Below are 111,894 nucleotides of genomic sequence, written 5' to 3'. Positions count from 1 at the left end.
AGAACTGAGATTGCGAGCCAGGCCCTCTCGTCCATCATCAGTGTCTGACCTCACAAATGCAGTAATTCCCACAGATACACTACAAAATGCTGTAGAAATCTTTCCCAGAAGAGTGGAAGCTGTTACAGCTGCAAAGGGGGACCAACTTAATGCTAATTTAATATAATAATTGCGAATTTGGAATGGGATGTCATAAAAGATCCTGTAGGTGTAATGTGTAGGTGTCTTAATACTTTTGTCTACATAGTGTAAATGGGAAAACTTAAGACTGCAACACAAAGGTTACGTCTCTGAAATCTGCTTGGAGAAACCAGAGAGAAAACACAGAACACTGTTGTTCTGATCCTCCCTGAGATGTAGTTTCGATTACTGGAAAACGAAAGTCCAAACGCGATGAGGCAGTTCATGAGATTGTATCTATAAATGCCACGCCTCTGACATTGTTTAGTCAGCAGGGACAGCATTTAAAGCTGCGTGTTCAACAACATCCCATCAGCAGCAGAACAGCAGCATCACGATCAAAAACCATCCTGACATTTACAGAACTACAGTTGAGGAAACAGCTGAATGATGAGGTGAGTAGCTGATTCTGGATTTCATTGTAAAAGTAAATCATAACATTGGGATTTAATTAAGGTTTAAGTATTGAGTCATTGGACAAATATCAGCTTATGGATCCTACAAGTCACTCCGTTCTTTCTTAATTCTTAATGTAGTTCCTCGATTTCTGCCAGGTCAACAGGAATTTTAAAATGATGTATATCTTCCTCATTTAAAAAAAAATTAGCCTATTACTGATTAATTGATTTGTGATGGTGTTTCAGCAGCAAGAGAAATGCTGAATCCATCTGTTTAGTATTATTTTATCCAATTAACTTTTGTTTGTCCCTTACTTAACACTTCTTGTACTCCTTGTTCTACTCTGTCTCGCTCAATTCTGCACCTTTATTCCTATCCTCTATCCGATATATATATATATATATATACACAAGCCCTTGCGTGTGCACACATGGTTGGCCAATATAACAGGTTCTGTTTGTGACAGTGCAGCCATAAAGGAAGTGGCATCTTGTGATTGTATTTTTTATTCAGTTTAGCGGTGAAATTCTAGAGAAATGAAACAGAAAATGAACTCAAACCTCAATCTGCCACTGAGTTACCAGCTAGTAAATCTTAACAGCGACAAAGATCCAAAAGTTACGACAAAACCTTGCGTTGAGCAATTTATTCAATGATCCAATATCATACAGTACAATGACAACGGTTCTCCTACTTCTTGCCATTTTTGCCTTTCTTGTGGCCTCCTTTTGTCTTTTCCCTGGTAAAAGTAACATATGCCCTTAAAGTCGCACTAATCCCACCTACACCTGTCTACAATATATACATAGACACTGTAACTGCCATCGAAGTCAGAATAAATAAATAAATAATAGATTAATAAATATTAGGTTAAAAATATAGAGTTCATAAAATACATACATTTCTAGTAATAATAGTTTAATATTAAAAGCATCATTTCATATATTTCATGTATATTGTTTGTTTTGATACGGGAGAAAAGTCTTAATTACGGGGGGAACCAAAGTTTGCTGCCGCAGGTTGACGGAGTGTTATGATGGTCGTTACTTGTTAGTAACATTCTGGACCAAGCTAGCAGGCAGACACCTCGCGGATTCCTCTGCCTAAGACCAGCGATGTTATAAGGAAGATTTGAATAAAGTGCATAGTGCAATGAAGGACTGAAGGAAGATACCTAATTGTCTCTCAAGGGAAAGCGGCCAATGAGGTACATTTGTGTTTTGTTACTGTTATTTTTGTAAGACTGTAAAGATGTAATGTGACGGATTTCTGTTGAGTCATGTAACTATGGTCGCGTTGTGTCTTTGATGTTTACGTGGGAATAATTTGTTTTTATTTGCATTTCTGTCTGTATGGTAACAGTTCTCATGGCACACTATCATGCTCTTCGTGTGATTAAAGCCAGTAAACTTTAAGAACGACTTGGTTTCGTAACTTCGACTTGAGAGGGAATTACAGACACCCTGTGCTCAAACCTGCCTTCAAAAAAAAAGCATACTGTAAACAACTACTATATAAACTTACATAATGTCAGTAAATAAAAGGTATACATTAACAATAAACAGAATAAATGTTGAACTATTAAATAATATACATCAATGAGTAGCTCCAATACTCAGTATGGCTTCTTCTTCTTCAATAATAAAGACTTCAACTTTAAGTCATCTTGAGAGGTAATATAATCAGAACATACGATGAGTCAGGTTAAATATGTGGCTTTAGTTTCCTTCCTAGGAAACGAAAGTCAAGGTGCAATAAGGCCATAGGATGAAAACATGTTACATGGACCTGCCACGCCTCTGACCTTTGCTTTGTCAGCAGTGTGACCATTTAAAACTGCGTGCTCCTTAGCATCTCATCATTCACAGCTAAGCAGAAGCTACAGGTCACTGACTTTATAGCAGCAAACCAAAGCCTCAAGACCAAAAACCATTCTTACATTTACAGAACTACTGAGTTGAGGAAGCAGACGAATGATGAGGTGAGTAGCTGCTTCTGTCGTTTCTATCATTGTAAGAGTAGTTAATGAATATCATAAAGATTGATTTATTGTATTAGTGAGTCTCAGGCAAAAAAAAATTAGCATTATGAATCCTAAAAGTCATCAGCAGAGTTTTTGTTCCCTCCCTTTCTTCTTCATTCTTAACCTTTTGACATTTAGGTCTTTTGTTTAGCAACTATTCTCGTTATGCAACCCTGTATTGCCAAATGACAATAAATGATCACAGCATCACGATGCCTTCTGGGCACATTCATTTGGAGATATCCATCCCAATTTTGATACAACTTGGGAAAGACATAGATTATCCTGCAGAAATGATATACTGCACATCAAGGAGCTGGAAATGTTGCTGGTGAGAGGGAATGGGAATAGGTTGGATGTGGTATTTTTTTTCCTTAGTAAGAGGCCGTACTTACACACTTTCGAGGTTATTGCATTAAGCTAGAGATTATGTGTTTTTTCACTTTATTTTATTTTTATTTTCTATCAGTTCTGCTCAGAGTCACACACTGGTGTCCAAACTGGAGGCCCTGCATTGCCACTTCACCTGGGATCCTGACCTCAGTAAGTCCTTACTTTTTCGTTGTAGGGACAACCTGGAGGACATTGGCACCCTGAATGGAAACCCCTGGCTTGGTCACATTTACAACCTGCGGGGGTTCATTCAGTTCAAGCTGGGCTTCAATGAAGAAGCCCAGCAGTTCTTCAACAAAGCTACTGAGTCCTTCAATAAGATGAGAAACGCAGATGAGGGCCCCTGGTTAGTGGTGAACTACGGGAACCTGGCTTGGCTGCACCATCACCTGGGAGACCAAGCAGAGAGCGAGGCTTACCTGTCTAAGGTCGACGCCCTGATTATCAAATACCAATCTCCATCCCAGGAGAAGCTCCACCCGGAGACCTATGCTGAGAAAGCCTATACGCTGATAGCATTGAAGGGCGACATGAAACTGGCTACAGATTACTTCCAGAGAGCCATCAAGATCCAGCCGGACATGCTGGAGTGGAACAGCTGGCATGTCTTAGCGTCAGTGTATGCTTCTAAGCACAGCAGCACAGGGCTGGAAGATGAGATCTTTGAAAAAATGAGAATCGCCAAAGAACAGGATCCAGAGAACTTGTTTCTCGCTGTTCACTACCTTGAGCAACGTGCTAAGAGAGGAGAAAGAATAGAAGATGAAGCACGTGAATTAGCAAGAGAGGTTTTGAGAAGTCCTGTCAGCAGCTACAGTGGTTTTAAAACAATGCTTAGGATTTTCAGAAAATATATATCTGTTGATGAGTCCATTGATTTGGCGGAGGAGGCTCTGAAGAACCATCCAGATGAGCGTTATCTGAAGAGATGCGCTGCTCACCGCTATCAAGGGAGTCTCTTTCTCGATTACAGTCGCCCAAAGAAAAGCATGCTAGACAGAGCAGTCAGTCTCCTTCAGGAGGTGACTTCTCTTTACCCTGATTCCTCACTTATGAGGAAAATAGACCTTGCTAAGATATACGCACAGTCACATGATGGTCAGGCTAAAGCTGAGCAGATATATCAAGAACTGCTAGAAAGTGATCTGGAACTTTTAGATAAACAAATGCTGTACAACAACTATGCAAAATATTTAAATTTCCAAAAACAGGATCGCAAAGAGTCAATACGATATCACATGAAGGCAGCAGCGATACCGCAACAATCCTTCTTTTGTGAGAACAGCATCAAAGTTCTGGAGAAAGTCAGAGACAGAGGAAGGGACAGAATGTGCAGAGAGATTAGGGAGTTTCTTACAAACCTGCAAGAGCCATAGTGCTCTTAACAGCACTTGTTCTAAATCCAGGAAAAAGTAGGCATCGCATTAGCAAAATAATGTGTACATCCTCATTTATTTGTTTAGTAAAAAAATAGAACATAAAAAAGTTAAAATAAATAAATTGAGAAGATTTTCACTTTGACAGAACCTTAGAAGCACACACAGTACAGTTTCCCTACATGTTTCTGATAAACGAAAGAACTGGCAGTGGCAAACACTACTGTTAAATAGAAAAATATAATGTAGTGTTCTGTGTTGTATAGGTTTTTGTTTAATTAAATGGTCTGCAAAGTATAAAATTCGAATGCTTTTGCGTTTTTTTTCAATGCAACACAACTGTATTAATCTATGCTGATGTGATTATAGGAAAGTAAAAGCATACATGAAACACCACTTTGGCCTTTAATAATATTATATTGTATTTGTATAGCACACGAGGTGCTTTAGTTCATTGGTTTCTTAGCACATGGGGAGGCATGGGCATCTCCAAGAGGAAGTAGCTGGAACTTGTGTAGGACATGGGTATTATCCCCCATGACGCCAAAGGTACTGACATGATGCCCCTAGCATGAGGCTAAACATCAGAGGGGTGATTCAGTGAACTGTGGTTTGAAAGCACTTTATTTTATTGATAATAAGTGATAGGAATCAGCATTAGAGTAAGAATACTCTCGATAAAGAAACTGTAGAAGTTTGGTAAAAAAGTTTTGGGGACATAGAAAGTTTTTGGGCTCTTGAATAAGTAGACATTTGTCAATTTTCTGTGTTTTGGAATGCTAACTCTTATTTTCGTCAGCGTGGAAAAGGAACAAGAAGAGGGAAGTTCTGCCCCCTTGTGGGGAGCCTTTGCTGGTGTATGGTGTATCTGCTTAAGACTCATTTATCTGTCGAACTAAATGTACAAAATATTAATTTGTTAAGTCAAATATGTCACCAGTTAAGTCACAAAGAAGAAGCATGTATGATAGACTTGTAACTACGGATGACAAGGACTACAAAATAAAAGGACAGAAAGGATCGGATTGGCCCAGTCAGGGCTGAATTTTAAAATAATGCCTTTTTATGGGGAATATGATCATGTATTGTTTATTTTATATTCTTATTTAATATATTTATATTTCTTAATGTTACGCTTGTTATTGTGATGTGAACTGTAAGAAATAATAATCAATATTATGTGTAAGTACAACACTGTCTTATTTTGAAAACTGTTTTATTTTGAAACAGTTTATTGTGTAACCGGATGTTGTTTTTAGCCTCAGATAGCATGTAGCTAATATTGTATTGTATATATGAGTAGAGGGAGAAGGACGTGTGGAGTTACATACTAAACACACTGCCTCTACCGCTCACTCATTGATGCTGCAATAATACTATTGCGTGTTTTGTTTTTTTTGTCAATGTATTTTGATTGAGGTTTTAAACATATACATAAACAAGCCCTTGAGAGAACACATAACAAATTGAGACAAAAATAACAGCAAATTATCAAATATAGATACACACAATCACACAACAGTACAAACACACAACAAAAAATATATATATATATATAAAAATATATTTTTTTAAAAACCAAAAAAAACATCCACAGTGATTACCCAATTACTTCACATCTCAGTCAGAGCCAAGTGACACCGTCAGCTGTTCTACATAAGAAATAAATGGACGCCATGCTACATCAAATTTTGCCATTGATCCATTCAGTGTGTATCTCAGTTTTTCAATCTTAAGGAAAAACAGAACATCACAGATCCATCTACCAAACGAAGGCGGGCGGTCACTTTTCCAGTGTAAAAGAATGAGCCGCCTCGCTAGGAGGGAGGAGTAGGCCATACCATTTAATTGTGGCTTTCGTAGAGGAAGATCCTCCATTGGTACACCAAAAATTCCAATAAAAGGACAAGGATGAATAGTGAAACCTGAAATTGCTGAATATACCTCGAATATTGAGGACCAAAATGCTGTTAAACTAGAGCATGACCAGAATGTATGATAAAGAGTGGCAGGTGCTTGCTTACACCTATCACACATAGGACTTACCCCTGGAAAGATTTTGGATAGTTTAACCTTGGACATATGAAGCCTATGTACAATTTTAAACTCAATAAGGCTATGTCTCGCACAAATGGAGGAAGAGGGAATTCTTTGAATTATGCTATCCCAGTGATCCTCAGATATATTTGTATTCATATCCTTTTCCCAGTTTTCTTTTATGATGGAAAGGGAAGAACCTTCCATAACAAATGGATTTATGTATAGCCTTGATATCGTCCCCCTCACCTCAGATGGGGTTTCAAGGATCAAATCAAGCGGTGATTTTGGTGGTAGTGAAGGAAATTGAGTAAAGTAATTCCGTACAAAATGCCTGACTTGAGTAAGAAATGTTCGTTTATTTGAAGCCCAGGAGTCGGTTTAAAAGAAAGAAAGCAAACCTCCCTTAAAAGTTATAAAAGGAGTGTTTAATAATGGATGCAGTAGTAGGTTTTACAAAAGTGCGGATAATTCCTTTCCTTTTTGTTCTCGATTATATTTAATCCTGCATCTGGCCTTGTAAGAATTTGATGTGCACACATGTTCTGTTATCGTGAAATGAAATATAGAAAAACATTTGTACCTGTGAGGAATTCTCTGCTAAGGGCCCCAGTATCGATGCCTACCTCGCCAAAGAATGTGACCTTAAGTCTACATTTGGGCGATTTCTTCTTCTGCCGTTGCCACTGTTGCATGCCTCTGCTGAAGAGGTCAGTTCGCGACACACAGATGGAAAATGTGTTTGTTTCATCAACTTGGCAAGTGATCCAATCAAAGATTTCCTCAGAACTGGAATTAAAAACAAAGGACAAAAATTGAACATTAAAATAGACACCAACATGTATTTTCTGAATGCTTTATTTACTTATTTATTTCTTGTTCAACACTGAGCATTTGAATAAAAAACTAAATTAGACATGGTTATACTGTCTGTATAATTTCATAGCTACAATTTCATTTGCTACAATTATTCTGGGTGGTTGTTAGGGTGTGCATGGCATGGTACAACAATTGCCACGCCTCCTATACTGGTGAAATTCTAAGGGGTGAGAGCAGGCCTCACGTAAGTCAAGATAAGAGCAAAATATGTCACAAACATACAATGTTTTTAGACTACCACATTTTTCTGTGATCACACTCCACACATATTACAAAGCTTTTCAACAGGAAAAAGATGATTGATACTGCAGTATCTCTTTAAAGTGTATATTATCCAGATAATTTGCCACCATAATTACCATATACAATATTACCTTTGAAAGGTACTGATTTGACTGACTGGTACTGATCCACTTGACTCATGGCTGTCATTATCTGAAAGTCTGCACACATAGACAGAACAGCTTGTCCTAAATTATCTTGACATAAACACCTACATACATATAACATTTTGCAAGGCAATCTCCTTATGTAATTTGTCAAATGAACGTAGGTATACATTCAAAGAGTTACACTAAAATCATTAATATTACCGTAATCTGCATGTGGGTGCATGGATGTCAATTAAGTCAACTTGAAGTGCATTGTTGCACACAGGACACTGCTGTTTTAAAATAGAATTCACAAGGCATGTGAAAAAAATGTTACATTATTCCAGAGATTAATATCTTAATTTACCAGGAAGGCACAAACTATTTCACCTTGTCTATCTGGTTGCAAATGGAATCTGGGAATTCATCTTCATGTTCTTCGTTGCAGCTTTCTTGGGGGAGAAAAACAATAATGATACGTACGTGTTTAGAGCATAATACAGAATAACATCTCACTTTTCAATATAAACAGCTGTGAAATAAAGCCTAAAAGACTAAAAGTTTGACATACCTCTTCAGCAGAATAGGACAAATCTACAAGTTCTGTCTTGCATTCCTTGATGTGTACTGGAATAATCTGAAGTGGAACCATTTTCTTGCAGGTTGTACACTGGGCTTTGGGCATGTTCTCAAACTCCTTTGCTTCGGGTGGTAATGGAATTGTATCAAGTTCTTTTTGTAAAGGAGAAATATACAATGTGTATTTTCCATTCCCGCTCACTGATTTGAGCTGCTGGCCAGTGTATCCATATAGATCTGGAGGGATAACAACCAAGCTCTGCCGCCCACCCCCACCTAAAATTGAAAAATTACAGATACTAAACAAACCTGAATATACAGTAACTACTCATATAGAGTATTTTGAAACAACATTAATCCAGTGTATATGCCTACATACCTGTGGACTTGTACAGCATCCAGCCATCATAGATACTTGCCAATCTTGGATATGCACTCACAAGCAACTCTGAAAACTTAAGAGACAAAAGCATAGTTAAAGCTTTATTGCAATGACTTAGATTTATGAACAACTGTGTATTTCATCGTGCAAATATTAATCAAATCATGGGTCAAGAGGAATTCTAAGATGGGTGTTTTTCTCTTGAGACATGACTTGACACAAGGCAGTAAATGAATGGTAGCATACCTCTGAATGTGTCATATTTTCAGATATGGTTAGTGAACATTTTCCAAGGTCAGCCAGCATGAGTGGCAGTTCCTCTTCTCCTTTTGGTGTTTTTGCATATTGTTTTTCAAGAAAAAAAAAGCTCACCAAAAAACTCTTCCCAGATTCTTTTCTCCTATATGGTGCAAAACGCCTTTTGCCTCTTGCCTCCTTTTGAAAAAATCCTGGAAAAGACCTAAAAAGATGGCATACTATTATTCTCATCTTTTATATTCCATCAACAAAAAACAACCTAACTCAGAAGACGTCTACATTCTAAATGATTATGTTAGCTTGCGTAAATTTGTTGAATTTGTTTTATGCAATAGTTTACATGGTGATGGTCTGAAGCTCCAGAAAATATTCTAAGGTAGGTTAGGTAATATAATTTAAAGCATCTGCAGATGTTTCTCTGCCTTCAGCTTAAATCAGAATCAGGGACTTAGTTTGTCCAAATGTGCAAGCACTGGAAGAGCAATACATGACCCATGTACCCTACCGCGCCATTTCTGGCTTCACTGACAGTCCAGGGCCATTGTTCTGAGAACGTATAAGTTGTTGCACTGCCTGCTGAGGCCTCACTGCTGGAACTGACTGTGCTCCCTGTCTGACAGCAGCTTCACCTGTATTATCCTGTCTGACTGGCCTGACATTCACTGGTACAGTACTGTTACTCAACATCAACACCAGATTTTGTGCTGTGTTGATTATGTCTCTTATTGGACCTGAGTGAGAAAAAAGACAAAATTGAACAGCAAATATTACAGACATGGGTATTTTTCACGATTGTACAGAATGCCTGCAAACTAACTTCTTCTTAAAGTCTGAGTGTGGGTCAGCATCCACACCAAACTGCAAGCCAGTCTGGACCCATGCAAACCACACTTGTGCGCCTGATCTCAAGCAACTGACTGTAGGCAAATTATTATTATTATTATTATAGGGCTCTATTGAATGTTGCCGATCGCTGCATTTTCAAGAGAAGCCGCTCTGATCAGAGGAGGACAGGATATTTGCCTCATGGTTCATTTTTACCTTAATTAAAACAGTTTAAGAGTAATGGTGCCGGTTAAATAAACGACTTGCTGTAACTTGTTACATGGAGAATGGAGACTCCGACCCGGTGTCCCAGCTCTCGTCTCTGCGACACCGCGACACAAATGCACCCCGTAACCCGCAATCTCTTGTTTAAAGCAGTAAGTCTGTAAATCCATGAACTGTATATTATTTAAAATAGTACAATTTTATGAAATAAATATTGAATATACTACACGTTGTTACAATATATGGTCACTTTTTTACACATCGGTATTGTTCCGATGTCAAAATAGGGCCGATGTGAACAGGCCGATAACCATTCCTGTGTATTTGATGTCTGTGTCGGCTTTGATGTGAGTGTGGGGGCGGGGATGTTTGTTTTTGCACGAGCGCATACATTTACACGTCACATAATGTGCCGAAGTATGTGCTGGAGGCGACAAAAAAACTCAGTTTGACTTTGCCTTTGGTGAGGGAGCAGCGATGTCGTCTGTTTGGTCGTTCTTCAAAGTGTATGAAGAGGATCCTCGCTATGCTGTATGATTGTGAGGGCCGGTGATGCGAGGGGGACAGTGGCGGCTGGTGGAGTTAAACACCTTATCTGTGACCTAGATGACAGTTTAAGTGAAACGTATTGTCTGAGTTTGTTTAGTCTGGCGTTTGAAGAATGTTGATTATACATTTGGAACTAGTTAAAACCTCTTCCTATTGTGGAGATCTTCAGAATTGGTTTGGCAACCGCTGTGGCAACTTGTGTCTACAGTAAATGTCTTGTCAATTCTCCGGCCGCAACTCAGAATAAACCCAACAGTGTTTTGCCATCAAGTTCCTGCTCTCCAGTGTCTCTCTGAGTTTCGTCTCCATTGCTTCAGAAGTTTCCACCACAATGCATAGAGGGAAAATTCAATCAAACGAGGAACAGAGATCCGACCGATTAGGCAAAGACACCACTTGAGTTTGTGAACACTGATCTAGCTGGTCCAGTTAACAACAACTCCATAAATGACTTCAAGTATATGCAGTCATTTACAAATGTGTGTACAGGGGCAGTGTTTATTTATTTCCTGAAAGCAAAGAGTGATGCAGTTCAAGCCACTGAGAAGTATCTGGCAGATGTAGCCCCTTATGGGACTGTGAAATGCATTAGATTAGATAACGGGACTGAGCTCAGTAGTAAGGAGTTTCAAACACAATTGAGAAAGAACAAGATCAGACATGAGACGTCTTGTCCTTATTCCCCACATCGAAACGGGACAGCTGAAAGAGAAGGGCGCACTCTTTTTGAAATGGCCAGATGTATGCTTATTAGTGATCTACCTAAACACCCAAGGGCGTCAGCAGTTTTTTGAATGTGGGGGGGACACATTTTTGCGGGGGGTCTGGGGGTCCTCCCCCATAAAATTTTGAAAGAAGTAGATTCAATTTCCCGCATTCTGGTGCATTTTACATTCAAAATAATCTCCCTCTTTCATTGTTTTTCCTTGGAGCCGACATGGTCTGCAATTACTGACTACTATTATGTTTTGGTGTAATACACAGAGGACTGACACTGACCACTTTTTTGGCACTTTATTTTCTTTTAATGAGAGCAAAATATGAGGATTTAAAAAATCTAAGAGTGAATTAGAAAAGAATGAGGTAAATTTGAGGTTGTAGTGAATGTAATATACATAATTCACCTCCTTCTTAAGTGTGGTTCTACACACTGTTGTTTCATGCCTGTAAGTATGACCATTGGTTTATGCTTGAAAGTACGACTGTAAAAAGGGATCGTGGTCCCTTTAATTAATCTGTGTTTACGATGACGTGAAGCCCCATGCTTGTTGGTTTACAGGACAGCGCCATCTTGTTTGGTTAACTTTTACGGTGTGATTAAACGAGACACGCATTAGTGTGCTCAACTGTAATGAACGTCTCCTGCGTTTCAATACGATCTCCACACTGGTGACCCCGACGTTTGTTTGCTGGACGTATCCAGAGACACAACACGACACGACGGTGAACGCTGTTACCCTCAAACTCCCCGAATTCTGGGAATCATCTGCGTCAACATGGTTACTTTGCCCAGACTGAAGCGCAGTTCGCGTTGCGTGAAATCACCGTTGATACTACACGTTACTACTACGTTGTATCAGCTCTTGGAAATTCAACAGCATCCAGAGTGGTGAGCCTCCTTAAAAATCCTCCCGCAGCTGAAATGTATGCAACACTTAAAGCCCACCTGTTGAAAACTTTTGAACTGTCAGATGCTGAGAGAGCCAGCAGGCTTTTCTCCCTTCAGGGACTGGGTGACAGCAAACCGTCTGAGCTCATGGACCGTATGCTGGATCTCCTAGGTGAGCACAGACCCGATTTTCTTTTCATGCAACTTTTTCTGCGTCAGCTGCCTTCCCAAGTCAGAGCTGCATTAGCAAACACCACAATCACTGATTGTCGGAGACTGGCTGAAGAGGCTGATACATTTTTCCTGGCGAGTCAAGGGCATTGTGTCATGGCGGCGCTCCTTCCCGTGCACGTCGTTCCTCTGCCACAGGACGATTCCGCACTCGTTGCTGCAACATCTTCTCGTCGGCGGGTCGGGAAACGCCAGGGCTGGCGCTCAGTAGTGGCCATGAGCGTTGGCCGCGTAGGCAGGCTGCTTTTCATCCGTGACAGCATCTCCGGACGACGTTTCCTGTGCGACACGGGAGCACAGAGGAGCGTCCTGCCTGCATCCCGTTTGGACATTGCGACCGACAGCCATGGCCCCCCTATGGAAGCTGCTAATGGGACCCCCATCCGCACATATGGAAAGAGATATGTTGAGTTGTGTTTCGGAGGGCATCGGTTTGGCTGGGATTTTGTTACAGCCAACATTGCTTTTCCCCTCCTTGGTGCCGATTTTTTGTGTGCACACGGACTGTTAGTGGATGTCAAGAACCGCCGTTTGATTGACGCTGTCACGTTTTGTTCATATACGTGCACGCTCAGCGGGGCTGACTCCATACAACTGTCTAGCATGCTCTCATCCTCAGATGACTTCCAACGTCAACTGTGCTGGTTTCCCGGCCCTCACTCAGCCCACTTTCTCGGCGTCTGTCGTGAAGCATGGTGTGGAGCACCATCTCGCCACTACTGGTCCACCCGTTTACGCCCGTGCTTGGCGCCTCGACCCGACCAAGCTTGCCGTTGCAAAGGCTGAGTTTGCTAACATGGAGCGCCTGGGCATAGTCCGCCGATCCGACAGCCCGTGGGCGTCACCCCTCCACATCGTCCCCAAACCCGGTGGCGGCTGGCGCCCGTGTGGCGACTACCGGCGGCTTAATGAGGCAACGACACCTGACCGATACCCAGTCCCGAACATACAGGATTTTTCATCACACCTGGCTGGTATGGTGATTTTTTCCAAGGTTGACCTCGTCCGGGGTTATCATCAGGTGCCGGTACACTCACTGGACATTCCCAAAACAGCAGTTATCACGCCATTTGGCCTGTTTGAGTTTTTGAGAATGCCGTTCGGCCTTAAAAATGCTGCTCAATCTTTTCAACGCCTCATGGACTCTGTCCTACGAGACCTGCCTTTTCTTTTTGTGTACTTGGACGACATCCTGGTAGCAAGCACGTCCAAAGCTCAGCATCTGGCGCACCTCAGAACACTTTTTGAGCGCCTCAGCCAACATGGGCTAATTGTTAACCCCGCCAAGTGCCAATTCGGTCTCTCCACCATCGATTTCCTGGGACACAGAGTCACCAAGGATGGTGCAGTCCCTCTCCCATCAAAGGTGGAGGCGGTGACACAGTTTCCACGCCCGCTCACTGTCAAGGCCCTGCAGGAGTTCCTGGGCATGGTGAATTTTTACCACCGGTTCATTCCTCGAGCCGCCCAGTTCATGCGGCCCTTGCACGAGGCCTTGAAAGGTAAGCCCAAGCACGGTGTAGACTGGACTGAAAGCAGGTTCAAAGCTTTTGCTGACACAAAGACAGCCCTGGCGAACGCCGCCATGCTGGCACATCCTTCTCCCTGAGCCTCCATCGCCATCACCTCGGACGCCTCAGACTACGCTGTCGATGCCGTCTACGAGCAGTGGGTAGGCGGGCAGCCGGCAGCCGCTTGCTTTCTTCAGCCGTCAGTTGCGCCCCAGTGAACGGAAGTACAGCACCTTCGACCGGGAGCTGCTTGCCCTCTACCTCGCCATCAGACACTTTCGTTCCCTGCTGGAAGGGCGACACTTCACCGCTTTTGTCGACCACAAGCCGCTGACTTTCGCCATGGCCGAGGTGGCTGAGCCGTGGTCCTGCCCGGCTGACTGCCTGTCACGGGCTGTGGCAGGGGCAGTCCATCTTGGTTTGGATTACAGCCGAATGGCAGCGGACCAGACCACAGACCCAGACGGGCAACACCTTAAGAGCTCAACTACTGGGCTGATGATGGAGGATGTGTTTTTTGGCGATACCAGCACCACGCTCCTGTGTGACGTCTCCACAGGCTCCCCTCGGCCAATCATTCCCATGGCTTGGCGACGACAAGTTTTTGATGCCGTCCATGGTCTCTCCCACCCTGGTTCTAAAGCGTCACAGAGGCTGGTTGCGGCAAAATTTGTTTGGCACGGCCTCAAGAAGGAAATTCGGGACTGGGCTAACACCTGTGTTGAGTGCCAACGGGCCAAAGTACACCGCCACACTAAAGCCCCGTTAGAGTTGTTCCCAGTGCCAGAGAGACGGTTTGACCATGTTAACATTGATCTGGTCGGCCCTCCGCCCTCCTCTCAGGGTTTCACCTACCTGTTGACCATGGTTGACAGGACCACCCGTTGGCCTGAGGCTGTGCCACTGACATCGCTGGCATCTGTGGAGATGACACGTGCATTTATCGGCACCTGGGTTGCCCGTTTCGGCACTCCATCAGACATATCCTCTGACCGGGGCGCGCAATTTACGTCTGAGCTGTGGAACGCTGTTGCCCAGAGCCTAGGAGTGAAACTCCACCGCACTACTGCATATCCCCCGCAGGCGAACGGACTCTGTGAGCGATTTCATAGGTCGATGAAGGCTGCTCTTCGTGCCAGCCTCAAAGACTGCAACTGGGTCGACAAGCTCCCGTGGGTAATGCTGGGCATCAGAACTGCACCAAAGGAGGACCTACAGTCCTCATCCGCAGAGCTTGTTTATGGCCAGCCGCTGCGGGTTCCAGGGGATTTTGTCCCTAGCACCACTGCCCCTTGGTCTGCAACTCTCCAGCGAGCCACGCTACTGGACAATGCGAGGCTTTTCGCTCCTATCCCTACTTCCCGTCACGGCCTCCCTCAGTCGCACATCCCCGCTGGGCTTCAGACGGCTAATTATGTTTTCATTCGCCACGATGCCCACAGGGGACCGCTACGCCCGCCCTACGAAGGTCCATTCCGCGTGTTGGAGACAGGGGATAAACATTTTGTGGTGGACATGGGTGGCAAACCGGAGCGACTCTCTGTTGACCGCCTCAAACCCGCTCATTTGGATGTGGCTAGGCCCATTGAATTGGCCCAGCCCCCAAGACGCGGGCGACCTCCAGGTCTGCCCCCACCCCCTGCTCCCCTCCCTCCCAAAACCCCCACACTGCATGCCCCACACCCGTGTCATGGTGAGACACCTGCCGCAGTAGTGCCTCCTCTGCCTCCTGTACGGCACAGCCGTTGTGGCCGTTTAATACGACCACCTCACCGATGACTGTTTTTTTGTTTTTCTTCTTATATGGTGAATTCTGGGGGGACGTGTGTAGTGAATGTAATATACATAATTCACCTCCTTCTTAAGTGTGGTTCTACACACTGTTGTTTCATGCCTGTAAGTATGACCGTTGGTTTATGCTTGAAAGTACAACTGTAAAAAGGGATCGTGGTCCCTTTAATTAATCTGTGTTTACGATGACGTGGAGCCCCATGCTTGTTGGTTTACAGGACAGCGCCATCTTGTTTGGTTAACTTTTACGGTGTGATTAAACGAGACACGCATTCGTGTGCTCAACTGTAATGAACGTCTCCTGCGTTTCAATACGATCTCCACAAGGTAACATATAGCCCTATTTTAATGTCATGCAACAAAAAATCTCTTGAAAAAACAGTTATGAGAAAACATAAAATGCGTACTTAGTCTACTCAGAGCCTATTACAATCAAACTTAGCCCTCTTCAGTGCCCTGCAGAACATAAAACTATAACTCAATACAACCTTACAACCTGTTAAAGATTTGCTTTTACTATCTCCATCCTTTCCCCAAATTGTTGATTTCCCTTTTTTTTGTCCTTTCATTAAATGTTCTATATCTTCTCCTATAATCATATTTCTCCCCTATTATCTGTATCATGCCTACAGCAGGATTTTTACAGTTAGAACAAAAGTAAGAGATCATACAAAGGCTCCAAAAGTGTGACCTCTTTTGTCATTTGCAGACACAAATGACTGGCAAATCTCCCCTAAGTCAAGTTTGTCAAGATGCTCCCTGGTGGATGTGGCAAACAGCCACATTGTTCAAGCGCTTTTGAGACATTGAAGAGCGCAGCCACGTCTTAAGCCTTCTCAAGGCACTAAAACTTCTCTCAGCTTCTGCTGAGGAGCATGGCACAACAAGAAGAAGCCTGACCACCACTTCTACTTGAGTGAACAAACCTCGAACCTCTGGCAGCATAGCTTTCAGGGTATCCACCACTTCACTGACCGTGCTGCAGGGATACTGAAGTTTGAACATTGCCAGCTGTACCTCCAAAGAATGCTGGTGTAGTTCTGGGTAAGAACTGACCACATCCACATCCTCCACCTTTCCAGTTATTAACACCCTTTCCAGTATGTTGAGTGTTTGGAAGCTGCTCTGGTCAAAGCGCTTTGTCAACTGGACCTCAACTACATCCAACATTTTAAAGAATTCCATTCTGTAGAACTCCTCAGGGGAAGTAGGTCTAAACGCAGGTGCATTTCCTGTGAAGCGCTTTGGGGGTCTCCGGATATGAGGAGTCTGGATAGCCTCAATGTCCAACTCCTGGATCATATCACAGGCTTGGGTATATATACGATGAAATGTTTCATCAGATCTCTTTACTTGAATTGTGTTTTTCACACAATCAACCGCAGCCAGCATCCCTGAGACACTCACTGTCTTGCTCTGAAGGGAGCGGTTGAGACATTCAAGTTCTTTTAGAACTTCAAGGGCCATAATCAGGCTGAGCAAAATGTGCCCCTTCTGAAACCTCTCCAGAAGCCCCCTTGCAGTTATGCAAGTGTTAGAGGAACCAGATGCCATTTCCTCAAGACTGACCAAAATCTTTTCATATTGATCTACAACTGCCTGGATAGCTACCACCCTCATGAGCCATCGTGTGGGGCAGAGGGGCCTCAGAGTTCTGAAACTCCCTTCTTCCGACTCGGCAACCTCCTTAAATATTGTCTTTTATTGCCCAGATAGATGGTACAGGTTGCCAAGTTTGTGGACTAAATCCAGCGCATCAGACACAATAGTGCTTGTGCTACAGGCTGTCTGAGTCACCAGATTAATGCAATGAGGACCACAATGAACGTAGAGAGCAAGAGGCTGTGTCTCCTTTATGACTGCCTGAACGCCTTTAGCTCCACCTGCCATATTGGCAGCCCCATCATAGCTCTGCCCGCGAAGGCAGGATAAGGGCAGGTTCAATCGAAGGAGGACATCAGTTGCCATCCGAGCCAACTCTTTCCCTGTTGTTGAGGAGACTTGATAGAGGCCTACAAAGTCCTCATGAGGTAGCAAATCACTATCTACATAGCGTAGGCATATGGCCTCTTGTTCATTCCCAGACAAATCTTGTACTCCATCAATTATGATGGAGTACATGAGTGTGGACACCTCATGTATTTCCTTTGATATTTTTCGCACAACGGAGTTGCCCATAATATTTAGCATCTCATTCTGCACTTCTGGACTTGTGTAATGGTTACAAGGCTTAATGAGCCAACGCTTTAGAACATCACCCTCTGCTCTAAGCTTTAGTAGCTGAACAAAGTATATATATATATATATATATATATATATATATATATCTAGCTCATATTTGGTTGATTCCAACGTGCAGTGGGTGGGCGCTGCGCTGAAGGATCTTTGTGACTGACTAGCTAGTATGCTAATTATATTGCTAATATAGACAGAGAATGTCTCATACGGGTGCTAACATTCTTATTAGAAAAGCTGGCTGTGTTTGACCATGGAAGAATGCAATTTAGCTATTTGGCCACTCAAGGGAAAACTCAGACTTACTTTCCTCTTCTTCGAAAAAAAATTCCGTATGTCCATCTCGTGATCCGATTCTCAAAAGTGAATGTTTTGAATATGCGCATCAAGCAGCGTGCCGCGCGCGTGATGCTGCTGCTGCTGTGTGTTAAAAAAAACAAACGCGGAGTGGATTTCTGTTGATATGGGTAATCCCCTACTGATAAAGTGGAACGGATTTGTTTGTGAAGCAATGGAAAGAACGCTGGACTAGTAGAGCAGTCATGCACTCATATTTTTGATGGCAAATGTGGGGGGGTCCAAACGACTTTTTTTCAAGGGTGGGGGGGACGTGTCCCCCAATACTATTGTGGCGACGCGCATGTAAACACCTTTGGCACTACGCCATTCAGGAAGCAGCCCATAGCGGAAGCAGGTGTTTTAATAAGCATCCGGGCACTACGCCATACTCAGCACTGACAGGGAAAAAGTGTTACTTAGTTTGGATGCATACGTTTGGGGCAGTGTGCTATGCGTACCAGCAGGACAGAGGAAAATTAGATACTAGGTGTGAGAAAGGACATGTAGGGCATGACAAGGGAAGTCCCGCCTGTCTAGTTTACTACCTCCACAAAGAGAAGGTGCAGAAACACAGATTGGTAAAGTTTGTCTCCAAGAAAACGTGTGAATCAGAAACTCAGACACAGGAGCTAGAACAGGATTCTGAGGAAGACTGTGAAGAGAGAGTAGAGGCCCCATGGCCTAGTGTACTGAGCAGTGGCGGTGCGTCAATAGTGGGCGCTTGGGTGCCGCCCACCCTGACTTTTTGAGTTAAAAAACGTTATATATACAACATAATTGAAATAAGAAATGTACCGTGTTTATGGGTTAAATGTGTATGGGAGACCACTGTCAAGAACCGCTAAAATGTGTCCGGACATAATATATTGCCATTCGCCTTTTCTGAGAATAGGCAGGTCGGCTACCGTCCGTGGGCACCGATATCATGGGAGTCTATAGGAGAGTTTATACTTTTCTCAGTCATTTTAGCAAGGATAGCTTTTCATTGGGGGATGAAACTTAGATCTGTGGGCGCAAAGATTTGCGCCCACAGCCAATGGCATTGTTTCTTAGTTCAATGTGACATTCTTAGATACGCGATTGGACTATTTCGGCGAATCAGCATCGTTATCATTCCCTAACCACAAGCGTAAAGAGCAGCACCGTAGCTAGCTGAAACTTAGATTGAGTGAATATGGCGACATCGATGGCTGAGAACTCCGTGCAAGCTCTACTTAAAACACCGTTTCATCGACTATCAGATGTCGAAAAGAAGAAATTGAAAGACTTGGGACCCGAGCGTCCGGATTTAAACATTCAACAGACGACCACTGATCGCGGGAGAACCTACACTCGGACTTTCTCCTCAAACTTGTATGCTAAGCGGAATTGGTTAGCTGGTTGTACAGTGAGCAATGCCTTTTTTTGTTTCCCTTGTCTGTTATTTCAAAGTCCTGGGACTGAAACACTTTGGACTACACCCGGGATGAAGGATCTAAAGCACTTCACACAAAAATGTAAGAAGCACGAATGTGTCCGCAGCCACCTAACCAACTGTCTTAAGCTAAACCTCTAAAAAAGTGCTATTTAAACCGTGCCGCCCAACTGCGCCCCCCCCCCAAAAAAATGTTCACCAGCCGCCACTGGTACTGAGCACAGATGTACAGACTGACGGTCCACAGTCAGCACCAGAGGATGATGGCAAGGATCACCCTAGGGTGACGTCAGAGATGGCAGATGGCAAATATCCCAGTAGGGAGCACAAACCCCCAGAGTACCTGAGAGATTATACTCAGGAATATAGTGATAAACGATGATAAAACAATCACTAGTGTAGATTATTGCTACGGAGCAGTTTGCGGTGTAGCTCTGACCTTTTAAAGAGGCCATGACATCAACTGAGTCAAAAAACTGGGGAAAAGAGATGGATGAGGAAATTAAGTCTCTACAAGACAACCAGACTTTTACTCTGACAAAATTGCCAGAGGGCAGGAAAACAGGGGGTGTTAGTGACGGGCCATGATTGGCTCTGTATATAATGTTAGTGTAGTTTCCTTAGCATTCGCCTATATTGCCTGTGCCCAGGGCTGGCCCTGATCATTGCAACCTATGTCATTGCGGTCGAATTAACGTAATAATGAATAATTTAAAATTGCACGCCAGGAAATCCCTGAAAACGTTCTTGTTTGAGACCCTTGGGGGCGGAGCTCCGTCGTGACCTCACAAGTGTAACCACAAGTTTGGTGTCCATTGTTGCCGGTGTGTTTCGTCGTGTTTTGCTTTGTCAATTCTAGGCTAAAATGACGAAAATCGCGAGTGGGAAGCGATGCATTGCGGCCTTCTGCAGCTAATATAAATATAATCCACATGTGTCTAATCTATACACATTATCATAAGTGCTTTGTAGACCATGCACCCCAGTGATGCAGTCCTCATACTCTCTGAGTAGGGCCGGGGCAGCTTTTTAATGGATCTCTTGTGTGCAATGTGGCAGTGGCCAACTGTAATGTTACATACATGTATCTAGAATTGACTTTTGTATTGGTCATTGACATTATTATTACTATTTGTTAATAAATGGACTCCTTTCAGTTTCACAATGCCAATGGCACGATTGTCTACTGGTTGTGCATTATCATGGGTCCCAAAGGGTATAACAACTTAGCAATATGTATTTGATTGGTTTAGACAACGTTTCTACACACGATGCTGTTTGGGCGCTGTATGTCGCCCCGGGCAGGTCGCAGTGCTTAGGATTCTGGCGTCTAAATGCCATCGAATTCTGGAAGGACCCTTATAGCTGTAAAGAGAGAAGAAAAACACCTCTAACCACTTTAAATGAACTGAAAATATGACCCAGTTTAAATAATCTATTTTTTATTCAAATGCAGACACGAAAGGCACGTTTACCTCCCCACCCCCTCTCCTCTCTGAAGAATTACACTCCTCGATGTCAGATTGCTTATTTAATGACAAAGATGAAGAAGCCCTGCAGCAATTCACAAAATAACAATATGAGCTACAATCAGTAATTCGTTCATGCACATGTCTAACACAAATATCAGCAAGAACTTAATAATGATGATATAAGATGACATAAATGATAATGATAACCAAATAAGATAAAGGACTTACATGAATTATGTTAGCATGCTTAAAATCCAAACTCTGTAACAGGAACGTCTGTATTGCTTACTGTTTAACTTCTGTAACCGGAACGTCTATGATACTTACAACAATATGGCCGACTCCTAACTGAGTATTAATAATATACTACCCCCTAGTGGCCAGTGGTAAACTCTGCATCCCCCCCAGTCCGTAAAGCTATGAACGGGAATAGGTTAACGGACTCAGTCTTGCATCCAATGGCCCGTCTCGGGTTCGTAGCGTTTGGGTGGCTTCCTCGGGCGGCATGGCCGGTCAATGCGGGGCAGCGATGGCGGTGATTGCGACACTGGAAGCGACGCATCCGGGGTGACTCCTGCAGGGACGGGTACATCTTGGGCCCCAAAACCAGAGGTTGCCTCACCAGGGGGCGCAGGCGGGGAGGTTGTCACAGCCGTGTCACTGTTCCCATCTGCTGCTCGTGGAATGAACCCCTGGGGTGTCACAGGCCCCGGGTGTGCGGGCAGGGTCTGGCGTTCCAGGGTCGCGGGTGGCAGCAACAGCACAGCTGGCTGCTGTCGGGCGTAGGGGGTGGCTGGAGTGTAGCTGCGAAGAAATCGCCGGTTTCGCAAAGTAAGGCGCCCCGACCCGTCAACCTTAATCCGATACTGATCGTGACTTAGCGACTCCACCACGACTCCCGACCGGTCCCACTTGTGAGGGTTTGGGCCCTGCTGATTCTGGAGGAAAACTTTCTCGCCAAGTGCCAATGGGCGGAGTGGTCTTGAGTGAGCCCTCAAAGACTCAGTGGTGTGGGACATACGGGTCCGAAGGGCATCCTCCTTCGCCGCCCATGCCTGGCGCCAGAGTGGCCGGATATGTGGGTTCGAGAACTTTTCTAGTCTGTTGACAAAAGAAAATGAATCTCGAAGGGGGCGACCAAAAATGATCTGTGCCGGTGAGAGGTTGCAGTCGGGGTCAGGCGTGTTGCGCAACTGTAACATTGCGCGCAAAAAGCGATCATGATCAATACTGCCAGTTGGGCCAGTGTTAGACATCAGAAGGCGCTTAGCAGTCTTCACTGCAACCTCCGCTCTCCCATTCGACTGTGGGAACTAGGGATGCACCGAAAATTCGGCCACCGAAAATTTTCGGCCGAAAATGGCCCAAAAGTGCATTTTCTGTTTTCGGCCGAAACACTTTTGTCACCGAAACAACAAGGCCGAAACAGAACGTTGTGATGATGACGCAAGCAAAAAACCGCGAACAGCACTCGGGCCAACATGTCTGCGGTGTGGACGCAATTCACTGTGTCTGAAAAAGAACAACGAATAGCAATTTGCAATACGTGTAAAGCCGAAATTTCTAGAGGGGGTATATCTGCAAAGAGTTTTTCCACGTCGGGTTTAATTCATCATCTTAAATCAAAACATCCCGATCGCTATTCTGAATTTGAGAAAAACGCGGCACAGAAAAGGAAAGCCATTCCGAGCACACCGACTCCGTCTGTGGCAGACGTTTTTGAAAAGGCCAAAAAGTTTCCCAGTGATGGTGCCAAGGCTAAGGGCATTACACAAAAAATGATGGAATTCATTGCCTTAGATGATCAGCCGTTCTCTGTTGTAGAGGACGTGGGATTTCGTAGGCTGATAGAGCACATTGAGCCCCGTTATGCCATACCGAGCAGACGACATTTCTCAGACGTATGTTTACCTGAGCTGTTCAATGTTGTTGCAACTCACGTCCATGAGCTTATGGCATCTGATATTTCAGCAATCAGTTTCACGACCGATATATGGAGCTCAGACGTCAGCATCACGAGTATGCTCAGTCTAACTGCACAGTGGATCGACACAGATTTCAAGCTGCAAAATATTCTGCTTAATTCACAAGAGTTTCGATGCACTTGACTTAAATGCACTTTGTTTTTTTATGAGAGAACATATTTAATTTTACAATATTTCAGCAGGCCAGTCAGTTTACAGGCCTGTACATTATTATTTCATGTAGGCTACACATGTGTGGTCAAGTTAAACATTTAATTTTATTTTATATTGTGCATAATGTCAGTTCTAAATAAATATTTTCATAATTTCGTGATTTATTTATTCTTTGAATTGCAACGCCTTGATTTTTAGTAAGGTTAGCACACAGTCATAGCCATAAATGCAATGGTACTAATAATTGGAATAATAATTTATTTCGGTGTTTCGGTTTTCGGCCTTGGTTTCCTCATTTTCGGTTTTCGGTTTCGGCCAAGAATTTTCATTTCGGTGCATCCCTAGTGGGAACCCGACCGAGGAGACGCGATGTCTGACGAGCCATAAGCGGAGGAAGTCCTCTGTATGACTAGCTTTGAACTCTGGACCACCGTCGCTTGAAAGTTCCTCCGGCACGCCAAAGGTGGCAAAGAACGTGCGGAGGTGGCGGACCAAGCCAGCTGAGCCTCCTAGATCAGTGCCTGCTGTGGAGCTCAGGACCTCCACCCAGCCCGAGAGTCGATCTCCGACAACTAGGTAGTGGCGGCCTCCATAATCAAAGAAGTCAGCAAACACCGCCTCGAATGGGGTCGATGGTGGTGGGGATGGTAGGGGGGGCGTGGCCGCCTGTGATGGAGCATTGCGGTTACAGTCTGAGCATCCTTGCCTGGCGGCTCGGATGTCCTTCGACATTCCGGGCCAGAAGACTATGGCACGGGCGTGCTGCTCCATCGCAGAGGTTCCTTGGTGAGCTGCATGGAGGTGCCGGAGGACTCTGTCACGGAGCGACGCTGGGACCACAACACGGTCGTGATATAGGAGGACGCCATCTTGTGCGTAGATGGACTCACAGGCTGGCGACAGACTCGCCAGGATAGGATCATTAACATCCACCCTGCCCTCGTGCTCGATCAGGTGCAGGAGGTGGCCGAGGCATGTGTCAGCTGCCGTCTCTTGCGCCAGAAGGGACCATGAGATGGCTCCAAGTTCTTGTGCATCGTCGCGGATGGAGGCCATTAGTGCCGACTCCACGGCATCAGGCACGCTTGGTGATCCCAAAGAGAGGCCGTTCGCAGAGCCCGAGGGGGAAGGATGTCTGGAGGTTGCATCAGCGGCATGGTTGCTCTTGCCAGGCATGTATACGATGTCAAAGCGCCATGGCAGGGTGCGCTGCTTATGTCTGAACAGGCGTGAGTTTGTTATCTCATCTAGCGTACGGTCGCCAAAGATCTTTACAAGGGGCTTATGGTCGGTGACCACTACGAGGTTGTCACATCCTTGTGTGAAGTACCGCGTTTGCTCCAGGCCCCAGGCCACGGCAAGGGCCTCCCCTTCGATGGCCGCATAGCGCTGCTCCGCCGAGGATAGGAACCGTGAGCCGGCGAGGGTGATCCTCCATCCTCCTGGGCAACAGTCCGGTATGCCTGAAGGCAGGTGCGCCTACGCATGTCGAAGATCTCCACACCCTCCCGGATGGCCCCAACTATGGCTTGTTTGGACGCTTGGAAGGCTTCCTCCAGTTCCGGGGACCATGAGAATTTGCAGCGTGGGCTGAGGAAAGGCTTGAATGGCGCCATAGTGTCGCGCAACTGGGCGTAGTTCGCCACCTGGTTGACGAGGCCGAACCAGCTTCTAATATCCGTCGTAGAGTCCGGGGTGGGGAAGTCTCGGATGGCGTCCAAGTACTTCGGGAGTGGCTCTATGGTAGCGTCTGACACCCTGAACCCAGCAAAATCAACACTCCTTTCTGCGAATTGAAACTTATCTGGGTTTAACACAATGCCTGACCGGCCGACACATGCCATGAAGTCGATGGTCCTCCACCAGTGATGCTCTAGGTCAGTGTCATAGTGAATAGTGTCATCCACACAACGTTCTTTGCGCTCAAAGTCCGAGAGGACAGCGTCAAAGCGGCGGTTGTAACCGTCCCCCGATGACAGGAAACCTTGTGGCGCCCTGGTGTAGCGCCAGCGGCCGAAGGGCGTGATAAAGGTGGTTAGATGTCGATCCGACTCACGCAGGGGCACACTATGGTAGCCGTTCCAGGCGTCCGTGACAGTTTTCCAGGTGTCCCTCGGGATGCGACGTGCGAGGTGGAATGGGGATTCAGTGGCGAAGGTTTCACGTTGGCAGAACTTGTTAAGAGGCGAGAGGTCCACAGTCCTGCGGGGGGAGCCGCCGTGCTTCCGAGTGACCACCATGCGATGGCACCATTTCACCGGTTCGCCGTATGGCACACGTTCAATGACTCCAAGGGCTTCATCCCGAAGGAGGTCGTCGTAGACTCTCTGCTGCCAGTGCAGAGACACGATGGCCGATTGGTGTGGCTGCGGGATCCACGTGCATTTCGATGGGTGGCCCCTCCATGCAAGGCAAGGCTCGATGATGGCAAGTGTTGAATGTAGATGAGGCGTATCTCTCGAGTAGCCACTCTTTCATCCGACCATTGTTCTCCGGTGTGCAGGGGAACGGTAACGCCTGAGGACGTGGAGGAGGGGCTGAACGCTGGGGGCATGAGCATGGAGCGTCATGTGGATTATTTTGGCCTGTGCAGCCACTGTTGGTGGACCTCGTAGCATTCACAGACAAGGACTTGTCTGGTGTGTCACGAGTGCCAGGGCCATGCTCGTCTCTGGGTCCACCTCCACTGTTACCTGACGGGAAATCCGTAGGCAAGAGGCCGAGGCTAAGCAACGACTCATAGGAGAGGTACATTGCCCGAACTGAGCTGCTCACGTACACCATTGAGCGGCAGGACGTCACACTGCAGTTGCTGGGGGCTGTTGAGAGCCTAGCAAAGAATGCTCCCTCAATGGCTATGGGGGAGCGGTTGGCGGCCGACAGGCTAAGTTTGACGGGACGCAGGTCGTCACGCGAGAACCCGCAGGCGAGGAACTCCTCTAGAGACCAAAGATCAGATTGTGCGCCAGTGTCCGCAATGGCGGATATGTGCACCTCATTGACCGAGCGGTTGTGGATGCTGTCCCTCGGCCCGACTGACCTGTCACCTGAGATGGTGATTGGGACTCGGGGGTGGTCTTTTAGCTTGGCCCGCCTCCATTCACCCCGGGAGAAAACGTGGTGCTCGAGCCTGATGTGTGTGGGATGATGGACAGTGCTGTCTGTCATCTGAGCGCGGTGACGGCCCCCGCAGCGTCGGCCAGGGCGTGCCCCGAATTGAAAAGATGATATCTGGGAGATCTGCACTGACTCCACGGCAGCCTGCTGACTATTGGTCGATGGCTGTTGTCGGCTCTTCCGGCGGCGGGCCCTATAGCAGTCAATGCAAATCTGGTGTGGCTTGACATTCCATCCGCGAGACCCCTCCGTGAAGACCCTAAAAGTGCTTTTACAGTCCGGGCACGAGGCTTGTCTAGCCCTGTCTGTCGGGGCTGGGGTCGGGGTGGGGTTTGGCCGTATATCTTTCTTTAGGCGCTGGAACGACGACATGGCTGACAGAGTGGATGATGGGAGAGCATTGCGGGCCATTTCCTTATTCTCAACGACTGCAATTACATCATTCACTGGTTTTGTAAGAATGTCAGGTATTCCCAGTGTTTCGCGGCGAATATCAGAGTCATAAATTCCATTGATTAGAACATCACGGATAATGTGGTCGGTATAGTCTACATTCTTGCCACACTCGCATACTGCTGTGTAGGCGCATGTCTCCGCCTTTCCTCGCACTCTGGCAGTGAAGGCACGGAATGCTTCATCCCGATCCTGGTGAAACTGAAGCAGCTCGGTGCGCAGGACACATGTGGCTACTGGAATGACAGCTAGTGAACGCATGGCAGCGATCAGATCCACCAGGGGCCCAGAGGCGATGTTGGGATTAGCTTTCAACAGGCTGTCTCCAAGATCAGGCCCAGCGCACTGAAATAACTGGAAAGGGGCCTGGGCAGCCCCTATGCCTGAGCCGGTGCGAAAGACATCCCAACGACGAGTGAATACGTTCCATTCCTCTATCGTCACGCCAACGTCGACTTTAGGCCGATCAAGTTTCGGGCCATGTGCAGTTGGGACTTGGGCTGGCGGGTTCTGATGGACAAGTCCGTGATTCGTCAACAGAGCAATGGCGAGTGCTTCGGATACATCTCCAGTCACGAAAGCGCAGCCAGGAACAGAACATCCAACAACAACCATGGCTTCTTCATGAAGAATTACACTCCTCGATGTCAGATTGCTTATTTAATGACAAAGATGAAGAAGCCCTGCAGCAATTCACAAAATAACAATATGAGCTACAATCAGTAATTCCTTCATGCACATGTCTAACACAAATATCAGCAAGAACTTAATAATGATGATATAAGATGACATAAATGATAATGATAACCAAATAAGATAAAGGACTTACATGAATTATGTTAGCATGCTTATAAATCCAAACTCTGTAACAGGAACGTCTGTATTGCTTACTGTTTAACTTCTGTAACCGGAACGTCTATGATACTTACAACAATATGGCCGACTCCTAACTGAGTATTAATAATATACTACCCCCTAGTGGCCAGTGGTAAACTCTGCACTCTCCAAGTACCCGCCTTCTCTTAGATCAGTGACAGTAGGTTTTCGTATCTGGGAAACGAAAGTTAAGACTGCAACACAAGTGACGCCCAGGGCTGGGAGGCAGTTTAGAATCTTGGCGACAGATGTCGCCTAAGGCAGTAGACGGGTTAAAGAAAACAATAACAGGCCAGGGTCAAAAGGAACACTAATTACCATTCTGTATTTTGTAGGCGATCTATATCGTGGTCTATCCTTCCACCGGCTCCGTCGTCCTCACCACTGTCACTGTCACTCCCAGCGTCTGACACGGCTGGCTCAAACATATATGGTTAGACTCCCAGTGGCTCTGCCACGTCAATTTCTCCTTGTGATGACGGCTCAGGCGCATCAGAGAGCTCGCTGACGCTTTCATCGTGTTGTAAGAAATAATAATCAATATTAGGTGTAACTACAATACTGTCTTATTCTGAAAACCGTTTTACTTTGAAACTGTTTATATTGTAACCGGATGTTGGTTTTAGCCTCAGTTAGCATGTAGCTAATATTGTATTGTATATATGAGTAGAGGGAGAAGGACGCGTGGAGTAACATACTAAACACACCGCCTCTACCTCTCACTCATTGATGCTGCAATAATACTATTGCGTGTTTAATATGAGCTTTTCAAAACTGAAGTTGATCAATACGTACCTTAGGTCAACCATGTCTCAGGAACGGCTCACTGGCCTTGCCGTCATCAGCATCAATCACTCAACAGGGGACAGATTGTAAATGATGATATTATTGATGATTTTGCGTCAAGGAAGGCCAGAAAGGTTAGGTTTTAGTTTTAGCTTGTGTTTTCTGTTCTTAGTGCAATAGTGTAGATTTCCTTTAGTGTGTTTTTACATGTGTGCTATTTATTGTTTTTGTTTTTATTGTATCTCTGCTCTTATTACATTTTTTGTATATATGACTGTATATATTTTTTGACACTTTGCAGTATAAAGTGTTGCTTATATTGTTTTGTTCAGAATTGTGTGAATTGATTGATTCTTGAAAAGTAAGTTTGTCTTTCAGTTACATTACATCGTTATAATAAAAAATTGCTGAAAAAAACCAACACTTTTTTGAATGACTTTGTATACTGCAAGGCAGCTTATGAATTTACTCCAGGTGGAACTAAAGTCTGATTTAAGGGTTGATTATATTTCACATCATTAATCCAGATCTGGAACTGATTGTATTAAATAAACATAGTGGAGTAAAAGTACACTATTTACCCCCAAATGGCAGTGGAGTAGAAGTACAAAGTAGCATAAAATGTAAATACTCCAGTAAAGTACAAGTATCTCAAAATTGTACATACAGTACTTAAAGTAAATCTACTTACTGTAGTTACTTACCACCTCTGATTTCCTTGAATCTTTCCATGTTATGCTACTTTGTACTTCTACTCCACTACAATTCAGATTTAAATGGTGTACTTTTATTCCACTACATTTATTTAATAGTACCTTTAGTTAATTTGCAGATTTGGATTAATGATCTGAAATAAAATCAACACTTAAATCAGACTTTAGTTCGACCTGGAGTAAATTCAGCAGCTACCCTGCAGTATACAAAGTCATTAATACTAGCTGCACCTTTACCAGCTGTGAGTACACCTTAATGATCAATAATTATAAAACGTATCATATTTATTATTTTGAAATGGACCAATCTGCACAATGAGTACTTTTACTTTTGGTATTTCAAACAAAACAATATTTTGATGCTAATACATTTGTACTTTTACTTGAGTTACATTTTGATTGCAGGAATTTTACTTGTAATAGTGTATTCCTACACTCTTGTACTTCTACTTTTACTCTAGTGCAAGATCTGAGTACTTGTCCCACCTCTGTTTTGCAATTCTTTATACCTGCTACCCCCTGTGTTATGCATGACCTCCCCAACTATGTCTTGTCTTGGTGATTAGTCTTGGTCCTGGTTTCCTCTCTGGATTATTCTGGATTTCACTCGACTGCCCTCCTGGGTCCTCCAAGTCCCCCTGGTTTGTTACTCGTTCCTGTTAGCCACTTCTTTTTGTTGACCTTGCCTGCTCCTCTTTTTTCGGTGTTTGTTTGTACCAGCTTCAATTATTAAACCTTGCTTTTTGTTTATACTTTTATACCCGCCTCTTTCTTTCTGCATTTGGGTCCCTTCCCCTGTGACACTTACAGGATTTATAGAAAGAATGACAGTGCATGATGATATGTACACATGTATATAATGAGCAGCAGCTGTCTGCAGTGTCAGTATGAAGAGCTGTTACCTGGAGACACCTGCACAAAGACGCTCTGCTGCTGCCATCTACTGCTGTAAGCAGGTTACTGTTTGGATACCGCTTCCTGTTGACAGAGTACTGCTGAACTAAAAAAACAAGAACTTCACAAAAAACTCATGTTTGATCTTTTATCATCATCTTATACAGCTGTTTGAGTTTATTTCCCATATATGTTGACTTCAAAATGGACATTTAAGCACCTTGTGTGCAGTTCTGCTAACTTATGTGTAGAGTATATGCATGTATTAACCCTAAAGCAACCAGGAAACCAAAAACAAGTACATTTCTTGGTTTACATAATGCATGTTTATTGTTCTTTACAATATAGAGGCACTCGACATACAATCATACAATCAGTTTCATCTAGTATTTATATTCATCCATTATATATCGCAACACCAATCACATTATTATATGACACTAATAAAACCTAACAGCAAAGCACATTTCAGAGGCTATAGAGTATTTTGTAAAAAAAATACAGTGCAAATGGAAACAACACATGTTATGTTATTAAAGGATTCAGCTTGTTTCATAAAATCGAGTGCATAAGCTCCTAGATATATCTTTTCAATTAATTAGTATGTACAGATTATTTTAGGCAGTGCAATACCTGTTTTTTTCTGATTGTTTACCCTGTACTGTTAAAGACTTTATGGCTCTTGCAGGTTTGCCAGAAACTCCCTTATCTCTCCACACATTCTGTCCCTTCCTCTATCTCTAATCTTCTCCAGAGCTTTGATGCTGCTGTCACGATAGAAGCATTGGACCGGTATCGCTGCAGCCTTCATGTGATATCTTAGTGACTTTTGGTACTCTTTCGATGGAAGTGTAAATGTCTCGCGTATCTGTGGTAAAGCAACACTTTTTCTTCCGGTTCCAGATCCCTTTCTAGCAGTTCCTGATATATCTGCTCAGCTTTAGCCTGGCCATAACTTGCCTTTGCGTAAACATCTGCAAGGTCTATATTTTTCACAAGCGATGAATTAGGGTAGAGAGAAATCACCTCCTCTAGGAGACCGACTGCTCTGTCTAGCATGCTTTCTTTGGGCGACTGTCCCTGGATAAAGTGATCTTCCATTTGTAGCAGAGTGCAGCGCATACCTTCAGATAACGCTCATCTGGATGGTCCTTTAGAGCCTCCTCTGCCAAATCAATAGCCTCATCAACAGATAAATATGCTTTGTAGACCCTTAGTATGGCTTTTAAACCACTGTAGCTGCTGACAGGATTCCTTAAAACCTTTCTGGCTAACTCACGTGCTTCATCTTCTATTCCTTCTCCTCTCTTAGCACATTGATCAAGGTATTTAACAGCAAGGTACAAGTTCTCTGGATCCTGTTCCTTAGTGATTCTCATTTTCTCCAGGATTTCCTCTTCCAGCCCTGTGCTGTTGTGCTTTGAAGCATTCACTAACCCTATGATGTAGCTAGTGTTCCACTCCACCATGTCCGGCTGCATCTCGATGGCTTTCTGGAAGTAATCTGCAGCCAGCAGCTCTTTGTCTGCGCCGAACTTCATCAGGGTCCAGGCTTTCTCAGCGTAGGTCTCTGGGTGGAGCTCATCCTGGGATGGAGATGGGTATTTTTCTATCAGGGCGTCGACCTTAGACAGGTAAGCCTCGCTCTCTGCTTGGTCTCCCAGGTGATGGTGCAGCCAAGCCAGGTTCCCGTAGTTCACCACTAACCATGGGCCCTCATCTGCGTTTCTCATTCTACAGAAAGCCTCAGTAGACTTTTGGAAGAAACTGTTGGCTTCTTCATTGAAGCCCAGATTGTACTGAATGAACCCCCGCAGGTTGTAAATGTGACCCAGCCAGCTGTTTCCCTCCTCAGTGCCAATGTACTTTACGTTATCCCTTAGACCCATAAGCAAGGACCTGCTGTAGTCCAGATCCCAGGTGAAGTGGCACTGCAGGGCCTCCAGTTTGGACACCAGTGGTTGACGCTTAATGGCACTGATGAAGAACAAAAGGGACACAAATTAAAACACATTTGTAGTAGGGTAATGTTATATCCTCTAACTGTGCTATCTTTGGATAACCACATTTCATAGGGAGGAAGGGAGACGAGAAAAATTGAGTAATGAAACTTGAATGAACAGGAAATATGGAGGGAAGGATTTTTCTTCATCGCCATATTTATTTTTGCAATCAACAGGCTAAATGTACGTGCATACATGCACACAAAGAAAGACACAGTAATGCACAGTTATCTGTTCAATGCACAACATTAATATTTACGGTAGGCATATCCCTTCAATACAAACTATTACTATATCTATCTTTTTTATACATAGGACTCTTATTTCAAAGATTTCAACGATCTACCTTCTCTAGAATTAGTGTTTAGCACCCTCCTGTGGTCACAGTGCGCATCTACAGTATTACATTTTGATTTCTGCAAAATAATAATCCCGTTATTAATCCAAAGAAACAGAAAATGCCAACGGATGTTCAATGTCATTACACAAAGCTGCAGTGATTTCGGGTCATTGGATCAAATGACAATGGAACTTATTGTAAAAAACTGCTTTTCTATCATGAAAGATATTCATATCAAATTTAAGGTGGACTAAACAGCACCAACCGATCAGGGTAGTAATATCATGCTGCATTGGCGTAATTTGGTTGAAGGCCTTGAAGCATATCTGTTCAATACAAACTATTCACAGTATCTGTTTAATGCACAATATTCATATTTACAGTAGGCATATCTGTTCAATACACACTATTCATACTTAGAGTATCTGTTCAATGCACAATATTTAGTTTCTCAGTTCAATTAATAATATTAACATTCACAGATATTGGCCTACAGTTCAATGCAATCCATATTAAGTTTCTCTGTTCAATGCACAATATCTTTTCAATGCTCAAGTTGCTCTATCAGCCAAGACTGCTGTGACTGCACATTATCTGTAAATCTTGTGAAATCTGCCTGATAGTTAGTGATTGCCAGCCTGAGGCAGTCAGTAAGATGTGCCCTGATGCTGCCACCCCCAGCAGATGGCAGCAGAGAAGAGTGCACTAGCAACAACAGCCTGGTAGAAGATCTCCAACATCTTGCTGCACACGTTGAAGCATCTCAGCTTCCTCAGGAAATAGAGTCGGCTCATCCCCTTCTTGTACACAGCGTCAGTGTTGGCCCTCCAGTTCAGTCCGTTGTCGAGGTGCACTCCTAGGTACTTGTAGTTCTCCACCAAAGCCATAACGCACAGGGGCTGTGGAGACGTCATCTTCCTCCTGAAGTCAATGACCATCTCTCTGGTCTTGGCCACATTCAGAAGCAGATGATTTTTCCCAGTCCACTCCACAAAATCCTCCACCAGCGCTCTGTACTCTTCCTCCCGTCCATCCCTTATACATCCTACCACTGCAGAGTCATCCGAAAATGTCTGCAGATGGCATCACTCTGAGTTGTATTGAAAGTCAGTGGTGTACAAGGTAAACAGGAAGCGAGACAGCACAGTCCCCTGTAGGGCTCCTGTACTACCAACCACCAAATCCGACCCTCATAGTCTGCAGCTTGTCACTCAGTAACCGTAGCTGGATCGTGTTGAATGCACTGGAGAAATCAAAGAAGGTGATTCTCACAGTGCATCCCGATCCCTCCAGGTACGAGTGAGCACGCTGCAGCAGGTGGATAATGGCATTGTCCACCCCCATGTGAAGCTGTTAGGCAAATTGCAGAGGGTCTAGAAATGATTTCACTTGCGGTCTGAGAAGGGACAAGATCAGTCTCTCCAGCACCTTCATCACATGAGATGTGAGAGCTACCGGCCGATAGTCATTGTGCCCAGAAGGAGTCGTCTTTTTAGGGACAGGTCAGAGGCATGGAGAGCAGTGAGGGGATGTTGAAGCCAGGATGAGAGGAGGAGGTGAGGTGTGAAGTGGAGGAGACAGCAGCAGGGGGCGGAGAGCTAAACCTATTGAAGAAGGTGTTCAGCTCGTTAGCCAAACAGTGTGCCCACAGTCATTCTGTCTCTCCCCTTGAACCCCGTGATGGAGTTCATTCCAGTCCAGACATCCTTGCTATTGTTCTGCTGGAGCTTGGCCTCTAGCTTCTTCCTGTAGGAATCCTTTCTCTCCCTCAGCTTGTCCCTCAGGTCGTGCAGGATGCTCCTCAGTAGTGGTTTGTCCCCAGACTTGAAAGCGTCCTTCTTCTTGTTTAAAAGTGCTTCAGGTCACTTGTAATCCAGGGTTCATTGTTCGGTAAGCAGTATATGTTTGCCGGCAATGTTTGCTCACAGAAGTTGATGTAGTCTATGATGCAGTCGGTCATGTTGTTGATGTCTTCTCCATGTGGCACACAAGGCACATACCAGTCAGTGGTCTCGAAGCAGTCCTGTAGAGCTTCATTGGCCTCCTGGGTCCACTTCCTCACAGTCCTAGTGGATACAGGCTGCCTCTGAACAAGAGGGACATATTTTGGTGCCAGAAAGATGAGGTTGTGATCTGATCTGCCCGGGGGGGGGGGGGGGGGGAGGGCAGTGGCACAATATGCATTCTTGGTATTAGCATATAAATGGTCCAGAGTGATGTTGTCTCTGGTGGGGCATTTCACATACTGTGTGACTGTAGGAAGAGTTGTGTCCAGTTTAGCATGATTAAAATCCCCAGTGATGGTGATGAAAGCATTTGGGTGTTGTGTTTGAAGTTTGGCCACAGTGGAGTGAATAACGTAGTGAAACTCACAGGGCAGATAAACTGGACTAATCCCACGACTAACAGTTCAATGTCCGGGCTACAGAAACATTGCTTCACGATAACATGTCCGGGATTACACCATCGTTCATTCACATACAGTGCAATCCCTGTTCCTTTCTTCTTACCGTTCAGAATAGCGTCCCTGTCCGCCCAAACGCTCGGTGAAGCCGGGGAGAGCCGTGTTGTTATCCAGGATGTGTGAGTGCAGTCACGTCTCCCTAAAACACATTACACTGCACTCGCGGTACTCCCAATGCTTCTTCGTCAGCACCCCAAGCTCGTCCATTTTATTAGCCAAGGATCTCACGTTCCCTATTACAATTGCTGGTACGGAAAGCTTGTATCTATTCTTCTTCTTAGTCTTCCGTTTGACTCCAGCTCTGCAGCCCCATTGGTGCCTCTGTAGCTCCTCCAGGGTGTCATGCCTCGCGACGGGCAGCAGTACCGGTGTTCCAGTTTAACTGGATTCCGGTTTAACTGGTTGAGTTTGTTTACCTTTTCCGCCAGATGTTGTGGTTGCCAGGTTCGTAATTTTCACGTAACTTGTGTGTCTGAAGTGTGACCAGACAATGTAGAAAACCTCGGTGAAAAAACGTTAACATCACCAGTTCATGTAAAACATGTCAAGATCACCTACAGACAACAGAAAATATGCTGGCCAAAAAATAAAAATGAAATAAACAATATTCATACTCTAGCGACAGGATTCGAACCCGTACATTTGGGTAATATGTCAACCAAGAATGTTACTCATTACGCCACCGACCGGCTCAAACACTACCATGCTTGAACCAGATAAGTGTTGTCAGTTCTTGTCAGCTGTTTACAATCACCGTTTGACATGGATGAAATAAACCCCACCCATGTTAACTGGTGATATTCACAATATGACACAGGCAGACGCTGCCAACGCAAGCCTCAAAAACGAATCTAAAAGCCATGTGTTACGGACAAAACACCAGCATGGACATCTGAAAGGATATCGCTTTGTTTTTTTGCCTAAAAAATGCATATAGTGACCATTACAAAGTACATATCAAACGCTATGAAAATAGCCGCTGTGAGATACGAACCCAGTCATGCTTTCAAAAGGTATTAATCCACTGCCTTACCGCTAATGGTCTGAGCTGTTCAGACGTTGAAGCAACAAGCTGAATATTTATTATTGACAAATTGCTTGTAGCTGTTCCCAAAAATTGGGAAAAACAGTAACAATGACATTGAAATTGATCAATGGATGAAGTCAATTAGCAAATTAGGTGGCAAAGGATATATATATATATATATATATACAGTGGTATGCAAAAGTTTGGGCACCCCTTAGGAAAACCACTGCATCAGTTTGTCACTTGCTGAGCTTTTGAAGCAGCAACTTCATTTTAACATATGTTATACCTTATGGTAACAGAAACATCTCAGTAGTGAAATAACTTTTATTGGTCAAACAGAAACATGTTTATGTGCATTCAAACAAAAATAGGCATGTGCATAAATTTGGGCACCCCTAAGAAATAATTCCATTAATATTTAGTATTGCCTCCTTTTGCTGCAATAACGGCCTGTAGACGCCTCCTGTAGCCACAGACAAGTCCCTTAAGCCTGGCAGGTGGTATTTTGGCCCATTCTTCCACACAAAACGTCTCCAGTTCAGTCAGGTTTCTTGGCCTCCGTGCATGGACAGCCTTCTTCAAATAAATCCATACATTTTCAATGATGTTAAGGTCTGGGGACTGGGATGGCCATTCCAGAACATTGTACCTGTGCTTCTGCATGAATTCCTTGGTGGATTTTGATCGGTGCTTAGGATCATTGTCCTGCTGAAAAATCCAACCCCGGCGTAGCTTCAACTTTGTGACTGACTCTAGAACATTCTTGTCAAGAATCTCCTGGTACTGTAAGGAATTCATGTGGCCCTCAACTTTAACAAGTTTTCCAGTACCTGTGCTAGCCACACAGCCCCATAACATGATAGATCCTCCACCAAATTTTACAGTGGGCAACAAGTTCTTTTCATTGAATGCAGTGTGTTTTTTTCGCCATGCATACCTGTTCATGTTATGACCAAATAACTCAATCTTGGTCTCATCTGACCACAGTATTTTGTTCCAAAATGCTTCTGGCTTGTCCAGATGTGCTTTTGCATACCTCATGCGACTCTTCTTGTGATTAACACTCAGGAAAGGCTTTTTGCACATCACCCTTCCAATGAGCTCTTCCTGGTGCAAAGTACGCTGGATTGTGGAACGGTGAACAACTACACCATCAGCAGCCAGATGTTGTTGTAGTTCTCTGGAGGTGGTCTGTGGCTTCTCTGTGACCATTTTCACCATCCTTCGCCTGTGCCTTTCCCCTATTTTTGTCGGCCTACCACATCTTTCCTTCACACGGACTGTTCCTGTGGCCTTCCATTTCACAACTACGTTTCTGACTGTGGAGACAGACAGTTTAAACCTGTCAGATAATTTTTTGTACCCTTCTCCTAATTTATAATGTTGGATTATCTTAGCTTTCAGGTCAGTGGAGAGTTGTTTTGAGGTCCCCATCTTGCCACTCCCTAAGAAAGAACCTAGGCCAGGCACAGCCAGCTATTACCTATGTTAAATAGCCTTTTTCATGATTGGTTCCACCTGTCTTTGTAATTGAAGGTCTAATGAGCTAATCAAAGCAATTTTGTGCAGCAACCTGTCAGCTATAAATCCGTACAGGTGTTGAAATGAATGCTATTTATAAGGGTGCCCAAACTTTTGCACATCCCATTTTTTGCATTTTATTTTATTATAATAAAACTATGTAATGCTACCCTAAGAATTTTGGTCTGGAAAACACTAAAACGTCTACATCTTTGTAGGAAAACAAATGTTGTTGCTGTGATCTTCTATTATAAAGGAAAAGCAAATTGTCATGAAATCTCAGAGGGGTGCCCAAACTTTTGCATACCACTGTATATACCTGTTCAGACAGGCCATTTATAATCGTCAGCATGGATGGAAAAAGTGCTGACATAATGTCAAAGAAGGGCAAGACCTTGCATAAAGTATATAGACCAACTCGGCCATAGAGCCAACACCACACCGCACAAATGGCAAAACTGGTTCCCCATCTGCAATGACTGACCCATCCTCACCTCAGTCCCCATCCCCACCTCAGTCCAGCCCTACATTTCCACAAGTACAAGAAATACAAGCAGACACTCTGGAAACTGGTAATGATGGACTTATTTTGTCGATTGTTGATGAAACTGGTGGCTGATGAGCAGGGGATCAGCCATCTGCCAATGGACATAGCCCAACAGCTCATCAAGGAAACGGGTTGGTTTCTACTTTGTTTTCAGTTGTCATGCAAGTGCTATTTTTTTCCAGCCAATAACATGGCTATCTGTAATCAGCAGATGATTTGTTGGAGCTATGTCGGGTGCGTGGCGAACATCACACCCATGATGAATGGGTAAGACAAGTTTGGAGCACTTGAAGTTGATTACTGTAATGTTTTACAACTGCCCTTTTTTTTTTTTTTGCCCTTTTCTTCCAGACTGAGTGCACGCTTTGTAAAAGCTGGCATCACAGCCTTTGTGTGGGGGAACCACCTGTGGACAAAGATTACTGTCCTGCATGTATTTGACAGCCACAAAATAAATAAAGTCACTTGCCAAACCATGCCTCTATTTGAATGTATCCAGTGATGAAGTTATAGCCAATTGTGACAGTTTTTCTCAATTGGGAACAGCTACAAGTAAATAGTCAATAATAAATATTCAGCTTGTTGCTTCAACGTCTGAACAGTAGCTCAGACCATTGGCGGTAAGGCAGTGGATTAATACCTTTTGAAAGCATGACTGGGTTCGTATCTCACAGCGGCTACTTTCATAGCGTTTGATATGTGCTTTGTAATGGTCACTATATGCATTTTTTTAGGCAAAAAAAACAACAAAGCAATATCCTTTGAGGTGGCCATGCATGCGCGTCGCCACAATAGTATTGGGACTTGAAAAAAAGTCGTTTGGACCCCCCCACATTTGCCATCAAAAATATGAGTGCATGACTGCTCTACTAGTCCAGCGTTCTTTCCATTGCTTCACAAACAAATCCGTTCCACTTTATCAGTAGGGGATTACCCATATCAACAGAAATCCACTCCGCGTTTGTTTTTTTTAACACACAGCAGCAGCAGCAGCATCACGCTGCTTGATGCGCATATTCAAAACATTCACTGTTGAGAATCAGATCACGAGATGGACATACAGAATTTTTTTTCGAAGAAGAGGAAAGTAAGTCTGAGTTTTCCCTTGAGTGGCCAAACAGCTAAATTGCATTCTTCCATGGTCAAACACAGCCAGCTTTTCTAATGAGAATGTTAGCACCCTTATGAGACATTCTCTGTCTATATTAGCAATATAATAACCATACTAGCTAGTCAGTCACAAAGATCCTTCAGCGCAGTGCCCACCCACTGCACGTTGGAATCAACCAAATATGAGCTAGATCAGCTATATATATATATATATATATATATATATATATATATATATACTTTGTTCAGCTACTAAAGCTTAGAGCAGAGGGTGATGTTCTAAAGCGTTGGCTCAGTAAGCCCTGTAACCATTACACAAGTCCAGAAGTGCAGAATGAGATGCTAAATATTATGGGCAACTCCGTTGTGCGAAAAATATCAAAGGAAATACATGAGGTGTCCACACTCATGTACTCCATCATAATTGATGGAGTACAAGATTTGTCTGGGAATGAACAAGAGGCCATATGCCTACGCTATGTAGATAGTGATTTGCTACCTCATGAGGACTTTGTAGGCCTCTATCAAGTCTCCTCAACAACAGGGAAAGAGTTGGCTCGGATGGCAACTGATGTCCTCCTTCGATTGAACCTGCCCTTATCCTGCCTTCGCGGGCAGAGCTATGATGGGGCTGCCAATATGGCAGGTGGCACTAAAGGCATTCAGGCAGTCATAAAGGAAACACAGCCTCTTGCTCTCTACGTTCATTGTGGTCCTCATTGCATTAATCTAAATATAAGACAATATTTAAGGAGGTTGCCGAGTCGGAAGAAGGGAGTTTCAGAACTCTGAGGCCCCTCTGCCCACACGATGGCTCATGAGGGTGGTAGCTATCCAGGCAGTTGTAGATCAATATGAAAAGATTTTGGTCAGTCTTGAGGAAATGGCATCTGGTTCCTCTGACACTTGCATAACTGCAAGGGGGCTTCTGGAGAGGTTTCGGAAGGGGCACATTTTGCTCAGCCTGATTATGACCCTTGAAGTTCTAAAAGAACTTGAATGTCTCAACCGCTCCCTTCAGAGCAAGACAGTGAGTGTCTCAGGGATGCTGGCTGCGGTTGATTGTGTGAAAAACACAATTCAAGTAAAGAGATCTGATGAAACATTTCATCGTATATATACCCAAGCCTGTGATATGATCCAGGAGTTGGACATTGAGGCTATCCAGACTCCTCATATCCGGAGACCCCCAAAGCGCTTCACAGGAAATGCACCTGCATTTAGACCTACTTCCCCTGAGGAGTTCTACAGAATGGAATTCTTTAAAATGTTGGATGTAGTTGAGGTCCAGTTGACAAAGCGCTTTGACCAGAGCAGCTTCCAAACACTCAACATACTGGAAAGGGTGTTAATAACTGGAAAGGTGGAGGATGTGGATGTGGTCAGTTCTTACCCAGAACTACACCAGCATTCTTTGGAGGTACAGCTGGCAATGTTCAAACTTCAGTATCCCTGCAGCACGGTCAGTGAAGTGGTGGATAGGCTGCCAGAGGTTCGAGGTTTGTTCACTCAAGTAGAAGTGTTGGTCAGGCTTCTTCTTGTTGTGCCATGCTCCTCAGCAGAAGCTGAAAGAAGTTTTAGTGCCTTGAGAAGGCTTAAGACGTGGCTGCGCTCTTCAATGTCTCAAAAGCTTTGAACAATGTGGCTGTTTGCCACATCCACCAGGAGCATCTTGACAAACTTGACTTAGGGGAGATTTGCCAGTCATTTGTGTCTGCAAATGACAAAAGAGGTCACACTTTTGGAGCCTTTGTATGATCTCTTACTTTTGTTCTTACTGTAAAAATCCTGCTGTAGGCATGATACAGATAATAGGGGAGAAATATGATTATAGGAGAAGATATAGAACATTTAATGAAAGGACAAAAAAAAGGGAAATCAACAATTTTGGGGAAAGGATGGAGATAGTAAAAGCAAGTCTTTAACAGGTTGTAAGGTTGTATTGAGTTATAGTTTTATGTTCTGCAGGGCACTGAAGAGGGCTAAGTTTGATTGTAATAGGCTCTGAGTAGACTAAGTACGCATTTTATGTTTCCTCATAACTGTTTTTTCAAGAGATTTTTTTGTTGCATGACATTAAAATAGGGCTATATGTTGCCTCAAATTTACCTCATTCTTTTCTAATTCACTCTTTGATTTTTTAAATCCTCATAATTTGCTCTCATTAAAAGAAAATAAAGTGCCAAAAAAGTGGTCAGTGTCAGTCCTCTGTGTATTACACCAAAACATAATAGTAGTCAGTAATTGCAGACCATGCCGGCTCCAAGGAAAAACAATGAAAGAGGGAGATCATTTTGAATGTAAAATGCACCAGAATGCGGGAAATTGAATCTACTTCTTTCAAAATTTTATGGGGGAGGACCCCCAGACCCCCCGCAAAAATGTGTCCCCCCCCACATTCAAAAAACTGCTGACGCCCTTGTGGCCATGCTAGTGTTTTGTCCGTAACACATGGCTTTTGAATTCGTTTTTGAGGCTTGCGTTGGCAGTGTCTGCCTGTGTCATATTGTGAATATCACCAGTTAACATGGGTGGGGTTTATTTCATCCATGTCAAACGGTGATTTGTAAACAGCTGAGAAGAGCTGACAAGATGTATATGGCTCAAGCACGGTGTTGTTTGAGCCGGTTGGTGGTGTAATGAGCAACGATCATGGCTGAGACTCACATTTTCAGATGTACGGGTTCGAATGCCGTCAGTGGAGTTTGAATTTTCTATTTCTTGGCCAGCATATTTTGTGTTGTTGTCTGTAGGTGATCGCCACATGCGCATTTACAACTGGTGATGCTTAAGTTTTTTTATTTAAATATATTGTCTGGTCACACTTCAGACACACAAGTAAGGTCAAAATGACGAACCTGGCAACCACATATGATTCGGCCCGTACAGCGTCATATGACGCTCAAGGAGTGGAAAACGTAAACAAACGCCACTAGTTGAACCGGAATCCAGTTAAACTGAAACACCGGTCTGCACAGCGTAATCAGCTGCTCGCGGGAGTAAACAATGCCGCAAGTTATCTGAGAATGGCTCTTCGAAAGTGAAGAAAGTAGCAGTAGAATGACCAGAAAACTAAGTGTGGCCATGATTGTACAATAATGAATAACGAGAACAAAATAGTTAAAAAAAAAAAAAAAAAATCTAAAAAAACACAGGGAGCTGCTGCAACAGGCGGCCACCTAGCACAGCGCCAAGAGCTAGAAGGAAGTGGAACTGGATATGAGTTTTGAATTTAACATGGGTGCTAGCATGATGGCACTCTTACCCCGTTTTGGCAAGACTACCTCTTGTTGGCATATGAGGCATATAGTCTTCTCGTTCGCTGATGTGAAAAGATATTCATTTTCCCATTCCGGGTGGAAATAATACGTTTTTGGATTTCTTTTTCGCCGGATTCTCAGCCGTTGGTTGTGGTTGATCGCACTTAAGTTGGCACAGTTTAAAGTTACTACTTCTTCAAGATAACCATTAAGATATGATTTTTTTTAACCCCACCCACAATTGCATGCAGTCAGTCATAGACCTCAGCATATCAAATAACCAATAGGAGTTTGTAAAATGACCTATGCGTGATTCAAATCAACAAGCCAGAGCTAGGTCTAAAAAGCTTCTTAAAATAACCAACAACCAGAGCATGAACCTTTTTTTTTATGTGAAAATGATAGGGATCGACAGTGAATCGGGGAATTCCGGGTGGTGGAAGAAATAATGGTGTCTTACATATTGGAGAAAGTTAAGATCAAAGTTAGTGCTTAGCAGTGGCGTCATTAGGCCTATTTTAGGGGGGCTTCAGCCCCCCTAAAATATTCTTAAGCCCCCCTAAATAATTTTATGTTCATTTATTAATTTTTAAAAAATTAAATTACAGTGGGGCAAAAAAGTATTTAGTCAGCCACCAATTGTGCAAGTTCTCCCATTTAAAAAGATGAGAGAGGCCTGTAATTTTTATCATAGGTACACCTCAACTATGAGAGACAAAATGAGAAAAAAAAATCCAGAAAATCACATTGTAGGATTTTTAAAGAATTTATTTCAAATGATTGTGGAAAATAAGTATTTGGTCAATAACAAAAGTTCATCTCAATACTTTGTTACATACCCTTTGTTGGCAATGACAGAGGTCAAACATTTTCTGTAAGTCTTCACAAGGTTTCCACACACTGTTGCTGGTATTTTGGCCCATTCCTCCATGCAGATCTCCTCTAAAGCAGTGATGTTTTGGGGCTGTCGCTGGGCAACACGGACTTTCAACTCCCTCCAAAGATTTTCTATGGGGTTGAGATCTGGAGACTGGCTAGGCCACTCCAGGACCTTGAAATGCTTCTTACGAAGCCACTCCTTCGTTGCCCTGGCGGTGTGTTTGGGATCATTGTCATGCTGAAAGACCCAGCCACGCTTCATCTTCAGTGCCCTTGCTGATGGAAGGAGGTTTTCACTCAAAATCTCACGATACATGGCCCCATTCATTCTTTCCTTTACACGGATCAGTCGTCCTGGTCCCTTTGCAGAAAAACAGCCCCAAAGCATGATGTTTCCACCCCCATGCTTCACAGCAGGTATGGTGTTCTTTGGATGCAACTCTGCATTCTTTCTCCTCCAAACACGACGAGTTGAGTTTTTACCAAAAAGTTCTATTTTGGTTTCATCTGACCATATGACATTCTCCCAATCCTCTTCTGGATCATCCAAATGCCCTCTAGCAAACTTCAGACGGGCCTGGACATGTACTGGCTTAAGCAGGGGGACACGTCTGGAACTGCAGGATTTAAGTCCCTGGCGGCGTAGTGTGTTACTGATGGTAGCCTCTGTTACTTTGGTCCCAGCTCTCTGCAGGTCATTCACTAGGTCCCCCCATGTGGTTCTGGGATTTTTGCTCACCGTTCTTGTGATCATTCTGACCCCACGGGGTGAGATCTTGCGTGGAGCCCCAGATCGAGGGAGATTAGCAGTGGTCTTGTATGTCTTCCATTTTCTAATAATTGCTCCCATAGTTGATTTCTTCACACCAAGCTGCTTACCTATTGCAGATTCAGTTTTCCCAGCCTGGTGCAGGTCTACAATTGTGTCTCTGGTCTCCTTTGACAGCTCTTTGGTCTTGGCCATAGTGGAGTTTGGAGTATGACTGTTTGAGGTTGTGGACAGGTGTCTTTTATACTGATAACGAGTTCAAAAAGGTGCCATTAATACAGGTAACGAGTGGAGGACAGAGGAGCCTCTTAAAGAAGAAGTTACAGGTCTGTGAGAGCCAGAAATCTTGCTTGTTTGTAGGTGACCAAATACTTATTTTACCGAGGAATTTACCAATAAATTCATTATAAATCCTACAATGTGATTTCCTGGATTTTTTTTTCTCATTTTGTCTCTCATAGTTGAAGTGTACCTATGATAAAAATTACAGGCCTCTCTCATCTTTTTAAATGGGAGAACTTGCACAATTGGTGGCTGACTAAATACTTTTTTGCCCCACTGTAAATGCCGACAAATTCAATATAATATGGCAAGAATATGAGTTCACATAAATAACCATACAACCAGTCATTATTAACTTAAATATGATCATAAATCTTAGTTTCCCGATAGTGAAAGGTAGAGAGTCAGGGTCAGTGCGTCGTTATCCAATCCATTCCCCTTGTTCATAGAGCACGCCCACATCACTGAAATCCAGTCCACCTTTTCACGTCTCTGCATCTGGGTACCCGCAGCATGTGTACCGGGAGCGGAGCACACAGAACCGACTAGAGCAGCATTAGGAGAAGAACGTGAACAAGAATGGATATACGACATTTTTTCAAGAGAGTAAGTATTGATCACTGCTGTTGGTGACAATAAGTTAGCTCCAGCCCCCCAGCTAACAACAGAAAGTCCCATGTAATTAATGAACGAAATGCTCCCTGTTTGAGCAAAGATTTTGCAGTGTAGATGCAGGGCTACTAAAAGGCATCCAGGCAGAGTCGGCGCCAGAGCAGATCTACTGGAGGGGCATTGGGTCATTGGCGGCACACACACACACACACACACACACACACACACACACACACACACACACACACACACAAACATATGGTATACCTTGGTGATATCAGAAAGAAGACAGTAATGATAGAAATTAAGAATGGTGTAAATACATAATGTGTCTTACACAAAATCAGCGAAGTGGACTGCACTAGGGGCCAAGTTTTCAGACACCCTTTCACAACTTGCCAGCCCCCTTGTCACTGCCTGGGCCCCTGTCTCTGCTTGCGGAGTTTCCCTTGTAGGCAAAGGCTCTCTCTGGCGCACTGTATAGGGTAGAAACACTTTTTGTTCCATTACTATGTTTAAGGTTGGGTTTCAAGTTTAAAACCAGTCTGAGCACAGACAGACTGGTTATAAATAGATTAGATAAAAATAAATAAACGTGCAATAACTACAATAAATATTCCTTAAATACTTTCTTTTCAACCCTTCCTTTCTTGTGTTGAATGATTCAAATATCAACTATAGCAACTAGTATGTAGGCCTACTGTTAGTTTAGATTAATTAGTTATCTTAGGTTTGTGTTAGAATACATCATAAACATAAATAAATCTCATCAGTGTTTGCCCTATATTGAACATTAAAGAAAATACTTTTACCTCAGCTAATCTCATGCTGTTATTAAATAAATTGTTATTGCCATATTCCTTATTATAAGACCATGCAGTTGTACAATGTATTTTAACACTTTCCCACAAAACTACTGAAAACTACAACAACAAAAACAACTTACGTTGTCTTCTTTGTGGCATTTGGAAATCATCGTCATCATCATCATCATCAGGGACATCAATGATTTCGTCCTGTGCAGGAACAGAGTTGTTCATCATAAACAAAAGATACATCATGTTTACAATATTTCTAAAATATAACATTGTTTAATTTTACCTGATTGGGTTTGTGTATTCCAGCCAATACATACAGGCATGTTTGAGAGCAGATAGAGGCCACCTCCTTACCTCCCCATGGGAAGGACCTGGTGACTTTTGGTTTCATTCATTTCTTACTGCCTTTTATAGTTCCCAGGTATTCAAATGGCAGCATTTGATTCTCTGCCAGCCCAAAGCTGCTTCTGAAAATGGCTGATATTTCAGCACGTAGCTGTAATTCAGACCAGTCAGACCCAAAAGAAATTTTCCCAATAAGACCTGATTCTGCTAAATTATTGCGGGAATGACCTCTTGGGATGTTCATTGTTGTTGCTGTACTAAATGGCAAACAGATCACGTCTTTTGTGTACGTTCTCTGCCTCTTACGAGTCCTTCGATTTGTACCCCAGCTGTTCTGAGGGACTGATGGAAGGGGTACCTGTAATGATATAACAATTAACAGTTTGTTTATGCTGTAATGTAAGCAATTGTAATTGGAGTTCCAGCATATAGTATAGTTTCTGTAAGCGTGTAACCTGACCAAAGCATTAACAGATAAAGTTCATTCTCTTCAAATATCCTCACGGTGTGTGTATTGAAGAACCCAAATTACAAACAAAACAATACCTACAAGTACGTTGGATTAAAAGACATAAAGATAATAGTAAAACAGTTTCATAGCATGACTGACGTCAACTTTAAAAGGCTGCTACATCTTACTAGTCTTACTGCAGTGGTAGCCGAGGTTGTGGCTGAGGTTGACAGTCCAGCTGTTGCTGATGTTGTCTAGAAAGAGAGCAGATGAAAGTACCAAATAAATACAAATTAAAACACACTTAAGCATACACTAATTCAACATACACTGCCCACAGGGGCGCCGCCAGGATTGTATTCCATAGTACGCACAGTCCGACCCCTCAAACAAACAAATTGCAATTTCGTAATACCCCCCAAACAGTAGCTACCGCCGATATATTACTCGGTATACCACTGTTTGATTAAGACAGCAAAGACAGAGTCATGTTACAAGTTAACAACAACATTTATTGCGGCAAATTAAAATTCCAAAAATACGTCGGCAGCCGAAATTGGGTGACCCAGCAAAAGTAGGGGGGTTTTGGGGGCATGCTCCCCCATAAGAACATTTTGAAAATATCCTTTTAAATTGTGTCCTCTAGTGGGTTTTAGGAAGATAAATTAACAAATGTAGAGTTTAAGAGTAGGCGTCAGGATTTCAATTAATACGCTGATCTATCTGCTATAAGTACCGCTAGTGCAGTTATAGATACTTTATCTCACCTGAACCTGGATGTTTTCTTTATCTGTTGAAAAGCATTTTCAATGGTAGCCTAGGGATTTGTAGCTGAAGTCAAGTCAGACTCGGCTAGAGTTCACTTTGCTAGCTAGTTATGGCAGGCAATGCTGCGAGTTGGCTAGCACACACCCACAGGATCAATGAACATAGGATAAACGAGAAAAATGAGCACCACTTAAAATGTTTGAAGACACGTTGCTCAAGTTCATGTAGCTTTCCGCTTCATCTCTTTCACGGTCACTGTCACATACCGTTAGTTGCTGCTGTGTTGACACTTTGCTTTGACAGTCGATTCCACCAAGTAGTAGGCTATCCTATATAGATAGCTGCTAGAGTTAGTTTCAGGGGTATTGTTGCTGCTACAGAGGACTGATGATCTTCCCGTATCCTTGCTGTAAGAAGTGCTTTTTCCTTCACCGCTGTCATCACTACTAAGAACAATGCGCGGTTTACTATTTAACGCCTGGAAAAGATGTAACTGTTTTCTTTTCATGACCGACGAGCTTACTTCTGCGTTTGAGTGTTTTGAATGAATGATTTCTATGAATGAATGGAACGTAGCATTTTTTTTATGTCATGAGTAGGGATGGGAATCGAGAACCGGTTCCTGTTGAGAACCGGTTCCTTATGTTTCAATTCCATGGAACCGTTTGGCAGCTCGTTAAACGATTCTCTTATAGATTCCAGACCGCACGGTTTATGTAACGTTATTTACGCAGCAAGGTACACACGAATGATTCAGTAAGCCCGGCTTGACGTGGCGTAGTTGCTTGGTTACGCAGGTGACGCTCGTGATACTTTTTACAAGTCTGAAATGGCACCCCTAAGGTTAAAACGGTCCAAAGTGTGGCTTCATTTCACATTACATAAGGATGGCAACAGGGCGTTTTGCAACCACTGCAAATTGTTGATAACATCGGCGGGAGGGAATACTTCAAATATGCATAAACATCTGCGCACACAACACGGGATAAACTTTAACGAGTGTCGCGTTTTTGATGCCCTTCGGAGTGACAGCAGCCAAGCTTCTACGACCACCGTGACCTTGGGGGCTAACACCGAAGGCAACTCTGGTGGTAAGTAGCTATCCCACTGACTAATCCTTAATGTGATTCCTAGTAAATTATGTACCACGCCATTTCTGGAAATAAACCCATTTCCTACCTCTCCTTGGGGTAATTAAGGGAGTTTATGTTTCTGGTTAATCAAGCCGTTCCTTGCTAGCATGTTTAATTAGCTTACTTGATGGCAAGGCATCCGTAGTTCTAGGGAAGAATTCTAGCTGTTGCTATGCAGCTAATGAAACATGCTAGTAAGTTGCGCCGCCGATTCAGGGAGCCAGAGAAAGGTGACGCTCATTTATTTAAATCAAAGGGAGGTGGGAAATTAGTTTTTTTCCCGAAATTGTACAGTATTGCTTTTTCATCAAACGAATGCCTTCTTCGATTTAGAACAAGATGATGACCGGGACGAGACGGGTAGTCTGGCTGACTCAGAGGCTAGCAGCACTTGCTCCCGTTTACCTCTGGCTTCTATTTTCGTCGAGGCAGGCAGAAATAAAATGTCCCAGGCAAAGGTAGAAGAATGTCACCGGGCAGTTACCAAATTTGTTGTTAAGGGTTTGCACCCATTTTCTACAGTAGACGCCCCTGAATTTCGGTAGGTGAATGTGAGGTTGTTGTCAGATTATCAAATGTCAGATTAGAATAGAATAGAATAGAATATTTTCCTCCTCATTAAACAGATGTTTACACTCATTCATTTTCATATGTTTTCTAGGGAGATGACAAAGGTTCTCAATCCAAAATACAAAGCCCCCAGCAGGGAAAGCTTAACCAACCACTTAATCCCTGCTTGGTATGGTGTGGAAAAGGGAAATGTGATCTCTGAACTGAAAACAGTGTCAAAGGCAGCTATCACGGCTGATGGGTGGACAAGCTTTTGTCAGGATCATTATCTCACGGTTACTCTGCACTACGTGAGCAATGGCCAGGTAAAGGAAAAGGTCCTAAAAACCAAAGCCGTGTACCAATCTCAGACAGGCTCAGCTGTAGCAGAGGAGATTGATTACATTTTAGAAGAATATGGTGTACGGGAAAAGGTTGTGGCAGCAACTGTAGACAATGCAGCGAACATGGATGTAGCCATCAAACAGCTGCAAATTGTCAAATTTCCATGCTTCGCTCATACGCTGAACCTGGGAGCGCAAAAGCTGTACAACTGCACTGCCATATCCAATTGGGCAGCACGAGTTCGAGCAGTTGTTGTCTGGATGAAGAGGTCCCACATGGCAAAAGTTGTTCTTAAAGAGAAACAAGACTTGCTCAGTAAGATACTCTCCTTACAGTACATTGCAAGCATTATACTATATGTACATGAAAATATACATGTATAGGTATGTGTATGTAAATTATTAGATAATAAATATTTACATTGTGTTGTGTATATGTGAACCCTCAGAGCTGCCCAAGCACATGCTCCTCCTGGATGTAAGGACCAGATGGAATTCCCTCTATTTGATGATGGAGAGATTCACCGAGCAGTTCCCTGCTATCCAGGCTGCAGCCATAGATCCACGCATAAGAAGGCCCATGGAGAAGGAAAGGTGATATATATTTTAAATGATAATATGACTTAAACTTTTTTTTAAACTTTGACTGGTTTTGTTTTTGTTTATTTGTGCTACATACATCTTTTTCTGTTTTTATTTACATTGTAGGTTGGACAGAATAGGCAACGAGGACTTAAGGAAAGCAGAGGAGTTTGTGCATCTCATGCGGAAGCATTACACCTCCACACTGACCGTCTCCAGCGACAAAAGTGCAACCTGCGGTGAGATTTTGCCCATCTTGCAGAAGCTGGAGCAACAGTACACTGTGCAGGAAGGTGACTCTGCGTTCACAAGGAGCATCAAGGAGAACATTTGGAAGGATCTCTCCAAACGCTACCAGGTAAGCACAACTACATTTAATCTTACCTTGATGCTTTAGGCCAATTTGTACCACTAGTCTAATGTCATCCTATCCTCCTTTTTGAAAATGAAGGGAACTGACATTCAGAGATTCCTGGAGGAAGCCACCATCTTGGACCCCAGATTTAAATACAAAGTGAAAAGTGATGCAGTCTGGGACAGGATCAGGGAAGCTGCAATAACAGCAAATACAGTGGCAGCAAGAGATGAGGTATTTTAATTTCTGTTTAAATTCTGTTTGTCTTATCATTGCATTTGATTCCATTGTGAGTGAGACCTTCTACGGCTCTGTGTTAAAAGTTATTAATGTGTTTACATCACTTCTCAAGCTCCCAGGGGAAGGAGAGACACAGAGGGAAGGCTGCGAAGATGGGGAGGAGGAAGAAGTAGAGGAACACTATGTAAGTTAACTCATTCATTTGTAATGACCTTTGGATGCTGGTTTGTCATGATTATTGACTTATATATGTATTTTTTTTTTTTTTTACTTCATGTTCATTTAATTTCAGGCACTGCCACCACCATCAAAAAAGACAGCCTTGGAAGAACTATTCGAGGAGGAGGACAACGAGCTGCAGTCAATCCGTGAATCACAGCCCCGTCTTTCCCTGGCTCAGAAGGTGGATCAGGAAATCCAGTTCTACAAAAGCCTGCCCTCCATCCCCTGCAGGGATAGCGCCGCACTGTGGTGGTGGAACAAGCAGGATACGCTGCCCTTGCTATCTGGACTGGCTGAAAACTACCTCTGTGTGCAGGCTTCCTCCACCCCATCTGAGAGGGTGTTCTCCACGGCTGGAGACACCATAAGCCCCGAAAGATCCCGTATCCTTCCAGAAAAAGCAGATATGCTCATATTTCTGCAAAAGAACTGTTAATTTTCCCTACTACTACTTGAGTGCACACACACACACACTCACACTCACACTCACACTCACACTCACACTCACACTCACACACACACACACACACACACACACACACACACACACACACACACACACACACACACACACACACACACACACACACACTGTGCTTGTGATTACATTGTTCTTGTAATTACATGATTCAGTATTTGTTATTTGTTGTTATTTGTTACATTTTCTTGTACAGAAAAGCAGATATGTTCATCTGCAAAAGAACTGTTAATTTTTTTTACACACACACACACACACACACACACACACACACACACACACACACACACACACACACACACACACACACACACACACACACACACACACACACACTTGTTATTAGAGATTAATAAGTAACTGTCACAATAGAATATTTTTCATTAAAACAAAGATAAATGTTACATCAAACTGTTTATTCTCCTTTTTCCCCCAAATTGGAATCGATAAGAGAATCGATAAGGAATTGAATCGTTTCACAGAATCGATAAGGGAATCAGAATCGTAAAAATCTTATCAATTCCCATCCCTAGTCATGAGTCATGACAACGTTTATACCAAAGATTCTAGACTAGAGACCCACGCGCAAATCAATGAAACCTTTTGCCAAATTAGAGAATGTCTGCGCAAAACATGTTAAAAAAATCAGCACATTAAAATAAATGTAGTTGTCAAATAAGCTATTTTTATTTTTGCAAAATGGAATAATTTCAAGGGGGAAAATGCCGTGAAAAAATGTACGCAGAGTGCGTTCAGGATTCTTCCTAGCTGCGGTCGAGAATGAGGCCCATTATTCTTTATATCTGGCGATACCAGATATACCAGAGTCCGTCTCCAGTTATGTGGATACCATCATAGCCTACAGAAACGGCGGCTGAGTTTGAAGATTTGTGGGGCAGCCTCCAATACACATGGTGCCATATCTGTTCTACTTTTACAGAAAACGTCTTAGTAGCATACTAACTGAAAAAGTAGCTTGGCCTGATTCTTTGTCCATTAAGCGCAACATTCACCTTTTCATGCAGGACAACGTGGAAATCATAGCCTATAGTGCCAGCCAAGACTGTTATCAACATGTATAGCTACACCATTACTTCACTGATATTTTAGACTGAGAATAAGTCCTTACCAGCATAGATGACAAAGCAGACCTTATTCCAGAGGCGACAGCCGTCTGAATGGCTGTGACCAAGTCTCGGTCAACCATTTCGCCTATGATTTTGGCGCCAATGTTAGGAAAATTCTGTGGGATGAGGTTAAAAAAAGGTTATTCAGTAAGCATTCAGTAGTGCAATAATCCGATAACCAAATAGTCTGATAGTCACTGAGCCTGTATGCCCGAATAATACCTTACATATGAATGATATCACACACAATTTGCCCATAGTTCTAGGCTGATGCTACGTTTATCTAAATCCAGTGCTCGAATTACGTGGGAGCCAGAGGGAGCCGAGCTCCCATAGAGTGATGACTGGCTCCCATGAAAGCAACAAAGTCAAATTTTTGAGGGGGTCTCTCATATCTGAAGGTGTCTGCCATATATTGCATTGTAATTTAATCGTAAACAACACTCATTATCCATCCCTTTGCGGTCTCCAACCATTAAAGACGTTACATTAAAATAGGCTAATACCGGACGTGCTTATACACTCAAGAGCGCAGCATACTGCACTTCACCACCACACCACTAGGCTACGTGAGCAAACTGGATAAGATCGATTTGACAGCACTCGCAAGTCCGAAGAAGTCACATAAAAATGTGCTTTTGAGGTAAAGACCAACAACACATCTTAAATTTAAATGTAATTGCCAGTTATGCCGCCGAAAAAAAGGCCACCTGCACCGAATTCATATTCGGCCCTGACCAGTTTCGGTTTTACCACTAAAAAAACGAAAATAGTTGCAGATTTAGAATCAGAAAATGACCTAGCAACAGCTAGTTCTAGCCAGGCGCCTAACTCTACTGAGCCAGAGGACGTTGTGGCTACAACCAGTCATCATGATGTTTTAGCTGGGACACTTACCAATGACGATGAGGACGTTGAGGAGGAATTGGACGGAGAAGAGGCTGCGGAGACGGGGTCGGGGTCCGGGACCGATATGGAACTGAAGCACCTGCGCCACCTGCCTCAGAACTGGGGGCTCACACAGTGGCGATCGTGGAAGGAGAGAAATCCATGGTTGTGTACAAGTGAGAGTGGCCTTGGGTGCGCTCCCTGCCAGGCAGCAAAAACTCTCTTGCTCCATGAAAAAAAGACTGGGGTGCACCTTTCGGATGCATGGGTTAATGGGACCGTCAGTAGCTCATTGCAAAAGCAATTACGTAAGAAGATTTACCTGCACCGGGACAGCCTTGCTCATAAAAGAGCAGTGGAGATAGCAGAATTAAAACAAAAAGATGTTCTGCCCACCAAAGTTGTAGAGCTGAGTTTGGCTGCCATCGACGTTACATCAAGCTCATTTAGGGCGGCGTACACTATAGCCAAAGAGAGATTGCCATACACCAATGACGCCGATCATGACAGTTAATGAGCTTAATGGTGCAACAGTGGGCCCTGCACAACGCTCTGATCACTCCTGTGCTGCTATTGTGAAACATATAGCAGATGAAATGAAAAGAAGACTTGTTTCCCATGTCTTGAAACTCGACTCACGTATCAGCATAACGTTGGATGAAAGCACTGTGCATGGACGCTCCTATATGATTATCTACATGAGGTGCGATGTAACAGGTAATGGAGACGTAGAGAACGTGTTTTTGGACATTGTTGAGTTGGAAAAACGAGATGCAGGATCTCTTTACAATGCGTTAAAAGACAGTCTTCAAAATGTGGGGATAGAGGCAGAATTTCTTAAGAGGAACTTCATCAGCATAGCCACAGACGGAGCCGCTGTCCTTACCGGTAGGCATACAGGACTCATTGAAAGACTTAAACAAGACTTCCCTCGACTGCAGGATGTACATTGCCTGGCACACCGATTAGAACTAGCTGTTAATGATTCTTTGAAGGCTGTGGCTGGGTGCAACCATTTTGACATTTTTATTTCAAAGCTTCATAGTCTGTATCACCAATCCACCAAAAACGCACGGGAGCTTGAAAATGCTGCTAGGGAACTAAACATGCAGATTTTAAAAATAGGCAAAGTCTTCACAATCAGGTGGGTGGCAAGCAGTTTCCGGACAGTTAAAGCTGTGGTGAAAGATTTTCCTGTTTTGGCACAGCACTTTACAATGGCCAGCGAAGATGCCTCGCGCAACGGTGTGGAGAGGGCGAAGTATGGTGGCCTACTCAAGCATCTGACATCTACTGGCTTCCTCTCCGATTTGGCAGTGATGAAAGATGTGCTTTGTGAACTGCAGGGGCTCTCATTGAGACTACAGAGAAGGGACACGTCTCTGGTGGATGGCAGCAGACAAATCCATCAAACCATCGAGATACTGTCTGCTATGAAAGAAGATGCCGGTAAAACGGAATCCAAGATTCGCGCAGGCATAGCAAGTGGTCGGTTCAAAGGCATTGTGCTTAGGGAAACGCAGCCTAAGATTAATAAACCCCAGTTTTATCAGTCCATCCTTGATAATCTCAGATCACGTCTTCCTGACAGTGAACTTATTGCCATGCTCAAGCCTCTAGATCAGCACTTTTGGCCTGCAGAGAGGTCAGACCTAATGCTATTTGGAGAGCGCGAAGTGGGGAGATTCGCAAAACTCCTCTGTGAATCTTCTACCGAGGCTATCGAGGAATTCCGAGATTGGAAGCTTCAAGGTTCTCAGGGGAATACTCTTAAGAAACTTATCGTCGCATGCCGCACTATACTCCCGACCTCAGCGGAGTGTGAGAGGGGTTTCTCGGCTTGCAATGACACAGACGATAAAACTAGGAACGGACTGCGTGCAGCGAGCCTCACTGCCCTGCTATTCATTGACTTGAATGGACCTCCTATTGAGAAATTCAACCCCGTGCCGTTTGTCCACTCATGGATTAAGAGTGGCCACCGGACATCAGCATCATGGATTCCTGGGCGCAGGCCCCAGCCAGCTGAGAGCAGGGCAGTTTGGTCTCTTTTGTCTCCGTAAAGCCCAACAAACATGATCAGAGCATCGAACTGAATTGTTACATGATGGGTGAGTTTTGTCTATATATGCGTTCATTGGGTTACATTATTTGACAAGTCCTGAGAATGTCATGTTTGCTGTTGAACTTGTGCTTTCTTCTATGTTGTTTGACAAAGCCATAGGCTACATAATGCATAACAGTTCACAGTCTAGCCTGTCCCTAAACTGAAATTCAAAAGAATATGTTTAATCTATTTCCGTAAAGCCCAACACGGTCAAACATGATCAGAGCATCGAACTGAATTGTTAGGCCTACATGATGCGAGTGTTTTGTCTATATATGCGTTCATTGGGTTACATGATTTGACAAGTGCTGAGAATGTCTGTTGAAGTTGCGCTTTCTTCTATGTTGTTTGACAAAGCCAATATAGGCTACATAATGCATAAGTTCACAGTCTAGCTAAACTGAAATTCAAAAGAATATGTTTAATCTATGTATTTGTATGTATTGCGATATTGGAATGAAATATGGACAATCAATAATATGTTTAAATTAAATGGAACCGATTTCTGTAAAACAAACCCCAAAAAATCTGTCTGTTGTGTTGTGCGTGTGTTACGTGTGTAAGTTGTGTCTACCGTGCGCAAAAGCGCCATTCGCACCTATTCGCGGCTATTTAATTGACATGTTAGGTTATGGGGGGGGGCGGGGAGTCCAACTTGTTTTTATAAAATAGAGAGACCCCCTTGAAGACAAAAACATAATTCGAGCACTGGATAGGATCAATATATACAGTCTATGGATAGGACGATGTTGGGGCGCACCTCTCCTGCGCCCGAGCTGAATGCAGCTGGATTTGGCGGCGGGGCTGACGTCACAGCCTTCTGTCATAAAGTATGTGTATTGTCCATGTTATATATGATATATATTATTTAAGTATATAGATATAGAAATATATCTAGAGATAGATAGATAGATATTTATTATATATGTATATTGGCCCTCTGTATAGTAATATAGCACATCTGTATATTTGTTCATACTACATCTGTTTATACTATGCCAATTATTCCCACCTCTTTATACTGCCCTTATCTTTACATAATCACTCTTAACTGCATATACTGTACATACTCTATATATCGCACTTGTTTCTCTTTGCACTTCTATCTATCTATAATGTTGTTTTTGTTGTTTTCATTTATGTAAATACACTCGTTTGATACCTTAGAACACTGTTACTCATTGCGCGGCTCGCGAGCCACATGCGGCTCGAGAAGCTTTACTTGGCGGCTCGCGCAAGCCTAAAAAATATTAATAATATTTTTTTTTAAAAACACAACCTTTCAAATGTGCTCCCGAACCATATAGTGAACGCTACAACATAATCATCTGCATTCCGATAAGTAGCCTATGCAACAAAAAAAAGCCGAACTAACTTTTGTTCTAAAGGGGCCGCCGTACCTGGCAACATCCCACCAAACATTTGTTTATAGATACTTAAACGTTTGAACTTCGCACGTGCCAATGCTACGTCGGATGTGATATGCAAAAATCAGTGATCACAAAATGGATCGTTTTTTAATTAGGAAGAGACCGAAATTAGCTGATGCAGGAGATGGAAGAGTTGCAAGAATAGATGCAGGAGATCGAGAGACACAGACAGATGCAAGAAACAGAGAGGGGAGAGAGTGTGAGGATCAGCATGCAGACCCCGACGAGGGGACAAGCAGCCAGACGGAAAGTCAGTGTAAAAAAAGGAAGGTACGAAGCATAAAAGATGAGCACAGGAAATTTCAAGATAAATGGACGGATGAGTTTTTGTTTCTTCTCCATAATAACACCCCGCTGTGCTTATTGTGCAATGAAACTCGTGCCTGCTTTAAAAGGAGTAAAGGCATTTCAGAACAGCGCATCCACAGTTTAATGAAAAGTATCCACCTGGCAGTGAAGTAAGAAAGAATAAAATTACACAGCTCATTACTTCAGTTGGGGAGCAGCAACGACTTATCCACAAGACAAGCTCCGCTGCCGAGCTTCTAACAGAGGCATCTTTTGAGATGGATTGCGTGGATTTTGGCCCGGGACAAAAAACCTTTCTCGGACTCCGAAACGGTTAAACACTGTTTCTTGGCTTCCGCTGAAATAGTGTTCAGAGACTTCGCCAACAAGCAAGAGATAATCAAAAGATTAAAAGCACTACAGCTCTCTGATTCCACGATAATAAGGCGGATGGAAAATATAGGAAAGGACATCCGTGACCAGCTGCTTGCTGATCTGCGCGCCGCACCTTCTTTCAGCATCGCAGTGGACGAAAGCACTGACGTCACAGATATAGCTCAGCTGTGCGTTTGGGTGAGGTTCCCAAAAGAAAACGCTTTTCGAGAAGAAATGCTGTGTTTACTACCACTCCAGGGCCAAACAAGAGGCGAGGATGTCCTGAATGCACTTCTGGCATTTTTTGAGGAAAATAATCTCAGCTGGTCCAAACTCGCAAGTGTCTGTACTGATGGTGCCCCAAGCATGCGAGGCAAAGAGAAGGGTCTTGTTGGCCTCATGAAAAAAAGGGATGAAATGCCAAATGTCACCAGCTTCCACTGTATCATCCACCAGGAGGCCTTGGTGTCAAAACTGAGAAACCATGCATTTCAAAACGTCATGGAAGTTGTTGTGCATGTGGTCAACTATATAGTGTCAAGACCACTAAACCACAGACAGTTCCGACAATTAATCGAAGACTATGAAACAGAATACAGCAACTTAGTGTTGCACAATGCAGTGAGATGGCTGTCTCGTGGGAGAGTGCTGGAGCGGTTCCTGAGCCTCCTTCCTGAGATCAGCACCTTCTTGGACAGCAAGGGGAAGCAACAGCTAGAGTTGAAAGATCCACAGTGGATTGTGCAGCTGGCCCTCCTTACTGACATTACATGTCACCTGAATTCTCTCAACCTGCAACTCCAAGGAAGAGACAAGCTCCCAAGTGACATGCTGAGAGCAGTCATAGCATTCAAAAGCAAAATAACTGCTCTGTGGATACCTGACAGAGTACTCATTCACTTCCCCAAACTGAGAGAAACAACCACACGAGACCCATCACTGCTGCAGCATTTCAGCTATACTGGATTTGTTAAAGTTTGGGAGGAACTGAAGCTTGAGTTTGAGTCCAGGTTCAGTGACGTGATTGAGCAACAGAACATTTTCAATTTTATTGAGAACCCCTTCAACATGGATGTAACCTCTCTCACTCCATCCATCACTCAGCTCTGCCCTGGTGATCGTGCTGCTCTGGAGTGTGAAATAGTTGAGCTGCAAACAAATGCCATTCTCCAAGCTGAACTCAAAGAAGGTGTTGGTCACTTCTGGAGTTTGGTTTCTGAAGAAAGTTTTCCCACTTTGAAACCCCTTGTGCAGAAAGTGATGTCTTTTTTTGTGAGCACATACGCCTGCGAGTCAACATTTTCAACTATGAACATTATCAAGAGGAAACAGAGAAACCGACTGACAAATGCTCATCTTGAATGTCTCACTGTGATTGCAACAACAAATTACAAATACAACATCAAGAAGGTCAAGGCCATGCAAGCAATGTTCCGCTCATCCCAGTACTAAGGTAATAAATATCTTAATTGAAATGATATTGCTTTTGTCTTTTTTGTGGACGTTTGTGCACATTTGCAAAGGCGTGGTATGTTAATGTACATGTGCGGCTCTCCTCCTGTCTTTTTTCTTCCTATGTGGCTCTTGAGAAAAAAATAGTGAGTATCACTGCCTTAGAACATGTATGCATGCTTTTTTTTTTTATATACATTTTGGAGTTATAGCCCCCCCTGAAGAAAACTCCACCAGCCGCCACTGATATTGGTGTATTTCTGATATTTTTGCAGTAGTTTAGTATATGGAGGGAGAGCAGCAAGTGAGAGGTTGCCGAGTAGCTCTCACCCTAAAGGTTGGTTGGTTAATTGCAGTGTGTGTGCCGTGTGTGTTGACAGTTGTGTTCCTCTGGTAGAGGGTGTTCGCGTGCCGTGGTCTTTGCGTGGTGTGCCTTGATACAGCCATTAATCTAGCCCTGGGGTGGGGTGTAAGTGGACTCCACAGCCTAGTGGGGGTTTCTTGTGTCCCGTGTTGTACGCCTCCTCTCTTGTTCTCTCCTCTTCTCTTAACCAATGAACTGTTGTCATAATAAAGATTGTCCTATATGTTGTATATAGCTGTCTCTGTATTTATTCAAAAGTTCTGACTAAGTGGTTGTGTTTTCCTGCCACACCTGAGCGAATCCAACAAGTGTTACATCATCGGCACTTTTATCCTAATATCCCAAATATATGTGTATATGTCAGGGTTGGGGAAACAGGACCCAAGTGCAGTAAATCCAGGGGAAGCAGGTAAAGGTCAAAAACAAAAAGCGAGCTTTATTCAAAAGCTGTTGATGAAAACACGAATCAAGGGGAACACCGGACATGAAAAACTTAGCTTCAGACATGAAGGGCGACAGGAACAGGCAGGTAACATGGACAAGATCAGGGAAGAAATGACGACCGAACAACAGACAAAAGGGAAACAGGGACTAAATACACATGGGTAATCACAAGACGAGAGACAGCTGGAAGAGGGAGGAGAAACACAGGGGCAACAGGTGAACACAATGACACAATCAGGCACAGGAGGGAAACGCAGACAGGAAGTGAAGCTTAACCAGTGACACAAGAGGGGAAAACATTTCAAAAATAAAACCCAACACAAGGACATGACAGACACGAAACAAGGATCATGACAATATATACATATACGTATAATATATATTGGACTCCAGGATACTCTGCAACTTCTAAAGGAGCACCATAGAGAGTATCCTGACCGGCTGCATCACGGCCTGGTACGGCAGTTCCACCGCCCTCAACAAGTAAGACTCTACAGAGGGTGGTGAAAACTGCACAGCACATCACCAGGACGGAGCTGCCATCCATGGAGGACCTCTACTCCCAGTGGCTCAGGAAGAAAGCCCACAGGATTATCAAAGACCCCCATCAACCCAGCAACAAACTGTTCAATCTGCTGACCTCTGGCAGGCGGTACCGCAGCATTAAATCTAAAACATTTCTAAAATTGATTTAGATTGATTGAATTCATCGACAGAAGAAAGTAAAGTGGATAATAAACTGAGATCTGTTAAAAAGATGCACTGTTTCTTTCTGGCAGCAGGGGGGGTAGGAGTGCTGCAGTCCAGTTAGCTCCTCTCTGCTATTATCTTACAGTATTTTGAATGTTATAAAACATAAAATAAGAATTGTAATTTGTTGCAATCATCAGGGACAGAACACATTAATAGACATTTTTTCTAAATACGACAGAGGTATCAAAGAAACTAATATCTGTATTCCCTGCACAGATGTACATTGGTCACCATACAAAATTATATATAAAAGAAAAATGTAATGCAATCAATAAAAACAGACCACTTAGAGGCTGACTATAATGGAAGTGGTAATAATAAACAATACAAAAAAACATACATATTACATAGCAACAGGTTAGCAGTAGTGAAAAGAAAGTGGGCAGTACAGTGCAATACATTGTTTAGTACTGACAGAGCTGATTACAATGTTTTGGATGAGTTTTAAATAAACTCAATTACGCCTGATCCCTCATTGTTGCTGGGATTGAGTTCCATTGTTGTGCAGCTTCAACAGAAAAAATTAACTAAATAACTTTCCCTGAGTGGAATAATATAATCTCCTCTTGCTCTTGCAGATTTATAATGTCAAATGCCTTCCTTTAGTCAAGAAACATAGCTCTGACAGCACCACCGGTATCGAGTTGTGTTTACATTTTTTCTGTAGAAAAAACTTTTGGCTGTCACAGAAGAGTTTATTGTACGGTGGCCGAAAGGTGCACTGCATAACACCGGTCCAAATAATAGGAAACGCTCTGCACTTTCAAAAATGATAAACAGATGCAAATGAAAAAACATCTTCACCAACTTGACAAAATATGTGCAGCGTTTACTAAAGCGCTGTACAAAAGAAACGCTGGAAATAAAAAAACGTTGCAAGCTCCAGGGAAGCCAGGGGACACTAAAAAGTGATGTACAGCTTTTGGTTGTGTTTTGGCACATTTGCACCTTTCTCCTAATGGAAATTAAATGTACATGTTATGTTTCCACGAGTTGGCCACCGGGATTTGGGCCCCAAGGCCAAATTGCATTGGTTGCAGAGAAGGTTTCAAGGTTTCAAGGTTTCAAGGTTTTATTGGTCATATGCACAGCATATACAACGTACATGTATATGTTGGCAATGAAAATCTTATATCCCATGCTCCTCCAACAACTCAACATACATGGTGCAAATAAGATAAATAAAATAGTGCAAAAAGAGAGAAGAATATTTACAATAACAACAATAAAGATTTGAGGATGTGAAATATATACATATGTGGAATACATTGAGAGTATTTAAACACTTTACACTGTTGAATGAGGAGGTATGGACAGATGCATATATTACGTATAACAGATGTATATGGCAGATATGTATAATATATAGATATGTGTACTATAAACAGATATGTATGGCAGATGTGTATAATATATATATATATATATATATGTATGTGTACTATAAACAGATGTGAGTAGACATTCACAGAGCTCAGGAGTTCAGCAGTCTTATAGCCTGTGGTATAAAACTGTCTCTGAGTCTGGTGGTCTTGGTCCGGATGCTGTGGTACCGTCTGCCAGACGGCAGCAGACAGAACAGATTGTTGCTGGGGTGATGGGGGTCCTTTAATATCCTACCGGCCTTCTGGGTGTAGAGGTCCTCCATGGATGGCAGCTCCGTCCTGGTGATGTGCTGAGCAGTTTTCACCACCCTCTGTAGAGTCTTACGGTTGAGGGCGGTGCAACTGCCATACCAGGCGGTGATGCAGTCAGTCAGGATACTCTCGATGGTGCACCTGTAGAATTTGCAGAGTATCCTGGAGTCCATGTTGAACTTCCGCAGCCTGCGGAGGAAGAAGAGCCGCTGTCGAGCCGTCTTGGATACGACCCAGGTGTGATGTGTCCATGTCAGGTCCTCACTGATGTTTACCCCGAGGAACCTGAAGCTGCTGACTCTCTCCACAGGAGTCCCGTCGATGGTGATGGGTGTGTGTGCCTCTCTCTGCCTCTTCCTGTAGTCCACAATCAGCTCCTTTGTTTTGCTGACGTTGAGATGGAGGTTGTTGTCCTGGCACCAAGATGTCAGGGCTCTGACCTCCTCTCTGTACGCCGTCTCGTCGCCGTCTGTGATCAGGCCGATGACGGTCGTGTAGTTAGCAAACTTGATGATGGTGTTGTGTGTGGCCACGCAGTCGTGCGTGAACAGGGAGTAGAGGAGAGGGCTGAGCACACAACCCTGAGGGGCTCTGGTGTTGAGAGTCAAGGTAGAGGATGTGATGTTCCCTATCCGCACTGCCTGGGATCTGCCCGTCAGGAAGCTCAGGATACAGTCACAGAGGGCGCTGTTGAGCCCGAGGTCCCTGAGCTTAATGATGAGCTTGGAGGGCACAATGGTGTTGAATGCTGAACTGTAGTCAATGAACAGCATTCTCACATAAGTGTTCCTCTGGTCCAGGTGGGAGAGGGCAGTGTGGAGGGTGAGGCAGATGGCATCTTCCATGGACCTGTTTGCTCTGTAGGCAAACTGCAGGGGGTCCAGTGAGTCAGGGAGTGAGGAGGTGATAAAAGTTTTGATTAACCACTCAAAGCACTTCATGATGATAGAGGTGAGTGCAACTGGGCGGTAGTCATTGAGGCAGATGGGTTTTGTGTTTTTGGGGACAGGGACAATGATGGACTCTTTAAAACATTAGGGTACTACAGACTGGAGCAGTGACCTATTGAAAATGTCTGTGAATCTGCCAGCTGAACTGCACACACCTTGAGAGCACGGCCAGGGATGCCATCAGGTCCAGGAGCCCTGTGTGTGTTGATCCTTTTCAGAGATCTACACACATCTGCACTGGTTAAAACCAGTGAGCAGGGATCCTGGGCCTTCTGTGCCTCCACAGCCGGGGGCCTCTCAAAGCGTGCATAAAATGTGTTCAGTTCATCTGGGAGAGATGCAAACACTTCCTCAGCACCACTCGTCCTTTTGTAGTCTGTTATTGTTTTTAGTCCAGACCACATACACTGCTGTTAGAACAACAGATGTGAACTCCCTCGGCAGATAAAAAGGCCGGCATCCGATCATGATGTGCTCTAGGCTGGGAGAACAGTCCGAAGAAATGATCTCCACATCTGAGCACCACTTGTTGTTAATCATGAAGCACACACCTCCTCCCTTGCTCTTCCCTGAGTTTATTGTCCGGTCCTGGCGATGAATGGAGAATCCGTGTGGAGCAATGGCGGCGACCGGTATCGTGGGGTCGAGCCAAGTTTCCGTGAAAACCAAAACATTACAGGTCTTAATGTCCCGTTGAAATGCCACCCTGCTACGGAGTTCGTCCAGTTTATTATCCAGGGATTGGACATTTGCCAGAAGTAAACTCGGTAAAGAAGGGCTGTTTTCACGTTAGGAAGCCTGTGTTCACATTGAAAATGAACTAGTAATCACATGGTCAATAATTTGCTCAGCTATGAGTTTCTCAGCAACGTTTGATACTGTAGGAGGTAAACTCCTTCGACAGGTAGACAAAGGCTCTACAGTTTTAAATTCTGGAACAACCACAACTGTTATGCGAAGTTTCTAATGGGTATTTAAAAGGCCAAATATCCTGCAAATGTAGTAGCAAGGGTTTTGGTGCGTTGTGGTGAGTTCACTGACTGACTGAGCTGCCTGGTCTTGTGAACCAAGTAAAAATAATAATAATAATAATAATAATCCATTTTATTTATGGGCGCCTTTCAAAGCTTTCAAGGACACCTTACAGAGCATAAGTAAGAAGTAAGACCAAGTAAGATCTCTGTTTAATATTATTGAGCTTTTATTGTGTTTCTATTTTCCCAAAACATTTTTACAGTTATAATTATTAAATCAGTTGACATTTAATGTCTTAAATTAATTTTTTTTTAAAAGCAATGAATATCTCCTAATTTGTACAGTATGTGTTCCAAAGTGTTGTATATTTTTCTTTCACTGGGCCATAGAGCTCCATTGTTGTCCAAAAACTCTCAAAGACACACGTTCCTTCATTTTTATGAACTCAAGAGTTTGCCATGACTCATTCCCCCGCACACGTCGCTGCAGAAGTGCTTCAACAGAGCCTAAGTACATAACAAAGGGCCTGGAGCTGATACGAAACAGAAGGGGAAGTGGGATGGACCTACACGTTGTTTTTTTCCGATTGCTGGGATGACAGGTCAGCAAATATTTTTCATTACAAATGCTCACTGGATATGTTCGAATGATGTCATCTAACACATTTCAAACATCGGCTCAAATGTGTTTGGGGTTGACAGTTTCACTTTTTTTGAGTTGAGCTTTTCATGAATGCAGTGTGACTCATATGTCTTTTCTCAGGGGATTGGTGTGACTGAATCACAACCACCTAAATCAGCTGATGTAATGTTCAAACATCTGTAGGCCTAAACGTTCGACTCATTTGTAACAATCAGCTTACATTTTTAACCTAGTACTGAAAAGATTCAGGATCTACTGTGATTCTAAAACCAGGCAAAGAGAGTTTGATTGATAGGCTGTGACTGGCATCATGTGAAAGCGGCTTTACTTTCTTTCATTGCAGTCTGTCTGCAAGGACAGTGCAGCTAGACAGACCTCATGTGAAACCGCCATGTAATGTTCCCAAGCACTACTAGCAGTAGAAACATTACGCAACAATGAACAAAGAGGGTTGTGGTTTAGGGTTTACCTCGTTTTATTCCGCCCTCCTGTTTTTCCCCTCCTCTTCTCGTAAACTGCACATGCAACAGTTTACACGTGGGGAAATGAATCACATAAGCTTAACAGCCGTCTGATCTTTCAGATACAAATGACTTAACTCCTCAAGAAAAACCACTAAGCTATTTATTTTGTTTAGCTTTCCTTTAAAACTCACCAAGTCCCCTGTTCCTCCACATGGGAGTTCTGCGCCTCCACGTTGAAGACATGAGTTTGAGCTTCCTGAAAACAAGGCGTGTGTAGCGCCCCTATCTCAACTCAACTTTATTAAGTTATATAGATTCAAAGATTCAAGATTCAAAAGTTTTCCTATTGTGTAATTGTGTAATGATGAAACACTGTGGTCACAGGTTCCTCAACAATGCAATTACCATACAAAACAAATAAAAACAACAATACAAATAAATCCCTATTAGGATGACTTCATTGATCATCATTCAGGGTATTTTAACCAGGAGCCAAAATATCCAGATTTCTCACCCTTTCCAAATCAAGTCAGTTTTACCCCAGGGCACAGGTCTGAGTGGCTATGAACTTAGGGCTAACACATGCAGGGCCTGTTTCTTAAGTTTAGATTTCTTAACTTAAGATCCAACGTTCAGTAGTTTTTAACTGGGAGATTATTTTGCACAGGTCTCCTTTTCTCCAAAATAAATAAAGCAGTTGGACTGCACATAGTGTGGAGCAACTAGGATTAAAACTGGATAAAGTCTATTCATGACAGCTTGTGGTCCCAAAAGCTCACGCTTGCACAGAGGTTGACGACTTTATTCCTCACCAAATGAAACACACCATTACCTTTAATAACATTTCTATGTTATATTGGAAATACGTAACTCAACAAAATATATAATAGGGCTAGTCTTTTTTTTTTTACATCTGTGCGAAAATACTGCATGTTATATCTTTAAATCTTAAAAACAGTACTTCAAATTAAAAGCCTCACTAAAACTGTTGGTTTTTAATTTCCTTTGAAATACTGAGAGAGCTTGCCATTCATCTATCCAAAGTAAGTGAATTATTGGTATAGAAAAAGGAAGAAGGCTTTAAATATTTTTAAATAAGTAAAAAACATGTTACAATCACCTATTAAAACGTTGTCCTTATGTGCGATCTCCCAAGTCTATAATGAGATTCCTCTCTTTTTTGGATACAGTTTTAACGTTGTGTTGTGCATATTGTTATGTTCTATGTTTCAACAAGTGAATATGCAATAAAACCCCACTTTTTATATTAACAGCCCTTTAATTATTTTCAGGCAATGTTACTAGAAATATCGCAGAGTGGTATAATAGCTGTCAGCATGTGCGTTGTTAGTAAGTAAGAGCTGGGTTCAGTGGATCTTACTTGCAACAAAGAAGCAAGTAGGGGGGGAAATTTGACCAATTAGTTTCTCTGTTCCTTGCACCCTGGATTCCCCAGTAGCTAAGCCTGACCCACTTCCCCATTTATACTTCCACACAACTCACCCCACCCAGCACCATTTGCTCATTGAAGCCCTTGGTAACTGTATTCCTGGCTTGGGCATAGTACATTTACTCATGTTCCTCTCTGTGAGCTTAAAACCCCTATCTGGAATGTGTTCGTCCTACCACGCCACCCCCTTTCACCCAGTTTAATCATTCTATTTCTGCGCCTGACTCATATAGCGGAAATGAGCTTTCTCCACAGCATTTTTTTGTTAGGTAGACGCTATGTCTGTGGAAGAAAACAACCCCTTATCTTTCACTGGACAGACATTTACAACTTCATATAAAGATGTGGACATTGATGTTTCCTCGGTCTTACTGCTGCAGCGGGAAGGAGAGGTTTTTGAGCGGATTATTAACGTCACAGTTTGGCTGGAGTCAGAAAAACACCCTTTTCCTCGACTCTTTTGCAACTCAGGCATTTTGTATTTCTGTGGGAAATTTGTATCAAGTTGTGGAAGCTACTCGGTGTTTTTTGGGTGAAAAATGATCACATTTCACCGGAGGAGCTGCGTTTGACATAGGGCGTTTTTCGATACAGCATAAATCCGAATTGTGAGAGAGCACACCATAGATGACAGATCCACAGGAGGACGTGGGGTTGAGGGGGCGGAGTTTGAATGCCCATACGTGCTTCCTTGTCGATCAGGGGCATCGGAGCAAAGAAACAGCCGAGCAGCGTGAGAAGCCGGAGTAGTGTTCTCAGTCACACACGTTTCTTATGGGCAAACTGGGACATCATTTTCGCCATCAGCAAGCAGAGATAAAAAAGACAAACGTGAGTAAAATGAAGTGTTGTTTTCTGACAGGGAAAGGAAAGAGTGATGAAGTGTGTCATTGCCATATATTAAAGTCCATCTCTTTCGGATGAGACAGATGTGGCATACATAAAATAGACGTTAGAAATATCAAGTACAGCTAAAAATCCCTCAACATGATCAACATGTGCAAAGATGTACAGTCGGCTACAGGTGACTCTCTAAACTTCAGATCAGGCCTTACCCCAAGTGCAGGAGTTCAAGTATCTCGGGGTCTTGTTCTCGAGTGAGGGAACAATGGAGCGTGAGATGGGCCGGCATTTTCGTTCCTACCCTCACCTATGGTCATGAAGGATGGGTCATGGGCAGTGGTGTAGTGGGGATTTTTTAAGTGAGGGTACGCTATTTGTGACGTCACCCCCCAAACACACACACACACACACACACACACACACACACACACACACACACACACACACACACACACACACACACACACACACACACACACACACACACACACACTCCCACCCAAAAAGCCATACATATATTCAGCTTAACATGCAGAAATACACACAGGTGTCATATAGCCCAGTTTCCCGTCCTTTGCGTCGATCCAGGGATAGGCCTCCTTTTTTCTCTTCCACATCTCCTCAGTCCAGATCGCAAACGGTGAGCTGTCGGAGCTCCCCATAGAAATATGGGAGCTCCCCACCACCTCCGCGCTAGCATTAGCAGAAGATGTGGGAACTTCGGTGGTGGTGCTGGCTTGTGGCTCAGTCAACGTCTCTGGCTCCTGAATTTCATTGCTGACATCTTTCCGAAAATAAAAATCAATACTTTTCTGTCGATTTGACATTTTAATAACTACACTAACCACACTGAAATCAAAATAGGCTACACATCACATCCACGTTCTCGTTGTTTTTTTTTTGTCTTGTTTTAAGTCTCAGGTTGATGACGATTATCGAATGTTCATGTTATGTTCATGTCGTAGCCAATATAGGTCACGGACAGATACTGGGGATGTCTTATGTAGCCTATGTAGGTTGTTCTCACCATTGCCAATATCTCCGGATTGACATTTGAGTTGTAAACTATTTTTTTAATTTTTTTTTTAGTTGTAGCCTAAGCTATTTTATATTTATTATTTTTGTATATATCACGTCGGGAGAAGTGGGTGGACGGCGTACCCCCGCGTCCAACGCCCACTACACCCCTGGTCATGGGTAGACGTAGGACCAGGTGGAGGGATTATATCTCTTCGCTGGGAGCGCCTTGGAATCCCCCAGTCAGAGCTGGTTGATGTGGCCAGGGAAAGAGAAGTTTGGGGCTCTCTGCTGGAGCTGTTACCTCCGCGTCCCTGACGGAAAAGCGGGAGAAGATGGATGGATGGATTATGGCTTTGAAAATGATAGCATTAAAGTTGGATAATTTACTTTAAAGGAGTTGCACAGGTCTTCATGGGCTACTAGCACATGTCAGTAGAGGTCAAGAGGATGTCCACCCTTTCAAACAGGTTGTTGGTCGTTTGTGAAATCGTGTTTTCAATAAAACACGAAACACAAACCGATATTCAGCTGCTGGTTGAATGGTCAAATAATAAGAACTTCATGTATCTCTACTCATGTTTAAGATTGTGTGTCAGGTGTTAGTGCAGCTGCCCATTTCCTTTTTATTTTTGCTTTTGCTTTACCTGAACCACCCTCAACCACACACCGAACAGTAGAGCTCGTACCACATCCAACAAAAACGGTTACTGAGCAGGGGTGTAGTGGGCGTTGGACGCGGGGGTACGCCGTCCACCCACTTCTCCCGACGTGATATATAAAAAAATAATAAATATAAATAGCTTAGGCTACAACTAAAAAAAAAAAAAAAAAAAATAGCTTACAACTCAAATGTCAATCCGGAGATATTGGCAATGGTGAGAACAACCTACATAGGCTACATAAGACATCCCCAGTATCTGTCCGTGACCTATATTGGCTACGACATGAACATAACATGAACATTCGATAATCGTCATCAACCTGAGACTTAAAACAAGACAAAAAAAAAACAACGAGAACGTGGATGTGATGTGTAGCCTATTTTGATTTCAGTGTGGTTAGTGTAGTTATTAAAATGTCAAATCGACAGAAAAGTATTGATTTTTATTTTTGGAAAGATGTCAGCAATGAAATTCAGGAGCCAGAGACGTTGACTGAGCCACAAGCCAGCACCACCACCGAAGTTCCCACATCTTCTGCTACTGCTAGCGCGGAGGTGGTGGGGAGCTCCCATATTTCTATGGGGAGCTCCGACAGCTCACCGTTCGCGATCTGGACTGAGGAGATGTGGAAGAGAAAAAAGGAGGCCTATCCCTGGATCGACGCAAAGGACGGGAAACTGGGCTACAAACAAACAATAATCTATATGACACCTGTGTGTATTTCTGCATGTTAAGCTGAATATATGTATGGCTTTTTGGGTGGGAGTGTGTGTGTGTGTGTGTGTGTGTGTGTGTGTGTGTGTGTGTGTGTGTGTGTGTGTGTGTGTGTGTGTGTGTGTGTGTTTGGGGGGTGACGTCACAAATAGCGTACCCTCACTTAAAAAATCCCCACTACACCACTGTTACTGAGACTTCAGAGTTCAGGCTGTTTAATTAGCTTTTTCTCAAGACTGTGTACACTGTCACAGTATGATCTGTTTATGTATAATAATAATAATAATAATAATAATATCCAAGTTGTACTGGCATTTTATGCACAGGGTTAATTTAATCAATTATTATTGTTATTATTTTATTCCCGTGTATATTCCTGGTGTAATATCTTTTTTTGTTTGTCTTATTCTGTTGCTGCCATGACACATTTCCATAGGGGGATAAATAAAAGTCCATCTTATCTTATCTACTCGGTTAAGTGAACTGAATTTACCCTTGGCGATAAAATAAAGGTTCTTCTTTTCTTAAAATGTTTAATGAACATGGTAAAAAAAAAGAAAAAAGGAGGGATTCGGCCGGCACCCTCCACCTATTGCTCCAAAACACCACTTGGTTAATGTGATTACATAGACGATAGATAAATACTTTAGTAATCCATAATTGGGAAATTACTTTGTTACAACAGCAACGTGTTCAGTCATTAAAATATATATATATATATGTAAAAGGTAGAAAAAAGTGTAAACCTCATAAAATTCAAATCACAGCAGCAAATATAAATACATACTGTATACAGTAGAAAAGACATGTACCACAAAGAATACATTACATGTTATTGATAACTTAGATGTTCTTTAAAACACCGATATACTGCAGCATCAGAAATATAGACACATATTAGCAGAAACTATATGTACATGGTAGTCTATAAATGACAGTTGATTATAACATGGGTATGCACTCAAACCCATTTATCTTTATTGGTTTACTTAAGTGTGACAGTCAGATGACACCATCACATCTAATTCATATTAAGTTTTGCTATTTGGGTTCTGCATGGAGCAAAATATTACAGCACCTAACAAAGCTGGGGACTGAACCCTGACATGAATTAACACACACAAGAGAAACAGTACATCAAAACCAAAGGCTGAAGAGAGATAAGTACATTTAGAAGTGGTTTCTGGATTGTTAGCAAAACTCATTGTGGTGTTTACACACATACAGTGTGTAACAGATAAAGAGTGTACACACACACACACACACACACACACACACACACACACACACACACACACACACACACACACACACACACACACACACACACACACACAAACACAAATTTGCAAACAAACATATGCAAACACCCTGGCAGAGGCCCTGTGCCATCACAAGCAAAGAACAAACTGCTAGTGATTTGGATATTATAAGCCTTTAAGTTGCACACCTCATCAGCTTTAGTCATAGGCCTCAGCATTATCAGGCATGTCTTTTAAAGAGTGAATGAACACAGTGAAACATGAAGGACATACTGTTTATAATCATCACAAACCGGTGACATGACTGCGGTGCACTGAACACTTTCGCTGGTAAACCACTAAGACTAAACGCATGCATCCAGAAAAGAATAGCATACCACCAAACCTATTGATCTCTCTCTATGTAAAAAAAAAAACGTAGACCCCCCTGGGTTAGCAGAGTGGGGAAGTAGGGGAACCATTTTGAGGTTGACATTATAATATGCTAGACAACATGTTGAGGGCCACTCCTTTCACACACACCATTGACTACTGTGCTGTCATTAAAGAGACATGTTCCTTTATTTGCTGTAAAATTTAAAAAGCACACCGGCTTGCTCCCTAAAAGAGTAAACTCTAAGTATGGATTCACTGCAAAGAAAAACAGATCCTGAGAAGAAAGGATTTTATTTTAATCATCTTTTTTCTGTATTATTTCCTCTTGGGTGACTTCAATTTATATCAATTCTATCATTTGTTATCTCCATTGTCTTTTTTCAGACTCATATAAGAGTTTTTCCTCATAAAGTTATTATGTTTGGCAGTATTGTCACTATAATAAAGTTGTTTACATCCCCACAATCCTCACAAGTGTGTATGTCACTCAAACGGACTTCTTAACACTATGGTAAGGGATATTATCCCTAAAACATAAATACAACTACAGACACAGAAGCGGAAACTCTTATTGTATTGAGGTAGGCACTGGAACTCATTTTGATTTAGTTTATTTAGTTTTTAAGTTTCCACGTTGTTTAGGGAATGTCAATGCACAATATTATAAATATGGAGTAAAACCAGTATTTCCACAACTAAGAACAGCAATTAACAAAACATTATCACTATGTCATGAATCATGGGTGAATGATTTAGAGTTATCAGAATGATCTGCTTTTACTCCAAAGGCTGATAATTGATGTTTTCCTCTTTCTTCTCCCTAGATGTCTTTCAGTTGTCTTCGTTCCTGTAACCCAAACATCCACTCTGTTGATCATCTGTACGATGGCAGCACTGAAAACGGTTCCCTGTATTCGGGTAGTGGTACACCTCCATTCTGCAATTCCACCACCCCTCCTCCATTCTCCGGCTGTGTGGTGTGTTTTGAACAGTGCATACACGCTGTCTGTGATTACGTGCAGAAAAATTTAGTGATGGAGGGAAGTGGGAAACCAATTGCACTTATAAAAGGCGGTAAGTTTAACTCACGTTTGATCATTGTTTCTCAAGCTCATACAATGATAATTCAAAAAATCTGAGATTAACTCGGTCTTCATGATGGCTCCAAAGCATTGTACAGTCAATTCATTCTCATGAAAGTATGTATTTTAAGTTGTGTTTGACACCCATGCTGACACCATTCTCAAACCCTGAGCTATTTTAACTATACGGATGAATAGCTTAACAGGCGTACAGGGAACAGACTCCAGAGTGTTCACCTAATAACTACAAGATATCCCTCAAAGACAAATATACCAACCAGGAAGTTTTAAAGAGACTCAAAATGACAAAAAAAAAACTATGAAAAGACTGACAAGAAAAAAACGACCTCAAGAGACACTCAAAATGACCCAAAACAGACACATATACATCCTTATGTCTACATTCAAACTACTACTTGAAAGAGTCCTTTCCCCTTCCATGAATACAAGAAGAAGATTTCATTTTAAATTGTGTGTGAGTGTACGAGTGTCACCCTTTCAATTATAACTGCTAACAAAGATGTCTGTTTTATTACAGAGTGCCCCACCCTTCTTGGCAAAGGTAGGTGTTTTTAAAATCTCTTAATCATTGTCATAAATTACATCTGAGTGGAAAGTGTTTGGAAGTTTAATCTATTCTATCTTACAGCCACAAATGAAAATGTTGACCTGTCTGGAAACCATGCAGGTAAGCACTGCGTCCCACTAATCAGGGGGTTGCTAATTGTTTAAAAGCTGATTTTCACTGCACACCCAAGAAACAGCAAGGAGATTATTGACTTGATAAAGGTTCAAATGTGTAAACTAAATCAAGACCAACTAAACGGTTAGATTGGACTGAACATTACACCCATATGACACTGTTATCCCACCCATATTAAAACCATGTTACACCATTACTACACCCTCATTATACCCATGTCCCACTAATGTTACACCCATACCACACTGTTATTAGAACCATATAACATCTATGTAACACCAATATAACATTGATACGGCACAATAATAACATTGTTATTACACTGTTAATAAAACCACATTAATACACTCCTATTACAGCCATATTACACCATTCTCACACCCATGGTATGCCCATATTACACTGTTGTTAGACCCATATTACACTGTTGTTGGACCCATATTACACTGTTGTTGGACCCATATTACACTGTTGTTGGACCTATATCACACTGTTGTTGGACCCATATCACACTGTTGGACCCATATTACACTGTTGTTGGACCCATATTACACTGTTATTAGACACTATTACTACACCATTGGTACACCCATACAACAAATGGACACAGCCTGTCAAAAGACAGAAATGAAAGAAGAGGGTTTGGATTATATATTTTGGTATTTTAGTAAAAATGCCAGTTCGACCATGAGAATGAGTACATTTACCTTTTTATGTTTTTATAGTATAGATATTTTGTGGTTCTGCACGGCCATGTTCCACTTGATAGAGAATCTGTGTCGCTCTGTTTTGTTTTATCTATTGCGAGTTAAGGGCAGAATCAAACCAACCCATTTACAGGTGTGCCTTCCTCACATCTCACTGCTGCTGTCTGTTTCTGACAGGTGATCCGCTGCTTCCTTTTTACATCATCTTTTCCATGTTAGGCGTCATCGCCATCATCGCGGCAGTTTGGGGCAGAAAATATTATCTAAAGAAGAAGGTGAAGTTGTACCACAGCAGATTATTTTTGTAGTCAGCAAATATGTTTTCTGATTTGTCTAAAAATAAAAAAATGTTTGGGGCAGTACGACTCAAGCTCTAATCCCCAACTTCTAGTTATAAATATTACACATTATTATTTATTTTTTTTAGCTTGTGATGTATCGCCATGAATTAAACATGAATGATCTTCAGCATTGAAACTCTCCTGTGTTTACAGGAGGTAACCCGTTAGCAAAAAGAAGAAGAGTTGAGAGCCCTCGCTGACCGGCAGCATGAAGGAAACAGAGATCCCACTGACATCCTTGCAATATTTAACATGATTTCTTATTATATTTTAATATATTCCAAAGATCAGATGAAGGGCTCTTTTTGCACTCACTCTATTTTATATGGACAATAAATGTAAATCTAAAAATCAGTGGACTGACTGTGTATGCTCTTTTATAGATCTATTGTGAATAATGTCACCAAAAAAATATATATTTTTCTTTGATAAACACATCTTTAACTTTTCCTTGTGGAGTCATTTCTTTTTTTGCATCCTACTGTATGAGTAACAGCAGCATAGGACAGTCAGGTATAGTTGGTACACTTTGGTATCATACCAATGGCTTTAAACAAGAATCCCTTAAAATAAAATGACGACTCCTTAATTTACCACTGAATATTTAACAAATGAGTCAATGTGGCACGAGACTTGCAATGACTTGCAACTGAGTAGCTTGTTAGAAGTTTTTTTATGATTTGTTTGTTAATAAAAGTACATTAAATAACAAAACTAGCCCTTGGACTTTTTGCAGTTTAATTTTTATTTTATTGGTGTGGATCTCAAACAAATGTCAAGTAAAAAATTTGACTCTATTACGTATATATAATATATGTACATGATATTTCTGGAAGGGATGTGTTCTGTCTGGTTCATTTTGCTGTTACTTTTTTAAACTTCTGTTTAGCATCAGATGATTGACTCTGAAATTCTGTCAACATGCTTTTTAAACGTTTTCATTGAGTCTTTTTTCTTTTTCCCAGTCCACAGCAGTAAATGGGTTTGTCTCTGTTCAGGTAATGCTGTCAATATTTTTCAGAAGTTACTGAACTATATGCATTATAGTGACTTTGATGAAGATCAAACCACATGGCATCAGTTTAAAGTAGAGTAACACACTGCGCTACGTATGGTAGAAACAAGGCCGAGCACATCACAATACGATGATTAGTTGAGGGAGCATCGTCATTTTGGCCTCATTTGCTGACTGTTCTGATCGTCAAACTGAAGTGCTTGTTTGAGGGTTTGAGGGTTCCTGCAGATGGAGGTTTGATTAAATCCAAGGGTTTACTTACTTTTTCCACCAGTGCTTTGAATGTTAAATGAGTGTGTTCGATAAAGACATGAACGATTATGTGTTATTAGTTAAGCACAATGTGTTTGTCTATCCTTGTGACTTAGATTAAGATCAAATAAAAAATTCAAAAGGCTTCACATTTATTGATACATTACTGATGGATAATCAGACCATGACTTGTGTTCAGGTGACCTTAGCTCCTCCCCATGGACCTCCTCTCCTGATTCAGAGCCACCTCGAGGCTCTCTGCTGCCTCAGTGAAGGTATGGCTCTCCTCCTCTTTATACCTGTGATGCTCAGTGCACTGAGGGCTTTGCCGAGTGATTGCCCAGCAAAGACCCTGCAGCCAACCTCAATGTCTCCAACATGGTTTTCTCCAAAACTAGGAGGAGGAGTGGTTGTGGCAATGTGCTGTGGAAATTCTTCTTTGAAGCACTCCAGCCATCACAAAGGCGATCCTCTGGGATTTTATGCTGTGAATCAGTTTGTCACATTCTAACAGTCTACCATTGTAGGCTATATTATGAAGAAAGCTGGTCCTATAGAAACATATTTGATAAAGTATATATGGGTCTGTTTATGTCCAAAAAGGATGAAGCTAACACCTTGCTGCATAGCCAGAATGACCCAGGCACCAACGAGAGACAAACAATGTGTCTATATCGGGCAGAATTATTTTGTTGCGCACCTACACTGGGGAAAAAAACAAAGTAGAAATACTCTCTTATATGATCCACGTTAAAAGGCTGAGAAGTAATAAAGTAAAAAATAATCTGAAAAATATGAAAGTGAGAGTAGTCAAGTGTAATGTTTCCATGGTTATTGATTAACACAGTATATCTAGACCATAATATCTATTTTTCTAAGCTGATCAGGTGTTTTATCTCACGCAAATCTATCTGCAAATCAATGTGTAATTGAAAAATGTAGTGTGGATTACTACATTGATTGTTGAGACAAAGTTAATTTGCTGTCCAAGAAATGCAACTGAACAGTTAAAAATCACTTTTATTAGCATACAACATTTGCATTAGGCCATAAAGATAAACTGTAAGCAAAATCATTCCATAGTTTTTCATTCTGATTTTTTACACAAACAAGAAAACATTATTTTTTTATTACCATACCCCAAAACCTTTAAGTAAAACAAACAGAATTTGACAATAACTTGACCAGTAGTTGTCTGTCTTTAAAGCTGCATTTATATTTATTTTTAGAAATTTGATTGGATCAAATGGGACTGCAATTTAAAAGCAGTCAGTGTTGTGATGAACCCATAACCGGTTTGGTTTTATTGTGCAAACATTTTGACAAAAGATCAATTATTCATCTTTATATATTAAGCAAAAGTATTCCAAGCATTTGCTGTGTGATTATATTTGATGAAAAATGTCATATCTTTACGTTTTTTACTTTTTATCTATTGACCGATAAAAAAGTATTCACGTTTTTAGTATTCTAAGATGCTTTGTCTGCCACTCAAACACAGTTAATGCAGCTTTAAGTAGCAGAAACTCAAAATAAAAGAGGATATAAAAGTAACGGATTGAACACTTTAGGATCTGACAGTAAAGATCTAAACAAAATGTATGCCGATTTCCGGTTATAACCGGATAACCGGATTGAAAAATCTCTTCCTTTTTTGTTTCAAATCCCTTATTTGTCACCATGGATCAGTTTTACGGTCAATGGAATTCTTTAGAATCAACTTTCAGTTGCTCTGATCCTTTGACCTTCAGGATAATCCGAGGCTGGTGACCTTTGGGATTTTGGGTTTGAAGCCTGTTTTGACTGTTGCAGTAGATGGAGCTGAAAGCCCTGACACACCAAGCCAACCGTTTGTTAATGGGGACTGTTATTGGATGCTGTTGGGCCTTTCTTGCTGACCACCACGGTCACAGAGGGTTGTGCTTCAAGGTTTCAAGGTTTCAAGGTTTTTATTTGTCATATGCACAGCAGATACAGCGTATATGTTGGCAATGAAAATCTTATGTCGCGTGCTCCTCCAACAACTCAACATACATGGTGCAAAAGATAAATAAAATAGTGAAAAAGAGAGAAGAATATTTACAATATCAACAATACAGATTTGAGGATGTGAAATATATACATATGTGGAATACATTGAGAGTATTTAAATACTTTACTTGCTTGTTTAGCATTTAAACTTATCTACATCCAGGATAAAGTTAATTATGATTTTTTTTTTTACCCCAGAAAATGGATCTCGAAATACTTAAAGTTGATATTTGAGTTGGGGATTATAACAAATGGAACTGACGTTGTGTTGGGACGCTAACAAAAGGTCACACAAATGTTTCCCTGCTTGATTAGAGGTCAGCTTGGTGTGTCAGGGCACTAAATCAGTTAATGAGAGCTTTAAAACCACATAGAGAAAATATTCTGAGGGTAAGCTCCAACCAGACCAACTCCTTTACATCATCAACGACTAAATCTCGTAAACCTTATTTAAAGCTGCAAGTTTGAATTCTGGAAAACGTGATTCTGCAACATGACGGCCTGTTTTTCCAGCCTCTATTATATTCAGAAGCTGGCTTTTCTGCATAGTTTGGGAGAAATATGGTAGTTCCAGAACTGCAGCTACGTTCTTCCAGCTTAATCACTGGAAGCAAAGACTGACAGCGTATTTTTAAAACAGTTTGACAGGCACATTGTCCCAGAGGCATGGGAAAATGAATAACACAAGCTTTACAGTAGTTGGATACAAATGATCAAAACTAGTCAGATAAGTGTGACTGTCATAAACAAGGGTTGAACTTTAAAAACAGTTGACTCACACATACGTTCACGGTTAATATGGCCTGTATAACCTAGACGTCATCTGTGAGGGTAAGCCCTAGAGAGAAGGTGCTGATGAGGAAGTGAGAGCTTGTGCTTTATTTTCAATGAACTTCACTTCAACACATTGCTTGGATATTACAAGCAATTTCTTAGCCTTCACTTTAAAGTCACATATCAGTGCTTAGACTGGTCCCGATAATTCATTGTTCATCATACCAATACTTGCGGATCCTTGTCCTACTCTCAGTTTGCAGTTTTTCATGCAGATGACACATAACTCCATGTAAACTGACGTTCAAAAGATTAAACAGGTTAACAGACTTCATGTCTCTGTAAAGGGTTTAATAAAGCTACTAGGACTTTTTTGTTAATCAAATCATGCTAGTATTGCTCATTGAATGTCAGCTAGTAGCAGGCAAGCTAACTTGAATAGCTGCTTTGGCATGTAGCTGCATGTAGTTAGCATGTTAGCAGTTGTATACAACTCACAAACTAGCCACACGAGTTCTCACGACGTTACAAAGCTTTCGGTGTGAGTATCAATACTATCAATACTCAGCAAGCACATTTGTTGTAACGTTCATAAACATCACTTTGTATGATTTCTTTTCTTTTAACAATTTTTATTTGAATTTTCAAGTTATATTGCACTTTGTTAGCAGCACACATTGGTCCGAAATGTACACAAATATAAAATGGCTGCAATGTCCAGCTGAATTCCAATTTCCCTTGCCCATCCCTCCTAATCCCACCCAATCAACCCTCCCCAGCGATCCCCTCGAGTTCAGATTTAATAAGAGTAATTGTTCAATATATTTGTCACACCAAGTATATAGGAAAAGTGCCATTACATATGATATACTTCAGGATAACAAAATATATCAGTCTGTAAAGAAGTAAAGGAAATCAAATAAATGGAAATGCAATGGAAAAATAAAAACAAAATATAAAGAAGCAAATAAAGAGTAATTGAAAGAAAGAAAGGGGGGGGGGGGCCCTACTCGTCCTGGTTTAGTGGTACTTGAAGACTATCATAATAATCTAAGAAGGGGGTCCAAATCTGTATAAACTTCTGCAAAGAGCCTTTCAGTGTGTATCTGATTTTCTCAAGTTTAAGGAAGTGCATAGTGTCTCTAATCCATCTTGTAAAGTTGGGAGGTGCTTGGTCCTTCCAGGAGAGAAGGATCAGTCGTCTAGCGATCAGGGAGGTAGAAGCTGTGACTGCCTGAGCTCTACCTTTAAGGGAGCCGGCTAAAGGAGTGAAACCAAATAAGGCACATATAGGGTTGGGAGTGATGTCCTTTTGAAACATCTTGGAGTAAGCACTGAAAATGTTGCCCCAAAATGTGCTGAAGTTGGGGCATGACCAGAACATGTGCATGTGATCTGCTGGTTGATTGCCACAGCGAGGACATGAAGGGTCTATATTAGGGAACAGTTTCGCCAGCCTTGCTTTGGTATAATGGACTCTCAGAACAATTTTAAGTTGTATTAACCTGTGCCTAGCACACGGGGAAGAGGTATGTATTAAGTCCAGCATTTTTTGCCATTGTTCATCTGCTATTTCCTCACCTAAGTCGTTCTCCCAAAGGTTCCGGACATCCTGCAGAGATAAAGGAGTGATATTGCTTATAGTACTATAGAGAATAGAAACTAGCCCTTTGTTGCATGGGGCTAATGAGAGAATATGATCGACAGCATTGTTCATAGGACGGTCAGGAAAAGAGGAAGTCTTTTTTTAACAAAATTCCTAATCTGGAGATATCTGAAGAAGTTAGATTTTGGTAGATTAAATAATTGAGAAAGTTGTGTAAATGATCCAAATTTCCTATCAACGTACAGAGCACCAATGGATTTAATGCCCTTCGAGTCCCAGATCCTAAAAGTAGTCAGAGAGGGAGGGAGGGAAGTTGTAGTTATTCTTGAGGGGAGAGTGTATCGATGTTGTCTGCAAACTGAAATGCCTTTTGAACTGTGACCAAATTCTGATGGAGTCATATACCACTGGATTAGATTTGAATTGGCATAAAGGAGGAGGTGACAGAGCACATAGTACAGAACGCAGATTAAATGGAGTACAGGACTGTTCCAATTGTACCCAGGTCTCACCCCTGTCAGGTTCAGCTCCCCTCATCCATTGTAACAGTGCTTTTATGTTGCATGCCCAATAGTAGTGAATAAAATTAGGTAGGGCCAGGCCGGCAAGTTTTTTAGGTCTCTGAAGTGCATTTCTCCTAATTCTTGGAGGTTTGCCATTCCAAATAAAGGATGATATGCTCCTCTCCAAGGAGTGAAAAAAAGACTTTTTTTATCAAGATAGGGATGCTCTGGAAAAGGTAGAGAAATTTTGGTAACACAGACATTTTAATTAGATTAACACGACCGATTATGGACAGTGGAAGGTTCATCCATCTAGACATGTCTTTTTTGCATTTTTCGAATAAAGTGCCAAAATTCTTGGTAAAGAGAGATGAAAAAGAAGATGTAATCTCAACTCCAAGATATGTAAAGCCCTTTTTGACAATTCTGAATGGGAAGTTTGCTGCAGGGATTAAAGAGGCAGATTGATTGAGGGGAAACATCTAGCTTTTTTCATAATTAGTTTTGTAGCCTGAGATTTTCCCAAATTGATGTAGGATATTGAGAATAGGGGGGACAGATGTGAGTGGGTCTGTAACATATAAAAGAATGTCATCGGCATATAAGGATATTTTGTGTGTAATGCCTCCGCGTGTCACACCAAGGAAGTCATCGGATTGTCTTAGCGCTATGGCTAGAGGTTCCACGGCAATGGCGAACAGAAGGGGAGATAAAGTGCAGCCTTGGCGTGTGCCTCTGCCAAGAGGGAAGTTTCCAGAATGTTGTCCGTTAGTAATTACAGTGGCTAGCGGTTGAGAGTAGAGGAGTTTAATCCATGAGATAAAAGAGTCTTCGAAACCAAATTTTTTAAGTGTACAAAAACGATATTGCCATTCAACTCGATCGAATGCTTTTTCAGCGTCAAGAGATATCACCATTTCAGGAGAGCAGGATGAAGTTGAGTAAACAATATTAAAAGCCTGCGGAGATTGGAGCTGGAGTGTCTGTTTGAGATAAAGCCAGTTTGGGCTGAAGAGATTAACTGCAGAGTGATCTTCTCCAGCCGTGATGCTAGGACCTTAGATAGAATTTTGTAATCTACATTAAGTAGGGAGATTGGACGATATGAGGCGCATTGAAGTGGGTCTTTGCCCCCTTTTGGTATGAGAGTTATTGCAGCTTGTCGTAAAGTAGTTGGAAGAAGGCCAGATGAGAGGGATTCATTAAACGTGTCTTTAAGCAAGGGGCATAGTTGATGCGCACATTTTTTATAGAATTCTGAAATATAACCGTCCGGTCCAGGTGTTTTATTACATTTTAAAGATTTGATCGCTTCCAGAATTTCTTCATTGGAGATCTGACCTCCCAATAAAGAGTTTTGTTCGGCTGGAACAGAAGGGAAAGGAAGTTTGTCAAAGAAATGGTTGAGTTGTGAAGAATTATCCCATTCAGAGCTGTATAAGCCGCTATAATACTCTGGGAAAGTGTTGTTGATTTCCTTGTGGTCTGTGACTATTTCTCCTGTTTTATTATGAATCTTAGGAATAAGACGAGAGGACTGGGCTTGACGAGCCTGCCGGGCCAGTAGCCTGCCAGCCTTATCACCCGAGTCATAAACAGCGAATTGAGATTTTGTAAGTAGATGTGTGGCTTTGTCTGTGGAAAGTAAGTTGTATTCTGTCTGTAGGCGTAGCCGTTCTTTAAAAAGTTCAGGACAAGGCGATAATGAGTGACGATTATCAATCTCCGAAATAGAACGTGAGATCTCACTGATTTTGGACTCTCTTGCTTTTTTTGCCCTGGAGGAAAATTCTATTATTTGCCCACGAAGGTAGGCCTTAAGGGTCTCCCATAAGGTTGAGTGAGAGATTTCTGGGGAGGCATTAGTTTCAAGAAAAAAAACAATCTGAGAAATAATATGAGTTACGAATTGTGTGTCAGCTAGGAGGAGGGAGTTAAGTCTCCAGTTGCGAGAGGGTCTAAAGGAGTTCGGTAATGTTATTTGAAATGAAACTGCTCCATGGTCTGATATTGTAATACTGTGATATGAGCAGGAGCTAACATTTCCCAGTAATCTCTTACCTAAAATAAAGTAGTCGATACGGGTGTATGTGTGATGAACATTGGAGAAAAAGTTTTTCCCTTTTTCTCCAATGTTGTTGAATTTAAATCTCCAGATATCAGAAACACCATTTTCAACAATAAAATTGTTGATAACTTTGGCAGATTTGGTGAGAAGTTGAACCCTGCTGGATGATCTATCCAATGCAGTGTTAAGCACACAGTTAAAGTCTCCCCCTATTATCAAATTGTAGTTGTTGTCGTCGGGTATGATTGAGAATAGCTTGTTAAAGAAATTATAATCATCACAGTTTGGAGCATAAACATTCACCATAATGACAAGGCTGGCAAATAACCGACCCGAGACAATGGCAAATCTCCCATTTGTGTCAGCGATCACCTCCTTAGCTTGAAATGGAATGTCCTTATGTATGAGGATAGCTGTCCTTCTTGCTTTGGCATTAAACCGCGAATGATAAACCTGGCCAACCCATCCCTTCTTGAGATACTTAGCATGATCGTTTTTGAGATGCGTTTCCTGTAGAAAGACTATGTGTGAATGTAGCTTTCGGAGATAGGAGTCTATTTTCTGTCTTTTCACCCAATTATTCCTACCTTTAGTATTTAAAGATATAAAGTGGATGAGCTGAGTTTGATTGCAGTTAGATGCAGTTGTCATGTTCTAAGAGATTAGAGAGGTAAATACAAGCAGTAAGAGTGAAGGGGGAATGGAGTAGGGCAAAGAAAAAAAAGAGAAGAAAAAGGAAACTGAACAGATGGCATAAAACACACAAAAAAAACAAAAAAAACCTGGTGAAGGACAGCATCCCAGAGGGGACGTGGAACTCGAACTGTGCGCTTAACTGCCAGTTCACAACACTCAACTTACACAGAACTGTTATCAGCAGTGAAATTTGCAAAAACAGTATACAGGTTCACATGAACTTGTGCAAAAAACCCTGAGACACTGGTAATAATGAATGGTAGAACTTTACGTAACGTAAGTAGGTAACATGGAGGAAAACTATTTTGTGTGTGGTGTGTGGAGTGTGGTGTGTGTATGCGTGCATGCGGGTACGCGTGTGTGTGTGAATGAGCGCATCTATCTGACCGTTCTTGTCAGTGACCTGGAGCTTTGCAGGAAAAAACATCCTGTATGCGAACCCGGCGTTTCTCAGCTGCTGTTTGACCGCGGAGTATGTGGCTCTTTTCTTGGAGACCTCCACGCTGTAGTCCGGGAAAATGTGTATCTGGCCTCCGCGAAAAGAGAGAGGTCCGGTCTCCCTCGCTAGCTTCAGGATGCGCTCCTTGGTCTGGAAGTGGTGGATCCGGGCGATGAAAGGGCGCGGGTTGTCACCCTGCCTCCCGCGGGCGGCAGCCACCCTGCGGGCCCTGTCGACAGCCGGGGGAGAAGGAAAGGCCTCTGAACCAAACACCTCCTTCAGGAACACCTCCACAAAGGCGATTGGCTGTGAGCCCTCAATTCTCTCAGGTAAGCCAATTATACGGATATTATTACGTCTCGATCTGTTTTCAAGGTCGTCCGCTTTAAGTTTGAGGCTCTGGTTTTCCTTGGACAGGGCTGTGCAGGTGGATTCGAGGGTAATTAGTCTGGCCTCCATGTCATTGAGTGCCTCTTCCATTCGTTGAATTGTCTGGTCGTGAAGGTCAATGATAGCGTGGTCAGCCGAAAGTTGAACGGATAATTTGGCTATGATGCGGTCCTCCATTGAGTGGAGAAGCTTCTCCATGTGAGCCAGCGTTAGCGGTGCGTGGCTAGCTGCATGCTCTACGTTTTGGCTAGCTAGCGTGCAGTCGTCTGTTCCACTGTCGGAGGATTTTCCGTCAACGGACTGACTTTGCTTCTTGGTAGTTTTCCCCATGTTCATTGGTCTCTCAGACAAGGCCGCACAAGTTAGCTGGTGCAAATAAGCAGGTTTACTGCAGTTTTGGATAGGATTTCAACAGAGCTCTCCCGGCGTGCGACCTACTCCTCCATTAGACAGACCGGAAGTCATGATTTTGTATGATTTTTGAAAGCAATTGTTAGGGTTGATCCCGCTTTCCCCAAATCTTTACAAGGAGCAGCCAGGTATACTTAGCTTATCATAAAGAAAAAGCTAGTCTGACTCTGTCCAATACAACATTAATTGACTGGTAAAAGTTTCCTCACAGTTTTCCCATTTAATGGCTACATATGGCTTTTTCAACTGGCCTATTTACTATTAAATTCTAAATGCGATGTGTCCACAGATCATGTTAAACACTGAAGCTCATTATAAAATGGATTTTGAAGCGAATCTGTCTCCAAAAGAACATGTTTTTTCAGAAAGAGTGTTTTTCTTTCAAATAATAACCTAAATCCTGTTATTTTTCCATGATCTTTTTAAACAGCTAGCTCTTTTCTATTTGGGCTCCTGGACTTCGGAACATCCTTCCTGGTCGAGTTTTTATCTTTTAGTTGACCTACACCATCACCTGTCCCTAAATGTAATTCACAGTTTGAAAAGCTTTCTTTTTTTTACATTTGTACAAGATAAATGTGGACACAGCGATGACGACGGCGACGGCGATGACGACGGCGACACCGAGCCAAATTAGCCAGGTACTACTCTGATTCAGATGATTCGCCTTAGGGGTCACTGAAAGGAGGAATAGGAAACAGGTCATATTTTTACTATATCATTGTCAATGAATTCATAGCAGTGTTAGACCGTGGTTCTCTGGATTGCAATGTAAGTCTGTTTGTTTTGCTCTTCTTAGGTCAAAATGTTTATGTGTCAATCAATAAACAATGCATTCTCTTTAATCACAATCATTTGATACATTTGGTTATGTGATTGATATTTAACGCATTAAGGTTCCCGCATTTACGTTTCTTTGTGGTCCTTTTATGTCTCTTTCTGTTTGGTTAGGGTTAAAAATTAAAACAATTTTAAATTGATGTTTTCTCTTTCTTAAACTTACAGTTTGGATTAAATATGTGATGTATTTAATTAGCTGAATGAAACATTTATTTAGGCACTATATTGAATAATTATCTCCATAGTTAATCATTTTTAAAGAATCTAAAGCGGATATAAAAAGTAGCAAATAAATGCCATAATCAAGCAACAGTAGTTTAAAATATTTAATTTATATTCTTGATACTGAAAAGTTACATATTAAAACTCAATAGTAATAACTACTGTCTATAGCTATTTAAAACTGTAACATCTTTAATTGTTTTTTGTAATGTGAAAATCTCCTGCTGTCAACAGTCAGGTTGGGAAATAAGGAACAGGTTTTGCAACATAGTTTGATGAATAAAATCCACAGTAGGGGCATTTCAGATACTGTAAAACAGTTTCCTGTTAATCAAACAAACTAGAGTGTGGACTTCTTTATTCTCAGCCACTGATCTTCTTACAATGCACACGTTGTGGGTGAACCACAATGGATCACATCTAAGATACAGGAAGCCTCTTTTAGAATCTTTTTTTTGTATTTACTTGAAAAGTATCTAGAAGGTAGGCCACATATGATTTCCTGTGCTTTTACTCTATTTTGTGTATCTGTATTTTAATGCTCTTTATTAAAGCTAAATAATTAAGTGAATCACTATTGTAGTTTTCGTTTCCACTTAATGTTCTGAGACAGGACTATTACACCATTTTCAAAAAACTAAAGAAATGTAAACTGGTGTCAGCAGGCAATAAAATGGTATTAACACACTCAAAGCAATGGTCAAATAACGACAAAGTTTTGTGTATTTGTTGAGTAAACGCGTTGACTCACCTGGGGTTTGTTGAGAGGCCTCCAGATCCGACTGGCTGCAGGTGTCTGAAAAACAGAAGAACATCGAACTTCAGACATACTCCTATAGAAACAGGGGAATGGATAATAATTATTCCATACTTATTTGAACCATTCAGTCTACTCTTTGTCTCTTTTAGCCGTTGTCAGTCTGCTTGAACCTTTGTTCAGCTTTTTGTTGTCAATGTATAAAGCCAAAAGTTTTTTTCTGTCATATTAAATATTGGAGTCTCAGTGTAGATTATGAAACTTCAGTGGGGTTTTAGTTATTCCATATTTTCTTTGAACCTCCCACATAATGAGTAGCACAAGTCTTTGACAGTTTCATGTGGGTGGCAGATTATTCACATTAAAAAATATGATTTCGCAACTTTAATGCGATACTTACATGTGCAGCGGACATTCTCCCTGTCCTAAAGGAAGGAGATACACAGAGAAGGAAATAATTAGAATAAGTAAATATTCGTCAGATTTTAACAACTGTGTACAAACATAATGCTAACATTCGGCAAAGATCTGGAGGTGAAAATATCTCCTGTTTCGGTTTTGCAGACAGTATATTCAAAACGTAACAGATTAAATGAGGGGGGGGGGGGTTCCCGGATTTGTTCTACACAGATACAGGAAGTGCACACTAAGATTTTTCAAAAAAAATGTGGTCGTCACTTGTTGCTGCTTTTTTAAATAATAATAAACTGTTGAGGTTTCCATATAGGGTTATATAATTAAAGTGAAAGCTAATATAATCAAATTTAATTTAGTATAATCCACAAGGTAAAATGCATTTTATTCATGAAGCTCTATACCAATATACTAAATGTTTTCTGTTTGGTAAGGTGACATGAAAGAGTGTAAGGTCTGTTATATTTTATCAATATAGGTGTCACTATCTAGTTTCATTTTAGAAGTATGTCTGGACATGCCCTGTCACAACCGGAAGCAATGACACTCCCCTACATATATGGGTATGTTGGTGTATACTTCCTTCTGCTTCTGTTGGTATGATATAAAAGCAGCGCTGAGAGAGCAAAAAAGGTCTTAGGGGGCTTAAATTGGAATCTCTCCCTGGATCTTATTTACTCACTGTCATCATAAGGAAATTCCTCTGAAGACATGCAGGGAGTATTAACAACACAAAAAAAAGTTAAATTCTTAACTGGGAATTGTGAGAATAAATACATATGTTGAAACGGAACTTTAAAGGACATTATTAACTGTTTCAGGACGGACCTTGAACTTCCGTTCAGCGGATGTTATTGTTTTTAGCCTCAAGTAGCATGAGCTAATAGTATATCGTGTATGTGAGTATAAGAAGAATTACACGTGGAGTTACATACTAAACACACCGTCTCCAACTCCCACTCATTGACGCTACAATATTAACTATCATTATCTATTTAATTATGTAATATTCCCAACGAATATTAGATGAATTGTCTAACAAGGATATTGCTAGACATTATTCAGAAAAAAAGTGCAAAAAAATCATTCCTTTTTTGGCCATAAAAAACTTGAGCCGAATTTTCATTAAAAAAGACCTGATAGAAAAACAATTTTGCCCATACGTTTTTTAATATTATATTTGTATGTAATATTTTGTGCTCATCTATATTGTTGAGGGCATTCATTTTTGTCAGATGAGTTTTGGTAAGTATGACTCCCTCCCAAGCACAGTCAGACACCAGTGGTTTTCTTATAAACGGGTGTCTGACTGTGCTTGGGAGGGAGTCATAGTGAAAACTCTTTGGCTGCATGCACAGAAAGGAAATCTTCTTCTTTTATAACACTTTTCTCCTTCAAAAGGCATTAACTAATCTTATAATGACCTCTTATAACTCTTAAACGTGTGTGTCACTACAGTACGTACATCTTCTCTGTCTCTATCTCGAGCTCTCTCCTGGCTCCGCCGAGGCTTCAAAATAAAAGTCCTACACATGAAATCATTTACTATCGGAAACCCTTAACAAATTATACAGCAACAGTTACAGTAAGGTCATTTTGAGCATCGAAAAGTAGTCGGGGACAATACGTGAATGCTGTTGGCCACACTAAAATAATATAAATATGCAAACAACTTAACAACCTGGTCATTCCTTTGACTTTAATCTATCACCATAATCCATTCAACATTTTATTGTGTCTAATATTATGTGTTTATGACTAAATGACATTCCCATCAGCCTCAGATTTGCTCTGTGTTTAATCACAAAATATAAAATAAATACATTCAAATATAACTAATATGATTAATTGTAAAAATGTTGATGAGATATACAAAATTACAGATTTGGTAACATTTTCCCCTATATAAACGTTATCACATAAGCTGGGTAAAGTTGTTTGTAATTGTTTTACTTAATTATACTTACTTAAAACACTAAAAGCTGTACATTTGATGAGAACATGTGTGTTGACTCACCAGTTTTGGTTTGTTGTCTATTGAGAAATCCGTATCCGACTGAAGAAACATGGACATGAAAACAGTAAATGGGTTAATAAAAAAAGAGTAAAATGTCAGATATTAATTTTTTATCGGATGGATATTAACATAGAGCAGGTGGATGTGATAAGGGCTCTAACTACATTTTGCTTTATTATAAAAAGTTCACATGCTGAAAAGATTAGGGCCAACTGGTTTGATACAACACATTGCATTATATAAAATATATATACAGTGGTATGCAAAAGTTTGGGCACCCCTCTGAGATTTCATGACAATTTGCTTTTCCTTTATAATAGAAGATCACAGCAACAACATTTGTTTTCCTACAAAGATGTAGACGTTTTAGTGTTTTCCAGACCAAAATTCTTAGGGTAGCATTACATAGTTTTATTATAATAAAATAAAATGCAAAAAATGGGATGTGCAAAAGTTTGGGCACCCTTATAAATAGCATTCATTTCAACACCTGTACGGATTTATAGCTGACAGGTTGCTGCACAAAATTGCTTTGATTAGCTCATTAGACCTTCAATTACAAAGACAGGTGGAACCAATCATGAAAAAGGCTATTTAACATAGGTAATAGCTGGCTGTGCCTGGCCTAGGTTCTTTCTTAGGGAGTGGCAAGATGGGGACCTCAAAACAACTCTCCACTGACCTGAAAGCTAAGATAATCCAACATTATAAATTAGGAGAAGGGTACAAAAAATTATCTGACAGGTTTAAACTGTCTGTCTCCACAGTCAGAAACGTAGTTGTGAAATGGAAGGCCACAGGAACAGTCCGTGTGAAGGAAAGATGTGGTAGGCCGACAAAAATAGGGGAAAGGCACAGGCGAAGGATGGTGAAAATGGTCACAGAGAAGCCACAGACCACCTCCAGAGAACTACAACAACATCTGGCTGCTGATGGTGTAGTTGTTCACCGTTCCACAATCCAGCGTACTTTGCACCAGGAAGAGCTCATTGGAAGGGTGATGTGCAAAAAGCCTTTCCTGAGTGTTAATCACAAGAAGAGTCGCATGAGGTATGCAAAAGCACATCTGGACAAGCCAGAAGCATTTTGGAACAAAATACTGTGGTCAGATGAGACCAAGATTGAGTTATTTGGTCATAACATGAACAGGTATGCATGGCGAAAAAAAACACACTGCATTCAATGAAAAGAACTTGTTGCCCACTGTAAAATTTGGTGGAGGATCTATCATGTTATGGGGCTGTGTGGCTAGCACAGGTACTGGAAAACTTGTTAAAGTTGAGGGCCACATGAATTCCTTACAGTACCAGGAGATTCTTGACAAGAATGTTCTAGAGTCAGTCACAAAGTTGAAGCTACGCCGGGGTTGGATTTTTCAGCAGGACAATGATCCTAAGCACCGATCAAAATCCACCAAGGAATTCATGCAGAAGCACAGGTACAATGTTCTGGAATGGCCATCCCAGTCCCCAGACCTTAACATCATTGAAAATGTATGGATTTATTTGAAGAAGGCTGTCCATGCACGGAGGCCAAGAAACCTGACTGAACTGGAGACGTTTTGTGTGGAAGAATGGGCCAAAATACCACCTGCCAGGCTTAAGGGACTTGTCTGTGGCTACAGGAGGCGTCTACAGGCCGTTATTGCAGCAAAAGGAGGCAATACTAAATATTAATGGAATTATTTCTTAGGGGTGCCCAAATTTATGCACATGCCTATTTTTGTTTGAATGCACATAAACATGTTTCTGTTTGACCAATAAAAGTTATTTCACTACTGAGATGTTTCTGTTACCATAAGGTATAACATATGTTAAAATGAAGTTGCTGCTTCAAAAGCTCAGCAAGTGACAAACTGATGCAGTGGTTTTCCTAAGGGGTGCCCAAACTTTTGCATACCACTGTATATATATGTATGTATATTATATATAGAATTCTGACAATAATTGTGATATTTTCATCTGAAATACTTTTGGCCTAGAAAAGAAGAATGCAACTTGAATCATTTCATTCATGACTAGAACACGTCTGAAATGTGATCAATACACATTCCTACTTATTATGGTTCTTACATCACAGTTCCTTGAATATTCAATGTTGTCCATGCATTGTTTCAAGGTGAGGGACTGGTCGGTCAGGCTCTGGACTATCGTTTTATCGTAGTCCGGGTACCGGGCGAGGACTGTTCCCTGGAAAATAAAAACACAGACAGCCGGGTTCATTAAGATGTCAGATTGTCAGGGGTGAGGTAGTAAGGTGGACCCAAGTGCAGTTAAAACAATCAAAAAGGGTCTTAACAAAAAGTCATGGCATGAGTGACTGATACTATCACTGTGACTAAACTGTGACCGACCTGATGAACAGATGATTAAGAGATGGTGATTCAAACATTAAAGTCTCAATTCATTTGCTTTGATTTGAGAAAAAAAAAGAGTACAGAAAAAGATTTAGTGTTAAACGATATTTTTAAAGAAACTCATGCTCAGGATGTGTGCCAAGCACTCTGTGTAGAAGTCAGCAGGAGAGGTAGTTAGTTAATGTTAGAGCATTGAGTTACATTGTGATGGGTTAAAGCTCTATTTTTTTATTGGCATGTTTATAACACCAAATACAAACTGTGAATTTCATCTTCAAGTTTGTTTAACTTGTTCCGTGACCTTATGGTGACTTATTTCTGTAAATCAAAAACAGGTGAACAGATTGAAACACACAAGGGAGGACACCAAAATAACTACTGTTTTCACAATAATTTATGGCTCCAAGATTGCTTTATCTCACCCAGTGATGATAAAAAACATCCTTTAGTCTGATCCCAGCGTACTCAAGTGTGTGAACTAGTTACAAGGAGTGGGACTTACGTTTTTGTACTCCCAGCTAGTCAGACAATTGGAGGAGCTGGGTGGATGGGACAGTTTGTGAACGAATCCATCTGGTGTTCTGGTGACTTTGCACGTAAGCTTTGGTGGAGTATCTGCTGCAGCTGTAAGCATCACTGCAAGAGCTGAATATGCGGGACAAAAAAAGTTGTTAAAAAACTAAATCCAGACATTTACACGTTAATCCCTTACTTACAAGAAGGTGTTCACCACTCCAAACCTGCTTATCAAAGCACATGTTAAAGAGTTTGAGTTTGTTTTATGATCAGATATAAATACTGATGCATGCTGCACATCAGTATAAATGAACAGTAACTAAACAGAGCTCAGTGAAGCGCAGAAGTGTAAGTGTAAGTGTAAGTAGATAAGCTTTGGTTTTTCAAAAATAAAATACTCTGTCGCTAAGACTTCAGATGAGTGGATCATAGAGTTGTCTCGCTATTTACACAGGATATTTATTAACATATGCACAACAAATACATACAAGCGGGAATTAACGTCTCCTCACAGCCTCCCTTCATCAATCTCTGTACAGTTTAAAGCTATTACATTACATTAAACTAAGTTCATGCACACTTTACCACTCAACAATAATGGCAGAGTAAATATCAGCATAACACAATGTGCTACGGTTGTTACATTGGAAACCCTTCTGCATTGAGGCTTGGGTGACATGAGTTGCTACATAAACTGGAAATATTTGGGCAGCGGTTAACTATCCAGTTTACAGATTAATGAGTCACATTGCTGCCCTGGTTGACATGACATGTTCCTAATACCACACCACGTACACACACACACACACACACACACACACACACACACACACACACACACACACACACACACACACACACACACACACACACACACACACACACACACACACACACACACACACACACACACACACACACACACACACACACACCTTTCTTTGAATAGATCATTTCTGGGCTTTTGAAATAGACCCAAATAAAGACGTTATTTCCTCCTTTTTTATGTTACAGCTACCAGATGCAAATTACTGTGCCTTTTTAAAGATGAATATTAACATTTGGGTCAAATATTATGCAAAATGCACTCACTAACCAACCAGTTGTGAGAGACACACACAGGGTAGAAAGTTGATTACGGGCATAGACACTGTTTGAAGCAACTGTTGACTTTTTTTGTTATTTTTTAAACATGACCACAAAGACTTCAACCCCCCCCCCCCCCCCCCTAAAAAATGTAAACAGAGAATGAAGACAACAAATGAACCATAAAGTCACTCAAAAAGCAGGTTTCTTATCACATATGTGCCAGGGGTTCATTCTGCACAAGTTTGGTGACAATCAAAACCTGGAGCCAGGGGTGTTTTTTGTGTGTGTGTGTGTGTGTGGGGGGGGGGGGTAGAATAAGTCAGTGAGAGCCCATTCCACATTTCCTCATCCTCTACCTCAAGCTGCCTTGCTTGACCTCAACTAACTTTGGAATTTCTGAAGTATGACGTGCACGCCTGTGACATTTCAAACAGCAATCTGTCCACATATAAACACCTGGCAAACTACTGAAGATAACACCTGGATGATCCATTAAGCAACTTAGAAAGTGAGGAGACTGATAGAGACACACATTCATGGATTGTTTGCTTCATTCATGCTTAGATTCCACTTTAACAAGATAATTTATTTAACTTTGGCGGCAAGTCTGTAGTTCTTGTGTGCTCAGCAGTAAACAAACACGTTGTAGCCTTCACCTCTATAGCCAAATAAGATTAATATGAAGTCTATTTAAGTGAGTCATGCTTGACTCTCGCTGCAACTGTCGTAATCTACAGAGGCGGGATGGATTTCACTTTTTTCACTTGTTGTGGGACTACTGAAACACACCACATCTCTTTACATACTGTACTCATACTCAAAGACCGTTAACGCTTAAGCACAAAGTGGGAAATGTATACTAATGTAGAGTAAGACCAATAAAAACCCTCCAAAACAAATATTGTTTGTTGTTTCTCCAATTGAAAGCATTCTATAATATTTATTAGAAGTTCCTTTTTGCAGTGAATCCATGGAAGTATGGATGATTATCATTGGATCACTTTGAAACAGTTATGCAGTGTATGATTTCTATGTGTATTTATAGACAGTGATGGGCAAGTTACTTCCAAAATGTAATATTACTTATTACTGTCTTTTTAAAGTAATAAGTTACATTACATTATTACTGTCTCTGAACTGTAATGGGTTAAACTACTTTTGCGTTACTTTGAGTTTCTTTCACCAGAATAACCGCAAAAGTATGGCTGAGCTGCAGGTTCGGAGAAAAGAAAAGAAAAAGACAGGAGTGCGCGCAGGCAGAAGCAACAGAAGGTAACTTTCTCTGGGTCTGCTGCTTGAACCCAGAGAAGTTAAGAGACTCGTGGCAGAGTGTTGAAGAAATGCAGCCTCTGTCCTCTGTGGAATCGCCAGCTTTTAGAAAGCTTGTCAGCTAAATCCCCGTTAACACACCAATGACAAGGTGAGCTAACGCGGCCATAGAGACTCGTTCATATACAGTAGGTTACAGGGCGGTGCAGAGGCTCCACTAACATGTTATTAATAACACACAGAGACGTCATGTTACCGGTATCACATATCATTCAGCCCATGGAGCATGAGTTTAATTTCTAGCTCTTTTCCTAATTTTCAGCATGTACTGCCAGAAAGATAGATAGCTTTAATTAATGAGCTGCAATAAACTACATTTTAGCATTTAAAGCCATACTTTTGCGGTTATTTTCCTCTTCTAAAGCACTAATATGTTGCTATTCTTAGAATCTTATACACAGACAAAGTGAAAAAGGAACAATCAAGTGACAATCCCTGACTGAGCAGAATTTCTCTCTGGTCCAGGCTGCAGGTGGAAAGTACCCACATTAGGCTACCACTCTGTTTCCAGGAATATTCAATTCATTTCAAAGAGTCTCTGATACACTTTCAATACTTTCTTTCAACGTTTCACCCACATAGCACCTGTTACAGTACATGTTAGACTGCCTATTTAGGTCTAATAAACATGTAATGTACACACCATCGAGAACATACGTCATCATGTTACTAAAATACAATATCGAGGCTTAAAATAAAGTATGAATTATGGAAATGACTCCTAAACAAATCAAAAAGCAAAGTTATTTTATACTGACAGTCTTGTACCATGTTTGGATTGTTTGGTTATTGAAGTTGCCCCTTGCAGGAAACACCCCGTTTAAGAAGATCGAGTTTTTCCCCTTTTTATTATTTACTTTATATATTTTCTGTATTATTACTATTTCTTGACTTTTACCCACCGACCACATGCGTTTTCTATTTTTTTCTTTTTACACAAAAAAGTTCAATGTCTTTCATTGTTTTGTTTTTATTTAGATTTTATTCATGCAGCTTAAATTATTTTGTTATTGTTTTTTTCAGATTAACATTTCATGACATTCCTGAAGTGTCATTAAACAATCGACTCATAAAGCAGTAGAGTTTGGTTTGACAGCTTTAGCGCTGTGATTTAAATGCGTAAAAACAAAATAAACTTACCGAGAAGCCATGATGTGGGGTTAGTTACTGGGAAGTTCATGTTCTCGTCGCAGATTTTTCAATTCTGTGTCTCCGCGGCTGCTTGAAATCTGGATCAATGAGATCGCTTCCGGAAATGAAATCTTTATAGACCCCGTGACGTAGAGAAATCGAAAGCGGAAGTGATGTATGGAAAGTTTGTATTACGTAATCAGTGGTGGAGATGCTACACTATAAATACTCGATCAAAGGTAAAAATCCTCTATTTACACTGGTACTTTAGTAAAAGTATTTCAATATGATCAGGAAAATGCACTTGAAATGTTAAGAAATGTTAACATTTTTAAAGAAAAGCAGCAAATATTCAGCAAAATAGTTTAAAAAGCATCTTATAAACGGTTCCTGAATATAATGTTGGGTAGTTTAATCTAGATCAAATTAAATATTTAACAGTTTATAATTGTTGTGTGTAAAACTCTATATTTATAAAGCAATTAAACTGTAACATAAATGTAGTGAAGTAAACAACAATTACCTCAAATTCTTAGTACAATACTTACTAAGTGAATGTAACTTCACCACTAATACTTTTTATAATTGTTTATTATCCTCTCCTTTTAATACTTAATTATTGCAATGCTTAGTTTAGTTTTTTATGCTGCTGTAACGAAAACATATTCCAATTTTTAATCAATAAAGTATATTTTATCTTATCTTTATCTTACTGTGTATAAACAATATCTTATAGATGGATAAAATCAACAAATCCTTTGGTTATCCCCATACTGTGAAAATACTCTACTACTAGTAAAAGTTAAGGCAATCATAACCTTTTTTAAGTAAAAAAGTATGTATGAATTTTCATGAAAATCAAGTATTAAAAGTAAAAGAGTGTGTGTTGCATTTTATTGCTGCTGTGCTCATTTTAACTCCTTTATACAAATTAGTTTGAGATTCTGTATCTGACAGCTTTAAGGTTAATTTTAACATAAAAATAAATTATATGCTATATAACATATGTATCAAAACAATTTAAAACGACTAAATAATTCTAAATAAGGTTAACCATTAGACTGGCTGTAGCCAGCTGGTCGGCGTGTTTAAGATAGCTACAGCCGTCATCATTCAAATTGTAATATTAGTACTGGATTATGAATATTAGTGAGACTGTACTGCAGCAGCATTGCATTTCCAGTGTAACATATACAACAAAATGTCCCCAGTTCTCTATGGTTACATCATTATTTGATCCTTTCGCTAAGTTTCAAAGCTTTGTCACCTGTCAAACTGTAGTCAAATGTTCGGTCAATCAATGCATTCCTCTATACTTGTTTAAAATTATCAGTCATCATCATTTGAACCGTTGGTAAAACCAAACACATGTTGTCGTAACTTTACCTTACCATACACTGTGATGTTATAACATGACAGTAAAATGTAACAGTGAATCTGATGTTTCACAGGTCATCTGAGTGATCTGATGCTCCTGAAGTTACTGTTGGGATGTTTCCTGAACAGACTCACCTCACACAGACCATCAGACCAAAGCAGCATCACCGTTAGGATAACATGATGACCCCTCCTTGGTATTATGCATTATGAGTACACAATTTATGTTTGTATGCCTGTCAATTACATGTTTTATTTTTAAGGAGATTGTTTGTCATTTGTAAATTTAGAGTGAATGAAGTTAAAAAGTACAACATACTAATATAATATAACAAAACTGGTCTGTCTAGCATCCTGACCGTATGTACTATATGTAACCCTTAAATACGGGTAGGCAACAATACACATTTAATGTATCTGGTTCACAGTATAACTTTATAACAATGTTACAGTAGAAACTGTACTATTTTAAAAGGCTTTCAACTAGATTATATGCAGCTTTGATAACATTTTCACACCATAAATATGCTTTTATCTTAACTTAAAATAAGAAATACAAAAAATAATAACACAAGGCCACCCATATGCATTTACCCTTCAGCCCTCCAGTAGGTGGCAGCAGATAACAATGAAAAAGTAAAAAAAAAAAACAAGGTTATAACAACATTTGCTAAAAAGAACTGAATAACTAAACTAATATCTACAGGTAAAACTCTTCAGATTAAATCAAAAAAATTGACTGCGGTCCTTACAATGGCCATGCCAAGGTCCAAGTAAGTAAGTAACCCGCAAGCTATCCAATTCCGAATCAGGACCAAGTCTATTGCCAGGTATACTATATGCCAAAGATAACAAAAATAAGTATTGTCAAGAAACTATTCAGCATTAAAAAAATAATAATAAAGAAAAGTGTTTACACAAAATGTAAGCATACAAAGAACTGTTAAATCAATCGAAGTTTATTTATATAGCCCAATATCAAACACGTTACATTTGTCTCAATGGACTTTAAAGTTTGCACAGAAAATGAAATACAACACCCTCTGTCCTTGGACCCTCATATCAGACAAGGAAAAACTTCCAAAGGAACCCCACACATAGTTAATGGGGGGAAATGGAAGACACTTTAGGGGAGAGCAACAGAGGAGGAATCTCTCCCCCAGGACTTACAGATGTGAAATAGATGTCATGTGTAAGTTCAATGGATAATACATTTACAACATAGGTTATCCAAATGCTGGAAAATGCATGCGTCTATAAATAAGACGATGAATCCAGGTGGATGTAAACAATTCTGTGGCAGCCATCAAAGAAGGAGTAAGGTGAGCATCAGGAAGGACAACAGCGACAGGCACAGCCCCAACTGGATCCAGGAGCAAAACTAGGGACTGAATCTAAGCAGCCCTAACTACAAGCTTTATCAAAAAGGAAGATCTTAAGTGCACCCTTAAAAATGGAAAGGGTGTCTGCCGCACAAACACAAACTAAAAGCTGATTCCACAAAAGAGTAACTTGATAGCAAAAGGCTCTGGCTCCCATTGTACTTTTAGAGAGTCTAAGAACAACCAATAACCCTGCCTTCTTGGAACACAATGCGCCTAGTGGGACAGTAGGATATAATGAGCTCTTTAAGATAGGGTGGTGCCTGCCCATTTAGGGCTTTGTAGACAAGAAGAATCATTTTAAATGATATCTGTGTTCTTTAGGGAGTCAGTAAAAGGCAGCCTAAACAGGAGTAATGTGGTCCCTTTTCCGTGCTTTAAAGATAAAACAATTTTAAAAAACTGAAACACTTGATTATATGGCAAACTACAGTGTATTATATTTGAAAGTGGAGGGCTATGCAGACATGTGCAAAAATGCAGTCAGAGATGAGCATGAACATGGCTCACAGTATTGAGAAAGAAAAAATAACAACATGTTGTTCATATGATGTGCATTAATGTAATGCATAATGTTTTTCTAGCCCTTAGATGCATAAGTGGGTCAAAAATGACCCGGTGAGGTTGTTTTCTTGAAATATCTTCGTAATGAAAAATTGTTATCATTTCATATTCCAGGTATTCCCCAAAAATCATGTTTTTGATATAATGCCATTTACATTTTTAACTTACCTTTTATACATTTTAAGAAATTGTAGTTTTTGTATTACTACCCCAAGCTTCCATAAGTGGGTCAAAAATGACCCGCATGCATTTTCTATGGAATCCAATGGGAACCTTTGATTCTCATCAACTGTGGCTGTCAGGAATACTTTAACTGTGGACCACACAGACTATATCAGAAGTGTCACCCCTCAGGAAGATTATTTTACACAGCCAGAGCTGATACGTGCAGTGTTAATTTCGTTGACGAAGACTATGACGAAAAATATTCGTCAACGAACCTTTTTCACGGACGGAAACTAAATAAAAACTAAATAAAAAGTCAGATATGATGACGAAGACTGTGACTAATATAACGGACACGTTAGTCAACGAATAAAAATAAGACGAACATATTAGGGAGGGACGAATGGAGAAGAGATCCCATCAGAATTACTTTTTTTGTGTGACAAGTTGGGAAGAAATCCAATCAAAAGTTAGTTGCCAACCGCCATAAAGAAGAAGAAGAAAAAGTCCAATCAGAGCGAGTCTCGTAGAAGCAGCCTTTTTGCAGCAGTCATTTCAAAGGGCGGCAAATGACTTAAAGAATTAGCCTAAAGAAATGTCAGAACTGGGAAGAAAAAGAAGAATTGATATCTGGTCACACTTTACTTATCATACTAATGAAAACAAGACCACCTGCCAGCCGTGTGGAGCCAAAATAACTGGAAAAAACACGACAAATTTGAAACGACATTTGCAGTCGGTGCATCCAGAGATACATGCGAAGGTAAGTGTAGGAGCCTAAATGCAGTTTGTTGGTGTTTTGATACACTCATGGGAGGAGTTTCCGGGGTTAATCTGGGTTCAGTCAGGAAATGCGAGAGTGGAGCCAAACAGTTTTTTGACCTCTCTCATTCTCTCTCGATCTTTGGATAAACTGTATAACTTTGTAAAAAGACATTATTTTCTGTGCTTATTTTTCTTGAATTGAAGTAAACGGTTGAATTTACCGAGTTGTCCTGTGGATTTTTTGGATTTGGATTACGACGAGGGAGATTGTTACGAGCGTCAAGCTAAGGCTTCATTCACTGGAAAGCTACATTAGTCAAAAAACTAGCTCTGCATGGATTAACGCTACTGGAATTTGGAACGGCTTGACTCGAAACGGATAACGAAAGAAGGAACTTTGCACTGACTTCACGGTGGTATTGAGAAGATAATTCAACAAACCGTAAGTTTTATCTGCCTTTGCTCTGCCGCGGATCGCTAATTGACGCTACTCTATGAGGACGGCAGTGAAGTGCATGCGCGTGCCGTGCCCGTCGTTCGGCTGAATGACGAAGTGGAACGGATTTCAAGCGTAACGCTCACTCTGCGGTGCTTCGACATTTTTACCAAGTAGGCTAAGTGTGGAAAATTCAGCTTGTTATGGATGAACAAGACAGTGGAAAACGAACAGTAAAAATGACTGAGAAGGCTGTAGAGGAACGCAAGGCTAGACAAATCCAAGCACGCAAATGCAAGCTGTCCCAGCTAACTAGCATGATAAAGCAAATTGAGCAATTAATGGAAGATGATGCAAATGTCGACACTGTAAAAAATAAATTGCGTGTTGACTTTAGTATTTTGCATCAAGAGTTGTCCAACCTAAATTCTGGTTTGCAACAATTCATGGATGAGGATGAATATGCTGATAATCAAAAGAATTGGTTTGATCCTAAAGATAAATCAATGGATGATTTCTTCTGGAAATGTGAGGAATGGATGAAAGAGGTCATGAAACGCTCAGTGCAGGCTGAAGAGTGTGATGAACAAGTAACACACACAGATAGGCCTACATCGTCAAAATCGACTACTAAACGTACAAGTAGACGCGGATCACTATTTGGAAGCGAGTGGTCAGCTTCTTCCTCAATCAGAATAAAGGCAGAAATGGAGCGTGCATCTTTAAATGCAAAGGCTGCTGCTTTAAGGGAGAAGTTGGCCATAGAAAAGGAAGAAGCAGATTGGCATGCAGAAAAGGGATACAGAGAAGCAGAGCACAAAAGAATAGAAGCCGCCATAAAGGCTAGAAAAGAAATGCATGAAATGCAGACTGCTCTTGCTGAGTCAGATGCAAAAATTGAAGTTTTGCAAAAATATGAATACACACAAGCAGGCACGAGCATCATTGACATTGATGAACAGGTTGGCGAAACAGAGGTAAAAACTACTTTTCAACTACCATTACAGCACGTCATAACTAACCCGACGTTAAACCCATTCTTCAGCCAGCAATGCCTCAAAGAGCCTCAACTGCAAAAGACATGGAACTCAATAGTGGACCTGGGCTTGATAGTCTATGCAAGGCCATCTCTCAGCAAGTCAATGTGACAGAGTATCTGGTGAAGAATCACAACGCTTCATTACTTCCCCATCTCACTATTCCAATATTCAAGGGTGACCCGCTTGAATATAAATCCTTTATCAGATCTATTGAACATGGAGTTGAAGGCCGCACTGGCGACAATCGTGATCGCCTACAATTTTTGCTGCAGTACACAAGTGGACAACCGCACGACTTAGTTAAGAGCTGCATCCACATGGAACCCTCAGCAGGTTATGCTAAAGCAAAACAAATGCTGAAGGAGTTTTTCGGCGACGACTACAAGATAGCAGAAGCTTACATAAAGGAGGCTTTGGATTGGCAGACAATTAAGCCAGAAGATGGCGCCTGCACTACAGTCCTTCGCATTATTCCTCACTGGATGCTCAAACACAATGACAGATATTAGCTACATGGAAGACTTGGATAACACAGCTAACATAAAGGCATTGGCTAACAAGCTTCCATACAGACTCAAAGAAACCTGGAGAAAGTCTGCCTGCGACCTACAAGAAAAAACAAAGAAAAGAGCGAAGTTCAAGGATTTCGTCAACTTTGTCAACAAGCAGGTTAGATATATGTTACACCCACTCTATGGAAACATAAAAGAAACCACCACAGGCATGAAAGACCCAGTCCGACCAAAACCACAATATGCCGAGACATTCAAACCCAAGAAGGTATTCACAACAGCCGTTGTTCCCGCCGGAATCGAAAACAAAGTCAAGATGGAAAACGACAAGCAAGCAACTTTAAAAACACAACCTGTCACAGTGGACGCAAACAGCAAGCCTTGTGTTTATTGCAAAGGAGAGCAACACAGCCTCACAGTCTGCAGAAAACTCAAGGGCAAGCCACACAAAGAGAAGATTGACTTCTTGAGACGCAAAGGTTTGTGTTTTGCATGTTTGAAACACGGTCACATGAGTAGCAGCTGCAAAGAGAAAGTTCAATGTGAAGAGTGCTCTCGACTGCATCCCACACTGCTGCACATGTACACTAAAGACTTGCAGGGAGAAACTGCAACAGAAAGTCGTGGACAACAATCTTTATCAAGTGCTCTTGTACAAATGACTGAAACTGTTGGCATCATTGGGGCCGGTAAGGAGGATTGTGTCCTTTCCATTATTCCAGTGTGTGTCAAGGCACAAAAAGGAACCAAGGCAGTGAGAACATATGCCTTTTTGGACCCAGGTAGCTCAGCTACTTTCGCTACAGAGTCACTGATAAACCAACTTAACATGAATGGACGCAATGTTAATATCTTGTTGCGTACTATGGGTAATGAATCTGTTGTGAACACATGCATTGTCACTGGACTGGAAATCAGTAGTCTGGATAGCAACCAGTTTATTGAACTTTCAGAGGTGTATTCACAAAAACACATCCCTGTAACCAAAGATAATATCCCCCGCCAAGAGGATGTTAACAGTTGGCCTCACCTAAAGGAGGTGAAACTTCCCACTATCAAAGCTGGGGTTGGATTACTCATTGGAGCAAATGTTCCCAAGGCGATGGAGCCACTACAAGTGGTCAACAGCGTGGACGATGGACCATACGCCGTGAGAACAATATTAGGCTGGACTGTAAATGGACCGCTCAGGGGTGGAAGTGGTACAATGGAGACAAACAGATTGACAGAAGTCTTTGCTAATCGAATCTCAGTAGCTAAGCTAGAAGAGCTCTGGCAACTGCAGTTCAAGCAGGACTTTCCCGATGCCGGACAAGACGAGGATATCGAAATGTCCAAGGATGATCACAAGTTCGTCAACACGGTGTGTCAATCCGCAAAACTTTCGGACGGTCATTACAGTGTGTGTCTTCCAGTGAGGAACAAGTCATTGTGTATGCCAAACAACAGATCAGTTGCAGCGCAACGGGCTTTGAACTTACGAAAAAGATTCTCTAAAGACACCAAGTTTTATGCGGAATACGTTGCATTCATGGATGACATACTCAAGAAAGGTCATGCTGTAAAGCTCGACAGTACAGAACAGGAGCCAACTGAAGGGCGGACATGGTATCTGCCTCATCATGGAGTCAGACATCCAGTCAAGCAAAAACTGCGCGTCGTCTTTGACTGTGGAGCAAGCTTTGGAGGGACATCGCTGAACCAACAGCTCCTGCAGGGACCGGACCTGACAAGCTCACTAGTGGGGGTCCTCATGAGGTTCCGACAAGAGACTGTGGCAGTTATGGCTGACGTGGAGGCCATGTTCTACCAGGTCAGGGTCAGCAATGAAGACACGGATCTCCTCAGGTTTCTCTGGTGGCCTGACGGGAACTATGAGCAGGAACTTGTTGAACACAAGATGTTGGTCCACATCTTTGGCGCAACATCATCGCCAAGTGTGGCAACCTTTGCGCTTCAGAAATGTGCAACAGATTTTGAGGAAGAATTCTGTCAGGAAGCTGCCAGAACAGTCAAGAAAAATTTCTACGTAGATGACTGTCTTAAGTCAACTACTGATGAAGACACAGCAATCACCCTTTGCGCCGACCTGAGGAACATGTTGGCAAAAGGTGGATTTCGACTGACAAAATGGTCAAGCAACAGCCGGAAGTTGCTCAACTCAATACCTGAAGAGGAAAAGGCTCAAGGGTTTCAAGATCTGGATTTGGACGAAGATAACTTGCCGATGGAGAGAGCATTAGGAATCCAGTGGTGTGCCGAATCAGATCGGTTCAAGTTCAAGATCAACCTCAAAGATCGACCACACACTAGGAGAGGCCTGCTTTCCCTCGTCAGTTCCATCTTTGATCCGTTGGGCTTTCTTGCTCCAGTGGTGCTGCCCGCAAAACGAATCCTGCAAGATTTATGCCGGCAGAAGTACAGCTGGGATGAAGAGCTGCCGGACAACGTCATTAAGAGCTGGAAAAAGTGGATTTCAGGTCTGCAACTGCTTGAGTACTTTGGAGTCGACAGATGCGTCAAGACAAAGCAGTTTGGTGCACCAGTTTTCGCTCAGCTACATCACTTCGCTGACGCGAGTGAAGACGCCTACGGAACAGCAAGCTACCTTCTGCTGCGCACTGCAGCTGGGGAAGCTCAATCCACCCTGATGATGGCAAAGGCAAGGGTCGCGCCCTTGAAGTCCCCAACCATACCAAGAATGGAACTGACTGCAGCCACAGTTGCAATCAAAATGGACAAGCTTCTGAAGAAAGAGCTTGAACTGGAACTTCACGACTCCATCTTTTGGACAGATAGCACGGCTGTGTTAAAGTACTTGAACAGTGAAAGCACAAGGTTCAAGACTTTTGTCGCTAATAGAATCTCAGCAATCCTGGAGCATTCTCAGACTTCGCAGTGGAGATACGTCAACACCACTCTGAATCCCGCTGATCATGTCTCGAGAGGACAGACTGTTGAAGCATTCCTGAAATGTGAAAGCTGGCTTTCAGGACCAAATTTCTTGCTTTGCTCACAAGATCAGTGGCCCAAGAATCCAGATCCTGGAATGCTGGACGTCAACGACCCAGAGGTCAAAAGAGTAGCTCAAGTACATGTCATTCAGGCTCAAGAGCCCAAAGATACAATGGACTATTGGATGACTCACTACTCATCCTGGACAAAGCTTAAACGTGCTGTTGCCTGGTTTCTGAAACTGAAAGACTTGCTCAAGGAACTGAAAGCAAAGAGAAAAGAACCAAACACTTTAAGTGGAGAAAGCAGAGTGAATCAGTTTAAGAAAACTTTTAAAGGAACACACCTAACCTGTGAAGGTTTGACTGAAGCAGAAAAAGAAATTGTGAAGTACTGTCAAAAGAAAAGTTTCAAAGAAGACTTGGCAACCCTGAAGAAGCATCAAAGGGTAAAGAAAGGCAGCTCACTTCATAAGCTGAATCCAGTACTTCAAGACGGAGTCATGAGAGTCGGCGGAAGGTTGAGCCGAGCAGCAATGCCGGATGATTCCAAACAGCAAGTCATCTTGCCAAAAGATTCGCACATCACAAGGCTGGTGCTGAGACATACTCATGAGATAACAGCTCACGCCGGAAGGAATCACATGTTAGCTCAACTGCGACAACGATTCTGGATCCCTGGAGCAAATGGAACCATCAGAAGGTTTTTGTCCAAGTGCATCACCTGTAAAAAATTACACGGAACTGCTGGCAAACAACTCATGGCGGATCTACCAAAATGCAGGGTCCTGCCCGACGATCCCCCATTCACAAGAGTCGGTGTCGACTACTTCGGCCCGTTCCTGGTGAAAAGAGGAAGAGGGCAAGTAAAGAGATACGGCGTCATCTTCACGTGTCTCGCCATACGAGCCGTACATCTAGAAGTTGCCTCTTCACTTGACACGGACGCGTGCCTCAACGCAATTAGAAGATTCCTTGCCAGAAGAGGCCAAGTCAAAGAGATGTACTCAGATAATGGCACCAACTTCCGGTCTGCCGACAGTGAGTTGAAGAAATCGATCCAAGAGTGGAACACTAAAAAGATCGCAAAACAGTTGCAACAGAAGGGCGTCCAATGGCACTTCAATCCTCCCGCAGGTTCTCACCACGGAGGAAGCTGGGAGCGGCTGATCCGCTCAGTGAGGAAGATTCTGAACATCACAGTGAAGGAACAACTTTTGGATGAAGAAGGTCTCCATACCTTGCTGTGTGAAGCTGAGGCTGTCATAAACAGCAGGCCCATCACAAAGTCATCTTCAGACCTCAATGATTTAGAGGCTTTAACACCCAACCACCTGGTGTTGCTCAAGATCAAACCTGAATTACCACCAGGGGTATTCAACAAGGACGACCAGTACGCTAATCGTAGATGGAGACAGGTCCAGTACCTCGCGGACGTGTTCTGGAAACGCTGGTGCAAGGAATACCTCATGCAGCTTCAAGAACGTCAACGATGGTTCACGCCTGGAAGAAACTTCTGCGTCGGTGATGTGGTGCTGATTGTAGACGACACTTCACCCAGAAATTCATGGCCACTTGGAAGAATTGTGGAAACCTTTCCCGACAAGAAAGGCCTGGTTCGTCAGGTGAAAGTCAAGACCAAGACCAATGAGCTTTGTCGTCCAATAACAAAGCTATGTCTTCTGCAAGAATCAGAGGATAATTGATGAACTGTTTTGAAAGACCCGTTTGGACAGGGTGATGAACAAGAATAAGATTTGTTTATATTGTTGTTCTTTAACTACAGTAAAAGTAACATAGCATGTAGGCTCCTTTAATTTAAGTTAAAAGTTTGAGTAATTGTCTTCAAGGGCATTGATTACAATTAGGGGCCGGTAATGTAGGAGCCTAAATGCAGTTTGTTGGTGTTTTGATACACTCATGGGAGGAGTTTCCGGGGTTAATCTGGGTTCAGTCAGGAAATGCGAGAGTGGAGCCAAACAGTTTTTTGACCTCTCTCATTCTCTCTCGATCTTTGGATAAACTGTATAACTTTGTAAAAAGACATTATTTTCTGTGCTTATTTTTCTTGAATTGAAGTAAACGGTTGAATTTACCGAGTTGTCCTGTGGATTTTTTGGATTTGGATTACGACGAGGGAGATTGTTACGAGCGTCAAGCTAAGGCTTCATTCACTGGAAAGCTACAGTAAGCATACACGTTATTTTATCACATAAACCACTGTGTTTGCGCTAAACTTGGAATAAAATAGAAGCTAAATTAAACCACCAGAATTCACGTGGATGTGTTGTTAGCTATTTTTTACAGTCTATGGTTGTTAGCCTAGAAGCTATCATGAGCTTCGGTTCGCTAGGCAAAACATAAAAAGTTTGTTTTGGGGCACTGATGGCAGTCAGGATTATCTCTAACTAGCCAGCTATAAGATAGTATTGTTCAGTCCATGTCTATAACATGCTTTAATTGCTACTTGGATAATTTCAGTGAATGTTTTTAAGGTAAGATGAACGATAAGATCATTAACCTTTACTGTGATGGAATAAAATAGAGGGGGGGGAAAAACAGAATTCATGTGGATGTCTTGTGAGCCTAGAAGCTAATATGCTTCGGTTCCTTCCGTTCGCTAGGCAAAACGTTAACATAAAAGGTTCGTTTTGAGGCACTGATGACAGTCAGGATTATCTCTAACTAGCCAGCTAATATTGTTCATTTCAAGTCTATAACATGCTTTAATTGCTACCTGGATAATTTCAGCGAATATTATTAAGGTAAAAGGTGAACTATAAGGTCATTAAGCGTTACTGTTCAGTGGGATGTTGGTTACTAACGGCATCGTTTACGAGCCCGCTAGTTTAACACAATCTCCGTGGAAACTAGACTTGATTACTTGATTCACAACTTGATTCTCCCTTTATTCTCCCTCACAGATACAGAAGACGTCTGATGACCATGGGCCAAGGGGAAATAAAGCTAGTGCTGCTAGTGCAAGTTCAACCCAGCAGCAGACTATCTCTACAGCTTTCCAAAGTTCTTCAAAGTACAAAATGGAATCAAAGGAGCAACAGACCAAGGAGCAGGCCATAGCCAGATGGATTGGACGCACAGGTTTACCACTCACAACAATTGAAGACGAGGACTTTGTGCAAATGATGGAGATAGTAGATAGGAGACTAGCAATTCCAAAGAAAACTAAAATTAGCAATTTGATTGAAACACAATATGAACATGAAAGACAAAAATTCAAACAGAGACTGGCTGCTGCCCGGAGAGTATCCATTGGCCTTGACTTGTGGACAAAAAAAGGACTGACCGCCTCATTCCTTGCTATTAGCGCATGCTACTTTTGTGTTGAACAAATCAAACCTGCACACATATTGTTGGCCCTTGAACAAGTAGCTCACCCACACACTGCACTGTCTATTAAGGCATGTGTGGACGAATGTATACAAGAGTGGGCCATACCGAAGGAGAAGATCCTGACGGTAATAACGGACAATGGAAGTAACATGGTGGCAGCCTTTAAAAACACCACAGCAGAAGAAACCAGCTCTGAGGCTGACTCCCCTGGGTCCGAAACCGCGATGGAAAGTGACTCTGAAATTGATGACCAGCGGTGAGCCATGTTTAGTTTATTATTTTACATTATAGTCAATTATCACATGAATGATGTCCCCCCTGCCACACACTACGTATATACAGACCCACACCAGACACTTTATTAGGTTTAGACTTATTTGGTTGTCTTTTCTTGTTATTAGGTACCATCATGTCGACATGGAAATGGCCCGGACGCCGTGCGTGGTGCATACCATACAACTTGTGGTCCACATGTTGCAGAAAGAAACAACTGTCAAAAGAGTCCTCGATAAAGCAAGGTCTGTGGTGAAGCTCTTTCGCAAGTCCTCAGTTGCAACACAGAGGCTACTAGACCAGTGTGGTGTCATTGTTGTAAATGACTGCCCCACACGCTGGTCAAGCACATTCAACATGGTCACACGACTCCTCACAGTCAAAGATACTGTCTGTCAAATCACAAATGACATGGGATGGGACAGTTTGCTTACTAGTGAGTGGCAAAAGCTTTCATCATTGCGTGACCTACTGCTTCCTTTTGCAGAACACACTAAAACCCTCCAGAGTGACACCACATCTATGTCCCTAGTGGTTCCTGCCCTCTTTGATCTGCTGAGCCACCTAGCTGACTTTGCAGAGAACAGCCGGTACAGAGACCTCGCCACTCTTGCAGAGAAAATGAGATCAAATCTGAACCTGCGTTTTGCTTGCCTCTTGGATCCAACCGATGAAAAGTTCTCACCACTTGCAGCAGCTGCCTGCTTTGTCAACCCAACTGTCTGTGAAATCCTTGTTAATGTTGATGTAGCTGATGGAAATATCCAGGAACTGCTGAAACAGGCAGAAGACTATGTGGTCAAATGCACTTTCCTCCCACACACAAGACAGGAGGACCACCAGTCTGACGATGATGCAGAAGAAGTCATTGAGGAACCAGAACCAGCGCCATCTTCAAAGCAGCCGGTGTTTAGGTTCCTCTCAAAATGCCGCACCACAAGACCTAAACAGAAAACCTCCACAACCAGCGTCAGGCAGCAGATCATTAAGTACAAGGAAGAACTTTCACATCCCATCACTGAGGACACAGGAACAGACTTCTGGCTGGAAAAGAGTGACAGTTTTTATCACAGTTTAAAACCTTTTGCTTTGGACTTGTTGGCTATGCCAGCTTCTCAAGCTTTTGCAGAGAGAGTATTCAGCATCACAGGTGACCTCACAAGAGGACGGCGCAACAGAGGAAGGGTCAGCTTGGAGCGAAGTGCTTTCCTTAAAATGAACAGAAACAAATAGAACTGTTGTATTCACTGCTATTTACAGCATTACAGCTGTAGCAGTATATGCACAACTTAGAGTTTCCGGTCTGGTATTTGTTTTGTTTTTTGTTTAATATGAGAGCAGAGAGATTTTTCTTGTTCCATGCAATAATGGCATTACAGCTGAGCATGTAATTCACTTGTCTTGAGTTGAGCTCCTTGATACTAGCTCATTGATACTACTTCGAATTATTAACAGAAGAATATTTTGTTTTGTGTGCAATGACATTTCAACCAATGCATATTTTCTTTTAGGCTACATATGTTTTGTTTTTCCTTTTCAAATCTAAGTGATTTTGCTCACAATGCACAGAGTAATAGTTGATGACTAAGAAGATGATGCTTAGTTACAGAGTTGTGTGCTTTTTAGTTTAATGTGATATTTACCTGTATTTTAAATGCTGAGACAGCACAGCAGGGTGTTTTTTTTTTTCATTTACTTGAACATTAAGGAGTATTACAGCCAATACATCTTTTATTCTACTTTTGAGAATTCTTGTTGATTTTGTAAGGCATTGTAGCCTAACAGTAATTTAAGTTATCTTGAGGTACAGTACGTGAACGTTATCAGTAGTGCATTTTCTGTATCTACCTTGTGCAATGGCATTACAACCAATAGTTGTATTATTATTTTTGAGAATTGCACTTTATTTATTTGTTTATTTTTTTTGAGTTAGGTGATTTATTCTTTCAAGATGAAAGACAATATTATTGAAATAGATGTCATATGCAATACATATCATTCAAGGAGAATGCATATCTTTTTCAGGGAGCATGTATATTTTTCAGGGAGAGCAGGCCTTATGCTAACTTTATTTGAGATTATCTTTTGTGAAAAAGCCATGGTCAGTGTTTTTGACATTAAAAGTAAAATAAAATACATGTTTTGTTCTGTTAAATCTCTGTCTGTATTGCATATTCAAACCTTAATACCATTCCAATTCTGGTGAAACATTTATTCAACGAAGTCCACGGTAGATTTAGTCGACTTATCTGCTATTAGGTGGTCTGCTAAAACTAGACTAAGACTAAAAGACTTAAGACTAGACTAAGACTAAAACTGATGATATTTAGTCGACTAAAACTAGACTAAGACTAAAAGATTTCAGATGACTAAAATATGACTAAAACTAAACGGTCTGTTATTCAAAAGACTAAGACTAAGACTAAATCAGAATTTACTGTCAAAATTAACACTGGATACGTGTAAGTATTATCTTCATATAATATTGTGTGTGTGTCTTTCATGACTGTTGTTATTATTATGTATCAACAAATTAGCCTACGTTATAACTAGCTAACACTAGCTAGCTAACTAAGATAGCTAACATTACTATATGTATTGTGTGTGCGTGTGTGTGTGTGTGTGTGTGTGTGTGTGTGTGTGTGTGTGTGTGTGTGTGTGAGTGTATTCATTTATATAGCTACATATTGATCTATTGAAAACATTACTGTTATGTTTCCTCATCCAAGGTGTCATGGCTGCTAGATACACAGCTGAAATGGTCCTACAGATGCTGGATGATGGAGAGGCAGTAACGGGGTTGGACTCCGCGTCTGAAATTTCTGATGATGAGGACCCAGACTATTGTCCAGGTGGCAGTGGCAGTCGTCCACCTGGAAATCCAACTGAACAGGATCAATCTGACTCAGAAGATTCCTCTTCTGTGTCTTCTGAAGAAGAAAGTGTCCAAATCATGTCCAACAGAATGAGTCGGAAGGGCTCTTACTGGAGCAAGTTACCTCCCACCCAGGGCAGAACACAGAGCCACAATATCTTCAGAAGTCGGTCAGGGCCTGCACAAGGGCTTAGCACCACTGTCTCACCAAAAGATGCATGGGAGCTCTTTATCACTGATGATATAATACAAGAGGTGATGAAGTGCACAAACTTGGAAGGACGGAGAGTAGCAACAGCTAGAGGAAAAGACCCTGCTTGCAGGAAGTGAGAAGAACTGGGATGTATCAGTCCGTGAGCTGTTTGGGAGTCCTCTACATAATCCCATGTACAAGGCCACTATGGCTGTTGGAAGATTTGATGACATTCGCCGTACCTTGCGCTTCGATGATAAGAGGACCAGAGCCTTCCGACTGGAAACAGACCATATGGCAGCCTTCCGCTATGTATGGGACCTGTTCCTGGTCAACTGCAGACAGCGATTCATCCCCAGTGATTGTGTCACTGTGGACGAACATCTTGTGCCATTCAGGGGTAGGTGCAAGTTTCTACAGTACATGCCAAGCAAGCCCGCCAAGTACGGCCTAAAGATCTTCTGGGTTTGTGATGCACGCATTCCCTATGCAATAGATGGTATAGTTTACATGGGAAGACAACCAGGGGAAGAAGTTCAGAAGAATCTGGGCGAAAACATTGTCCAGCAGTTGTGTAGTAGATTTAGAAACACAGGTTGCAACATCACCACGGATAACTTTTTCACCAGTGTGCCTCTTGCGCAGCATCTCCTGGAGAAGGATCTCACTATTGTGGGGACTCTACGTCAGATCAAGCCAGACATCCCTCCTCTGATGAAGCATTCCAAGTCCAGGGAGGTTCATAACACAGAGTTTGGATTCAACGACAGCCTTACCATGGTCAGCTATGTCAGAAAGAAAGGAAAAGCTGTTGTGCTCCTGAGCACGATGCACCACGACAAAGTAGTGGATGAAAATAGCAGAAAGAAAACCAGAAGTGATCACATTTTACAACAAAATGAAAGGAGGTGTAGACACCACTGACCAGATGGTTGG

General features: G+C 41.9%; 4 protein-coding genes and 2 long non-coding RNA genes across 14 annotated transcripts; 3 read left to right on the top strand and 3 right to left on the bottom strand.

Moving 5' to 3' along the window:
• Positions 1 to 318: 318 nt before the first annotated feature.
• Positions 319 to 6,060, top strand: LOC134870149 (interferon-induced protein with tetratricopeptide repeats 1-like). Of its 4 annotated transcripts, none has more exons than XM_063892210.1 (3): positions 319 to 575; positions 2,527 to 2,560; positions 3,072 to 6,060. In XM_063892210.1, exons 2-3 carry the CDS (start codon positions 2,553 to 2,555, stop codon positions 4,369 to 4,371), a joined length of 1,308 nt encoding a protein of 435 aa, XP_063748280.1. In that variant the 5' UTR covers positions 319 to 575; positions 2,527 to 2,552; the 3' UTR covers positions 4,372 to 6,060. The 4 variants fall into 4 exon arrangements, with proteins under 4 accessions (XP_063748280.1, XP_063748279.1, XP_063748278.1 ...); XM_063892209.1 differs by having other exon boundaries at positions 319 to 1,786; XM_063892208.1 differs by lacking the exon at positions 2,527 to 2,560.
• On the bottom strand, positions 5,759 to 28,791 carry LOC134870151 (uncharacterized). Of its 2 annotated transcripts, none has more exons than XR_010166506.1 (7): positions 28,458 to 28,791; positions 27,981 to 28,172; positions 8,866 to 9,079; positions 8,617 to 8,692; positions 8,230 to 8,513; positions 8,049 to 8,110; positions 5,759 to 7,197 (listed from the first exon to the last, which is right to left on the bottom strand). It is a non-coding gene; the product is annotated as an uncharacterized LOC134870151 (long non-coding RNA). The 2 variants fall into 2 exon arrangements; XR_010166507.1 differs by lacking the exon at positions 5,759 to 7,197 and adding an exon at positions 7,887 to 7,951.
• A 2,076-nt stretch (positions 28,792 to 30,867) lies between these two features.
• Positions 30,868 to 42,391, bottom strand: LOC134870150 (interferon-induced protein with tetratricopeptide repeats 2-like). The gene is made up of 2 exons (XM_063892212.1): positions 42,336 to 42,391; positions 30,868 to 32,032 (listed from the first exon to the last, which is right to left on the bottom strand). Exons 1-2 carry the CDS (start codon positions 42,374 to 42,376, stop codon positions 31,108 to 31,110), a joined length of 966 nt encoding a protein of 321 aa, XP_063748282.1. The 5' UTR covers positions 42,377 to 42,391; the 3' UTR covers positions 30,868 to 31,107.
• A 2,925-nt stretch (positions 42,392 to 45,316) lies between these two features.
• On the bottom strand, positions 45,317 to 52,427 carry LOC134870152 (uncharacterized). The gene is made up of 4 exons (XR_010166508.1): positions 52,287 to 52,427; positions 46,675 to 46,740; positions 45,819 to 46,393; positions 45,317 to 45,348 (listed from the first exon to the last, which is right to left on the bottom strand). It is a non-coding gene; the product is annotated as an uncharacterized LOC134870152 (long non-coding RNA).
• On the top strand, positions 47,673 to 51,645 carry LOC134870148 (E3 SUMO-protein ligase ZBED1-like). Of its 4 annotated transcripts, none has more exons than XM_063892203.1 (7): positions 47,673 to 48,345; positions 49,049 to 49,596; positions 49,730 to 49,874; positions 49,989 to 50,220; positions 50,314 to 50,451; positions 50,570 to 50,641; positions 50,750 to 51,645. In XM_063892203.1, the coding sequence occupies exons 2-7, from the start codon at positions 49,053 to 49,055 to the stop codon at positions 51,113 to 51,115; spliced, it is 1,497 nt and encodes a 498-aa protein (XP_063748273.1). In that variant the 5' UTR covers positions 47,673 to 48,345; positions 49,049 to 49,052; the 3' UTR covers positions 51,116 to 51,645. The 4 variants fall into 4 exon arrangements, with proteins under 4 accessions (XP_063748273.1, XP_063748274.1, XP_063748272.1 ...); XM_063892202.1 differs by lacking the exon at positions 47,673 to 48,345 and adding an exon at positions 48,720 to 48,928; XM_063892204.1 differs by lacking the exon at positions 49,049 to 49,596.
• A 54,062-nt stretch (positions 52,428 to 106,489) lies between the features above and the next one.
• LOC134869213 (zinc finger BED domain-containing protein 4-like) lies at positions 106,490 to 110,045 on the top strand. 2 transcript variants are annotated; one of them, XM_063890687.1, is made up of 3 exons: positions 106,490 to 107,873; positions 108,019 to 108,135; positions 108,378 to 110,045. In XM_063890687.1, the coding sequence occupies exons 1-3, from the start codon at positions 107,756 to 107,758 to the stop codon at positions 109,121 to 109,123; spliced, it is 981 nt and encodes a 326-aa protein (XP_063746757.1). In that variant the 5' UTR covers positions 106,490 to 107,755; the 3' UTR covers positions 109,124 to 110,045. The 2 variants fall into 2 exon arrangements, with proteins under 2 accessions (XP_063746757.1, XP_063746756.1); XM_063890686.1 differs by having other exon boundaries at positions 108,019 to 110,045.
• The last annotated feature ends 1,849 nt before the right edge of the window (positions 110,046 to 111,894 follow it).

This window comes from Eleginops maclovinus, chromosome 9 (assembly GCF_036324505.1).
Source record: "Eleginops maclovinus isolate JMC-PN-2008 ecotype Puerto Natales chromosome 9, JC_Emac_rtc_rv5, whole genome shotgun sequence".
In the NCBI taxonomy this organism is placed as follows: domain Eukaryota; kingdom Metazoa; phylum Chordata; class Actinopteri; order Perciformes; family Eleginopidae; genus Eleginops; species Eleginops maclovinus.
The sequence above is the reverse complement of the archived record's forward strand: the minus strand, read 5'-3'. Positions and strand labels throughout refer to the sequence as shown.

Coding starts and splice junctions, on each gene's coding strand:
- LOC134870150 (XM_063892212.1), bottom strand. CDS start 42,376: ATGCCTCATATGCCAACAAGAGGTAGTCTTGCCAAAACGGG. Junction 32,033..42,335: donor GGTAGTCTTGCCAAAACGGG/GTAAGAGTGCCA, acceptor GTTCTTCATCAG/TGCCATTAAGCGTCAACCAC.
- LOC134870148 (XM_063892202.1), top strand. CDS start 48,831: ATGTCCCAGGCAAAGGTAGAAGAATGTCACCGGGCAGTTACCAAATTT. Junction 49,597..49,729: donor AGAGAAACAAGACTTGCTCA/GTAAGATACTCT, acceptor GTGAACCCTCAG/AGCTGCCCAAGCACATGCTC. Junction 50,642..50,749: donor AAGAAGTAGAGGAACACTAT/GTAAGTTAACTC, acceptor ATTTAATTTCAG/GCACTGCCACCACCATCAAA.
- LOC134869213 (XM_063890686.1), top strand. CDS start 107,305: ATGGAATCAAAGGAGCAACAGACCAAGGAGCAGGCCATAGCCAGATGG. Junction 107,874..108,018: donor TCTGAAATTGATGACCAGCG/GTGAGCCATGTT, acceptor TCTTGTTATTAG/GTACCATCATGTCGACATGG.